The 141,077-nt window shown below is 49.3% G+C and overlaps 3 protein-coding genes across 4 annotated transcripts; 2 read left to right on the plus strand and 1 right to left on the minus strand.

The window, feature by feature from the left end:
- The first annotated feature begins 37,836 nt into the window (after positions 1-37,836).
- Positions 37,837-44,603, plus strand: LOC131590722 (hypoxanthine-guanine phosphoribosyltransferase-like). 2 transcript variants are annotated; one of them, XM_058860994.1, is made up of 9 exons: positions 37,837-37,854; positions 39,880-39,986; positions 40,426-40,606; positions 40,946-41,008; positions 41,550-41,567; positions 41,764-41,846; positions 42,837-42,883; positions 43,556-43,632; positions 44,556-44,603. In XM_058860994.1, exons 1-9 carry the CDS (start codon positions 37,837-37,839, stop codon positions 44,601-44,603), a joined length of 642 nt encoding a protein of 213 aa, XP_058716977.1. The 2 variants fall into 2 exon arrangements, with proteins under 2 accessions (XP_058716977.1, XP_058716976.1); XM_058860993.1 differs by lacking the exon at positions 37,837-37,854 and adding an exon at positions 39,475-39,501.
- Positions 44,604-44,962: 359 nt separating this feature from the next.
- LOC131590683 (hydrocephalus-inducing protein homolog) lies at positions 44,963-102,943 on the plus strand. The gene is made up of 57 exons (XM_058860946.1): positions 44,963-45,069; positions 47,586-47,685; positions 49,190-49,309; positions 51,082-51,216; positions 52,719-52,918; positions 53,977-54,101; positions 55,396-55,600; positions 57,240-57,432; positions 58,047-58,146; positions 59,412-59,530; positions 60,702-60,925; positions 62,832-62,899; positions 63,994-64,226; positions 65,036-65,145; positions 66,371-66,506; positions 66,957-67,121; positions 67,998-68,150; positions 69,983-70,221; positions 71,389-71,647; positions 72,273-72,416; positions 73,738-73,878; positions 74,357-74,673; positions 76,944-77,019; positions 77,721-77,930; positions 78,756-78,884; positions 79,633-79,810; positions 80,330-80,487; positions 81,217-81,338; positions 82,288-82,424; positions 83,058-83,179; positions 83,267-83,458; positions 83,853-84,005; positions 85,073-85,312; positions 85,980-86,123; positions 86,544-86,595; positions 86,902-87,115; positions 87,354-87,473; positions 88,686-88,845; positions 88,951-89,123; positions 89,279-89,477; positions 90,165-90,264; positions 90,793-90,886; positions 91,376-91,544; positions 91,836-92,074; positions 92,396-92,465; positions 93,074-93,302; positions 93,675-93,907; positions 94,972-95,120; positions 96,072-96,264; positions 96,808-96,916; positions 97,503-97,757; positions 98,103-98,245; positions 98,587-98,808; positions 99,962-100,122; positions 100,983-101,089; positions 101,665-102,112; positions 102,781-102,943. The coding sequence occupies exons 1-57, from the start codon at positions 44,963-44,965 to the stop codon at positions 102,941-102,943; spliced, it is 9,456 nt and encodes a 3,151-aa protein (XP_058716929.1).
- Positions 102,944-104,330: 1,387 nt separating this feature from the next.
- Positions 104,331-112,905, minus strand: LOC131590684 (olfactory receptor 14J1-like; the record flags this gene model as incomplete). Its single annotated transcript, XM_058860947.1, has 2 exons — positions 104,331-104,450; positions 112,390-112,905. Coding segments are annotated over 2 exons (636 nt in total), but the record flags the coding sequence as incomplete, so codon positions are not given.
- Between the last annotated feature and the right edge of the window lie 28,172 nt (positions 112,906-141,077).

Raw genomic sequence — 141,077 nt, forward strand, 5'->3', positions numbered from 1 at the left:
CTCTGCTACCTTTCACAGCCAGGAAACAAAGAGAGCAACAGAGATCTGATTGTACACTTTAAGGTGGGGTTCACAAGTTGATCTCACTTTTCAATGGCTAAAACTGCTGTCAATTCTCAGCAATGACCGATAATTGGTCATGAGAAAAGACTCCCGGCAGTCCCCAGCAACTTTAACTTTCTTAAAGGTAAAGTAACCCCATGACAGGAGATAAATACCTTGCCCCCCAAAAATAAGAGATGGATGGAGCCCACAGCAGCCCCCAAGTCAGAGGGGGAAGGGGAGACTGCCAGCCCCCCTAAAGATGAGGGGAATTGTGCCTGTGCCAGCCCCACAGATTGCAAGGCGACAGGGAACAGCCCAGGCCTGTCAAAGGGAAAGAGCGGCCGGGGGCTGCCAGGATGGTGACAACACTGGCACCCCCCAAATCAGAGAGGGACAAAGAGCCCACACAGGCTTCCCAGGAGAAGAAAGGGGGCAGCAAATATCCCCTGTCCTCCAAAGTCAGAGGGGCACAGAAACAACGCCCACCCCCCTATTGTGGAGGGGGACAGACACAAAAGACCCCATGAAAAGAGCATGGGGAACCAAGAGCACTGCCGGCCCCACAAAGGTAAGGAGGATGGAGAAACTCCCCACCTGTCTTTGTTTTGGAAGACAGGTTTCTGCTAGGGAGGGCAGGGGCCTCCTCTGGAATGAAAATGTAGACCCCCTCCCTCAGAATCATTATAATTTTGAACTCAAGGGGCTCTCAGACAGAGATCTGGGGATAGGAATAACAGTTCTTTACTAGTGTGTATAACGAGGCACACAAACAACAACAACTACAGCGTTAACAACAAAACAGAACCAGGGACCCTGTGACAGCCTTCTCGGCCAAGACGGGAAAGGATGGAGGATAGGCTTTGCTTCACAAACCCCCTCGGGTTGGCAGTCAGTGCCAGTGCTCCTGCAGGGCTCTGAGGAACACTCAGCTGGAACAGCAGGGATGAGCTGAGATCCCGGGCTGGTGGCTGAGGTAGATCAGTAGCTCCATGGCGGTGCCTGGCACTGCCACACGTCCCGGCAGGACAGGGTGTGTGAAGCCACCAAGGAAGAGGGAAGAAGGAGAAGGAGAAGCAGCAGCTCCGTCTGGGTGATGGCGAATTCCCTTCTCTCTGCAGCAACAGCTCGCAGCAAAGTGTCCTTCGCTGAAGCTGAAGAAGCCGCCAAACTCTGCCCACCATTCCCTTTTCCTGCCCCCTTCAGCCCTGGGCCCACCCGAACTGTTTGTGTTTCTCAAGTACCACCTGCAGTCAGGTTTTCCCCGCAACTAATGGGTAAAAATTCCACAGTTGAGCCAGAACTAAAAGAAGGAAACCTAACCCCCAACAGCTTCTCATCTCCATCTCTTTGCACTCCAAAAGCCAGGAGGGATCGATCTGTCACCTCGAAACCACTCAATCCCACTGAAAACAGCTCTATTTTACCCCACAAGGGCTCAATCCCAACTCAAAAGGGCTTGTTCCGCCTCAGAAAATCTCAATCCCACACCAAAATTACTCAGTTCCACTGCCGCCAGGTGAGATGGAGTGGGAAGGTGTTCTCGTTTAGGGCAATTTTGGAAGAAAACCTCTGAATGGGGTCCCTGTAAAAAGCAAATTAAAGTTGTCCCTTGAATATGAATAATATGAATAATATGAATAATATTAAAGAATAAATCCTCTGGCTGTTTGAAGAGATGGCAAAGCCAGAAAAGTCCTTTCCATGGGGTGTAGCTCAGCTCCCTCAGTCTCTTATCAGTTCCTCTGGTGCTGGAAAGGGCCCAGGCCCAGACCCCCATGGGCCACAGCCGTGAGCTCCCGGGGTTTGTCTGGGTTCTCAGACAAGAGCAGCTTTGAACAGATCCAAGGAAAAAGGCAAAAAACACTCTGGGGAACTCCTGTGCCTCAGCTAGCTAAAAACCAACTAAACTAAACTAAAAACTAACTAAAAAGGAAACTGAACTGAAGTGCTGAGAAGCAAAGGAGAGCTCTGTCCCACTGTCTGTCCCTGCTGCAGACAACAAAGGCCAGGGAAGCATGCGGGGCACTGAGTGCCATTTCTGCAAACAAACTGCAGCTTCTTCTCCCCCCCCTTGGCTCTCAGAGCCAGTCTTGAAGGTGCAGAACTTAATAGGCAGCAGAAACAGAACAGACGCCTGGGGATCCAAGGATCACAAAGTCAGCCCAGGCCAGAAGGAGGTTGGGAGAAGTGGGATCCACATTTGGAGCGGTGGGATGGGGATTGTGTGGGGCTGGCTGGCTGGGCTGTATTTGATAGGAAATCAAACTTTCAGAGTTCCTGATTTCTGTCCCATTCATTTTCAGTCAGGTGCAGCTCTGTTTGCAGAGGGTCGCTGTGGTGCTCGAGATGGAAACACGACGCAGCGAGGTTGGTACAGCAAGAGCAATCTTTATTGTTCAGAAGCTGCTTTTCCATGGTTGACTGCGGAGGCTGGGGAACTGCCTGATTCAGAGATCCTGGCACTCCCTTGGAGTCAAGATACATTTTTCTAAGAGTGAGTAAAGTATCAGTCCCAGCAATCTTTGAGTTAGTTATGTTAAACTGTTACACTCCATTGCTGTTCTCCCCTGCCATCCCACCCCAATACCTGTATCCCAGTTTCCCCCAGCCCCTCTCCTCCCCTATAAATACCCCAGTTTATCCCCTGTTCCAGAGAGCTGCTGTCACTGGCTCCCTTGGCCGAGGGCCCGGCTGTAATAAAGGCCAGTTCTCTGCGGAACGCCACACAGCGCTCTGCTCTCTCCCTCCGTGTCGCCTGCACGCTGCCGCTGAGCTGAGCTGAGCTGAAATCACTCGCCGGGCAGAGGACGTGTCTGTGCCCCGGGCAGCCCAACCGCGGACCGCTTTTCCGGGAGTCGCGGCACCCCTGCCACCTCCACCGCCACGGCAACCTATGAGAAAGCACAGCTGGGTTCTGCTCAGGGCATTTCAAACTACCTGGGGTGTTTGGGACTTGCCCTTGCAAAGGCAGCATCGCAGGAAAAGTCCAAGTTTCTCTTCATGGACTCCCAGGATGTGTTGGCTTGGAAGGGACCTTAAAGCTCCTCTTGTTCCAACTCTCAGCACACTCAGGACACCTTCCCCTAGACCAGCTTGCTCCAAGCCCCATCCAACCTGGCCTTGAACCCTTCCAAGGGTCAGACAATCACAGCTTCTCTGCAACCTGGTCTATTCCTCCCACATCTAAAATCATACCAAACTTAGCAGCCTCAGAGACAGATTTCTATTCAATAGCTACATTTATCTAGGAAAGAAATATGGCAAAACTTGTTTGCATCTGACTTTGTAAAATCAACACGAGCTCTTCAGAAAGGGCTGCCACCCACTTTTCTTATTTTTGCCCATTTGATGGAACATTTTTATTCTGTTATTGTTTGGAGAAGTATTTTAATGTATCTATTAATTATAGATATTAAATATAGATATTAAATATAGGTTGAGGCTGCTTAAAATAGTTCAGCGAGATACCAGGGTGTGAGGGGTGGAAAACTGGGCTCTTACACATCAAGTACTTCTGCTGTTGGAAGTCTTCAATCCCACCTCTCTGCTGGGATGAAATAGGTGCTACTCATCCAATTTCAAATGCATCATGCATCAAGCTGACACTATTTGAAGACTTCAAAATAAAAAAGCCAATTGAAACAAACCTCTGCTCCTTTCCATTTTCTCTGTTCCACAGTTTAGGACAGAAGACAGGAGAGAAAGATTGTTTTGGGAACAATGTTTTCAGGACTCTAATAAGAATATCAAAACCACTCTGCCACACTCTCAGCTGCTGCAGCCCCAAAAAGCACTGGCTGTCTTTGCTCACAGAGTCACAATTGTGCTGGGATTTCTACCACACCACAGGACAGCGATTTTTTTCTTTTTCTCCTGGAAATACCTACAGTACTTCTGGGTAGCAAGGCAAACGTGAGCCTCTTTCAGTGGCCCTTGAAATTGGACATGTGAAATGAGGTACACAAAGCCACAGGCCAGCTGAACCTGGCATCTCTGAATGGGTCTTCACATTCTTCCCAGGAAGATGAATGGCAATCACTATTTTGGCAGGGAAACTGCATCAGCTGGCAATTTGGTGTAGAAAATGTGCTTTCTGCTCCTCTCACAGCCAAAACTCCTACTCATTTCTTGGAAGTCCTTCTTAGATAAGGACCATGTTCAACTGAGTGACAGTGAAGCCAAATGGCAATCCAGGAATCAATTGTCCTGTACACAATCTCCTCCATCCACGTGGAAGGTTACTCACGGGCACACAGGAGTAAGGAAGAAACCCAAATGCATCATTGGACATAAAGTCAGACGTGTTGAGTGATGAAGAAATCTTGCAGAACTATGGAAACCTGCCCTGAAAACCCAGTTCAGGGAGAGCCTGAGCTGTTTTGTGCTTCTAGGCCTGAAGATGCTCAGGACCTTTCCCAGATGCTCAGCAGGCAGCAGGATTGTGCCTGAATCTGGCTCTGGAAATGCCAGTGCCTCAACTGAGAGCTGTGGCAATGATTTCCATTGCATGGAGAGGGGCCACAGTCCTGCAAGAGTCTTTCAGCAGAGCAAACAGCAGCCTGGAGGGTGGGCAATGCTGCATCTGTACCACTGCATGCTCATCCTTCACCGTAATGCAGAGCTGCCCCCAAAGCTGCCATGGATCACTTCTTAGATTTCTCCCGTTGGATATATTTGGGAGAAGTTGTTCTAGGTGGCTTTGGATGGTGATCCTGTAGGAAGCAGCCATTCGCCTGCTGTGATATCCTTACAACTAATCCTAACTTCTCATTCCCTTTTGTTTGATTTGGGGTTTTTTATCCATTTGTTTGATTGGTTTCTTTGGATTTGTTTGTTTGTGTTTTTGTCTGTTTTGGTCTGAGTTTTTTTCCTTTTTTATAAATGACTGGTGAAGTTGGCACAGCCAAACTCAAGAAAATTTAAACCAGGCTTGACTTTCCAGAAATGGCTTTTGGCTGGCTTTAGCTGCATTCCCCAGGATCAGGGTCACCAGTAGATATTTGCAGGTCTTGCTCTGCATCATCAGCTTGCCCAGACTTTGCTCAGTGTTTCACCAATGGAGAAGACAATGGATATTTTGCCAAACCTCCTTTCAAACAACAAAACTTGGGGCAGCACGACAGAAAAGAAGAAAAGAAAATATTCCTCAGTTAGAACAGAGCCAGAGTCCCATCATTTTCCCCTCCACTTTTATTGATTTTCTACATTTAGAGGCAAAGCTTCCATCTCCAAAAGCTTCCATCTCTCACTTCCTGATGCTCTTTCCTACCCTTTAGCCTTGACCCCCACGGATCTGAGTGCTGTCCATGTGGGGCTGGGGATGCTCAGCCTGGAAAGAGAAGGTGCTGGGGAGGCCTCCCTGCAGCTCTAGGAAAGATGGGCACAGAGAGGAGAAGGCTTTCAACTGCAGGAGTGAGATTGAAGTTGGATCTAATGAAGCTGCTCTTTTCCACTCAGGCTGCTGGGGCACTGGCCCAGGCTGTGCACAGAGCCTGGGGATGCTCCATCCTTGGCAACATCCAAGGCCAGCTGGGAGCAGGGCTCTGAGCAACCTGTTCTGGGGTAAGATTGCTCCGCTTGGAACAAGATGGTCTTTAGGGTCCCTTCCAAGCCCAGCCACCCAGGGATTCCATCATTCTAGGATCTCCCTTGTCCACTTCAGCCTGGGCCTGGACTCCTGGCAGTGATGTCACAGTGCACGCTCCAGCTAGAACTTCCAGCATCCAGCAACGGCCACAACACAACCCTTGGCTCCTTGTGTCAGCACGCTCTTCACCCTGCTCCAAGCCTACCCCTGTCACCTTGTTGTCACCTGCTCCCTCATACCCCCAGCAGTCCCTAAAGCTCCCCATTGTGTGCATTTTGCTCTCCATCCCTGCACGATGTCTGCATTTGCTCCAAAGAAGGTATGGTACTATTCCACGGAGGTGGACACCCCGCAGCTGCCTGGGTGGGCTGGAGCTGTGTGGGATAGTGTGGGAAAGGGACCTCACTTGGAGATTTTGCTGCCTCTGCAGGCTGTCACAGACACAGAGGAGGAGATGGAGGTGGATGTGAAAGAGATGGAGGAAGAGATGGAAGTGGATACAGAGATGCATACAGAAGAGGACATGGAAGTTGACGGAGAGGAGACCGGAGAGGAAGAGATGGACGTTGACATGGAAGATGATAATGAGGAGATGGATATTGATATGGAAGACGAGGAGGAGGACATGGTGTTGGGATGAAGACCGATGCCAGCAGCAGAACAGGCAGGTGCTCCCCACAGGCAGAGTGGGTCCCCTGCTGCCAGGCTGGGGCTGGGCTGGGCACTCCCTGCTCAGGGACACGCTAGCCCATGCACTGGATTCTGGTGGCCATCCCTGGCCTGGCCTGGCCTTGCTTTGGGCCACACAAGCCCTGTTCCAGTGCCTGGGCCACAGCCCCCAGCCCCAGCCAGGCTCACTTCTGGCAGCAGAGTCCCCCTGTGCCAGTGTCCCAGCCTGGCAGTACATGGAACACTCCTCCATGCCTGACTGCACTGACCGTGCTACTTGTTTTTCTTCCAGGACCGAGGCACATCCCGGACAGAGATGCCACCCTGCTGTATATACGTTTTACAGTTGTTGTGTTCAGAGAGATGTTTTAGAGTTTGCTTAAGTCTTCTGTAAATACGTTCCATGTAGTTTTGTTAGATATGTTCTTAGGTAAATAGGTTCTATAGTTTGTTGTTGTTGTTACCAATATTCTTACAATGTAAATATGTTGTGTAGTTCATTCTTGTTCCTTTTCTTCTCAAATAAACATTCTTTGTTTTTCACACCCCACTTCTCTTTGCATTTTCATTGGGCACATCTGCAAAGTTGTGGATTGTTTTGGGAACAATGTTTTCAGGACTCTAATAAGAATATCAAAACCGCTCTGCCACACCCTCAGCTGCTGCAGTCCCAAAAAGCACTGGCTGTCTTTGCTCACAGAGTCACAATTGTGCTGGGACTTCTACCACACCACACGACAGCGATTTTTTTTTTTTTTTCTCCTGGAAATACCTACAGCACTTCTGGGTAGCAAGGCAAACGTGAGCCTCTTTTAGTGGCCCTTGAAATTGGACATGTGAAATGAGGTACACAAAGCCAAAGGCCAGCTGAACCTGGCATCTCTGAATGGGTCTTCACATTCTTCCCAGGAAGATGAATCACTATTTTGGCAGGGAAACTGCATCAGCTGGCAATTTGGTGCAGAAAATGTGCTTTCTGCTCCTCTCACAGCCAAAACTCCTACCCATTTCTTGGAAGTCCTTCTTAGATAAGGACCATGTTCAACTGAGTGACAGTGAAGCCAAATGGCAATCCAGGAATCAATTGTCCTGTACACAATCTCCTCCATCCACGTGGAAGGTTTCTCAGGGGCACACAGGAGTGAGTGTAGTGGTTTAGATTTGCTAATTTCATTTTCCCGGGTGGCGCACCAAAGTTATGTCATGGTTTTAAAGCAGTAACTAAAAAATTACTCGAAAACTCACTTATTTCTTGCTGTGAGATATGGATTAGAGCAAGAGCAAAACAGGCTTAAAACTTAAAAGGAATAAAGAAAGTTTGTTAACAAAACTACAAGAATAAGAGCACCAGAATAAGCTTCCAGAACAACCCTTTTATCCCCCACTACCCACCATTCCCTTGTTCACATGACAACATAGAGACAAAAACTTTGGAACTTCCGTGTTTAAAACAGTCACAGTTCCTGCTAGAGTCTTTTCACCACCCTTTGTAGAGAAACAGAAGTCTTCTCCTGTTAATCTATGGAGTTTCTCACAAGAAAACTATTTCTGTTATAGTTTTCCATTTGTGTGATGCCAGCTGTCGGGAAATCTGTCATCAGTTCACTCCTCCCATTTCACATCACTCTGAGGTGTGTATGGGTCAATGAGTCTAGGGGTGTCATTTTTTAAGGATGAGTTATTCAAAGGCAAAAGTTCTCTTCTTCATCTGTCTCTGTGAGCTTCCCTGGAAAAACAGATTTCTCATTGCCCTCAAGGCCCCAAATCTTCACTTCACTCAGTTCCAGCACCTCACTGTATCACAATTACTTTCCCTTTTGCTCAAAATCCACACTTTGAACACTCCATTCTTCGCAATATACTTTGTCACGAATTAAAGGAGTTTTTTCAGAACACTATTGTCCATCTCCATAGCATTAACAGAAAAATATTTCAGCTTAATTAAAGCATCTCCTTTTTCTCTCTTTCCCATCTAAAACTTAACTCTTTTCTTCACTGTCTCTGATGGTTTTATGATGTCTTTTTCATGTTGATTGTCTCTCTCTCGGTCTCTCTGGGAAAAAGGAGTAATCTGTATGTTTTATCCAGGTAGTAAAAGAGTTAAAGTCTGGGAAAGCTGCAGATGTTCATGGTGTCAGGTTTCAGTCCAGCAGCAGAAACTGCAAACCAAGCCAGGCCGGCCGGCTCCGTTTCTCCCCCCCCGCCCTCTGCGGCCTTGTCCGGCCTGGAGGGGGGGAGGAGGCCGAGACAGAGCCTGTTACCTCGTCAGAAGCCAGAAACCAAAGAGAACAAGAGAGCCCTGGCTTTACATCTCAAGGTGGTGTTCAACCTTTTCAATGGTCAAAACTGCTGTCAATTCTTAGAAATGACCGATAATTGGTCGGGAGAAAAGACTCCCATCAGTCACCAGCAGCTTCAACTTCCTCCCAGCTCCCAAAGTTATCTTAAAGGTAAAGTCACCCCATGACACCGACAAAATCTCTAATTCCCACAAACTCTAAGAAAAATCCCACAAAATTCTCCAAGTGTCCTCTATATCCCACAAAATTCTAGAGAAATTCCACAAAATTTTAAAAAAATCCCAGAAAATTCCAGAAAAATCCCACAAAATTCCATAAATCTTCTCAAAACCCTACCAAATTCCAGAAACATCCCACAAAATGTTCAGAAATGTTCACAAAATTCCAGAAAAATCCCACAAACTTCCATAAATCTTCTCAATATCCCACAAAATTTTAGAACGATCTCACAAAATCTCCACATATTTTCACAAAATTCTAGAAAAATCCCACAAAACTCCCTAAATCTTCTCAAAACCCAACCAATTTCCTGCAACATCTCACAAAATCACCATCAATTTTTACAAAATTCAAGAAAAATCCCTCAAAATTTTTCAAGTCTTTTCCAAATTCCACAAAATCGCAGAAACATCCCACAAAAATCCCATAAAATCTCCTTTAAATCACACAAAATTTTAGAGAAATTCCACAAAATTCCAGAAAAATGCCACAAAATTCCCTAAATCTTCTCGAAACCCAACCAAATTCCTGCAACATCTCACAAAATCACGACGAATTTCCACGAAATCTAAGAAAAATTCCTCAAAATTATTCAAGTTTCCTCCAAATCCCACAAAATTCTAGAGAAATCCTCCAGGAAAATGCCACCAAATTCCCTAAATCCTTTCAAAACCCTAACAAAGTCTTGCAGCATCCACAAATGTCCACCAATTCCCACAAAAACTAAGAAAAATCCCTCAAAATTCTTCAAGTCTCCTCCCAATACCACAAAAATCCTAATAAATTCCAGAAACATCCCACAAAATCTAAGAAAAATCCCACAAAATTCTAGAGAAATTCCACAAAATACCAGGAAAATCTCACAAAATTCCAGTAGCATCCCACCAAATTCCTTAAATCTTCTCAAAACCCTACCAAATTCCAGAAACATCCCACAAAATCTCCACCAATATCCACAAAATTCCAGAAAAATGCCTCAAAATTCTCCAAGTCTCCTCGAAATCCCACAAAATCCCACAAACATCCCAAAAAATGGCAAAACCATGCCACAAAATCTCCTCAATATCCCACAAAATTCTAGAGAAATTCCTCAAATAACCCACAAATTTCCACAAGATCTCCTCAATGTCCTTCCAAATTCCAGAAACATATCAGAAAATCTCCACAAATTTCCACAAAATTCGAGAAACATCCCACAAAATTCTTGAAAAGCCCCACAAAATTCCAGAAAAATCCCACAAACTTCCCTAAATCTTCCCAAAATCGAAACATATTCCTGCAACATCTCACAAAATCTCCACCAATTTCCACAAAATCTAAGAAAAATACCACAAAATTTTTCAAGTCTCCTCCAAATCCCACAAAATTCTAGATAAATCCTCAAAATTCAAGAAAAATTTCATACAATTCCCTAAATCTTCTCAAAACCCAACCAATTTCCAGCAACATCCCACAAAATCTCCACAAACGTCCACAAAATTCAAAAAAAATCACACACAATTCCCTAAATTTTCTCAAACCCCAACCAAATTCCTGAAACCTCTGACAAAATCTCCACTTTTCACAAAATCTAAGAAAAATCATCCTCAAAATTCTTCAACTCTCCTCAAAATCTCACAAAATTCCAGTAAAATCTGATGAAATTGTTAGCGTTCAGGAACACACATCATCACAGAATGATTATATGAAGGTGCTTTATTGAAGAGCTCTGGGTGTCAGAGGTACACAGAACCAAATCTGATCCATCTTGCTTTTCAGCTGAACATGTTTTATACTCTATCATTATACAACTTACATATTAATTATTAAACTTACATTGTTCTATTGTATGCATTGTTTTTACCTAAACATGGATTTCTCGTGATTCCCCCCTCAACCCCCTAACATTGTTCCTCATGTTCTTTAAACAATAATTATATCTAATCACATCTAACAATTCTATCATTTCTCATATATTGATTACACAGGTGCAGTTTCACATGATCTTTAGCAAGCACAAGGCCTAACATTTCCCAGGGTCTACTTTTCCTGGGCTTTCCAAACCTAACTTTCTTTCTCAGTCCCCAAATTTTCTATGATTTTAAAACCTTTTACTATCATTTCCCCCTTTGAAAGCATTTTCACTTCACTATAAGTGCAAATGTTTTCACTTGATACAGTCCTTTGTTTCTGAGTTTACACTCGATGTTCTTCGAATCCTTGATTGATGTAAACGCTGTCCTGGATGCTGTCAGGAACTGGAGAACCAGAAGATGGTGGGGGTGGATCTCGTCTCAGTGCCTTTATTATTTTCTGGTTCCAGGACGTTTTCTTCTGTATTTCTCCCTTGAAGATGCTGTAAACTAACCAAATTGCTAAGAATATAATCAGTAAGATTATCACACTCTCAATGATAGATTTAATCCATGAACTCACATTCCACCCTAACCCTTTGAAGATTTTGCCAAACCAACTTGTAGTCAAATCCTTTTGCACTTTCTGTGCTTTGTGCTCTATTTGTTGCAACTGATTGATGTCATATTCTACATCTGCAGTCACATTTGGGATGTGAACACAGCAATGATCAATCCGTCCCTTTAAAAACCCACACACTCCATGCTCTTTCAGGAGTAGTAAATTGTAATTGTATGTTTAGTTCTTTAAATCTTACCCAGGTCACTCTTGCTAATTTATCTGCCTGACCTGTAAGTTTGTACAACATTTCTTTATTCTGATAGTTTGCTATAGGACCGAGCAAAGACTCCAGGGCCCACCCAAATTTCACTCTACTAGAGGGTTCTTGCCAAGTGTCATCTTGATTCTGTTCCTATCCTAATCTTCCCTAGCTATGCCTCTGTCTTGCCACTGAGTTGTTTTTAAGAAGATTTCACATTCTGACATTACTGATTTTGCCATTGTTAGCACCCATACCCAGGTTAATTTTTGTTTCATCCATTTTACCAATGCCTCTGCACCCTAATGGCATTTGTTGTGATTAATTTATAGAATTTCTCTCATTATCAAGGGGTTTAACACTATTTGTCTTTGTGCAGTTATGTACCACTCTTCTGAATTCTTTTGTGCATTTAGCAAATGGCCCAATTTCTCATCTCCTATTGAATATTTTGGTTTTGGAGGAAAATTAAATTGAGATACATTAACTTTTAAAGATATCAATGCCATTGTTCTTTGCACTTTTTGAGCAATCTGTCGAGCTGTCCAGTCTGCTTTTCAATTTTTTTTACAAATTTTGGAGTTTCCTGATTGGTGAGCTTTGCAGTGCATAATTGCTACTTGTTGAGGTTTTTGTCTTGCTTTTATCAATTGCAGGACTGCATCTTGATGTTTAATGGGCGTACCTTGAGAAGACAGTAGTCTTCTTTCTTTCCACAGTACTCTGTGGACATGCACTACTCCAAAGCACACTTTGAGCCAGTCCAGATGTTGACCCTTTTCCCTGTACTCAATTCTAGTGCTCTGCTTAAGGCAACCAGTTCTGCCCTCTGGGCAGATGGATTTGCTGATAATGCTTTTGCCTCCACCATTGTACTGACTGTTGTTACCGCATATCCAGCGTATCTGGTCCCGTTCTCCACCAAGCTGCTTCCATCTGTCAATAGCTCTCACTCTGCTTGCTCCAGTGGGATGTCTTTCAGGTCTTCTCTTGCCAAATAGGTGTCCTCTATTCCTTCTACACAGTCATGCTCTAATGGGCCTTCTTCAGTTGTGGTACCTAGGAACAAAGCTGGATTCAAGAGGTCAGTTGTCTTTAGTGTGACATCATCCTGCCCAGTCAGGATTACCTGGAATTTCATCATCCTGCTTGCAGATAGCCAATGGCCCCTCTTTTGTTCTAAAACAGTGCTCACCATGTGTGGCACATAGACATCTATGTGTCTCCCCATCGTGAGTTTCCTGGCTTCTTGTGTCAGCATCACGCTGGCTGCAACTGCCCGCAGGCATGAAGGCCATCCAGCACTCACCTTGTCAAGCTGTTTGGAAAAGCAGCCTACCGGCCTTTCCCAGCTTCCCAAACCTTGGGTCAGCACTCCCAGTGCTAGGTGGAGTCTTTCATGCACAAACAGCTGGAAATCTTTGGACAAATCTGGCAATCCTAACGCTGGAGCAGTTGTCAATGCCTCCTTCAGTTTGAGGAAGGCCTCCTTCTGTGCTCTGCCCCAGGTAAACGGCTGCGTCTTCTGGGCCTCATCCAGGGCTTTTGCAATTAGTCCATAGTCCATGATCCACAGGCAGCACCACCCTGTCATCCCAAGGAAGACTCGCAGCTCATGCAGGTTCTGGGGTTCTGCAATAGCACAAAGAGCTTGAATACAATTAGTACCCAGCTTACACTGCCCTTGTGAGATTTCACATCCCACGGAAATCACAGTCTGCCAGGCAATTTGTGCCTTTTCTTTAGACTCCTCATATCCTCCCATTCCCAGTTGATTTAAAATTTCAATTGTTACCTTTATGCAGGTTGTTTTCTCTTCTGTAGCTATCAGTATATCATCAACATACTGTAACAACAGGTATTGTTTTCTCAGTACTTTCCCATTCTCGGTTTAAATCTCCAGCTTTTACCCCAGCTGGCTTCCAAATAGGGTTGGACTGTTCTTGTATCCTTGTGGGAGTCGTGTTCAGGTGAGCTGAGTTTTCCTTCCATTTTCTGGATTTTTCCACTCAAAGGTAAACAGTTTCCTACTTTTTTTATCAAGGGGTATGCAGAAAAAGGCATCTTTTAAATTAGTTACAGTAAATCATTTCTGTTTCCCTTTTATAGATGCTAACAATACAGATGCTAACAAGGATTAGCTACCACTGGGTAAATATCTTCAGTTATTCCATTTATTACTCTCAAATCCTGCACTAGTCTTTATTGGTCAACACAGAAATTTGGGCTCCAGTGTTAACTACAAAAGTAAAAAGTGGATGTATAGGACCCACTATTATTGAGAAACCGCTCAGACTATTCAGCCTAATCTTCACAGAAGTATGGACAATGTCATTTATTTCTGTTTTTAGCACACTTTTATAGGGTTTTTCAGGGTCCCCGGGCTAAGCAAGTTACTCTTGGTTAATCCACACAGGTTTACATTTTTTTCTCTTATACACAAGGATATTGTTTTGCTTCATTCTCTCTGCTTCAGGAAAGTTTCAAGGACCTGAGCCTTTAATATCACGACTTATACCAAAGGCAGGTTTGTGCAGACAGGCCTTTACTAAACTATCATGCCCACCTTCTGTTCAAATATTCTCTACACACTATTGCTGTAATCAGTATGTCTCCAGTTTTGTTCTTTCTAGTGAGCATTTGAAATAAAAGCAACCTCTGCCTCTCTGCTCACCCATGAGAGGCAGAGTTCCCAGTTTCCCTGATTCTGAGGCTCTTTGGGCTCCACTCCCAGAAGCTGAGAAGGAGACGGCTTTGGCTCACAGCCCAGAGCCTGTGGAGCTGTGCTGGGTTATCCAATGGGGCATTCCATACAATGAACTTGGGACAGTGCCAATTAGAAACAACTTTACTCAACTTTGAAGTGAGAAGCCATCTATGACCTTTCTGGGGACCCCCTTCTTTATCTCTAGTGACCACCAATACTGGAAGTTAGAGATTTCTTTTCTCTTCTCTGGGTTTTCCTTAAGAGAACCAATGGATCTAACACCTTTGCTTTCTCTGATTTTTCTTCTGCCATTTTTACAGGTCCATCATTTCTACTGGAATGAATTATCTCTTTTGGAGGGTAAATTTGATTCAGGAGAGGGGTTTCCCCCTCTTCTGTTTCTTTTAGCGATTCAGCATTTTTGAATTTTCATCATGGAGGGCTGCTCGCAACAGATTGATCTTACTCTTTTCTTCATTGAATTGTTTTTGCAAAATTTCAACTAGGTTTTGGAGGGAGCCTATTCTAGTTCTTTCCTCACTTCTTTGCTTAAAGCCAGTTCCTAGAGCTGCTGTAAAACAAGCTCCCAAAACTGAGCAGAGTATAGTTTTATTTTTGCCCAGTTAAATTTTCTTTCATCTTGTAAAGATCATACTCTATCAATCACATTTTCCAAATTAAACCAGTAACTAAGGGCCCACTTTTCCCCTCTTGGAGAAGGTCTGGCATTGTGTTTTACTGACAGAGCATAAAATGTAGCTTTAACTTCTGCACTGCCCTTTTCAGTCATTTTTACAAAGGGAAAACCTCTACAGGGAAGTATAAACTTCAATTATACACACACACACACACACACACACATACACACACACACATACACTGCTTTTTGCTTCCCTGTATGGGTAAAAAGACCAAATCTGCTTGGGAGGCACTCTTTCAGTTTAAAATTCTGATTCTCTCTTCGCTACACCAAGCAGTCAAAATTCATACCCACAACAACAACAAAAACATTCCTGTCTGTTTGCACTAAGAGATCTTTTGTGAAATTCTGCAGACAGAGCCCTCAAGTGAGTGTGGGGTGCTTTTCACCTCGGCGTGTGCAGTTTGTGGGAAATTCGAGTCGCCCCCCTTGCTTTCTAGACACCGCTCACTCTTTTGGGAGTGTCGGGCTGGGTGCGGCTGGAGCAAAACGTCTTTCCCCTAATACAGACTGCACAACAAACCTGCAGCCCCTTCTGTCTGTCAGAAATCCTGTCCGTGACTCCAGTTTAAATGGCACATTTCGCTAACATGACTGGGAGTCACGAGAAGTTTGTTTGATCTCAGAGTGCAAAAAGGACACAAGGGATTTCAGTTTAAATCACAACAACAATAATGTACCTTTATTTTAGTGATAACAAGGGTTATATGATGGAGGAGAGGGAGAGAGAGAGAGAGAGAGATAAAGAAAACAAAATAAAGGAAGAGAGAAGTTTAGGTTATAGCAACCAACAGATGAGACGGGGTCGCTGGGGTCTTTTTCCATGGGGAGATATCGCCAAAATTATTTTAGCCTTATGTAATTCTTCCCCAAAGTGACCTTGTTTCCAATGTGCTAATAAGCACCCCAAAGGAGAAGTACCTGCTATGAGAGCATTGCTGCCCAAAACCCCTTTAAGCTTCTCCATGTCACAACTACAATACACCACAAATGCCGAACCTGCAGCGCTTTCGCAGTCGTCTGACGGACGGCGCCTAGGCAATACCAACAGGAATTCCTTTAGCCCAACCAAGCGCAGCTTTTGCTGCCTCTTATTGGCAGGCACCCAAACCAAAGTAAAAGCACCTTACCTCTTCTCCTGGGGACGCTGTGAGCAGCGCAGACGGTCGCGGCCGATGGGCTCCCCGAGAATCCCTCGGTGCCGGCTGGAGCAGGATCGGGTCGCGAGCTCGCTCAGCAGCACTCACAAGGTCCCATCTGGGTCACCAAAATGTCAGAGTTCAGGAACACACATCATCACAGAATGATTATATGAAGGTGCTTTATTGAAGAGCTCTGGGTGTCAGGGGTACACAGACCCAAATCTGACCCATCTTGGGTTTGAGCTGAACATGTTTTATACTCTATCATTATACAACTTACATATTAATTATTAAACTTACATTGTTCTATTGTATGCATTGTTTTTACCCAAGCATGAATTTCTCGTGTTCCCCCCTCAACCACCGTAACATTGTTGCTCATGTTCTTTAAACTGTAATTATATCTAATCACATCTAACAATTCTATCATTTATCATACATTGATTACACAGGTGAAGTTTGACCTGATCTTTAGCAAGCTCAAGGCCTAACATTTCCCACGGCCTACTCTTCCCGAGCTTGCCAAGCTGAAATTCTTCCGAGTTCCTGAATTTCCTAAGATTTAAAAACGTTTTACGATCACCTCCAGATAAAAGAGTCCTGCCTGAACAGTCACAGAGCTACATCTATTTTTAATTTTAACTTATTTTAAATTTTTCCAGAGACTGCTGGCTGTGTTCAAGGTTTTCTCCCTATTTTCTCCCTAGTGCACATTGTCCAGAAAAGGTGCTTTTACATCCTTTTGCTTTGATTAAAGTTACCTGCAATGACCAGTCAATCCAAACCCTGGGAAAACTTGAACTTCGGGCTGTACCCAGGCAAAATATTTATCTCCCACACCTGAAGCCATGAGCTGCCAAGTACTGTCCCCACTGTCATACCCCGTTCCCTGGAGGTCTGCTGATGCTATTTCAAAGGGGTTGCCAATGAAAACAAGTCTGAATATTTTTGTGGTTTCCACATTGGCATTAAAATCCTTCAATGGAAAAATCACAAGTCAAGATTTCCAGGGTTCTTCCATACCAAAGCTGTCATTCTCACCCTGGATTTTAGAGTGTCTGAACAGTCAGACAAGGTTTTAGTTTTAGACACTACAGACAAAGTCCCTGCTGTTTGACGATACCATTCCATCAGCATATAGTCCTGATGATTCCTTTAGGCAGGAGCAGCAAAGGCAAGAATGAGCCAAACAAGCTGTTCCTGTGTTCTCATGCCCTGCACAGCAGTAACTGGGAATTCAAGAATGGATTCAGGAGGCAATGGGTGCACAGGGAGCCACAAAGACTTTGGGATGCTGAAATGGACCAGCCTGGTGCCTGTGCCCGCGCTGCACCGCGCTGAGCTCCAACTGGACCATCTAACAATGGTTGAATGGACACACCATGGGCCACTGGAGACTCCTACTCCTAGTTCTGGGAGCTACACTATTCACCTGTCATTCACCAGATGATTTTTTCATCTTTGCTTGAAATTCAGGAGAGGAAAAGGTCAACATGGAAAAGTGTTCTCCCAATTCTAGTGACGGCTGTGCCTGCACACCACCTGTGCCCATGGCAGGGTGGTTGGAGACTGAATGATGTTGATGATACTTTGCAACACCAAGTGCTCAGGGATTCTGGGATTGCCCAAGTGAAGAGCAAAACTGATCCGTGTAAGTCCCTGCCTTTTTTCAGCACATGCTGCTTCTTCCTTTGTTCCAAGCAAGTCCAGGATTTTTTTTCATGTGTCTTTAAGGTTCCTGGACAGAAGAGAGGGAGGGCAGCTGCAGCACAGGGCTCCTGCCCCATCAGACTCTCTCTCTCTCTCTCTTTCTCTCACGATGGTGCCAATGCCGCTGCCTTGGGACCCCTGAGTGTGGAAGGCGAGCTCGCCCTCAAGCACGGCCATCCAAGTCAGTCACGGGCACAGGCTGCAGCTGAAGCTGGCAAGCGTTGCTGTGAGGCTGCAAGTGAAGAGAAAGCCATTGTGGCCAACTCTGCTGAAGCCTTTTGCCAAAGCAAAGGCAATTGTGCCCACAGCCTCCCCCTGTTTGGCACCCGGCTGCTGCGGACGCCTCACTGAGCAGGTGTCGACGTTGGGGCTGCTGCTGTTCCTGTGCACACTCTGCTGCTGTTTCTGTGGGCTCCAGAGCCGCTTGGGCAGCAGCCACTGGGCAGCCCTGCTGGAGGAGACATCGCCACCCTCCCCATGGTGGCAGCAGCTCTGTGGGCCCCGAGCTCTGTGTCAGGGGAGCCTCGGTCACAGCAGCGTGGCCTGGGCAGCCGCGAGGGCCCGGGCTGGCCGCCAGCCCTGCCTCTGCCCACTGCCCCTTCCTGAAGGCACCCAGTGGCCGTGGCCTGGCAGCACCCCCCTGTCCTCCATGTCCCCAGCCAGCCCAGCCTGGCCACCTCGGGCTGTCCCCACCCTCCCGCTGCGGTGGTGTCCAGCCTCCAGGCCTTCTGCTGCAGGCCTGGGGGACATTTTGGGGAAGCACCGGAGCAGCCGGGTGTCAGGAACCAGGCGGCTGCCCGGGGGCTGCTTATGGCCTCTGACACCCAATTCCTCAGGGCTTCCCACCAGCCCGGCTCCTCCAGGGCCTTCTGTCCCCTTGGAGCCTCCTGCCACCCACTCCCTCACACATCCCCCTCGTGCCTTCCCACTGCCTTGTCCCGTCTGGGCCTCCGCAGCCCCTCATCCCTTCACGGCCTCCCAGCACCCCGTGCCCTCAGGGGCTCCCCCAGCCTGGCCCGGCAGCAGCGCCGCAGCCCCACAGCAGCTCCAGCAGCTCCTCAGCCATCACGGCAGCAACACACGGGCAGCAGGACACACATGGCGCTTCCTGCCTGGCACAGGGCTTGTGGCTTCAGCACAGCCACCAAAGGCCAAGGGGCTCCTGCCCATTTCACCTGCACCACTGCACGCCCCGGCAGGTTGCTGAACACAAGCACCCTTGTCCCTCTCTTCCCCTATGTCCCGCACACCCTGGGCAGCAAAAGAAAGGCCTTGGGATTCTTGTGTATTACAACATATCCTATATTATTTACAGACTAAAAAGAAGAGAAAAAAGGAAAAGAACAATTCTTATATAACATAAAAATCCCATGTCGCCCAGGTAGCCCCGGTAGACAGAGCCTCTCAGGTCAGCTCTGACCACATCTCCAGCAGTGCAGCCAGCCCAGGCCCGACAGACGAGGCCGTGTCCTCCATGCCCTGAGGATTTGAGCTTGCATCCTCTGCAGGATGGAATATCGGGCACTCTGGATGGCCCGGAGAACATACAACGTTTCAAGTGCCAGGTCTGACACGGCACTACTTCTGTCCTCCGTCAGGTGTTCGAGGGCTGGAAGAGAGACGAACAGAGCCACGGTCAGACCCCAGAGCTGTGGGGGCCCAGTGAGAGCCCCCTGCCAGGGCCATGCCAGCCGGCTCTTGCCTTGGCCAGGAGGGAGCAGGGACCAAGGGGATCAGCCCGAAGCTGCTGGCCACAAATGCCCCACGTGGCCCTGAAACCTCGCTGTGCTCTGCCCACGCCGTCCCTCATCAGCACAGGGAGCAGAGCCCTCCACAGCCAGGCCAGGCCTTGCAGCTGCCCCCGACAGCCACCGCTGTCAGCCCGCTGCCCTGCCTCACCTCTGCACAAATCCTGGAGCTCTGCCTGCTGCCCCCTCAGCTGCTCCCCGGCCATCCCTGAGAACACAGAGCCTGTCAGGGTCCCAGCAGCACAGCTCCCTGCCAGCGGCACTGCCAGCCCTGTGGCCACACGGCCTCCTGCCCCGGCAGGGTTCAGCCCAGGCCCTTGCCGCATCCTGACTCAGCCCAAGGGCACGGCTGCCAGAGGCCGGCAGCAGCAGCCCCGAGGGCAGCCGGGGCTCCAGGGCGCCGAGCCCGAGTGCCGCTGCTGGGGCAGCAGCCGGGGCTGGGGCTGAGCTGCGGCGGGGCGGGGAGGGAGCCGGGGCTCGTGACTCACCGATGACCCTGATGGCCACCGCTCGCAGGGTCTCCTGTGGGTCCTGCAGGTACTGCAGGGCCCGGCGCAGGTGCTCGGCCAAGGGGATCCTGTTGTCTGCCAGCTGGAGAGAGCGGCAGGAGGGAAGGGTTGGCGCGGGCTCTGCCCCTCGGCCGGGCGCTGCTGCCTGCGGCCAGCCCCGGCCTCCCGTGCCCGGCCAGCCCTGAGGCCCGGCCAGCAGCCGCTCCAGGGCGCCGGGCTCTGGAGGGGGCAGAGGGCCGGCTGCTGCCCGGGGAGCCGCGGTGCCGGCCCGGCCCGCAGCCCCGCTGGGCCGGGGCTCCATCGGCACCCGGCTCGGGGCCACAGGGGGCTGGAGAAGAAGCCGTGCGGCCCCCGGGTGCAGCAGTGGGCAGGGGCACAGCTGCCAGCCCCACACACTGAGCACCGGGGCCAGGGGGCTTCTCTAGCCTGAGGCTGGCACTTCCAGGCCGTCCTTACCAGGAGCTTGGCAAACTTCCACAGTTTCTCCTTCCTCACAGCTTTTTCCAGGTCTGGCCTCTTCAGGAATTCAGCCGCGCAAAGGAGCGTTGTCCGAGAGGCCTGGGGAGCAGCAGAGAGCCGCAAATGGCCCCACAAGCCAGGGCACAGGAGTGTCCCAGTGCCAAGGCCTGGAGGAGGCTGCAGCCTGCAAGCCTGCGTCAGGGCAGGAGGCAGCTGAGCCCCCTGCCAAGGTGCAGCAGCAGCCCAGGAGTCCTCACCTCTGCCACATGCCGATTCTCATCTTGGCAGTGGAAAAAGAGTGGGAGCAGGCTCTGGTACACTTTTTTCTTCAGGGGCTTTCTTCCTTCTTCTTCTGCCAAAGACGTTATTCTTTGAAGGAGAGACATGGAGAGCAGCTGCACCTGGCTATCAGGCTGTATGAAAGAAAGGAAGGAAAAATGACCTCATCATTGGCTTCTTCTGGCCCACATTGGCACAGCCCTTCAAATGCAGAGGGCACAAAGTGCCCGGGCAGCGGCCAGCGGCCGTGGTTGGGGCACAGAGCCTTACATTGTCCAGGAGTTTCAGGAGCGGCTCAGCCAGCTGCAGGGCCCTGCGCCAGGATATTGGGGTGTCTATATCCAAGAAAATGTAGCCGAGGAGAACAATGCTCATCCTGACCACGTCATTATCAATGTCCCACAGGAGGTGCACTAGTCTTCCTGTCAGGCTCTGAATTCTTTCGGCCTGTGCAGAACACAAGGGTGTGAGAGCCCGGGCAGCTGGGGCAGGGCCCAGAGGCCAAAGGCCTGTCCCAAAGCACTCGGGCAGCTGAAGCAGGAGGCAGGAGAGCTGGGAGGAGCTGCCTCAGCGCCCAAGGCAAAGGCCAGCCAAGGCCAAGTGACAGCATTGCCCAGCCTCATGCTGCCCACACGGCTTCAGCTGCTGCCCCCTTCTCACCATGGAGGGATGGTCCCTTAGCAGGAGGAGAGCCCTGAGAACCTGGTGATGCATCTTCCTGCTATTGAACCACAGGTACTTGTACAAGATCTCCATTAGGCTGTCACCGCATTCACTCAAGTCCAGGCAATCTAGGAGCTGAAAGGCACAGGGCAGTGAGAGGGGAGCCGGCCGGCAGGAGCCTGGAAGTGCGCAGGGCTGGGCCCAGGCAGCAGCACAGGGCGCGGGTGCCGTGCCAGGCAGCTGTGGCTATGCAAGGGGACAGGGCTGGCAGGGAGCTGAGCGAGGTAGTGCTGGCCATCAAGCTCACCTCCACAAGGAATGCCATGGCAGGGACATCCCAGTGTGGCATCGGTTTGCTGAGCAGCTCAAGCAGGTAGCTTGAGATGCCTTTACACAAGTGGACAGCTGCACGGCGCATTTCCCTGGAAGGCAGAAAACGGCACAAAGAGCCTCAGCAAGGGTGCGAAAAACCTCTCCCAGGACTGACTGACACGGTTGTCATATTGCCCCAGCACCCTGTGAGGGGATGTGGGCCCTTGAGATGTGGCTGCTCTTGGACACCCTCCTCTCACAGCCTTTTCCAGTCTCCTTGCCCATCCCTCGGTGACGAGGCCCTCAGGCCCATGGCCACGGGGACTGTGGGGGGCATCCCGGGCCGGGGGCACAAATGTCAGAGGCAGTGGGGAGAAGGGGGGCTCACCTGGCCAGCAGACCCACGGCATAGCGGTGGGTGTCAGCACAGAGCAGCGTGTCCCAGCCACGCTTGCGTTCCATTGCCACCACCACATGCTCAAAGTGGAGACTGCAGAGCAGGGCCTTCAGGGTCCGCACTGCAAACCTGTGTGCACAGCAAAGCCCAGGTGACGCTGGGAGCACTGGCTCCGAGGCTGGAGAAGTGGCAGGGACAGGAGGACTGGCATGGAGCACCTGTTGGGGCTGGTGGAGAGGCCGTGTTGCTCCTGGCATTCCTTCCAGAAGGTCCGGACGTCCTCTGTCATATACAAAGTACTGAAGTGCATTTGGAAGAGCAAATGCACAAAGAGGCGGGGGAAATAGACTGTCAGGATCTGTGGACAACAGGGCCCCTGGAGGATCTTCCACATCACCAGAGTTGCCTGCAGAGGACAAAGCAGCCCGAGACAGCGCTCAGTGCTGGGGCGTCCGTGTGGCAGGGCCTGAGCATGGCAGGGAGAGGCCGGGGGAGACGCAGGGGGAGCAGCGGGCCTGGTGGCCCTGAAGCTGCCCCTAGGCCAGGTTTGTGCCCAGTGCCTGAAGCAGGGAGATGCAGTGGGGGAAGGAGGCAAGAGAGCTGCTGGAGAGGCGGCCGGCCTTGCGGTGAGCAAAGGCCAGCTCCAGAAACTCACAGCCAGGGAAAAGACAGCCGTCTTGTCCCCATCAGAGGTGCCCAGGTTTTTCTGCGGCCAGCTCCCCACCACATTGATGAGGAGCGGTGTCACTTCCTCAGAAATCCAGGGCGAGAGCAAGATGGTCGTCCACATGGCCATAGCAGCTCTGCGGGGTCAGACACAGCACCGTGGGCTGGGCAGCAGCGGGGAGCTGAGCTGGCCGCCAGCTCTGCCTGTGCCCACTGCCCCTCAGTGGCAGCAGCAGCCAGGCAGCCCAGCCCTGTGGGGACAGGCCCCTGAGGGGCAGGCTGGCAGCACGGCAGCAGGCTCGGGGGCCGACTTTGAAGCTGGGCTGACAAAGGGAGCAGCCAGAGGACCCTGGAACTCTGTGTTGCTCACAGCCCTGGGCCGGGCTGTCCAGGGTGATGGGCTGGGGAGCCCTGAGGCCTCGGGGCAGGTGGGCCCCATACCTGTCACACGTTGGGGCCACCCGCAGGAGAGTGATGGCCACATCATCGGGCTCTGCCTCGGCCACTTGCATCAGGGCCCAGTCCATCCTGTGCTCAGCAGACTCATTGGCCATGAGCCACTGGTGGATGTACCTCACCACGGCGGGCACCTGGAGAAGGCACAGGGAGCCTTGGAATGCTAGCAGAGGGAGTCAGCAATGTGCCCAGCTTCTTCCCCAGACAAGTGCTTCTCTTCCACCACGCTGCCATGGCCTCAAAATTGTCAAGTGAGCAGCAGGCGTGGCTTGGGAAAGCCAAGCAATTGCTGGAGGATCAAAGGCTGGCCACAGGCTGCTTACTTGCTCTGGACTGAAAAGAGCCGTCTCTACAAGCGAATCCAGCTGGGCAGCGCTGCTCTGTTCTTCCAGGACCTCTGAGGATGCTTTGACCTCAGTGTCCATGGGTCTGGGCTCTTCCTTGCCAATTCTCGTGACGAATTGGTAAAGAAGCTGTAGGAGAAGGGCAGGAAGGCAGGGAAGTTGCACGGAGTGCTCCAAGTGCGGTGCTGGGCTGAGCAGTGCCAGCAGGCCCAGCCCAGGTGGGGATGGCTGCAGGTACCTGCGCTGCTCTGCGGAAGCGGCCACGGGCGGTGTCCTGCTCTTGTGTCCCGTCCATGGCTGCATCTGGCAAAGAGCAGCCAGAGCTGAGGGGCTGCGGGAGAGGCCGGAGAACACAGCCCAGCCCTGCTTTCCCCAGGCAGGGACAGTCCCGGGATGCCCCAGGGGATGCAGCACGGTCACTGTGGGGAGAGGCAGCCCTGGCCTCTCTTCCATCCTTTCTGTGGCCTTTTCCAGGGGACGGGATGGGAGGGGTTGGGATGGGGCCAAGTCGGCCACACTCAGAACCCTGTTGGCCAGCTCTGCCACTCACCCTCCTCCAGTGGCTGGAACGGCTGCACCTCTTCAGTTTCCACTGCTGGGGCAGTTTGAGGGATTTCTTCCTCCTCCTCCTCTTCAACCCAGGCCAACTTGGGCACTCTCGGGGGTCGCCGCTCCATGGCAGTGCCTGGATTTCTGGCTACCTGCAGGAGAGATGCCTGGGAGAAGCTCCCAGCTGGGAGAAGCTGCAGTCGTGCCTGGAAGGCACCTGCAAGACTCAAGTCCTGCCAAGACTACAGGACAGCAAGTCCTGCACTCGGCTCTTGAGGGCTCCTACCACAAAGACAGGAGTCTCCTGGTTGTGGTCTGGCCTCAGGGGCAGTGACTGCAGGGATTGGAGATGCCTGGGACAAGCTCCAAGTCCCCAAGTGCTGCGGTGTGGTCCTGAGGTCAGCTGCAGGAATAAGCGCTCAGAAAGGCTCCGGGTCAGACACAAAGGAGTGCGCTGTGCGGGGGCTCCTCACAGCACCGCTCTGGCGCGTCCTGTCCCGTCGCGTGCACCGAGCACTGTGGCGTGGCCCTGTCACCGCCAGCTCCTATGTCAGCACGTGTCACAAAGGGCCCTTTGACATCTGCTCCCGTTGCCACCATCCCACGGTGACCGTGCTGCAGCGTGTCACAAAGGGCCCTTGCACACCCTGCCCTCCGCCCTGGGGCCGCCCCCATCCCCCCCCAAGTGGCCCAGCTTGGAAGGAATCCCTTGCCCAAAGTGTCTAAGACAGCCTGATGGGATCTTTAGGAACAGCTTGTTAGAAATGAAATGGAGCCAAATTTATCAATAAGAATTTAATTGGAAACTTTGTAAAATTTACTCATGGAAATGTCTCGGTGTTGAGAGACAGGTGTCTGCCAGGGAGGGCAGGAGCCTCCCTTGGAATGAAAAATGTAGACCCCTTCCCTCCGAATTATGATAATCCTGAAATCAAGGGGCTCTCAGGCAGAGATTTGGGATTAGGAATAACAGTTCTTTACTAATATTTATAACCAGGCAAACAAACAACAATAACTACAGCGTTAGCAAGGAAACAGAACCAGGGACCCCGTGACAGCTTTCTGGGCTGAGACGGGAAAGGATGGAGGAGAGGCTTTGTTTCACAAACCCCCTCGGGTTGGCAGTCAGTGCCAGTGCTCCTGCAGGGCTCTGAGGAACACTCAGCTGGAACAGCAGGGATGAGCTGAGAGCCCGGGCCAGTGGCTGAGGTGGATCAGCAGCTCCACGGTGGTGGCTGGCACTGCCACACGTCCCGGCAGGACAGGGGGTGCGAGGCCACCAATGAAGAGGGAAGGAGGAAAAGAAGCAGCAGCTCCATCTGGGTGATGGCGAAATTCCCTTCTCCTCACCACAACAGCTCTGCACCCAAAGTGTTCTTCTCCGAAGCTGAAGAAGCCACCAAACTGTCCCCATCCTCCCCTTTTCCTGCCCCCTTCCCCCCCTGGGCCCAGCCAAACTCTTTGTCTTTCCTCAAGCACCCACCAAGTACCCACAGTTAAGTTTTCCCTGCCAGTCATGAGTAAAAATTCCACAGGCAAGCCAGAACTAAATAAAAAATAAAGGACACCTAACCCCCAACACCTGTAAGTTGTATCTTGAGAGTCAGCCAGGATCTTTGTTTGCCAGAAACACCTCTGAAGTTTAATCAAGGCATTGGTCATCAAAATGATTTTGAAAATTTAAAGATCAAAGTAGCCAAAATACTCAATGTAACTAATTGCTGCATATGTTCTCAGCTCAGGTTGGGAGGAATGGGGTTCCCTCGGAGGGCTCACCCTGTGGGGTGGCCAGAACTCTGTCAATGGGCTCTGATTCATAACAAATCCAGTGCAGGGACACTCACAGAAAACTGTGCTGTGGAACACAGGAATGCAATTATCAGTTTTACAGGATTGACTGAGATTTCCCTTCAGGAGAAACCAAGCCCTGTTCTAGTTGGAGGCCACAATGTGAAAGGATTTCTGTGCTTTACCATCACAAGCTTACTCATTCTTTTTCCTCACCCTCATTCACGTTAGGAACAATAATTCTGTTGTCCATGGAGCTGGCACCTTTTGAATTCCAGAATAATGTCCCCAAGGTCCTTTGCTGTTGAGCTTTACCGCGCTGTCTGTGGCTAACAAGGCTTGCTGGGGTCCTTTCCCCTTCAGCTGGAGAGGTGCCGGGTCCCAGTCCCTGAGGGATAGCCAGGTGTCCTGGGTTGATTATGATGTTAAATTCTATCCCCATTCGTCCACCTTATCCAGACACAGGTTTTGTATTCCTGAAATTTCTTCTAAGAGTAAAAGTGAGTGGAAAAGAAGCACTGAGTCTGTTATCAGAGACTGTACTTGCTCCCCCCACATCGGGAGTTTTGACTACAGCACAGACAGACAACAAGACACAGATCGCCTTGGCTTTCCAACTAGCAGGAGCAGAGAGGTCTTCCTGGACAGTTTTCTTTCCCTTTCTCTGAAAGAAATCCAACCTGCTTTGGACTGGGGACTCAGGGGAGCACCGGGAGCTTGCATCCGTGGACTACCGGGAGCCCAGCCTGGGCAGCGGCATTTTCCAGCGCCAGAGGGACTGACAACAGAGAGAACACCCACAGGAAAGAGACTCTCTGAAGTTTGTCATCTCTTCTGAACGGCGAGAGGTTTTGTAATTTGATATCATTCATTTTTGTGCTGGGTAGTGCTGTGCCTGTGAAATAAACAGGTTTTTTCCACTTCTCTCAGAGAAATCTCTTCCCGAACCGGTTGGGGGGTGGAGGAAAAGAGCCACGTGGGTTTGCTTCCCGGGGAGGGGGGAAGCCCCACGGGAGGTTTTCTCCTAAATTTGCCCTAAACCAGGACACAAAGGTAGAAGTGATTGTGACAAATTATGGGTGCAGATCCAGCTGTAATTCAGATACCAATAAAAAAGACATTTTAGATTGGTATTTAATTCACAGCTCCACACTGCAAGAAGCATTGCTTGACAACAGCAGTGTGGTCAGTACTGAGGAAGTGCCTCGAATACCACTATGATGGATAGGCCAGCAGAATTGGACTGAGAAGCCCAAACGATCATTTGTGCCATTACCAGGGGCATCAACTGTGTTCACTGATGCTGGAAAGAAATCTCGTACAGCTGCTACATGGCAAGATTCAGAAAGACAATGGAATCATCACATTATTCCAGCTTAAAAGGAGGACACATTACAAACTCTGGAATTAGTCGCTGTTGTTTGGGTTTTGGTGAAGTTTAAGGGTCCTGTTAATGTGGTAACTGATTCTTTATATGTTGCAGGAGTAAGTGAACGTATTGAAAATGCAGACATTAAGGAAGTAAAAAATCCTCGTTTATATGAACTGTTTTTGCAGCTTCAAAGAAGCAGTAAAGTTGAGGACTGCTGCCTTTGCTATTATCCATATTTGTAGTCACAAATGGGATGTGGGTTTAAGAGAAAGAAATGCTAAGGCAAACTGATTGGTCTATAAGGATCCAAAAACAGGTCTGTGAGGAGGTCCTAGCAAGGTACTCTATTGGGGACGTGGTTATCTTTGTGTGTCTACCCCCACAGGGCCTGTCTGGGTGCCGAGCCGATGGACTAAACCTGCTGATCCCAGTGATTTACCTTCAGCTGATCCAGAAAATTCAGCAGATACTTCTCGCTCTCTACCATCAACATAGAGACGGGATCTGATGAACTCTCACATGCAAATCTTGTGTACAGTACCAAATTGTGAATGTTATCCTTTTGTATGTTACATTTGGAAAGTGTGTAAAGAAAAGTGGTGGACACATTCTAAGTGGGGTCGATCCCCAAGAGGGATTTGTACAGAGTGTTACAATTTTGAAAGAAATTTGACTGAGATTGCATGACAGGAAGGTGTGCAAACAGGACAATTTGAAAAAGGATCTGATAGATGGTGGGAGATTTTTGCTTTTGAAATAAATCCAGAAAACTATTGTTATCATCCTAATACCCCTTTGCCGTATATTATTAAAATAACCACAATACGCTGTCATAAGACACAGGTCAGGTGTGATATTCCAGGGGTAAAAAATAAAAATTGGGAGCAATTCTTAAAACGGCAGTCTCGAGAGAAAGGGCCCTTCCCTGAAAGTTATCCCTGCTGCCGAGAAGATGGAACACCCCGTGGTTCGAAGCAACTGAATCGACGGGCGAGGCAGAGGGGTAAAAGAAAAGGGAAGCAAGATCTCACGTGGGATCCAGCCAAGATGCTGGCTGAACTGCCACAATCCTTTTAAAGTCCTTAAAGGACTACCTCTGATCAGGTTGTTATGGTGGTTTACCATGATAAAGGGAAATGAAGGGTTTTTGATTGACATGGATGAGAGACAAAATATGTGGGTAATGTGGGCTAATCAAACTGGACAGGATAATTTTTGCCTTTCAATGGCCACCCCTTCAGATCCTTTTCGAACTTGTTTAGTGGGTGCACCTTTAGGCGATTCACTCAATGCCACAATGTTTAAAAAATGGACAAAGAATTGGAAAACACCCGAAGAAGCAAACAAAACATTATGTGAAATTCCATCAGGTAGATTCATGATCAATATCTGTTTGACATATGTTTAATCCCAGCAAATCCCATTGGTGCTCAAATTTGGTACATTGCTACAGGTTTAAATGTTACTGGGTCAGAACCACAAGAGTAAAGACTGTTAGGTTCAGCCCCTAGCAATTACTGTTTAAATTTTGTCAATTGGGCTAGGAACAATCATGCAAAAAGGTCTCATGGGCCAAATGGTACAAATATTTCTCCACGAAATTTGCTATATTTGCAAAATAATGATGCATACTGTGGCAATTGGTGTCACAAAGTAAATTCTAGCAGTTCACCTCTACAATTACCACCTGGTATTTTTCTAATTTGTGGAGATCGTGCATGGCAAGGACTGCCAGCAAACATTTATGGAGGGCCTTGCTATTTTGGGAAATTGACATTGTTTGCACCCACTATACAGCAACTATTAGGAGCCAATAGAACCAGGTTACGAACAAAGAGAAGTGTGTTCCAATTGGGGCCAGAATGCAAAGATCAGGTTGAACTTTGGGAACGTCCTACAGTGATTGTGTCATCTATTTTTACACCTGGAGTATCTAGTGCTCAAGCTTTAACACAGTTACAACTGTAGGAGTCTAGAAATGCAGGGACATTTCTCTGTCTATGTAATCCTTTAAAAAATATATCAATTATATATAATACTGATAAAAAGGCTTCCAAATATCCCTGAGTAAGCCAGAGTTTGTAAGAAATTAAATAGAAGGTAGAAAAATGTTTCTTTTGACACAGAGGTGAAAGTATAAGTTTTAAGAGGGTTCTACACGTGGAGTAAAGATGGAAGAAAAAGGGTGTAGTTTTTAATCCTTCTTCTTCCTTCTTCTCCATGCTTCTGCAGTTTATAAAAGCACAAAATATAATTGGTTTAAAGTTAGTTGCACTTTTAATTATGTGAGTAGATATAGAAAACTTATTTGTTGAGATATAATAACAGTATACGTGTCTGTAGCTAATAGGATAAAAGTTAGTATAAAGGTAAAAAGACCGCGTGGTTTGGGGCCATTTTGTATCATTAGAACAAGATGAGCCAGGCTGTGGTGATTTAAGCTTGTGCAGTTAGTCTGGATAGACCTGCCAAGTTTTGTAAGGATCCTTCAATAAACACGAGAAATCAGAGTCTAATGAGCCCAGGAGTTTTCTTCGAATAATAAGGACTGAGATAAGTAGAACTCCCCACGAGGGAGGATCCCAGAAAAATTCAGCCCAAAGAAGGAAGAGAGACTAGAGAAAAGTTGTATCCACAGAGAATTGAGCCCAAAGGAGGCAAAGGGAGAGAGGTAACAACAACGACTGGCGTCCTGGACAGGAAAACAGTTTAATATTACATCAAAGGTTTTGTCTGATTTGCTTTTGGATATGAACAGTGTTAGGCATGCTGTATTAAAGAATAGACCTGCTATTGATTTTTTGCTATTAGCACAGGGCCATGGCTGTGAAGACTTTGATGGAATGTGCTGCATGAATCTTTCTGACCATTCAGTGTCTATTCATGCTCATCTTCAACAACTACAGAAAAATATGAAAAAATTAACCATGGAAACAAATCCATTAGAGGAATGGTTTCAATCCCTAGGTCTCACAGGATGGTTAAAACATTTGGCACAGATAGCAATTGTTGTTATATTGATCATTGTGATTGTGTTACTGCTTATTCCTTGCATACTGCAATGCTTGCAAAACGTGGTAAAGAAGGCTACTTCTACAGTTTTGTTAGTACAAAAAGAACACAGGGGAATTATAGAGGAATGGCTAGCTAGCAAAGGTCATGTTCCCATGCAGCAGTTAGCTGGGAAAGAATTAGACAATGGAGTACAGTTGGTGTGAGATGTTGCAAAGTCAGGAAGACCTTAGTGATAACTGTTAACTGAGAACAGGACACTGTGATCAGAAGAATGTGAATTCAGCATAGATGAGTGATCACAGGAATGTGGAATTAGGTGGAGTTGACCTTAAATAAAAATATCTAATAATGAGCTTGCTTTTGCACGATGTATGAGCCTAATTATTGATGCTATATAAGTGGTTTTAGAGTTACCAATAAATGAGACTTGCTGATCATTCATATTGAGTGCTGCATTTCTCCCGCCAAACTCATCATTTAGGTCCAAGTTTCAAACTGCAAAATTTTTACACTCAAGACACGGTCATGAAGAACATGTATTTCAATTTCCTATTCCTTTAACTGCAGTGTAAAATATCTTAATATTGGAAAACATCCATAAAATCTCTAAAGGAAGGCAGCTAATGGATCCTTTTCACTAGCACGTGTACAAACTAAGGAACTAAAATCAAAGCTGAGTTCTCTTTTTCAAAAGATCAGTTACCTCTTTCTTACTCCAGTGTTATAGAAGATTTTTTGTCTGTTTATGGACTTTTTGATTTGGGTTCTTTTTCCCTTTGAACTGAAGATTGATGAGAGGGAGGCGATTTTTTCTCTCGTTCGGTCTCAGTTGTTTATTTTTTCTTATCAGCATTACAAGGTACAAGGAGCTATGTGCACTATGATAGAAAAGGGGTAAAATGGCTAACAAAGATCTTCCTCAAGGTCTTTTATACGTCCATTTACCCAATTAACAGATGCCAACTAAGCTATTTTTCTTAGTGACCCAATGACCCAACACCTGTGTGCTGCACTGTGACATTTTCTACCCAATCACCTACTACTACCCAAAAACCCCTAGGAGAAGAACATGAAGAAGGAAGAAGAAGGACAAGAGACAACACCCTAAATCCTCCATCTTGTCTCCTGTTCTCTAAACTACTTTTTCACCCAGTGATTTAAGAAACTTTCTAATCTACACATTTACACATTTCCTATCTAACTTTAACATTTGTTTTCATGTATCACCATGAAAACATGCACATTAATTTCATATTATATGAAATTCAGTGTTTCTTTGAATCTTGGAACTAAATATTAAAAGCAAGGGCACACAGTCTGTATCTCAGACTCCAACATCTGCCCCTCTCTTTTTAAAAAAAAAATATATTAAAAAAAATCAACCTAGATCTTTCTTTGGATTACTTTTCAAGAAGGGTTATTTTTCCTTCACTCCTGTTTTAACAAATGAGGCTTTACAATATTAATTTTCCCACTTTTTCACTTGAAACCCAAAGTCCATTGTTCTTGCATGTGGAATCCAAGCCGTTCAGCTGTCAACTGTGGTCTCGATACGGTTCACATCTGCGTGCTCGCTCTTCTGCTCTTTGGGCTGTTTGCTTGTCTCTGCAGCTGATGAGTTTTCATGTTCTTTGCTAGGAAGTTACTTTTGCTTTGAACCTGTGAATACACAAACATACACTTTCCTCCAAATTATTAATTGAAATGAATTTTTTAATCTTCTTGCTTCTAAACTTTTGACCAGAATCAAAGAATTCTCTCTCAAATTTGCTTGAGTACTGTTAGAACAATACCTGGTAATTGATGGAATTGGCTTTGTAAAAGACTTGTTTAAAAAGGACTGTTTAAGAATTATTTGCAATAGATATAAGATCTTTACGCTTTTTCCAAAAATTTAAGATATATAAGGTTTTTATACTTCCGAAGCATAGCCTTTGTCCCCCCTTTTTCTTTATATAATTAAGTAAGGTATTTGTTTTTTTGTTATGAAAATGAAAAACCATCAAAGTAAAACACTTGCACATGTATACACATAGGAAATAACGCTTTTACAGAAATCAAAACTTATTAAGAAGATGCATAATTAATATTATGCGATATTAAACTTATCTAAATAATCTATAGTATGAATTGCTGAATGTACTAAATATATACTCTCATCCCAGAGTCTGCCACAGCTGATAAATCAATGGAAGATTGGAAAATCATGTCCGGATAACAATTTTCCAAGCCCACTGTAAAATCCAACTGCTATATTAATTCACTAATTGCCAAGTTAAATTGACTTGAATATTGTTTTGATGCAGAAAACTTCTGGGTTTATTGGTAAATTCTCCATCCAGGTAAAGTCAAGGCTTGGCCAGAGCCTTAGACCTCATCTGGAAAGATGTCTCTTAAGTCATTTTCAAAGCAAGGGGTTTAAAAATAGCAACTATAAGATGCTTAAAACACAGCAAACCTTTAAAAAGCATTTGTATAAAACAATGATCAGATGTCCTAGGCAATCGACCAATCAAACCATTCAGTAGTCAATTCAATCTGAAGTTTCTTTCATAACCCTTGACTTTCAACCATGACACATCTTCTTAGAATTTTGGAAACTAAAATAATAAAGATACATTGGATTAGGCAAATGCAAATCTTTTTAAACAAGGAAAAGAGTAAAAACCAAGACAAAAAAAACTCTGTATAGAGCAGCTGCATAACTTATTTGCTAAGATGCATCTGTAGTTAGAAAGCAAAAAAATCTCAAATGACACGTGTCTAAAAGGTAATTACACAAAGATATATTAAAATATGTATAAAGCTGCCTGTAAATACAATGACACTTTATAGATAATGCTCATCATAGAAATCTATAAATTTACATTATAGAATGAATATGTCATCAGTGAGTGTCTGAGGAAATCAGGATAATAAATTGAAAATATTTGTAATTATCTTTATCTCTATAGGAAAATAACTATGCATTTTAAACAAATGTCTTCAATAAGACATGAAGCAATTTAAATTTAAACCTGTTAGAAATTAATTATGATAAAAGGAAGTAATAAAACTTAACATTAAAAAATACCAAAGTTATAACTTAAGTAAAAAACACTCAAACTTAAACATAGTGAAATTTAACTTTGATTAATTCTATTAGCACTTAATCTGTATCAGATGAAAATATAACTTAATCTTACTCTATTATTATAAAAAAAAGGCAACTAAAAGTTTGGTATACACTTCTTTGAACACAATATAACAGGAATATTGATTCACTATAGAGATTATAGGGATGCAACAAATTTATCACCATTCTATGCTATCTGGTTTTGAATCACCATTCTATGCTATCTGGTTTTGAGAATAATTCTAATAACTTTAGATGTTATTAAAAATACCATTCGTAACAAGAATTTGCTTGGTATATGCTTAAATTTGTTAGGATTTTTAGAATTCAGTTTTACTAGAGAAAAAATACAACACCACAGATTTGGTAATTTGCGATTCAGCTTTTGTAGTACTTTTCAGAAACATTAAGTTTAACTTTTTTAACTAAAATCTAAATTGGTATATATGCTGTTATACAGGTTTGGTTTTGGTTTTTTTTGTTTGTTTGTTTGTTTGTTTGTTTGTGGTTTTTTTTTTTTTTTTAACAAAAGGACTCACATTAAAATTTCTTTATTAAAATTGTAAAAAAAAATACCAAGCAAATGGGTAATATATGGTTAATATAACTTTGAGATTACTGAAAACTGTATTGAACTAAATCTACAATACACTTATTCAAATGAAAGGTTAAAAATGAAAGAAACCTGTCATTAAATCTTTTTTCTGTAGGATTAATCATATGATTTTTCAACTTAATTTTAAAGAAATGCATCTTGTAGAAACCGACTGTAACTACAGTAATAATACTTGATCACTCCATATCATACAATATTACATTATCAGTAGATATATAGAGAAGATAACATTTTCAAAACTTTCATGTATTGAGAATACTAAAACTGAAGAAAAATCTTTTAAATTTCTTGGGATGCATAAATATCATGTTTTTCTACGTTCTTCTGTAAAAACAAAATCAACAGATATCATTAGAAATACAACATCCATATGCATTCTATTATGCAACATTTTTAAACTTTTTGATCCATTTTTGAAGGCACTTTAATAAGGGCTTCTTTCTGAAGCTTAACCGACTGCTCTAATTTGCAGATCAGCCAGCAATGCATCTTACAATGCTTTTGATTTTTGCTTTTCGGCTATTTTTCTGAAACCATTCCAGAGATGCTGGACTTTGTACTGATATGTCCCGTAACCCTGTGTCCATGTCTGTGGGAGGATTTGTAGATTGAAAGAACTGTGCATTACCACGGCTATGCTCAAAAGACTCTTGGCTTTGTGTGGTGTCCAGTGAAACTATCTGCGGTGGTGAAGCTGTTGTTTTTTCCAGCTGTTGTTGCTCTGCTGCAGCTGTATTGCAAAGCGAATTCAATTTTAAAAGTGCCGCCGCAGCGCTCGGTGCACGCCGAGGCTCGGTTTCTCCACCCGCCTGTGCCCCGGCTCCGGGCTGGGCACGCAGGGACGGGACCACGCCTCCCTGTGACGTCACGGGCGCCCCGGATGACGGCTGGCCTGGGGGCGGTGCCGCAGGCGGGGTCTGGAGCTGCTGCTGTGGTTGCGTCACTGCTGACGTCACGTTGACTGACAGCTGTGGCTCCAAGCCCACCCCTGGCAGGCGGGGCGCAGGGGCCACCGTGCCCGTGGAGGTCCCGGACCGCTCTGGGTGGGGCCGAACCCCGCCGTACCCTCCCAGGGGGGACAGGGCTGGAAAGGGACTGGACTGGAGGGCTGGAGGGCTGTCCCCTCCACCCCCCTAGGGCCGGAAAGGGACTCGGCTGCCGGCACGCAGGCGGCCAAGGAAGTTTCCCCTCCCTCTTCTGCCGGCACCAGCATACCGGCTGCTGGAACAGCTTCAGGAGAACTGAGACACTCTTGCGAAAGCTCTAAGACCCCTTTTTGCAAATTCTGCCCGCATTTTTGAATCGCCTCCTCGTCTCTGTATAGTTGTTTCTCTGGGTTTTCGACAGGCTTAGACACTCCTGAGGTAGATTTCAGGAAGTCTAATACAGACTTTACAGCGTGCGGTAACAAGCATTCTGCATCTGGCTGAAACAAACCCTTCTGTTTTTCTGGACCCATAGTGTCCTTTGCCTGAGTTTCAGACTCCCATTTACAGGCGATGACTTCATAAGTCACTGCAGAAGCTGTTAGAAGTTCAGCTGCTACCTCGTCTCTAAGAGTGGTTCTTTCATATACTGTCACGTTTATCTTCTCCCACAGGCTTGGGGTAAAATATTCTCTGAATTCACATTAGGGAATTCTACTCGTACCCAGGATAGAAGGCTTTTAAACTCATCCGTGGATACAGAGAGCGGGTGCTCCTTTACCATAGCTTCCAAGGTAGCCAAAACCTCCCCCTCAGGTTTGGACATGTTTCCCATATTTTTGCTCCCTTTTGACGGCTTACCTGACCTCAGGGTCAGCTTTGTCTCAGCTCCTCTATCCGTGATCCGTTCCACAGCTCACAGACGTCTGGCTTGGCTTGTCCGCTCTCACCAGCACCGGGATTACTGAGATCTTCTTTTTCCCCTTTCCAGGGAGTTTTCCAGCTTTCCGCTGTCTTCTCTTTTTTTTTGTTTGTTTGTTTGTTTTTTTTTCTTTTTTTACTGGAGCCTTCAGTTCAAAGAGCCCCACGTTGGGCGCCATTTGTCTGTTTATGGACTTTTAGATTTGGGTTCTTTTTCCCTTTGAACTGAAGATTGATGAGAGGGAGGCGGTTTTTTCTCTCGTTCGGTCTCAGTTGTTTATTTTTTCTTATCAGCATTACAAGGTACAAGGAGCTATGTGCACTATGATAGAAAGGAGGTAAAATGGCTAACAAAGATCTTCTTCAAGGTCTTTTATACGTCCATTTACCCAATTAACAGATGCCAACTAAGCTATTTTTCTTAGTGACCCAATGACCCAACACCTGTGTGCTGCACTGTGACATTTTCTACCCAATCACCCACTACTACCCAAAAACCCCTAGGAGAAGAACATGAAGAAGGAAGAAGAAGGACAAGAGACAACACCCTAAATCCTCCATCTTGTCTCCTGTTCTCTAAACTACTTTTTCACCCAGTGATTTAAGAAACTTTCTAATCTACACATTTACACATTTCCTATCTAACTTTAACATTTGTTTTCATGTATCACCATGAAAACATGCACATTAATTTCATATTATATGAAATTCAGTGTTTCTTTGAATCCTGGAACTAAATATTAAAAGCAAGGGCACACAGTCTGTATCTCAGACTCCAACACTTTGTTTGCAAGGCCATGGTTTGAAACTTGTTTCCAGTTCAGTCTCTCTCAAGAACACCTTCTCTATTCCATGGCATAGCTCAGTCAGCAGACCTTATCTCTGAGTTTGCAAACAGATGTTTGAGACTATGTGAGCTTTCAGTCAGACTTTGAGAATCCTCTGTAATTCCATTTCTCACAGACAGGCCACTGGTTTCCTGGAGCCTCCCCAGTCCTGTGCTAACACTCCCTGTTTTCTACAGCCACAAGCAGATAGAAAGGTTTGTCTAAGGCAGGAAGGCTCAATGCCAGTGCACTGACTAATTTCTGTTTTAAATCTTCAAACTTCTGCTCATCTTTTCCCCTCCCAATCTCACCTTCTACTAGCTTTTCATACGAGAGCTTGAGGGCCTGAGTGTACCCTTTGACCCACAGCCTACAATATCCCAACAAGTCTAAAAGTCTGCTAATCTCTCTCTTGGTTTTCGCTTGCAGGAGTGAGACTATCCCCTTAATTCTTTCAGGATTCAGTCTCTGGTTCCCTTGAGAAATTATATGTCCTAAGTATTTTACCTCACATCCTACAAATTGAAGTTTCCCCTTTGATACCCTCAGTCCTTGGTTTCCCAGAAAATTTAATAATGCTATGGTGGATTCCTGAGCCTTCTTTTCATCTTCTCCTGAGAGAAGTAAATTATCCACATACTGGAGAAGTTTTATTTCAGGTGTGGTTGAGAAAAGTTGTAGTACTTCCCCTAGTGCTTGACCGAATAAATCTGGGGATTCAGAAAATCCTTGGGGCAGCCTTGTACACATACACCACTGATTCACCACCTGCTACAGCCTCTGTAGGTTTGATTGATCTGATGTGTGTTTGCAGTTAAAAACCCCACTATTCTGCCTAGTCCTTCCCTTTAATTTGACTCACAAGCTTCCCTTTTGCATCTCCCTCATTCCCCACATCTTTACTCTCATTGGTTACACCAGGGCTCCAACCCATTTTATTTCTAGTTAATCTGATTAGGTAAGAACCTGGGATTGTGATGTCATTGCATTAGCAGAAGGAAGTAATACTTCCTGCAGGAAAGATGACAATTTTTACCTTTGAGAAGCAAGTCATGATCTGACTGGAAGATTAAAACAGAGCAAGCCAAACTGTGGTAGTAACACCAACTCATTCTGCAGGAGCACAGCTCAAAGAGGGAATTATGGCTCATGGACTGCAGGTAAGAAAGCAAAATGTCCTTGTGTTTGGTTATTTGCCTGGAGGGGGCTTTGGCTGAAGGGGGGGAAAGGTCAGCTTTAGCAAAAATAGCAGAACATTAGAAATACTGACTGTGTTTCTTCTATTTACTTGGCAGAAAAGATGGCTTTCAGAGCAGAGGCATCTTGATAGACTCACTTTTCTACAAATGCATGACATTATTTGACTTTAACATAGCTATATTCATATTCTTTCATTCTGTGCTGATGAAACAATACTTATGAATTCCTCTACTGTACAAAATTGCTGTAGTTCATTTTGTTGTTTTTTCTGAAACTCAGAAATCGACATCAGTAATTGAACAACAGATGATACTGAAACTAAATGAAACAATTAATTCCTCAAGTTGTAAACTCATGAGTTAAAAATTTAATGATTTTGTATGATAGTTTAGTAGATTTCTTTAGTATTATGGGCTGTCACTGTAGTATTCAGCAATATGCCACAAAGCAAAGGCTTTAATGAGCCTGTAAGGGTGGTTGCTGTGGTGCTCAAACTGATGCAGTCCTTCAAGTTCTGGTTTTGAACCTTCCATTAGGCTTTAAGAAATGCTTCAGACAGAGGATATTGCAGCAGATATTGTTTGTACCCAAGATTCTCAGTGAGCAGAGTTGTTAAACCAAGTAACAGCTACAAAGCTGCACTGCTAGACTAGCTCTAAGCAGTAATGACTGTTTACATCTGTGTGCCTCAAGATTACCTTCATTCCACGGTTACATGCACACAGACAAAGCTTATCCCTCACCTGAGCTGAAGCAGTTGCAGTGTCACTCATCAAGTGCAGCAGGAAGCTCAGTTTTGGTAAGAAAGCTGACCTTCCCTTTGCTGTGCAGAAGAAATGCTGTGCATTTAGAAATGCAACAGCAGATTGTAAAGCTGAAGTCCATTAAATACCACAGTCAGGATCATGATTAGGCAAAAGAAGCTGCTCAAATTGCAGAGAGAATTATCACTGCATTTAAGCTGCAGTTAAGTAGAATGCAATAGACATGGGAATCTTGGAGACAAAACAAACCCAAACAGAACAACACAAACAGCACTTTTATACTGGTGTCAGTGACTATCCTTAAAGGTGCTTTTTTTTGATACTTCAAATGATACAGAGATGGTGTTTATGTGTTCCAGTAGTCTCAAATAATCATTGTCTTTGACCAATGCTTCTAATTCAGTCAGAATCTCATTCCCAGCATGAGCAGCCTCCCAGAGGCAGAAATGGGCCAGTTTTGAGCTGCCCAGCTGGGTTGACCAAACACCAAAGCATGAGCAGCTCTGCACTCACTGAAGCTGCTCTCAGTGCTGTGGCACAGCCCAAGGCACAGCCCATGCCAGTGTCACTGCCAGCGTCTCTCCACGATCAACGAGGCACGAACAAACCTGAGCTATGGGCACCCTCTGCAGCTTCCCCTCTTCTCACTGCCATCCCAAAGCTTCTCCTTTTGGGTGAGCCATCTCCCCTGTCCTCTGAGAGAGTTAATGGCTGGAATGTCAAAGGCTCAGCTGTGAAATCATGCTTGGCAGGCAAAGCTTTCTCTTTTACACAGTGGAGAACGATGGTCAAAGTAGAGCAGCACCCCAAAGTGACATGCTGACCTGGAATCCCAATCTCCTTGCCTTACATTTTAATTTCTGCTTGTCTACCACACGAGCAAGCTACTGAGCTCTGCAGAAGGGCAAATGGAACAAGAGGGAAGGTTGTTATTATTTTGGGTGGCTTTTTTAATGAGTTGATGATAGCCAAGAATTGATTTCATAAGGAGTGGGGCAAAGTACTTGTTATGCATTCACAACTCCATTCACAACTCAGCCACCAGCTCCAGTTATCAGATTGTGAATTGTTCTAGCAGAAAGATCAAAAACTCTCAGAAATATTTTTATTTTGACACATTATTGGAGGGGAGGAATTTTTTCCTCACACTGTCACAGACTGGAAGCTTTTTCTTGAATGACTTTGTTGCTAGTTTTAGATGTATTTCCCTTTTCCTTGCAGATAAGAGATGAGGAAAGTGGCTACAACAAAAATCTGTTTTGCATTCCTAAGCATTATGAAGAGGATTTAGAAAGAGTCTTCATTCCTCATGGACTCATCCTGGACAGGTATGAGGGTAAACAGAAAAGAATAGGGACAGTGATGCCAATTTTTGTCCCTCCAAATGAAAAAAGCCTGAGGTCCTGCCCTGTGCAGCCCATGAGAAACGGGGAAACCCTGCAGCCCAAACACTTCTGTCCTAAAGTCTGGTATAAGAGGGGGTTCATGGAGAGGATTCCTCTGCAAGCCCAGTCAAGCTTCCATGTTCCATCAACTATCTTCAAGCCCAGCTATCCTGCAATATTTGTGTTTATGGGTTAAATCTGCTTATGCTGTGCAAATACGTAATTTATTTTCCTACGACTTGCTGTGCTCACAATTTGCTAGTTATAAAAACCTAACAGCAAGATCAGAGTTTTTACTTGAACATTGCTTAATAGATGCACAAACACCTCTGATACACAGAACACTTTCCAGAATTGCCTTTTTTTTCCTTCTTTCTCCCAGGACAGAGCGTTTGGCTCGAGATATCATGCAAGACATGGGAAGTCATCCCATTGTTGCACTCTGTGTCCTTAAAGGCTATAAATTCTTTGCTGATTTGCTGGACCAGATAAAAGCACTGAATCAAAATGGTGATAAATCTGTGCCCGTTACCGTGGATTTTGTCAGAATAAAAAGCTACTGTGTGAGTAACTTTCTTTTCTTTGGAAAATTGACTCTCTCCATAGACTGGCATTCTAAATACTGATGGTTTGTGTGAGAACCCCACAAAAATTGAGTTTATGTGTACATTCTCTTCAAATTACATACTAAAAAGGAACTGATTTACTGGTCTGCCCCAAAGGGTGGATATTATATATTCACTGGAAGAAACATAGCAGAACACTCAACATGACAGAGCCAGGGGCAGATCTCAAACTCCTTCCTCTTGCAAGAAGCAAGAGCAGCTCACCTTTCAAACAAATACAGGACAACACTTTGGGGCATGCTTTATGTGACTTCCATCTCTTCTTTCTCCTTCTAGAATGAGTCACCTGCAGAAAAAATCAGTTTTATTGGAGAGGAGCTGTCTACACTAAGTGGGAAGGTATGAATTGGCATCTTCAGCTTTTAAAGGAAAACAACTGTTCCTGTGTATTTTCCAGGAAATCCATCTTTATTAAAGATTTTGATACTGCATACTTCCAGCCTCTTAACACTGATTTAAAATGCTGGGCTTTGAAACAGTGAATAATTCCCACTGATCTCAGTGGAAACTTGAAGTGATCAGCAATGAGTGCTCCCAAAGGTCCCATTCCCCATTTTATTCCAGAACCCCCAGAAATGAACCACACTCAACTGATTCATTCAGTGCCTCTAGAATACAGTGCTGTACACAGAGCAAGATATAGACCTGACACAGGTGCCTTTATCACCATATTTTAAGCTTTCATAAATACTTACAAAAAGACTCTTCAGTAAGCATCAAAGTCAGTCAGTAGTTCAAGTGACAATCTCCTTTGAAAATCAAGGCAATTTCCTTGTAACTGAGGGTTTTAGTGTGCTTTTCTTGGCTGTATGGTTTGCTGAAAATTGCCATTTAAGTATTTTTTTTTCTTTCCCTTCTTTCCCTATGTAATCTCTTCCAGAATGTGTTAGTAGTAGAGGTAAGTAATGACTGAAGGAGGGGTGGAATGACACAGATTCTTTTCTCCCTTCTTTTCAAATGAATACATATTACATATAAAATAATAATTAATGAAGTTACTGGGCTGCCAGGTTGGTATGCTCTAATTTAATCCACTGACAGTCTGATTTTCCTTTCAAACTTGAAGGATAATTTTTTTTTTTTATCACTTTCAGGACATTATTGAGACTGGTAGAACAATGAAAGCACTGCTTTCAAAAATAAAAGACAAGAAACCAAGGATGGTGAAAGTTGTAAGGTACAAGGATACAGCTGCTAACTAACACATTCAAATCATTTGGGTGAATAGTCATTGTATGCTGACAAGTGCTTGTTTGGCTTGAAGTTTGGGGGGAAGAAAGCAAATGCAGGAAGCAATCCTTACCCAGCTGCTGGAAAATTAAGTGTTTCTTGAACTGGGAAATTTACCTGTGCACTACCATCCTCACTGCTCAAATTAATAAAGAAAGGTTTTATGGCTCTTTCTGTGCAGTCCATGAAGTCTGATGGATTCCCTGTTTCTTACTTTATGTCTGAAGGAAATTGATGTCTTTCCATAAGTTTTCTAACGTTGCCTCAGTTGCCTCAATGCTGGAATGACAACACTCAGAATATCCCTTACTATCCTCAACTCTAGAAGTTTCCAGAATCTGAGAGTCTGTCAGCACTTGGAAGATGACTTCAAGCAGCATTCTAGATCTGCTTATAGTAGGTCTCTAAAATGAAATTTTGTGGACTATCCCTATGTCTGTCAAGTAATCACAATGCTTTATAAGAACAGTTGCTTTATGCACCAGTTATTCAGACAGGCCTTCTAGGGACTGTCCAGGAGGTTCTCAGTTTCTTCTGAAGTGCACAGGCAAACCAAGAATAGATAAGATTTTGCAGAAGAAATGTCCTTTTCTCCCTCCCTCCCCACTAAAATCATTCCCAGCCACTTGGACATGCTTCCCCCTCTGTGCTATTCCAGTGTCCTGAGGCATTGCTACGTGGAAGGGCAATGACCTGAGACACAGGATTGGAGGGAACTGAATACAAACCAGAGCCACTTGGACATAAAGAATGAACCTAGATCAGAGCCTTTGCTTCTCCCTCCACGACAAGGCTGAACACCACTTCTTTCTGTGAAATAATCTCACTGTCTTGATTTAATTGCATGATTTTAGAAGCTTATGGGGAGGTGTGGCAGAAGGGAAGTCTACAGCTTAGACATATTTTAAAAACCAATCTTCTCTGCTCTGCCTTACAGCCTGCTCGTCAAAAGGACATGTCAGAGTCCAGGTTACAGACCAGACTGTAAGTACCATGTTTTTCTAGTATTTTCCAAAACACAGTCTTACAATTTCCCTTCAGGCAGCACATCTGACAACTGCACAGAAGTTTCAAGAAGGCCAAGAGAAATGGGGAGAAACTACATAAAAACTTGTGAACTAATGTCCAGCTATGGCATCCTGAGGCCTCATGACCACCTTCTGTTTTTCCCCTGGCTGGCCTCAGTGCAGGTTTAGCTATTTGATATATAAATTTAACTATTTAGATAGCAGAAATGAACCAAACCTTAACTGTGTGTTGCTTTGCTTTGGCCCTGGAGGGCATTTGTTTTGACTCTGCATTATTAAACTTGCCTTGTTTCCAAACTGAAAAGTCCTACTGAATCACAGTTCATCTACTTTCACTCAAGTAAAATCTCATTCCTTGTCTCTTCTCCCAGGACTAACTCATAACCAGGTTTTAAACAATTATTTTGTTAATAAACATAACTCTCTTAACACCTTAATTATATTGCTGACTGATGGGAATGGTTTAGATTCTAACCTCTCTCATCAATTTATAGCTCAGATTCTTAAGGGAGCACCCTGAAAGAGATGATGCCTATTACCCTTAGCTCAAGTGTGTGTTGAATACAAGCTCTGCATTTAAAAGCTATTTCCACCACTGAAGTATAAAAAGAACTGTATTTTCTTACAGATAGAGGCTTTGAAATCCCAGATAAATCTGTGGTTGGATATGCTCTTGACTACAATGAATACTTCAGAGATCTAAATGTAAGTACATGCACATTCCTCCACTGCCAAGTATCAGGTACCCAGCAAGAAGATTTGCTTCTACTCAGAGCTTCTCAGCAATTAAAAAACCTTCAACTCCAGCTAGAAACTTCCAATAAAGGAGCAAAACCATTTTTAAGGTGCCAAGTTGGTAATGCAGTGTAGGTGCATGAGAAATGTTTGTGCTTCACCTTTTTATAATTCTACTCCACAAGTCTCATGGCTCAGCCGTGCTGCAGAACATTCTGAACCCCCAGGATGGTGAGCAGCACACAATCTGTGACCCCATCTGAAAATAACTTGTAATTTGACTTTAATTGGATATTTGTCTGACTTAGTTCAACCCTGTGTTGCTCTTCAGCCACCAGGTCTTTAAAGCAGCCCTGCAGGGACTCTGGGTGAAGGTTTTCCATACACTTAGGGATAACATGTCTTATATCTTACATGTCTGTAAGAAATCTTCCCTTATTCCATTACAGCTTCTTCAGGCTGCACAGAGTAGTAGCCATGGAAACATCATAAACTGATAGGGTTGATCATTTTTACCTCCTTTGTTTTCCAAAGTACTTCCTTTATTCTGTTTAACTCAGAAAGTTTTTTACTTCAAAGCCTTTTTCCTAAGACAAAGCAGTCCTGCTGAAGACACAAACAGTCTGTGCTACTGCTCAGCAGCATTGAGGAGCATGCAGTAATTTAATAAACCTAAGTTCTTTAGAATATATAAACCTATATATTACAAATAAACTTGCAAAGAATACTAAGAGCTGGAGTTTACTGCAAGTAGGAAACTTCCAACTATTACGGTTGTAGTGTGTTTTTAGTACAGTGCTGGGAATACAGCTGAAAATCAGTCTTACACTTCATTCCAAGATAGAGATTGATAAATATTGTACTTTTTATTTTTTCTTTTTTTTTTCTTTTAGCACATCTGTATTTTGAAAGAGAACGCCAAAGAGAAATACAGGATGTGATAATCTCAGTCTTCTGGAGCACTGATTTCTGGCTGCTGATTAGGGGATATAAAGCATCCCATCGGGAAATTCCTTTTGCTACTTGCGTGTCCCGGAGCAGCAGGAGAAGCTCCCCGTTAGTGGCAGGAGCTGCAGCTCGCTCATTGCCCGTGTGCTGCGCGCTGAACACGAGCTCTGGAGACGCTGGGATTTTTCCTGCTGGAAGCAGCAGCAGCAGCAGCAGCAGGAGCTGGGTGCGGGGCTGTGGCCATAGCGAGAAACGTGCCCGGCTCGTTCCGGGCCCCGCAGCGGATTCCTTCGGCTCCCGGCGGGGCCCGAGGGAGCTCGGAGGGCGGAACAGGCCCCGAGCGGAGGCCGAGATGGAAGCCAGGGGCACGGGCAGGGCTCGGGGTTACCTGGGAACCGCGGCCGCAGCGCCCGCGGCGCTGCTGTTCCAGCTTCAGTTGCGTGGAGACCGCGATCCTCGGTGGGTGTGCGCAGCCTGGCCACGGGCACACGGCTCCACTGGGCCATTCGCCAGGGGAATTGTTCACAGGGAATGGGGCTGTGCGGGGCAATTCCTGCTGCTTTGCTCTCACAGCGAGTCCCGAGTTCGCGGTGCTTTGCTTTCTGCCAGGGAGTCCCCAATTCGCGGTGCTTTGGTCTCACAGGGAGTCCCGAATTTTGTTTAAAATTTAAAAAAGTTAAAGATTGACTAAAGTTGTACTTTTGGGTTTTGTCACAGCTCTGCCATGAATTGGGTTGTGGGTTTTCAGATCCGTTGTGTTCCTTTGCATCCCCTGCACTCATCTGGTCCAAGGCCTCAGGCACGGCTCTGGGGGCTCGCTGCAGGTCTTGGCTGGGTTGTGACACCCCCTCAGCTGCTCCTCATGGCAATGTCCCCTGGATGTGGCCTTCTTGTGGGGGGAGGTTTTAGAGCTGAGCCAGTTTGTGGGAGGGAGGATGGGTGTCCACTGCCTCTTACATTGGGGATGTGGCACAGCCACAAAATTTCCTCCTTGCCCCTCTGTTGATGGGAGGTTTGTGCGCAAACCTGGCCTCAGCAGATGAGTCTGTGCCTGTGACTTCCCCACCCTGAAGCCAGACAGAGCTGATTCTCAGGACAGCTGCTGCCTTTGGCTTTGGTGTGGATGCATTTTTCTCCCTCAGTGTTGATTACTTCTGCCCAGACCTGAGATGATAGGACAATAGTGCCACCTTTATTTTCTCTCAAGTTCCCTTAGGTGGCTTAACTCACAGTCCAAAGTTCCAGTCAGCAGGCATTTTCAGGGAAGGGTGGGCTTTGGTGGGCACAGGGCAAAAAATCCTTTAGAACAAGATTTAAGCCATGAGCCATAACATTCCAGTCTCTCACACATCCTGTGAGGAGCAGCTGAGAGAGCAAGGGGTGTTTAGCCTAAAGAAAAAGAGGTCCATTCTAGCTATTTTTAAATAATATCAATATTTAAAATAATAATAATAATAGTAGTAGTAGTAATAATAGTATATTGAATCTAATAATATTAAAGCTACAGCTTTTACAGTCTGTTCTAACTATTATTAATGGTATTCAGTATTTTAGCTCCAGGTTTCAGTGTGATTCATTTTTGAATTGCACAACATAGCCATGTAGTTCAACTAGAGGCCTAACAATCCTGGCTACTCACACCAAACAAGCACTTGGCTACTTTTAAATACTATAAATTTTTTAGCACCAGTATATCTCTTGAGTCTGCTGTGAATTGGATTCTGGATTTTCAGAGTTCCATTCTTGCTCCTTGCAGTTTTCTTGAGGCATTGTTGATCTTCTGCGACTTCCTCCTTTCAAGATGCCTTCTGGATTTCCAGAAAAGACAACGACACCTCCTGAGCTTTTGCTCAGGGCAAGACTGAAGTCTTTCAGTGTAAGTAGCCTCTGGGGCTGTGTTAAGGCTGGAAATGGCCCTGGTGTCCCTCCTCTCCCTGCCCCTGCTGTTGTCCAGCAGCACTGTGAGGCTGCAGAGCCCTCCCCAGCTCTCTGTGCCGTGCTCCTGTTGCTGGGGGCTGTCCTGGTGCACTTGGGAACACCGTGTGTTGCTCCAGGGACACTCCAGTGTCTTCCCTGGCTGTGCCACCGGGGCCAGGTGAAACCAATGTCCAGCTGGAGCCCTGAGCAGGCGCTTCTCTCCCTGCCCTTTGTCACAGCAATTCCTTCTGTCAGGCTGGGCACTCCCCTGTGCTGCTCTCACAAACCTGCCCTTGAGCACCTGGGCAGCTCCAGCTCTGCCCAAAGCCTGGAGAGACAGGGCTGGTGCCAGCAGCAGAGGTTCCAGAGCAGCTGTTCTCTCTCATCTCCTGCGTGGGGCACAGATCCAGCCCTGCACACAGCACTGGAGTCAGGGCCACAAAGGTCCCTTGGCTGTCTGCAGCTCACTTGACTGAAGATGCCCTGCTGCTGAGGCTCTGTCAAGGAGATCCCTCTGTTTTCTTCTGTGGAGGGCTGTGGGAGCCCAGACAGGGGAAGCAAATGCTAATTAACAGAGAGAACTAAAACCTGGACACTTTCCTGTGCACCTCACTCTTGGTACCACTTTGCTTTCTTGCATCTCCTGGACTCACCCAGCAGCGCTGTCTCCTCGCTGTGAGCTTTGAGTGTTGTGCAGGGATGGAATTAGGAAGTTCTGACAGCTCCTCCCCACTCTCTGAAAAGATCACTGCCTCAATCCAGTGAAACTAAAGAGGAAACAAATGCCCAGAGAGCAGAAATCCCTAAACGTGTCCCATCAAATCATGGGGAAGCTGAGGGACACAGCCATGTGGTTGAAGTATGTGTATTCTGCTCTGTTATTAATTTATTGATGCTAAGTATTTCAACAAGTAACTTAGAGAGCTTCCAGGACTGTCCTAGATGATGTGATCACCAATTAGTCACCAGTGCCACTTGTTCAAGAAAAGCCTTTCTGAACAAGCACATCTCTGATGCTTTTGCTGGGTTTTTTTTGCCTTTCAGCTGCTTCCCTCTAGATTCCCGAGAGAGAAGCTCAACAGGAATGAGGCCAGTGCTGGGGAGAGTAGTCTGCCCAGAATTGGTCCATTTCTACCCACGAGTGAGACTGGTCAGAAGGTAGCCTTTTCCTGCTCTTTTCCTTTCTGTCTGATGCAAAGTTTGAAGAGGGTGTGTGCTTGTGACAGGCTCACCTCCAGCAAAATACCTCAGTGTCCAGGTGCTGTTGTCATTGCAAACTGCTGGTAGTGGTGGACTTGGAGTCCTGATCTGCACCAAGCCAACACAAATAACTTCTGCTGAAACTGCTGGGGTTTGCTGGAGTGGAGCTGCCATTGCTGAAACAATGGGGGGAAGGCTGGGGACACAAAGGCACAAATTTGCCATTTTCCATTTTCCTGCTGAAAGAGCCACCTCTTGCTTTGCTGTGGTCACCATCAAATGCTTGGGGTCATAGGATTCCCTCCACAGTGGCAGTGCTGGCCTTTGAAGGCCAAGGACCTGCAGGAATTACTGCAGATTTAACAAAAGTAATTGCATGAATGCTTTGGGTTGGAACCATGTGTTGGGAGCCTGAGAGATTCTGCAGGCTGCCAGGTGCACAGGGGACTCGCCCTGGTCAGGGGGGAATGGATGTGCTTTCTCTGGATCAGTGCCTACTTAGAGGTGTGTTTAAAGCTGCTTTTCCTGCAGGACTGGCTGGGTATATTGCACAATCCAGATGTGGTAGGTGGCCGAGGTGGGTTTTGAGCAGGAAATGGGCAGCAAGAGACAGTAACAAAGTGGTGAAGGATTGCCCTGGAGAGGGAGGTCAGGAACAGCTCAAAGAAGGGCACAACTAAGGGACAGTGAGCTGCAGCCACTCCCTTCAGCAGTGCAGTCCCACAGGAGAGCTGCTGGTGTGTCTGGAGTGACAGCAGTGTGGCTGGAGAAGGCAGACAACAGGGGAGAGTTTTCTCAAAGCAGTGTCTCTGCTCCAGAAGCATTTGCTGCTGTTGTGTCATTTCAGACATGCCTCTAGAATGGTATCAAATAAGATAGCAGTAATAGACTACAAGAAAGCACCCATTTAAAGCTCATGGAAAAAGGAGATACTAACTCTACTCTTACCCAAGTTACTGAGAAAAGAACTGACCCTTATCCTCATTCAGTATTCACCTCATTTGTCTTTTTCCTATTTTCTGTGTTATTTTATTTTTGCCTTTACCTCTGTTAGGAACACACTAACTTTTAAATACAATTAAAGGGGACAAAGTTGTTGAAGCAAAAGAAAACTGTTCATTAGTGACAATTCAGCTGAGCTGGGTATCTCCCTGCCTGAGAGCTGAGCACACACACACCCTCCACCAAAATGGCTTTTTTTATACCCTTTATGCCCTTTTATATGGCTTCTTTTATACCCTCTATATCCTTTTATATGGCTTCTTTTATACCCTGCTCTGTGTGGCCCAGCAGCTCTTGAGCAGCTCAGAGCAGAGGTGGCTGAGCTACTGTTTCCCCAGTGTGGCCTGGGCAGACGTGCTCACCCAGAGTCTGTACTTCACTGGGGATCAGAGTAAGAGTCTCCTTCATGAACATTCCTCCCAGCAGCTGAACCTCTCCCTGCTCTCTCTTGTCTCTCCAGTTGTTGCCAGTTCTCCCGAAACAGAGCTTGTTTCGTGTTTCCCCACCAGAGCTGGTGTTTCAGAACTTCGTGGCTCATGAAGTCTCTGAAATGGAACTGTCTCTCACAAATGAGAGCAAGGTAAGTGCTGGGGCCTGGAGCTTTAACGCCGTGCTGGAAGAGGGGAGTGGTGTAATTCCCATGGTGTACAGCAAAGCAAGTTACCTGCTGCAGCACATCCAGAAGAAAATGTCTCAGCACCTTTGTTCTGCAGGATGGTGGAAATCTTGCTGTGCTGGGAATTCTCCCCTGAGTTTGGCTATGCATTGATGGTATCTATCCCAAAGGATTTGCTTTCTCTTGAAAGCTCTGGATTGATAGGAATGTTGAGGGCTGTACAGTTCTAGCCTGCTTTCATGCTTTGCCTTGGGTCTATACCACATCCTGTGTCTCCTTGGTTAATCTTGGTTCCTGGTAGGAATTTCTGCCTCTCTCAGCCTGTTTGACTCCCTTTGTGCAGCTCACAGTCAAAGCTCATGGGCTGAGTCTTCTCCACTTTCTGCTGGAATCACTTATCACTAATGGCATTGGTACTGCAGGAAATGTGTTGTGAAACAGCCCTGGAGTCAGACTGATGCAGCAGAAGCAGTGGGAGGCCTTTAGGTGCCACTTCAGGCTCCTGCTAAGCTTCATCCAGCTCTGCTCACGTTTTCCAAAATCAACGTGGTGCTCTGCTTTCCCTTTGGAGAACCACAGCACATCCAAAGCCATGTGCTCCTGGAGGATTTCACCTTCACTTGAGGCAATTGTGATTATTTTGCAGTTTTCCAAGAGAGTTGAGAGGGGAAAAAGTTGAAAAATGTCAGCAGTTGTGTTCCACTATAAAGAGGAAAATTGAAACCATTTGAATTTCAGTCAGGGAAACATTTCCTCAAATGAGGCTTGTGCCAAGCGTGGACTGGTGGGAAGAGCCAGGAGGGTCAAAATCATCTGGTTTAGACTTTTTGAGAGCATTTTGGTGCTCGGGGGTTGATATCTATGTGCTAGAAAATGCATGTTTGCTGTGTCTGTGTATCCCAGAGGGCAGAACCTGTCCTGCTGGCTGAGGGCAGGAATGCCCAGCAGCCCAGCTCACCTGCACAGGCAGCAAGAGCCCCTGGGGAGCCAAGATTGCTTTAATGCTGGAATGTGAGTCAACACTGGTCATGTTTGTCCAGGCAGAAAATGCCTTTGCAGCCCACAGTCAATAGGCACAGCCTGTCTGTATTTCCATCACTTTTGGCAAAGCGATTGCTGTCATGGCTTTATGATTCTTCCTTGCTGCTTTAGTTGCTCATTTAAATGCTCTTTTGCCATCTCCATGTTTTAGGGATTGTCTTGCTGTGTTCCTTCTTTGCCTTTTCAGGTTTGCTTTTATTCCCAGTGAGGCCACAGTGTTTGGTCTCCTCTCTTGCTGGTCTGTTTGCCTGACTGTACCCCCAGACCTGCCCTAGCCAAACCTGATCTGCTAGAAGGGAATTTTTTCCTTCTCCCAGGATAATGTGCTGCTTTGCTTTCAGGTAGCACATCCCCTGTCTGGAACACCACTGCATGGCTGTGTGCAGGCAGAAGCCAGCAGGTTTTTTGGCCTTGTTGAATATGCAGATGACTTGGTGCAGGTGCTCTGTCTCCATCCTGCTGGTGCTGACCTGCTGGGCCCTTCCTTCCCACCGGGCACTGCCCTACTGCCCCTGGCCAAAATGAGCCAGACAGAAGGGATTCAAGTTCTCCCTTGTGAATGATGTGCCTGTACCTCCACAGCTGAAAGTGCTCTGGAAAAGGGATCAAGGAAGGATGTCACCAGGGCACGGACAGGTCTCCTCTCCACCTGTTTCCACAAGTGGCAAAATCATTGTTTCATGTCTTCCCTGCAGTGTGTTCAGCTGGTGCAGGTCTCCATGCAGAGCTCACCTTGTTTCAGGCTGGTGTGCCCCAACGAGGCGTACCGTGCTGTGCCGCGAGGTGCGACTGCCCGTGTGCGCATTCAATTCACCCCCAACGAGAGCAAGGTGAGACTGGAGGAGCCAAAACACACAATTATCTCCAAAGCCACTGTTTTCCCTGCACTCTGGGACAGCCCATTCCATGCTGTGAGCTTGGCTCCAGGCTGTGGGCAGGCAGCCTGCAGCCAGGCTCAGCTTGGCACGTGCTGCCAGGCGCTGCAGCCAGGCCTGACAGGCCCTGCTTCCCTCCCTGCACATTCCTGAGCATTCCCAAGGGAAGATGCACAGGGAACAGGATGAAAATGACAGAGGGCTGTTGAGAGATGTTTGGCCATCTCTAGGTACAATGGAAGGGTTTCATTATTATGGAAAACACTGGAGGAATGAAGAGCTCAGAGAGCTTTCCTCCTTCCTGACTGGCAACAGCTTCCCTGCCTCACCCTGGGCTGGAGCAAAGTGGTGATTTCTGCCCCCTCTGTTGTCCAGCCTTGCAGCTGGGCTGTCCCACAGCACAAGTGACCAAGGTACAGCTGCAAGGCCAGGGCAGAGGCTGTGCTGTGCCTGTGAGCCCAGCCTGGCACAGGCACACTGAGCTCTAGGTGCCCTTAGCAGGAGCTTGGTGAGCTGCAGGGGACTTGGACACCTGCTGAAAGAGCTGGTGTAGGGCAGGTACAACCTGCAGGCAGAGCTGTGAGCCCAGAGCCTGTGGCAGTGACACTGCTGTGGCTCTGTCTTCATGCCTGTCACTGTGGCTGCTCTGTCAACTGGCACCCGTTCCGTGCCAAACGTGCTTTGGTGGGGAGATTTGAGCAGCAGTGCTGAGGCCCTGGAGCTCTGATCTCAGTGCTGGGATCTGGAGGTTTGTTCATACAGAAGGGTTTAGCACATGGCATGGAAGGGAGGAAGGGAAACAAACAACATCCAACAGCATCCTGCTACCTCTTAACACTGTTCTTCTGACTTGCTTGGAGAGGCAAAGTTAGAGGGGAGTTGTGAGCCAACTGATGTTTCTACACTAGACCAGAGGTGCAGGATCTTTTTGGGTGCAGCTGTTTTCTCACCTTCCTTTCCTTTTGCTGCTTCGAGTCAGTTTAACACTTTGTCCTATTCTCAAACAGCAGGAATACAGGAACCTAAAGAGGAATGGCCTGTGTTGTTCCCTAGCTCCATGTTCCTTAGAAGGGACTTGGAAATTATTTAACATCATTAAAATTTAGAGTAAAAGTTGTGGCCTAGGGCAGTTCTCTGTATGACCCTAATGGCATGAGAGCTTAATGCCACTGAGATATGTTTTGCAAAGTGCACTGGTGCCTTTAATAATAATAATATTGGTAGAACTTAGTGTTCATTTAGGGGTAGAATAGAATAGAATAGAATAGAATAGAATAGAATAGAATAGAATAGAATAGAATAGAATAGAATAGAATAGAATAGAATAGAATAGAATAGAATAGAATAGAATAGAATAGAATAGAATAGATGCCCTTGAAGGGTTCTAGGGCATTGTTTTCTTCTGCCATGGGAATGGCACTAAATGCCCTATGCTGAGCTAGTTTCTTTTCCTGCAGGATTATTCCCATGAGCTTGTCTGCATCACCAAAACAGAAAGGATAGTTGTGCCAATCCGGGCCATTGCTGCCCGAGCTATCCTGAACATCCCAGACCAGCTGAACTTCTCGGAGTGTCCAGTCAAGAGCAGCACCAAGAGGACTCTGCTGCTTCGCAACACTGGCAGCCTGGAGGCTCATTACTACATCAGCACCCAGAGGTGAGGCAGCTCCCCTGTCCTTGTGCAAAACACCTTTGGGTGATAATAGGCTTGGGAAAGAGCAACAAAAGGAAGCTGAGCATCAGGGCTGCACTGCAGCTCTGGCTGGAAGTGAGCAGGATGGATGGCATCTGCTCTTGCTTTCAGTGCTCTTAGCAGGATGCAGCCTTTGAGCTTTCTCTGTGCCACATTTCCTGGAGGGTGCTGGAACATGTGAGGAGCTGGCTTGCACCCTCCTGAGCACAAGCAGCTTCTGAAATGGTTCCCACTGTCAGCCAAATAGCCCCATTCTCTGGGAGGCCACAGGCACGTGGCTGCCCAGTGCTCCTCTCATGAGATGCCCTGCTAATGGTGCTTCATTTAGCTGGGGTTGGATCCTTCAGATTGTAAATGGCATCCTCCCTTTGGGTCTTGTTTCCATGTCTCTGTATTGCTCTAATCTGCATTTACACTCTTGCAGAGTTTTGATTGCTGCTTTTCTTAGAGCAGCTTTCATTGAAATGCTGATAAAATGTGCCCTTTATAGGCTAAATCGGGATATTTTCAAGGAAAAATAAACCAAAGAGCCACGCTGCAAATTCAACAGTAATTATTTCTTGGTCTTCAAGGAAAAGTTCCTTCTCCCTGTCTGATTCCTAGGCTGTAATCTCACAGGACAGGTAGTGCCCTAACATTTGCATCTCTTGAGATGAGGTTGATAGGCAGCAGGACAAGAGAAATTGCTGAGGCAGTGTCAAGTTGTGCATGCAGACAGCTCTTAATCCTCTCAGTGGTTTCCCAAACCATTCTCTGATGGGATTGCTGGCAGTGGGATCCTTGGGTCTCATTGCAGAGAGCTGGATGCAGGGTTTGGGGGAGATGAGGTCATTTTATCCCACAGGATCTCCTGAGGTCTGTATTTCCTCAGAAGTGGGTCAGCAGCTGTTTCTGATCCTGTTTTGTCTCTTTTCTGTTGCCTGTGGTTTCTTTGCTCCCTGCTTGCCCAAGGGACCTGCACTGCAGAAGGAATATCATCCCCAGATGTCCCCTGAGTCCTGATCTCTCTCTTTGTGTTGCAGTCCTTTCTCCGTGGTTCCGGCCATGGGAACTCTGGGTGCTGGTGACAGCGTGCAGGTGACAGTGGGATTTCACCCACTGACCACTGGTGCCCATTTTGGGTCCATGGTAGTGTGCTACAACACAGGTGAGTGCTGGGCACTGCACGGGGCACAGGACACTTCTCCACCACCACTCCCTGTTGTCCCAGCCTCCTCAATTCCCTCTAGATGTGCCTCCCCTGTTCCAGCTTTACCCCAAGGAAAACTGAGAACCAGTTGGTGTTTAGGGGGCTGATAAAGTGGATCCCCTCTAACAGGACTAAGAGTTTTGCTGAGAGTTGCTGAGTGGAGGAAGGAGGAGCCCTGATTCTCCACTGCCTTGTGGCTATGCCTGGCTGAAGTTTTGTTTTATTCTGGCCAGTGCTGTGTGTGAGGTGTGAGGTCTCCATCAGACTCTCTCCAATGCAGTGTATTTCTTGCACACCTCTGTCCCATAGGCTGCTGCTCCACTGGCTTGTCACAGACCCTTTTACTGTGTTGCCCTCTACACATATATATAGTTTCTGTCTAATAACATTTTCAAATCCTCAAGTACTTTTTGGTGACAAATCAAGACAATTTTTTCCTTGTCCCCATTTCCCAGGCCATTCATGCTGTTGCAAACCTCTCACATCTATCTCCCATTTGATTTCTAGACTGAGGAATCCCATTCAATCTTCATGTAGAAGCTGCTCTGTACTTACTGATCTTTCCTTGGTCCCTTTTTTATTCAATTTGAAATGCTCCAGTTTGGTTTTTGAGATCAGAACAATATCAAATATTTCAAGACTGATGTGGCTGTGTGTTTGGACAGGGAGATGATGATGATGATGATGATTTTCATGGTGTTCATTTTGTAGTGGTTTGTCATATTGCAGAGCCAGGCTGGTTGTGTTTCCTCACCTGGGTCCCCTCCTGCTCTGGGCTTCACCTCACTTGTTCCTCTGGGCCTCCTTTTTCTGCTCACATGCCCCCAGGTGTATTTGCTTGTCAGCAACAAGGCATCCAAGGGATCAGGAGAGACAGGAATCTCATGGGATGCCCAGGGGAAACCCCAGACAAGCCAGGACTGAACAGGGCTCCTCAGCATCACCTGAAGGACTTGGATGCAGAAATCCTGGTGATCTGAGTGGGTCACCTGAGCACACCTGACAAACCTCACTGTACCTTGGGGCCCAATCTCCACAAACACACTCCAAAATCAGCTGTTTTAGGAGGTGCCCAGGACACCCTCACGCTGCACACACAGAGCTGTCAGGATGTTATAAATGTGCTGACCCATAGAACTGCAAATACAGCTAAAAGCTGTGACCCTTTCTTCTGTGACCTGTGGTTTGCTCTGTTCCTTGGGCTTTCATCAGCAACTGAGCTGAGCAAAGGCTCCCCTTTGCTTTGTTCCAGGTGAAGAAATGATCCACACAAACCTTCAGGGAGAAGCTGTAGATGTCAGCATCGGGTTGAGGACGTATTCCGTGGAGCTGAAGAAGACTTTCATCACCATGTCAAGCCACACAACCATGTTCATCGAGAACAGGAGTAACATCAGAGCCCAGTTCCAGTGGAAGACTTTTCCTAGTGAGGAAGATGAGAATGAAGAGAAGAGGAGGTTGGTTTGAAAGATGCATTTCAGTGAGATACATGGCCCAAGACTAAAACTAACGTAGGGCCTCAGGAGGATGTTGGTGCTTTTGAATGGCTCAGGCCAAGTAAACCATCCCTGGCATCAGGGTGTGTGTCCCTGGGCTTCAGGAGCTCAGCACTTGACATTCCAGTTCCATTTATACCCCAACCAGGGATGGCATTTTGGGAAGGAAAGGTTGATGGCAATGACTAGCTTTCCTCAACTTCTAATTGGGCCTTTGCTTCTCTAATCTTCTTCCTACATGACCTGGCAACATCCTTAAACATTTCCTGAGTTGCCAGCCCCTCTTTCCAAAGGTGATGCACCCTCTTTTTTCCCCTTAGTTTGTTCAAAAGCTCCTTTCCCATCCAGGCTGGCTGTCTTCCCTGCCAGCTCATCTTTCAGCACACAGAGACAGTCTGTTCCTGTGCCTTCAAGAATTCTTTCTTGCAATATGTCCATCCTTCCTGGACACGTTTGTTTTTAAGGGCTCTATCCCAAGGTACTCCCCATATCAGTCTCTTGAACAGGCCCAAGTCTGCCCTCCAGAAGTCCAGAGTGGAAGTTTTGTTGATGCCCCTCCTTGTTTCACTGAATATTGAGAACTCTGGTATTTCACAGTCACTGGACCCCAGACAGTGGTGGACAGATGAAGTTAATTCAGTTATTAAGGAATCTCCTGGTGATATCCTGGGCCCCAGGGAGGCAGCAGACTTCCCTGTGGAATGGATCCAGTCGATCTACAGGCCCTCAGTTCCCCTTAGAAGGGAGTTGCCCACTACCACTACTCTTCTTTTCTTCATCTGTCTGACAAAGTGCAACTGGGGAGACTCTCCAGACAGAATTTTTTCTTTAGTGTCATCTGCCTGACCCTCTGGATCCAGGGCCTCATAACTATTCTGTCAGGGCACCTGGGCAGGTGCTGGGGGTCAGGATGGATCCTACTACAGGATTCTACTACCATGCACTGGGATGGGACCTAAAAAGCTCTGGATCATGAAAAGGTCTCTCCAGGAGTTTACTGTCTCCCTCCTGCACAACAAAGTTCCTTCCCTTCTCAGGGCCTCTGTTTTCATGCATATAAAACCTTGAATACCACTGAAGGGATGCAGTGCCTGAATTCATCCATTTCCTTTGGAAGTGCTCTGGGATGCTCTTGAGGAGGGCAGAGCAGGGAACAGGGCAGGTCCCAAACAGAAGAAACAAAGAGTGATGCTGGTACCACAGAGCTGTGACCCAGCTTCATCTCCCCTTCCCAGGGAAGTCCTGCTCCATGATCTTTATCTGCCTCCCCTGAGCATCTCAGTGGTAGGAAAAGCCAGCTGAGGTGGCTGCTGGATTCTCCCTCAGTTTTGGCAGAGGCTTTGAGGCCGGAGGTTCTCTTAAGGGATGCTGGCTTTCTAAACCTCTCCTGTGTTTGCAAGTGTGCAGTAAAACTACCTGTTGTACCAGTGAACAAGTTATGCTCTGATCCACCTGGGACTCCATGGCTTGGGGTCAGCCCTTGCTGGGGAGCTGCTGCTGCTCCTCCCCAAGTGCTTTGCTCTCCTGCACTTCCACTTCTCTCTGCAAATATCGGGCTTATTGAGCCATCTGCTGGCTCTGTCTGTCCCTGTGGCTGCAGGCAGTGTTACCTGCTGCGATCACCGAGAGAGGCCTGCGTGGACAACACGACGGAAGAGAGAAGAAGAGCGAAGAAGAAGGGTTCCTGTGAAGATCGCCGCGCCATCCTGAAGAGCAGCGTCCGGGAGAAGATGATGAAGCTGAAAGAAGACCCCATGCTATTCTCCAGTGATGCTTTTTCCCTTGAGCCAATGGTAAGTGATAGCTGAGAGCCTCACTTTCTTCCTCTAACTAACACTCTAACACTCTAACACTCTAACTCTCGAACTCTTCCTTTTCCCCTTCCCCTTCCTCCTTCTCCTCTTCTGTTTATGCAAGCAAACCCCCACGTTCTCCCATCAACCAGAGCCCTGATTCTGAGGATTGGCATTGTGAGAGGTGATGAATGCCTGGTGTCTGCACAGTGCAAAATCCCTTCTCATCTTGGAGTAAACCCTAGAATAATCCCAACCCCTGCTTTCTTTCCAAACAGGTTAAACTAAGATTTTTATTTCCAAGGAAGGGGATCATGTTCTCTTCTTGTCAAGTGCACCAGTGCACAGAGGCAGTTACATTCTGCAGCTGACAGCAGCATGATGTGACCAACAGCTTGTGTCAGAGCAGTGGGAATGTTGTGGAGAGTGGGAGCTGATCAGCTGAACATGAAGAGCTTCCAGTGGTGTATTGAGCTGGGTTTGGAGCGTTTCCTTGGGCTCCTTGTGTTGTTCACTCATCATTGATGCTCTGAATAAAGGCTTACAGGACTGTGGTTGTAAAGGAGAAATGGGAAGTTTGAAGAGAAATGTTTTGCTGTCTCTTTCTGTTTCAGGAGGGAGAGATCGAGCCAAACAGTTCAGTCCAAATCAAGGTGACCTTTAAACCCCTAAAGGCCCGAGAGTATCGAAGTGTGGCCTACTGCAACATCTCAGGTACAGCTCCTTTCCCCTGCTTCTCTCACCCCCACTGAAGCCATGGTGCAAGCCTGAGCCCTCTGGGCTCCCCTGGAACTGCTGGGAAGAGTCCCTGGGCAGCAGGGCAGTGCTGGCACATCCCACTGCCCCTGCAGCTTCCAGGGAGTCTCCTGTGCAAGGCCAGGGTCAGAATCCTGGGTCTGGGTTACTGATCCCAGAACAACCCAGGCAGTGCAGGGAGAAGTTTTCATGGCATGGCTTTGCCAGCATTTCTTCAAAGGAAAATCAGAGTCAAAGAGCTGCAGAGCAGAACAGCTCTAGAGAACAAGCACCAAGCCCCGCTAGAGCACTGACCTCCAGGATGGGTCCATTTGGCATGGCTCCATCATCAGGCAGCAGGAGCTGAGTTAGAAATGTGCTCCCTGAGCCTGGATCACCTCCCACTGCCCACACACCACCAGACCAGAGGTGGCTGAGTCCCACTGAGCCCAGGGTCTTTGTAGAGGGACCACCCTTGGCCAGCACCTGCTTCTCTCCCTGTGTGGGAATTGGCACCTTGCAGCTCTCAGTCTGTGCAGATAGAACACAATGCTGAGTGTCAGAAGTTGAGGATTTTGGCAACAAAGTCTTGTGCTGCTGGGCCAGGTAGTTTGGCAATTGCTGCCCAGCAATTTGCCAGGTACAATTGCCAAACTCTTGATGAGCTTTGTGCCTTCACTGAATGGATTTCAAAGCTCCTCTAGGTGCATGGGAAGGAAACCATAGAATCATGGTATGTTAGGGATGGAATGGACCTTAAAGATCGTCCAGTCCCAAGACCCCTGCCCTGGGCAGGGACACCTCCCACTAGAGCAGGTAGCTCCAAGCCCCAAGCAGCCTGGCTTTGAACACTTTCAGGGCTGGAACCTCCACAACTCCCCTGGGGAGCCTGCTCCAGTGTCTCACCACCCTCACAGTAAAAAATTTCTTCCTAACAGCTCACCTAAATTTCCCTTCTTTCCATTGATACTCATTACTCCTTGGGCTGTCACTACAGGACACCAGAGATGTTTTAAACTTGGCAAACTGGTGGCTAAAATTGGAAACCAGCCCAAGGAATGGGTTAGAAATTGGAAGTCAGCCCCAAGGGATATCTCCTGAGTGAAGAGAAGGGTCCATATCTTCTCTTGCAGTATCAGGAGCTGGTTTTATCCAGCTCAGAGTCAGGGGCTATCATTCAGGCAGGCTGGAAAATAGAGTGTAACAGTGGGAATTATTGTACTGAAATGAGCATCTCTCTCCAGGCCGTGGGAGCAGGCTGCCCCTGCACCTCAGAGGGGAAGGCCAAGGACCCGTGGTTGAATTCAGCCGTCAAATGCTGAAACTTGGGAACATTTCTGTCAACACCTCCCACGTCTATGAGGTGAGCAGCAGGGGTTGGGATGGATCCTGATGGCTCCTGAGGCAGCAGCAAGCCTGGTGGATCTGTGGAATTCCTGACAACATGGGCAGTTGTGGGCAGGGAATACTGGACGTAGTGGTCAGATCTGGTGGGGTCAGAAAGGTGTGTCTGCTGTTCATGAAGCCCCAGTCCCTTGGCAATGCCAATTTTTGGCAGCTTTCCTTGGGGATCAGCTCAGAAGCTTCCTGAAAAACAACCCCTTGGCATATGAAACCCAGACTGGGTCAAAAAGCTGCACATTCAGAGGCTTTTGTGGCAGCACCAGACACAAAGGCACCTTTGCATTGGACTGTTCAGAAGCAGCTGGAACAAACTGGCTGTGTTGAGCTTCAGTACCTTGCAAACAATTCTCAGTTGAGTGTCTCCTGCTTATTCCTGGGAGTCACAGGAAAGCCATCCAGCCTCCTGGCTCACTGCTGGCCCTTGCAAAGGGCTTGGGATTCTTTCCTTTGCTGACCACTCCCTCACCACACTCCAGCTTTGGTGCATCTCTGACTCTAGAAAGACAAAAGTGTTCCTGGGAATAAAGCTAAGGATCTTTCTAGCTATTTGCCTCCCTCTCAAAATAGTGTCAAGTTTGCAAAAAAAAATAGAGAGCAACTGAAAGAGGGAGAAAATAAGGCACTGCATCATGCCAGACTCTTTCAAAAGCTTGCCTGTGGAAAGGAAAAACACATTGGGTTTTTTTACCAAAAGATGGTGCTGTCTCTATATTTGATGGTGATGCCTCGTTATCAATGTGTTGTTCTCATGATTTGGGAAAAGGTGAATGAGTAGATGGTCCTGTTGGAGCTGTGCTAAGTGGGGCAGTGGCAGCTCTCTGGTGATTGACTATGCAGCTGCCCCACATTGCTCTCAGGGCCAGCTCTGAATGAGCTTGGTGATGCTGGCCAGAGCTGGAGTGCTCTGTGTCCATGGGATAAGCCCAGGGTGACTCTGGTTATGTGCAGTTACTGCTGCTTTGCATGAAAACCCAAAGGCAGAACTTGTCCTGTTGTATTTTTTCACTTCTGCCTTTCAGCAGCACAAAGCATCTTCTGACTTTTCTGGCTGGGAATTGCATCATTAGAAAATAACTGACAAGAAGGGAAGATTCCACATGAATTTCCATTTCGCTTTCTTGCTGCTGCAGGTGAAACTGATGAACCGAGGAGCTATAGATGCTCCCTTCACCTATATCCCTTCAGCCACAAACGTGGGCTGCTGCTTCAAGTTTGCACCCGAGGAGGGCGTCATTGCAGCAGGTGGGATCCGGACGATTCACATCTCCTTCAATGCCACCGTACTGGGGAGCTTTGAGGAACAATTCCAGTTCCGTGTGGCTGCATCTCCTACGCCTGTGACCCTGACAGTCTGGTAAGGACTCTGGGAGCTTGCTGGGCACATCTGTAGCTGTCTCTGGCACATCCCCCACCTCCCTCATTTTGGGGTCGAGCAGAGGAAAGAGGAGTTTCCCGAGGTCTTAATCTCTGCTCTGATCCTGGCCCTGCCCCAGTGTAGGGTGCCCGGGGGCTGGAATGACTCCTCCCTGCAGGGATCTCCCTCTGCCTTGGGCCATGGCAGGCAGTGGGATGGAGCAGCTTTGGGCAGTAGCTGCTCTGGGCTGTCCCAGCTGAACACCCAGCAAAGCTCCCAGGGCTTTGGAGATGGGGCAGCCTGGGTGATTCTGCACCAGCAGCAGTGTTTTTAAAAACTTCTGCTCATAATCCATCCCAAATGGGCAACAGCAGCCTCACCTCACCTGTCATGGCCATGCTGTGGGGGACAAGCTGTGCTCCCAACTCCTGTGCAGAGAGTGCTCCAGTCCCTCCTTTCCACAGCCAGGAAAGGGCTGGGAGACAGGGAACTGTGCAGCAGGAATGTGCCAAGGACATGGGCATCATCCCATGGGCTGGTGCCATTGCAAGAGATAATCCTGGCCCAGCAAAGGGAGAAGGGGTGATAATGGGGGAGGCAGAGCTCAGTCCTCAGTTCCACAGCAGCATGAGGGCTTGTCCCTGCTAGCCTGAGCCATGTGCTGGTAGGATAATGTCGTGCAAGCAGGAAAGCTGATGCTGGCTGCTCTGGAGCTTTGGAGCTAGGCTGCTGCTGTTGGGAGGCACTGGATCAAGGCAGTAAAGAAATGAATGCAACCTACACTTGATTATACCAGTGAGATAAGGGAGATGGATAAAAAATGAATAAGAAAATTATGACTTAGCAAGAGGAAAGTGGTGAGTAGGTCTGCCCGTAGTGGAGAAACAATTATGCTGGCTTTGTTTTTGGAGGAAAAGTGCTGCTCTTTTATTTTGGAAATCAAGAGGGAACCTTTCACCATCAATTGATTCTCCTCTGTCTCCCCCCAAACTGGTCCTGGGATATTATTGCATAAGCAGCTTTCTCCTTGGGCAAGGGCAGGTGTCTCTTGTAGAGATGTGTAGAGCAGAGCCAGTGGCAGTCCTGGGAACACAAGAGAAGGCACAGTTCACTGGTCCTTGATTTTTAACCAAAAAGCAGAGTGGGCATTGATTGGTGTCAAGCACAAAATAAACTCGTGAGTGTTGTGCAGCTTCAAGTGCTGATTTCAGTGGATGTTGGTGACTTTTGGAGCCTGTCTGCTGGGTTCAAGGACAGGTGAGGTGGCGTGGTAGATTCAGGACACCCATGTTTGGTTGTTTAAGCCATTGCCCTTGGCTGTGCCGGCTGCTGCACTGGTGACAGGCTGGTCCTTTCCTCTAGGATTCATCTGTCCACTGTGCAGAACTGTTGCTGCTCTTTTCAGAGGATGCTTGGGGCTTCTCTGGCTTCATGTCTCTAAACTCTGTCTGTAATGATTGTGTGGGTCAAAATCTCCTGAGAAAGCTCCTCCATGGGAACACCAGTTGGAGCTAAGAAGCAGCAAAGCAGGGAGCCCGTGGCTGGAAAGGCTGGTTACAGAAGTTTGTGGGGACTTTTATGTCCATCACATTACAGATGGGGAAACTGAGGCAATGGAGCCATGTCTGGGTGTGTGTTCAGGGTCCTTCATGGCACCACCAGCACCTGGGGGCTTTTCCTGCCTGCCCTGTGCACAAATCCCCACCAGTGGCTGTTGGCTGATGGCCACTTGGCTTCAGCTGCCTCCTGCCCACACGGACACTGTGCTGAGCACGTGGTGCTGTGTTGATTGGAAACCCACGGTGCCCCTGGCACCAGGCTTTATGTCCCCGAGCCACGGCTGCCACAGGCTTTGTGAGTCCCTTTAACCGAGGCATTTCCTCCTGCTCTGTGCTCGTCATCGCAGGGGCTGTGTCACTGGACCTGCTTTACACTTCGACCTCCATGAGCTCCACTTCGGTGACATCTCCTTTGGTGAGTGTTCCCTGGGCTTGGGCACAGCGTGAGGGACCTGTGCATTCCAAAATGAACCACTTGAACATAAAAACATCCATCACTCGTGTTCTGCCACAGCAGCCTCTTCAGGCTGTGAACTCCAGGGCTGCTGGTGCCTCAGGTAGCATTTTGCCATTGTAAGATCAAACAGAACCAAGGAATAGAAGCTCTGGGCTGTGCCTAAAGTTGTTTTTTCCCCCCATCTGTGTTCAAATGACTCTTGGTGAGCAGGCCTGGGAGAAGTCTCCTCCCCACAGAGCTGGCCAGCCAAGCCAGATGTGCACTGCAGAGCAGTGGTGGCTGGTGTCCGGGCTCTGCAGGACATCCCCACCATGTGTGGCTGTATCTCTGCCTTTCCAGCATGGAAAGCAAATCTCAGAGCTAAAGTGGGGTAAACCCTTGCAGGCAGCAATCACAGTGAGCAGCATGGGTGTGATGGCCCCCTTTGTTAGGTGAGGTGGGACATGGTTCCTAATCACTGCTCTCGAAGCAAGGCTCAGGTTTGCCTCCAGCTGAATGTGCTCTGAGCTGTCACCTGCTCAGTCTGTTTGGGCCAAACCAAGAGATGCCTTAAGGATGCTGCAGAGAGAAACTGCATTAGGGTGCTTTGCATCACGTTCTAGCTCCTGATTCCATCCTCACTTTCTTTTGCTGTAGCTTCTTCTCAATGACAACTCACTGTTTATACACCTTGCAAACAGAGGGAGCGTTGGCAGACTTAACAGGGAATTTTACAGCTTGAATTTTCAGAGTAAATGCTCGGTCTGGGTGCACAGTCATCAGGGAGAAATAACTGGTGCTGGTTTGGGGCAGGTGAAGGAGCTCTTCTCCATCAGAAAGAGAGACACTACCAGTGCTCAGCAGGGCTAAGAGTGGGCATTTTCAAGTTTGAAGTTTGGAATCAGTGTCAGAGGGAACTGAGTGATGATTAATTCCTCATGTAGCTTCTCGGTGAGCTGTAGTTCAGATAATAAAGAGCTAAACTCCAATCACCCTTTCGTCCTACCAGGGTATTCACACCAGGAGTCATGACACAATTGGTGCCTAAATGGATATTTGTGTCCTTTTCCCAGGCTTTCCCCGCACCATGACCTGTCGCCTCACTAACACCTCCCCGGTGGCCGTGACATTCAAGCTCCGCATGTCGGACGATGGCACGCAGCCTGCTGTCAGTAGCTTGGATCAGATATGCAAGGACAGTGACCCATCCTGGAGAAAGGGAATTCATTTCTATGTGGAGCCAAGGGAGTTTACAATGAATCCCAGCCAAGGGACCATCCTCCCCCAGGGACACCAGGATATCGAGGTATGGGAAGAGTCCAGCCACACACGCTTCAGCACCAGGGCTAAAGCTTCACTGGAGTGTGGGAGGGCTTTAGCTCTGCTGCCAGCTTTGAGGATCATGTGAGTGAGAGATCTGCACTGGCCTGAGGCCTCTGTTAGCTGGGTTACTCAGGATGTTCCTGAAGCAGCACTGTTTTGTTCCCAAAATCATACGCTGAGATCACATACTATATGGTAAAGTACTGGAGCCATTCTTGTGTTTTTGAGAGCAGTTTCTTTGACTGCAAGTGGGCAGAGGAAGGATGAGGACAGAATAAGAGATGTCATTGTAGAAAGCAGTTTGCTTTTCTTCTTGGTCTCATGTCTCCTCTCCTGGGGAGCAGAATGATTTGTGTTCATTGCAGGGATCTCCAGTAGAGACAAAAAGCTCTGCAGCCATGAACTGCCCAGCACCTGCTGGGCCACATTTGCCCTCAGCTTCCTACTGTAAAGCTGAACTCATTCTGTCCAAGTCAGCAGATTTCATCTGCATTTGTGTCACTGTAGTCAGATGAAAAATTGGCCCCTTAATTTGAGTACAGTGGTGTGTAGAGCTTTAGCCTAATGTTTTCATTTAGCTGACCTATGCCCTAATAGCAAGGTGTGTTTAATAAATCTGGGATTGCCAGAAGGCTTTTGTTACTCTCAGAGACTGTGCTCTACACATGGATCAGCAGAATAATGAAATTAAAAAATCCTCCCTTTCCTTGCCATGAAACAAGAACTGGAGAATAGCACATGTGGGTAATGAGCTTTTATAAGGAAGAATTTAGTGCTCTTCTCTTCCACCAGGTGACCCTGTGCTCCAACACGGTGATGGAATACTACCGGAAAATGCTGGTGGACCTGGTGGGCCTGGAGGGTGTTGGCAAGGAAGTGGCATCACTGATCATCACAGCCAGGTACCTGCACTTCCCTGGCCTCTCCCAGCACACTGCCTTGCACAGGGTTTGCTGGCTGCAGCTCCCAAGGAGAAGTGTTGTTTCATGTTCTCATGTGGTGACCAGCTGGACATGAGAACAGCAGTGCTTGGAAAGCAGCCTGTGGTGAAAAGCAGCCCTGCTCACAGCCCAGCACAGTCCTGGGCCTTTTTCTAGAGGGACCAGGAATGATATCATTTATTGGCCTGGTTTTTGGTGCTTGAGCTGGAACACATTTCCCGAGGACCTGCTCTCCTTCTTCCTGCAAGAGATGGAGCTGTGCTGGGTTGAGACCCCCCTGCTTTGGTTTGGGACACACCAAGCAGCCTGCTGAGAGTCAGGGTCTGGTTCTGTTCATGAGGGCACGTGACAGTGGGGAAGTGGCTCACAGCCAGAGTGGTGAGGGCAAGATCTTACAAGGGGAAAAGAGCCCTTGATGTGGCAAGTCAGCTCTAGTTTTTCTCCTTTCCTCTGCTTCCCATTTTGAGCTTTAATGTTTTCAGACTTAAACCAAAAGTTGTTCTTGCTGCAGCAGAATTCCATCCTTCCAGTTTCATGACAAGAGGGATGCAGTTCCCTGGTGCTGCTCCCTCTCTCAGGCAGAGCCATGCAGTCAGTGCCTGGGCTGCAGTTTTGTCAAGCAAGTGCAAATGGGGACAGTCAGTGCATGGAGCTGTGGAGTGAAGGACCGAGGGAGCTGTAGGAACTGGGAGGGGGTGATCACCCACTCTGTAGGGCAGGTGGTGTCCCATGCCCTCCAAAGCTGGGGCAAACAGCTGAGTTTTCAGGCAGGGCAACAGCCCCGTGGGAGAGAAGGGAGTAATTTTCACTGAGACACTGGAGTCGTGTGTTCCTTGAGCCTTAGTGAGCACTGATCCTTGTTGGGAATGCTCCCCCAGAGCTCATGGATCACCGACACTGTTACAGGAGTCCTTGCAAGCCTTCTTGGGTAAAGGAGAGGCTGAGGCAGCTGTGGGACAAAGAAAGTGCTCTGCCTGGGGCACTTGGCAGCCTCTGGGTGCTGCCTCTCAGGGTTTGCCCCTCCTTGACAAGACATGTTTGAGTGGGAAGGCTTTGAAGGCAATTTATCACTGTAGGGCTGTTAAATGTCTGTTTGACAGTGACAAATGGGTTATCTATCTTTGGGGGTAAATGTTCTCTGTTCTCTCAGTATCTCTGATTCCCTTGGGGTCATCTCTTTGCCCAGATGTCTGGTTCCTGAGCTGCAAGTGTACCCCCAAATCATGCGCTGCAATCAGTGCCACCTGAAGGAGCCATACGAGAAGAAGTTCATCATCACCAATAAAACTGACCTTCCTGGCTGCTACGGGCTTATTCCCCAGGTTTGGCATTGCATCCACTTCCTCCTCTCAAATATTATTGAGGAGATTATTAGGGGAAAAAAGGGTTTGGATAAGACCTTGCTGGTTTCTATTCAGTCTTACTCAGATCTGCTGAGAACAGGATCCTACCTGAATGTAAACTTTAGGAGGCAGTTTAACCTCCTGAGGAAACAGTTTATGTTCTAGTCTTCAGGGTTTTTTCTGGTGGGAGATCTTAGAGGGTTGTGAAAAGCTGCTGCACCCCCAGACACCAACAGCTGTGCTGGCAGCCTCCTTGCAGGACCCCCTGAGAATGCTAAGCCTGCAATTCTTGTATCTTACTTGGGCCTTTTACCTTTGTCCTGGGGATTTTGAAAAATGTGTGTAAGTTGCTGTGGCAGTGGATGTTAAGGAGTTTAAAGTTGAATTTGGAGGTCCCTCTGAAGTTGCATTTGATTCTGTCCCTTCTAGAAACGCAAGGAGGACTCTCCTGTGTTGTACTCCAGCCCCAAACCCTGTGGCATTGTCCAGCCTCACAGCACTGCAGAGATTCCGGTTACAATCGAGGTCCAAACATTGGGCGATCATCGCACCAATGTTCTGATCGGCGTGTTTGGGGATGAAAGAAACCCACTGGTGAGTGCAAGGGGAGATGTGTGCCTTTGTACAACTCCTCCTGGCAGGGTGCAGAGTGTGCAGGGATTCTTCTGGGAAAAACAGGCACAGGCTGCTGTGGAGAAGGACAGAAGGGATTGGTGGCATAAAGTGCTTATGCCTTATAGGTGGTAATCTCAGTGTCCACACAGAATGTAGTTCCTAAGATGGAATTGAGGATAATTTTAGTTAATTAATCTTTAAAATGCTATTAACTTTGGAAATATCTGTTTTCAAATGTCATCTCTTTAAGCACAAAAGATGATGTCAGAAGACTTCTGGGAACATTGAGCTTTGTGTAAAAGAAAGGAAAGCTGGCATTTGAAGAGTAGTTGCAAGGATTTAAACTTATATTAAAACACATTGAAGTGATGATGGCAAATTCCCTGGATGGCACCAAGTATCTGACCCTGGTCCATTGTGACACTGCATGTAAATCAGTCAGCAGGAAGGACAGGCAGTGCAGGCTGTGCCAGGGAGCCTGAAGTTTGACACAACAGTTGCTTTCAACTATCAGGCTGCTTACCTTAAGCAGGAGGGTTTCTCCCTACCAGAATAAGCAATTGTTTAACTGTCAGCCTGGTCTTAACTAGACATTTCTTGCAAAGCTTTTACCTTGGGCCAATAATTTGTATTTTGAAAGTTTCTTTTACCTTAATCCTTTTTAATTTGGAGGTGAATATGTTATTTTCTTATTTTTTTTCCCCAAAAGCCCACCATTTCAGCTGGAGTGTGGTTAAATAATAAATAATAAATAACTTGAGTAGAGTTGAGCTGTTTAAGCTTTTTTAGGTTTCCCTGTTGTGGTTTGTTTTGGCTTTTTTAAAAATCTTTCTTTCCTGCTTCTTCCTGGAACAGAGAGCAGAATTCCTGAGCTCTGGAGAGCTGGCAGAAATCTATGGAACTCCAAAGAAGATAGACTTTGGCATGATCCCACCGCTACAGCCGAGCTCACAAACTCTTACCCTCTTCAACAAAGGTCTTGTCCCTGTAGACTTCAGGATAAAGATTGTAAGTACCTGTGGGGCTGTTTTCCAGGGAATTGACTGGTAAGTAGCAGCCATGACTTTTTATGACTGGTTTTTATATGCAAGATTTCCATCTGGCCCATGTGGTGTGAGAGGTGGCAGGATACTCCAATATTCCATCTGAGCGAGGCAAGAGGAACCTGGCTCTGGAGTGGTTTTAGCTGGGGCCCTCGGTGAAATCAGGTGCAGAGATGTTGGAGCAGAAACGAGTCTGGATTGTGTTGACAGGTCCTCCCTTAACTTTATGGAAGGTCTTTAGATGTGTGTGTCACATTTTTGGAGCTCTGAGATCAAGAGAAACCTGTGGTCCTTTGCTCCCCAGAGAGCCTGGATTTCCCTATGGTTTCCCTGTTCCAGCTCCATTTGCTTTGTGCCAAACTGCTGTTTGTAGTGGAGAGCAGGGTGTGAGCTCTGTCCTCAGGCTGCAATTGTCACACCTCCTGTGGCTCAAGCCAGTTGGGCTGTGCACACCAAGATGTGTGGGGGTTGTGCACCCCCCCAGCCTGGGATCTTTGTGCTGTTGAAGAGCATCTTTGGGGAGCAGCTGCAGAGAAAGGCTGTTTTAATATGTGGAGCTTGCACAGGGCAGAAGGAGCTGGGGCTGCTCCCCTGGCAGGGAGAGCAGGGCTGGCACAGCCGGGAAGGGCTTGTAGGCTGGGGCTGGGGCTGGCTGGGTTGTCTGCTGGAGGGGGAGATCTGGGAGGGGCTTGAGGTTGGTTTTTCTTCATGCTGGATGTGTTGAACTTGTGGAGCTGCTTCAAACCTGATACTATGGCCTTGTATTTCTTTGTGGATAAAGCATCAGGCCATGTGGGAGAGTCCAGCCACAGCCTCCTGGGCCAAGGAGGAGGGCTGTGAATTTGAACTTGCTGCTTTTCCAGCTGTCTGGGGGATAAATGCAACCTTCAAGTGAGGGGTTTTTCCAGGACAGCTTTCTCTAACTCCACAATGAAATTCTGCTTTCAGCCTTTGCAGGGAGCAGTGCACCTTGGCTGGGTGGGCCTGGCATGTAAATGATGGGTTTCACATGCTCGTAGCAGGGCTGGGCCTGCAGAGCTGTGTCTGTACAGCTGTGCTGGTGCAAGACCTTTCCTCCCTCCTCTGAGCAGCTTCCAGCTCTCTTGCCCAATCCATGCAGTCCATGAGAAAGCAGATGACAAGAGTTCTTGGGAAGAGTGGGCCATGTGCACAGAGCACACATCATCCAGTTTCCTTTCTGCTTCTTGCTTTTCTGCTCTGCTATAACCATTTCGAGGTGGCTTTTCCAAAGCAGAGGGCACTGGGGCACCTCTCTACAGCTGATGGTCAGTGGGAAGTGAGGGCTTCAGTCCTTCAGGGGATCTTGAGAAGCACTGATGGCCCCTTGGGCAAGAATAGTTTGGTGTTGGGGTTGCAACTGGTATTGCAGTGATGTTCTTCAGGATCTCAGCAGTGTCCTCCAGCTGTGTGGTTTCTGGAGTGGGATTTGAGCAGTCCTGGCTTCCTCTGGCCTTAAGCCTTTGTGAGAAGGCAGGAGAGTGAGAAAGCAGCTTTCCTTGGCACACACTCCAGAGCAAGAGTGGGGAAGGAACACTCTCCTGAGGATAAACATCCCTTGGGTTGGGCAGAACTGGGTTCATTAGGTGAGTCTGTTAAAGGAGAGGAAAATACAGGTTGGATGAGCTCTGCTGTTGCCTGAGACTGTAGCTCAAATTTAGGGAAATGAAGCCTTTATGATTTTTATCCTCCCCTCTTTAGTCTGTCCTTTTCTTATATCCCACAAGAGATGAAGGTGTATGGTTTCCATCCTAAATGCATCTTCTGCTTGTCTTACAGGCTGATAAACCCCAGTGCTTTGTTCTTGAAACGGAAGAAGGAGTGATCCCCGCTAGGGGTGAGGTTCCTGTGACTGTCACAGCCATCCTGGATGACACTGGGCATTTTGCTGACTCCATCCAGCTCTTCATCGGGAACAGCTTTTGCTTCAGCTTCTTACTGAGGGCTATGGGCACTGGCACCACAATTGTCACAGACAAACCACTGGCCCCAGAGCTCAACTTGGGATACCAATTCAGGTAGGAGATCTCCCCACTCCCACCTCTCCTCCTGTCTCAACAAGGAGCAGTTTTGCTGTAGTCCTTCAGGCAAAATCTTCTTCAGTGTTCCAATCCCTGAGTCCTTCCCTGAAGGCAGAGATTCCTTCAGAAACATGTGGTGGCCAGTTGAGAGTTGTTAGATACCCTCAAAAGCCACTGAAAGGGAAACCAGTTGCTAAATGGCCACTGAATTGTCTTTAGTTGTAATACATTTATGTCCTCACTTGATCAAGCAGTGGTGTCACAGCTGCCCCAGAACAAAAGGTTCCCAAAAGGGCGCCCGGGTGAGGCGGTCCCTCCATGGGGCTGAGGGACCAAGGGAAGATGGCCTCACACCCTTCCCTTCTGAAATGGCACTTCCCAGGCAAGCAGGGCCTGGGAACAGAGAGACAGGAGGGTACCAACCCCCCCAGGAAGGCAGGAGCCCACGGAGCAGTTCCAGGGCCAGATGGAAACTGCTGGTTTGTGTGGGGCCCGCACTGCCCCTGCCGCTTCCTCCTGCTGTTCCTGGGCCCTGCTGCTGCCCTGCTGTGCCCAGGGCCTCGATGGCTTTTTTGCTGCCAGCAGAGTTTCCAAAGTTCACTTCAAAACAGTTTCTAATTGTTCTACAAACGGTAGAACTTCTAAAAGTTCTACAAATGGCTATCAGTGCAAAACCAAAGCTGCTGCCAAGGAGAGAGGCCCTGCTGCCCTGGCTTCCTCTCCTGGAGCAGGCAGATGATTTTTACCAGCTTGCTGGGATCATCCAGAAGCTGCCTCTGAGCTGCCTTTTAGAAATGCCTGCAATCATACCCCACACACAAGGTCCTCAAGGGCAGCATCTCAAAGATTCACTGACAGTGTCAGGCATAGAAAAATGCAAAATACAGTAACAGGACGAATCAGCCCAGAACAAACATTTTGGAGGAAAACACCAGGTCCTGTTAGTCTCGCCTTGAAAATGCTCCATTAGCATTATAAGCAGATTTCTCTTTGCAATAATGACATCAGAAGGGCAGCTGATCAGACAGTTTCTGGTCCACATTAAGAGCTGGAAATGAAGACAGTCTCCAAGTTATTAACACCTCAGATTGCTCATTGGGAGCAATCTGATGACCAGGGAAACAGCTGCTCCCACACCATCTTCCATCCTGGCTTCTCTTCTAGCCACCTTCCCAGTACTCATCAGTTCCAAGTAACAAACAGGGGCCACCATTTCCATCGGCTCTTCTGGAGCGTGGAATGCTGGAGGCCACCCAAGAAGAAGGGCCAGAGCATCTCAGCCCTCAGCAGCCCCAAGGCCGAAGATGATTTGGAGCCCCCCGGTCGTACAAGCGCCGTGTTCGGGCTGGAGCCAGGCTCATGGGAGCTGCAGCCAGGCGAGTCTGTGGACATGGTGCTGCGAGGCTTCTCCCACACCCCACAGGTGAGGTCCCCACCAAGGGCTGAGCCTGGGGAGCCCTCAGATCCCCTCCCCTGGCCTTGTTCCACAGTGCCTTGACATTTGCCTGGGGAAATGAGCAAGGGCCTTCAAGAAACTGGTTTAAGACCGCACGTTTCTGTGGCAGCACCAGTTGCTTTCCTTGCTGGCCACCAGCAGACCAGCTAAGGCTCTATTGGGATTCCACAGCTACCAAAACCCAGTGCTGATCCCAAAGCAGGGCTGGAAGGAAATAATGCTCTTTTGGGGCAAACAGTGTTGCATGCTGAGTCAGCAAAGAAGGGCAGAGAAAGAAATTACACTTAGGCTAGGAGCACAAAAAGAAAGTGAATTAAACAAGTGCCAAGTGGTTTCTCTGGGGTAAGCACAGATAAAACAAAAGCCATGTGAAGGGAGGGAAGTTCTCACAAGTGCCTTTTGTGGGCATTGGGGTGCAGTGTTAGGGACAACTGAGTGCAGAATAAATCAGCTGCATCACGGCAAGAAAAGGAGGCAGTGCCCACTGTAACTCTGTGGCAGGAATAGGGCCTGTGGTGGGTGCTGAGCCAATGCAGGGCATTTGCTGGTGCCCTGCCACCATCCACTGCTGACAAGTGACTCTTGCATGCAGGAGGTGCGGGATTACATGAAGTGTGAAGCTCTCGTTGGCACAAGCGTGGTGACAAAGAAGATAATAGAAACAATCATTAGCTGCAAGTTCATAGATCCCTCTATAGAAGTATCAGCCAGAAAACTCTCTTTCCGGGTGGAGAAGGTAAGTCTCTGGATTGTATCCTGGCATTGAACAGCATGGCTGAGGGGGGTGTGTCCTTGTGTTAAAGCCCCTCTTGGCTCTTCCTGAGGCACTTGGTAAAGTGAGTGAAGATGCTTTTAGAGATGAGACTGGTATTTAACTCCCCCAAAGTAAAACTGCAGTTACAGCTGCACTGCAGTGGGGATCATGGCCACTTCCAGGGAAATGCCAGTTTCTCTGCTCACTGTAAAGGGAGGTTTCTAAGGATCCTCCAAGGCACAATGATGTCTGTACACTGATGCTATAGGGAAGCTGGGGGGAAGAATGGAAATATCTGTGAATTCCTCAGGCTAAAGAGGAAAAACCCATCATCTCCTGTGTCTCTTTGCCTTCTCTGCTGTTGGCATGGATGCTTTATGGTATAGCTATAAGGTATAGCTCTGTGCATTTCCCTAGGCCTCACCTGCTTCAAAAGACCCCCAGACATCCTGCAGTGATGATAACACTGAGGCAGAGCAGGTGCCCTTTAGTCTCTGGATCCCAGCTTCAGCATCATCTTTCCCTCTCCTGCAAGTTGTCTGAAACTGAGAAGATGTTTCATGATTTGGTTTCTGTAGTTTCAGGCCTCTCCTTTGGCTCCCAGGCTTCCACTGAAGTACAGAATCCCTGGGACAGGCAGTTCAGATGTAATTAGAAGCCTTTCAGCTCTCCCTGATTCTGCCTGGGTTCTGCTCGATGCCACACACACAAACTGATTCATTGCACACTATGGCACAGCACCTGTTTGATATCAGTACATCCAGAACCAGTTTCCCAAAGTCTCTGGTTTCTCTAAACCATGCAGGAAGCCCAGCACAATGCCCAGACAGGAAGGAAGAGCCTAGGCTGATCACAGCTTTGAGACCACACACACCTTGTCCCTGTAGCAGGGGCTGCAGGACACGTGTTGCAGACTGACTGCTTTTATGAGGCTGCTAGAGCCAATAAGGTTGTAAGAAATGACAGCATGTGAGTGAAGATCATCCAGTGCTGTTCTGCCCAAGAGAGAGACAAAACTGGAGACAAATGGCCTGGATTCACTTTCTGCTTTAGGTCTTGTTCAAGCAGCCACCTCCTCTCCTATTCCCTCATCTGTACATGGGAGTGGTGCCCTGTCCCCAGAGGATGCTGTGGTTTCTAAACATGACAAGCATCTGCTATAAAGAAACATCTCCTGGAAAAGTAGAAACAAATAGAAAGGATCAATAGAATGTATGCACTTGTAGGGCTGAAAGATGTGAGATGCAAGAGAAGCAGGAGGAGGTCTCTGGCTACTTGAGGCTGTTTTTCCTTGTTTCCATAGAAACCCAGTGATGTCCTAACTCTGCAGTACCAGCCTTTGGCTTTAAAAAACACCTGCTCCCTGCCGCTCCACCTCGTGCTGGACGTGGAGCAGCCGTTTCTGGTCTGTGATGAGGAGCAGCAGCCCCTCCCAGATGGCCAGGTGAGCAGCCCTGGACTCCTCCAGTGGGGTTGGAAGAGGAGGGATGTGCTGGTGCCTTTCTCTTGGGAGGCCCTTGAGTCAACAAGTTTATTGTGTAGTATCAGCAGTGGGCTGGCCTGGGCTGCATCAGCAGAGCTGCTGAAGGAATCAAAATATTACCTGAATTGAGAAGTTCCATCCTGGCTTTAAGGCACAAGGAGGAGGGAGCAGGCAATTTGGCCAGAGCAAGCCATGCAGTAAAGGTGTCTCCTGGAAAGCATCCCAGCTCTCCAGCAGCCATCCCCTTGTATTGCTGCTGAGCACAGAAACGTGAGCCTGAGGGAATCCTGGACTGGACTGTGGTGCCTGCAGTCAGACCCTTGCTATAAAGAAGTGAACAATGAACTGAGAAGCCCATGCTGGGGCCACACTTGGAGCATTCACTGTTTCATGCTGTCAGACCTTGGCATGTCATTAATTACTGTTCATCTCCTTGCAGCCTGTGACAGTGGGTGTAGAGGAGACCTGCCATGTCTACATCGCATTTGACCCAGCTTATAAACTGGAGCTTAATAGCTGGCAAGAAAAGAAGATTCTGAAGATAGACATGGTTAGGGACCATCCTAATGTGGAGCATATCGAGCTTTGGGGAGAAGTCCACTTCCCCAATCTCCAAATCCAGCCCAGCAGCCTGGAGTTTGGCTGCATCGTGGCTGGCACGGAAGCAGTGCGCTCTCTGAGGATGAGCAACTGCAGCCCCCTTCCTGTGGAGTACCACTGGTCATTCCAGGCAGACAGCCAGGTGCACAAGTTCAGGTATGTGCACCTTTGCCCTCTCCTCTTCTTCCTGGTGTCCTGTTTGTGCTTTGCAAAGAACAGAGCTGTTTGTCTAGGATCTGACAGACTGCTCTGACTTCTCCTTGTGCAAATAACACTGACCAGCTGTGGTCAGGCTGGATGCTCAGGGAATAGGTTTTCCACCAATTTGGTGCTGTGTACCCCCATAGTGGTTTCCCTTGGGATGGAGAGCTGGGGCCAAAGCTGCTTTCTCAGAGCTCTGTGGCCTGAGGCAATGTCCACCTGGATGAGGGGCTCCTAATCCCAGCTCCCACAGTGCTGCTGGAGGCCCTTTTGGGGGTGCCCTTTTGGCCCCTCTGCTTTGGGATGGGTCCTCTCTGCAGGAGCTGCTCTCTGCTCCTTGCCTTCCTCCCTTGCCTTGTGCTGGAGGATGCCCAGAAAGTCCCAACACCAGAGAAAGAGCTACTCAGCACCTGGGCTGATGCAGAACATCTCGTTACCTTTCCTTCTTTTCTGAGACAACTCCCTTAGTGCCAGGGTGATTTCTTTCCCAAGGGTCAACTCTTGGTGGACACCTTGGATTCTTCACTCCCTTTTTTTGTGACACTTGTTACTCATTTTGACTTTTCCCCACTGCAACATGTCCCTTATGGGTTATGTACTGCTGGACAGCAGGACTTGTTCATCACACCATCTCCTATCCCTGCCTCCCAGAGAGTTTCTATTTTAGAGTGAAAAATGTCATTGTCTGGGCACCATGGTCCTGGGAAGTTGCCTCAAACCAATGATTAAAACTAAAGACAGTGGAATAGATGATATGGGATCTCTTGGGGGTTATGATGAGAGATCCTCTCATCCAGAAATGAAACCCAGCCTTAGATAAGAAGTCACAAAGCTAAAGACAGTTATTCTTTGGGGAGCAGGTCATTATTGGCATTGAATGCCTGTCTGGGAATGGAGCATTCAGGTTGTGTTTGACTGTAGGGGAGCTCTTGCAGCTCAGCAGGGTGACAGGCAGGCACAGCCCAACTGTGTCCTCACATGGCATTAGAAACACAAGCAGAGTTACCCTGAGCACCTGCTTCAATCTAAAGTGGGGAATGTGACCTGAGCTACCTGGGAGTGTTGGAAAATGCCAACCACCCCCACCTGCACTGTCAGGGAAACATTCCTGATAAACAGCTGGTAGAGCTGCAGAGTTTCTGGCACTGGGCATTGGCAGGGCTGTGCAGGCTCATCACTGTCTGGGTCTGCCCTTGGTGCGTCAAATCTCACTTTTTGCTCTCCTCCTTCTCTGTCTTTTCCTCTCCCACTGTGCTTTTTGCATCCTCACAAGCTGTTAATCCCTGTCCTCTGTAGTTCCTCAATGCAAGCAGTTGCAGCTGCCTGCACCACTGCTACCTCAGTGTCATCCCTGGGCTGGTTTAGAACAGACCTGCTCCAGCCTGGATTGGGAAGGGCTGGATCAAACCATTCCTGAGTTCAACGCCCCAGCACCCAGCCAGGGGCTGCATCCTGACCAGGAGCTCCTCATGCAGGTGTCCCTCCCTCCCACTGCAGCTCCCTGCTCACAGTTATGTTATTTTCCAGGTATGAACTTTGCCCACCTCAATTCAGACCCCCACCACCAAAGCTGAAGAGTTCCTGTTTGAATTGCTCAGCATCTCAATGGAGCCACTGCAGTATTAAAAATGTGGAGGAGCCAGACACAGCCCTGAAAGAACCACAGGATCTTGGCCAATCTTCAAGAGCAGAGGTAGATTTTCTTGTACACCGAGTGCTGTGTTGTCTCCCCAGCTTGCCACCACCAAGTCATGCTCATGCTGACCTCCCTTTTTGCTGCCCTGCTGTTTTGTGCCTTGAGAGTGGGCTGGGCAGCGGGGCCTGTGGATGGACATGGGCTGTGTGGGAGGGAGGAGCAGGAGAGTTTTCCTTGGAGAAGCCTGCTCAGATCCTACAGATCTAAGCTCAGCACAGATCTGTGTTGAGTGTGGGATTGTTTTGCCTTGTTTTCTTCACAATGTAAGATGAGGCTTTCATCTGCATCATGATGATAAGACCTCCAGCTTCCTTCCCAGAGCAAGCTGTGATGAGTCCTGATCTCCATGTACCCTCTTCCCAACCCTGCCAGAGCACCTGTTTCCAGGTCTCTGCTTTCACCTGAGGGCTGGTATTGCAGAGGTGGGCCTGAAGCTGTCTTATAAAATGAGACTTTGCAAAGTGTCTCTCTCTTCCTCTCAGCATAGAAAATGGCTTGTTTTTCAGCTGCCAACATATATTCGTGGAAGGCATTACATCCCAGTGGGGCTGGCAGGATTCAGTCACTCCGTGGATGTACCATGGACTCCCCTCAAAGTGGAGAAGGTAAGAGGGAATCTGTCTCCCTTCCACATTTTCAGTGTGGCAAGCAGGGCTGTAGCTCCCAGCCCCACTGGTGGCCCTCAGCATTGCCCACGGAGGGGCCTGGCATCCCTCCAGACCCATCACAAAGTGCTGCTGAAGCAACTGGTTATTGGAGAGGCCGTGCAGGACATGTTGTAGGGAGGCCCAAGGACGCTGTGCAGCACCTGTGGAGGGCATTGCTCCCCCTGGACATCATCAGCTGGTCCGTAGGAAAGTTTTGCAGGAGCTTTTGCTGTAGCACCTTGAAAAAGCAGCATATAAATCAGAGAGAGAGAGGGGAAAAGCCTCAGGAGTCAGATGAGCTGGGCTGGGGTCCTTCCCTGAGCTCCAAGAGCTCTCACTCTGAGTGTCCCGCTTTTCTAAAAGCAGTCATAAATGCTTTTTAAAGGCAAGTTGTGCATCAGAGAGAATTTCTACTGCCAGGAGACATCCCAGTTCACTTTAATGTAGTGTATTAGTGCATTGATCCGTGAGTATGGGAGAAGATTTTCCTCATGGTCCCTCCACTGGTCAGTGGCATGGATACAGGATGAGATCAGGATGATTCTGGCTGTGTTGTTTGAGGAATAGATCCCTCTGGCTACAGCTGCACTTTGCTCCAAGGTGCTCTTCTGCATCCATTTCCATGCTCAGCACCTCAATCTCTGCTGTTCTCCGTGCAGGCTTTCAGTATCCTGCCGCTGTCGGGTGTGCTGCAGCCGGGAGAGAGACAGCAGGTCTCCTTCACCTTCACTGGCCACCTCAACACCATGGCCCATGTCACAGCGCTGTGCCACGTGGAGGGAGGCCCCACCTACGAGGTGAAGCTGAGCGGGGAGGCCTCACGTGTCAGCTACTCCCTGAGCGCCCGGGAGATCAACTGCGGCTCCCAGGTACCACACGGCTCCCCTGGCACAGCTCCTCGCCTTGCTGCCTTCCTGCCCCCCTCGCTCCAGGGCTCCCTTCCCAGCCCCTTTGTTGTCTCTGGGGCTTGGAAGTTCAACCTTTGAGGGACACATCTGGCATCCAAGCTTTCAAATGGCCGTCTCCAACCCTCTCCAAAATGCTGGGAATACCTCTTGTTCAGGGCACTTCACACTGCCTCCTGAGGCACCCCAGGGGGATGCTCTGGACGTCCCTCTGCTGATCCACTCCTAAAGCCTGACCTCCAAGGAGATGCTCTTGTCTAATGCTCTTCTTAATCCATGCAATAATCAAGGGAAGATCTTGGGCTTCCAGTCACTATAGTTGGAGAGACTGTCCCAGAATGATCCCCACTTCACTGTTTTTCAGCTGAAAGCCCACAGCTATTTCCAGCTGCTGGCCCTGTCTGTGTTGCTCTGTTGTGACTCCCTTGTTGCCTGTATGCTGCTTGCCAATACTTGCATGCAGGTGCCTTTTCTTTTGGAGTGCCTCAGTGCTGTCTCTGTTTCTCCTGGCTGTTGGTGACCCCTCAGAGGGCCTGTGTCCCCACAGTGAAATGTGTTCATTTATTACTGGCCCTCCCATGGTTGTTGCCACACCTCTGGGTGCTGCCAGAGCTCCCTGGTCCTGTGCAGGTGCCCTGTGCCTGGGGGTTCCCCGGGTTCCCAAGTGCCCCTATCTCCTGTCTGGTCCCTGCTCCCATCATGGGTCTGCTTTCAACCCCAGGAGAGAGGAAGGAGATTCCCAGCAGCAGGCCTGGGTCTGTAACTTCCCGCTCTCTGCCTTCTCTGCAGATGTTTAACGAAGTTCATCACAGCACGGTCATCCTGGCGAACACCAGCAAGATTAAATTCCACTGGGTGCTAGAACCCAGCACTGCAGACCAAGACCTGCCTGGTGTGTTTCTGGTCAAGCCCACCACTGTAAGTAGCACAAGTGACTGACCCCAGCCCTGTCAGGTGGCCCAGGAGAGTGTTAAAGGGGCAAAAGAGGGGGAGGGGGAAAAGGGAGAAAAATGTCCGAGGGCAAAACCCCAACCTCAGCCACGAGATAGAGAGGGCTGTAAGCAATTTCTTCTGGGGGCAGAGAAAGTCAAACAAGTGCTATTGAAAGTCAATAAAGCAAAAGGAACAGTGGTGGGTGCTTGGCTTGGGTGCTTAGCCACAGCCAGAGGCACACCAGTCAACACAACTACATCTATTATAGACCCTGGGTATTGCAACAGCCTAATACAAATTCACAAATGGTTACACATATTCAAATATTTTAATATAGTTCCTCCTCCATCCTGCCTTTTTGGAGCATGTACAGTTGCCCTAGTCCTGGTCATTTGGTACTTTTTGACAAATTCAACAGGTTTCCATTAACTTCATTGGTTAAATGTTAATATTACAGCAACTCTTCCCCAACACTGGTATCACCACAAAACATTTGCCTTAAAAAAATTCTAAACTTTAACAAAAATTCTTTGACAAAAGGCAGCATTATAAAACACACAGTATTTACTCTAACAATTGCAAAAGCCAACACTATAATGTATTTATCACAAAGGTGATGTGGTCTGATGGTTTCTTCTAGATAGAGAACTTGTCTTCTCAGCCTGTCTGTCCCCTGAGCCATCCCCCAGCAAACACTCTGATGTATTCCCTTCCTCCTCTCCCATTCCTGCAGGGCTCCATTGCATGTGGCAGGAAGCAAGTGCTGAGATTCTCTTACATGCCAGGAGTACCAGGAGCCTTTAGCAGGACATACCAGCTTAAAGTGGGTGACCTGGAGCCGGAAAAGATCTGCCTGAAAGGAGAAGCGTCCTTTCCTATGATCAGTGTGAACCTGCCCTGGAACATCAAAGGTGGGCACTGCCTGTGTGCCCCCAGGAAGGGCCCCTCTGGTTTTGTTCCCTACCAAATGCCCATAGGGCAGCTCATGCCCACCTGCACCAAGCCTGGAGGGCTGCAGGACTCCCAGAGCCACTCAAGCCATCTGACTGCTTTGTGAGTCTTGAGCAGAGGATCCTAAGTGGGCTTTGTCCCAGGAACCATCCTGCAGAGCTTGCCAGCACATCTGGCAGGGTCCTGAAGGATGATGGCTGGACTGAAAGGCTTGGGAAAGCTGTAAGAGAGGCTGGCAGGGCTTCTGGCAGGGTTGGACTTGCGTGACATTGCAGGGGATGAGACGTTCCTCTGTGGGGAGGAAGATGGGTGGGAGCAAACATGAGGATTCCGAGAGGAGCAGCAGCATCCACTTTCCATAGATGGCTTGAGGGATTTCTTTCTAGAAGAAAGCGGTGTTTGGGAGGTAGGGACTTCCCAATTTAAGTGGGATTGGCACTTGGCTCACACTTCTCTTGGTGGATGTTTTCTTCCTTCAGGAAATGAGAAATGTGGAAAGCCACTACGGCTTGCAGAACACACGCAGCAATACAGTGAGACCCTGAAAATTCAGATCCCAGCAGCTCAGCCCTTAAAAAGTCCAGATGTGAAGACTGGGAAGCTGAAGCCGTGCATGCTTGAAGGCTCTGACATTGTAGTAAGAACAGCTGCAGCCCCGTTTGGCACATGCCACTGTCTCCATGTCGCCTGAGCCCCTTGCAGCCCACAGCAGCTTCCTGGTGCCCTGATGGCACTTGGGACCTCCCTGCCCACTTAGAACCATGTGTCACCTCAGCATTGTCCCTAGGGCTGCCACTCTGGCCATGGTCTCTTCGGGGGTTGGCTTGCACCAGCTTCCTGGCTACCCCAGGGACAGATCCTGAAAGCCATGCTCAAGGGATGGCATTGATGGTGTTTTGAAGGAGATGCAGGTCATTGCTGGGGAGTTTGTTGGTCCCAACCCAAGGCCTGCCAGATTTACAGACCTGAACAGCAGTTGCCTGATTGTGCCCTGGAACTGTGCTGGCTGTGCTCATCTCCAAGAGCCACCAGCTTGGGCTCGGTTCCCTTTCAAACCAGCTTTTGTCCAAGCTGCCTTGGTCCTGGCTGGGCACAGGCAGGTGTCTGGAGCTCTGGAAGATTCCTGGCTTGTCCGTCTGCCTGGCCAGATCAGCTTTGCTAACAATAGCTGGGCAGGCAGAGATGCTGGAGTTACTTCCCTGGAGATGAGGTCCTGGCTAAGAGAGCAGGAGGTGTCAGACACCGAGCAGCCAGACAGGAGAACCCCACACCCCTCTCAACAAGAGCAGGGTGGGATCCTTTCTCAGATGCAAACCTTGGGAAAGACCTTTGCTAACCTGACACTGTCTGTCTTCTGTTTCCTCAGGCAAACACTCGGCTGCAGATAAAGATGATCGAGAAGGCTGCTCTGGAGCTGCAGAAAAAGCTCACATCCCATCCCCCAAAGACCGAGTTCCCTGACAAAAAGCTGTGCCAGAGCCTTGTCAAGTGAGTAGGGACTCCCATCCCCATCTCCAGGTGCCCCGTGGGGAACAGCCAGCAATGTCCCCTTCTCCTGAGAGCTCCTTGTTTCTGCAGAGCTGGGAATAGCCTGGACTTCAGAGAGGCTCTTGTCCCGGTGGCTGTGACACGCTGCGTGTGAGCAGCTGAGTGCCCTCCCTTCCCCAGCACCACGCTGAGCTTTGGACTCAGCTCCCCACAGCTGTGGGGTTCTGTCCCTAGAGCTGAGGGGACCCACTGCAGACCTCCAAGCCCTTCCAGACAGCATCAATTCTGTCCCTGCTGACTAGCTCTGAAAGAGACAATTCCCAGCTGATGTCTTGGTTCCAACTAACAGAGCACGCTAAACAAAAGGAGGAGGGAATTGCACATGTCAGCAAACCCTTGAAAGCCCAAAATCAGATGCCTTGAATCCTGGTGGGGTGGCAGGGCTTATCTGATGAACTTGGTCTGTCCCTTTGCACCATCATGATGCAGCACAAGCACGGGAGGCTTCAATTCAGGAAGATGCTCTGCAGAACAGATCAGGTGATCTGGCTGCAGAGCAGTGAAGATTTCCTGTGCAGGCAAATCTTATTCCTAGGCCCCAAAGCAATTTCAGGCTCAGGCTGTACACCAAGGCTAAGTAGTTTCATTTAGTCCAGTGGAGACCCAGTGGACTCACCTCTACTGGCTTTTCATGGCAGAGGAGCTGTGGACAGTTTCCATTTTAAACTAATTTTATTTCCAGGTACCATTAGTAGCTGATAAAAGCTAGGACCTGCACTCCTCCTGACTTCCCAAAGTCATTGCCAGCTGGTCAGGCCATGGGTTTCATGGGCTTGAGCTGAGTTTTTACAGCAGTGAATAAAGAAATAGCCACTTGATTTGTATCCTCCATCCACTTGGACATGTAGGCAGGCTGTGGTTTAAGGACTGCCCTTACTCCTCCTTGCAGAGTTGAGCTGCCAGAGTATGTCCTGGACATGGGCACTGTCCTGAAGGGTTTCACTGAGAGACGCACCCTGGAGATCACCAACCCTGGGCAGATCCCAGTGTCCTTCTGGGTCGATGCATCTGTCCTGCAGGACACAGGTAAGCAGTGCTGGAGACACTTCCTGGGGGCATGGAGGAGGTGTCTCACACAGATTAGCTGAAGCCACTGAACTTGGGGAGGTTTTTCAGTTGTTTCTTCTCACTGCCCCTGCTGGGAGCTTCAGAGGCAGAATTCTCCTGTCCAGCCATGCCCAGGGACCTGGCCTGCCTACAACTGCCCTGACACTCCAGTGTGGGGGGCAGATGGGCTCATCACCCTGGTCACCTCTCAGCATCTTCTGCCCTTGGCTCCCACGAGCATCAAGTTTCTTTGGGCACTCTTGTTTTGTGAACCAGTGAGGTCTGCTGTGTTTTGGAAGTGCTTTGTTTAGAGTTCACACTGTCATAGCACTTGTATTCAGCCTTTATTGAGGAAACAGCCTGTGAGATCCTCTGGTGGATCAAAAGAGGCTCCCAAAAGAGGCCTTGAGGCAAGGCTGCACTTCCATCACACAGTGGCTCGCTGTGTCGAGGCGTGTTCAGGTGCACTCTTAAGTTTTTGTCCTGGTCACAGCACAGCATGGGGTTTTTCCCAGACCTCTCAGCCAGGACAGCTGTAAGGCCTTAACGTGCTTATGACACATTGCTTGTGTTTCTTGTGTATCTCAGCTGCTTTGTTTTCATCTGTTCAAGGTTTCAGCGTGGACCTGGGCCAGATGAAGAGTCTGCCCCACATGCACACCCTGAGGTTTGATGTGAATTTTGAAAGTGCCCAGCAATCACAGGGTGATGTGGATGTGCTGCTGCCCATACAGGTACCACAGCTCTTGGGGCAGGCAGCAGGCTGGGCACAGCAGCAGATGTCACCTGCACCCTCTGCTGAATTCTCTGTCCTTCTACAGGTAACAAAAGGCCCCACGTCTCACATCCGCCTCCGTGCCACTGTCTTGGAACTGTCGCTCGACCTCTCCAAGAACACACTGCACTTCCCCAATGTCCTCGTTGGGCAGGGCCAGGTTGAGACAGTCCAGCTCTACAACGGGTTCCAAGTGCCCTGCAAATGGTTCATCACTGCCATCAAGCCTGTTATGAAGGTAAAGCACAGGCAGCACTGAACACGTCACTTCTCGGTTGGGTTTTCTTTGTGTCTCCTGCCCTTTCTGCTCCTGTGGCTGCCCAAGCACTTGGGTCTCTGGCGTGTTTGAAGAAGCTTCTGAGGGTCTAGATCAAGGCTGGTTTTCCCAGACCTGTTCCATTAGCTGCTGCTTTGCTTTGCTGCCATCTTCACCCATTCCTCCTCCTCTGAGGACAGTAGTTCCCTTTGCCTGCCCTGTCTACAGGTTTTCCCTCCAGCTCTAGGCTATGGGGCCACACTTGGTTTGGCTGTGGGTGCTCTCAGCACTGTATCAGTGTCTCAGAGCACTACAGGAGCTGAGGCTCTGTCCTCACAGACTGAGGAGACCTCACACCATTGGTTTCTGTGTCCAGAGCAATCAACTCAGATACCTGACACGAGCCCAAGGTCAGAAGCAGCAGGCGCTGGAGGAAGGGCGCTGTCCCTTTGAAGTGACGCCCTCCAAAGGAACCCTTGATGCAGGAGCGTGGCAGAACTTGCAAATCCAGTTTGCACCCAAGGAGGAGGTGAGATTGGCAGCTGTCAGCCCAGGAGGCCTGTCAGGGCTATCTGGAAATGAGGGCCTGCTGCAGAGAGTGTGGTATGAGCTCTGCCTTCACAGGGGGCTTTCTGCAAGCGCTGTGCTCAGCGTGGCTCAGTTCACCCCACAGAGCACTCCTGGGAGATGTGCTCTGAAATGCCCACAGGGAGCTTGCACAGAGAGCATAAGGGCTCTGTGGCTGCCTCTCGGCACAGGGGAGGGATGTGCCCAGCTCCCCTCAGCCTCCCCCTTGCCTGGCCGTGTTTGCAGCTGCGACACTCGGTGCAGAGCAGCTGCACACTCGCAGAGGATAATCCTGGAATGGCCGCTCTAGGCCCATCCTGCTGCAGAACTGACTGGCAAAACAGCCACCAGACACCTTCCTGAGCATGGCAGGACAGTCACCTGTAGTGGTGTGCTGCCAGCAGTCAGTCCCTGGGGCTCTGGCCTGCCTGCACATTCCCACCCAGCTGGGGATTCAACTTAAAAGGATGGAGCATTCCCAAAAGTAGTTTGCCTGAGGCTGCTGGGTCTTGGAAACTGACAGTGTCTACCAATATGGACACAAGTGCTTCTGTGCCCACAGACAGTCCCAGGGACCTTTTAATTGCTCAAGAGATGTAAACATCTTCTGTCTGGCTTTGATCAGAGCCAAATACTAAGCAGACAAGGTGACCCTTATTTCTGGCCAGCGAGAGCTCATTTGCCTCTCTCCTGGATCTGGCGTTTGCCTGATGCAGCAGTGCCAGGACTGGGTGTGGACACTGTAACCCCAGGGCCCTTCTCTTGAGCACTGCACTCCTGCATGACTGGGTGAAAACGCCTGGCACTCCATTGTCCATCCATCTGATACCCAATACCCAGTTACAGTGCACACCAGGACTCATCCCAGTTACTCACACCCAGACACAGGCACTGTAGTCCCTCGCATAAGTGAATATCTGGTTTCTGTTTACCTTGGAGGGACTGATAACACCCTGACCTTGGGGCAAGCGTTGGGGTCCTGTCACCTGGTGCTTCATGGACAAGTTTTCTGCACTTTTCTCTTTTCAGAGGTCTTACAAGTATGAGCTGAAGCTTAACATTCATGGGAGCAGCAATCACTTAAGGCTGCACCTCTTGGGGCAAGGTCTGGAGCCACGGCTGGAGTTCAGTCCCCCAGCACTAAAGATGGGATGGGTGCTGGTGGACAGCGATGGGGTGGAGGCCACAGTGGTGGTGAAGAACCCATGCGAATTCCCCATCGAGTTTTACTGCCTGGATTTGGATGAGCAGTACCTTGAGGAGGAGAAGGTGAGAAGGCAGGTCTGGTCCCCGTGTACATGCTGCCCAAGCTTCACAGCACTCCAATATTGCCAGGCTTGTGTCAGGGAGATGGAGGCAATGCCCAGGGCAAAGCCAGCTCTGCTGATGTGCTGTGGGAGGATTTAAAGAGTTTGTGTTGTTGGGAGGAAGGGAGGAGACAGCAAACCTGAGGTAAACATGATCTGCCCTGGTTGATGCCTGGGACCTTTGCATTGTCCTTGAGATGGGCAGGGGCTGCTTACAGTGGAGGCTCTGTCCCAGCCAGGGCCTGGTATGTGGGTCCATGGTGCCAAGCCCAGCTGGCAGGCTGGGCATGACTTGGGCTGGGAATGTGCTCTGGCAGAAAACTCCACTGGTTCTCAGGGCTTTGCTGGCAGAGTGCAGTCCTGGCTAGTGTGGCTAGTGTGGCTGCAGGCAGTGAGCAGCTCATGGTCATTGTTTGCTTCAGATGAGTCGCTTGGGAGGGGTTTCTCTCCCAGTCCTGCTTGTAGCTCTTGCCTCTGCTCTGGAGCCTGCTCACCCCACTGGGCATAACAAAATACTTGTACTTGATGGAAATCAAAAAGCCCATTGCCAAAAGCTCAGTGCCTTCAAAGAAGGAGTTGTGAGGATGAAGGTGACAGAAGTGTAAACAGGATTTTCTCTTCTCTTTCAGATGCTGAGGCATCTGGGACTGCATCCCCAAGGGCCTCCCCTTCCCCCTGCTGCTGTCCTCTCCAGAGCTGACTGCCCAGAGGAGCAGCTGGGCTCTGCAGAGCATGTGAAGCCCTTCACCATTGTTACACCTGAAGACAATCTGGTGGGTACTGCAGTGGTGCTGGCACTGAAGGTGCCAGGGCAGGGACCAGGCTAGATGGGGGCATGGGGGACAGGTTGGATGGAAAAGGATCATTGTGGAGAGGTAGTGAAGATGTGATGGGGCCCCACATCTGCAGGTCTCCTTTCTGTCAGGGATGGGGCAAAAGAGACAGCTTTGCTGGAGACAGAGCAGTTCTGTAAGAGGGGAAAAATCACTTAAAAACATCAATTTCCTTTGAGGAGAAGATCCTGAGTTAGAAGGGGTGTCCTAGACAAAACAAACACCAGTAAGGAAAACCAAGTTCCTGGGCAGGTGCACTGATTTATTCTCTCTTCCACTGGTTGATGAAGGCCCATTTTTCTTTCCAGGATGGGAATGTCTCAGGGCTCACCCCTCTCTCCCTTTTCTCTCTCCCTTTAGGCCAGGACCCCAGATGAGAAGGGCAGTTCTGCTGAGGGCCAGCCAAAGACAGGTAAAGCAGTGAGCAAAGACAAGTCTCCAAAGGGGAACCAAATATCTACAGAGAGAACAGAAAGTCCCTCTTTTTTCCCAGGAAAAATTTCCCCCTGGGAATCCTCCAGCACAAGATCCAAAAGTACACTGGAAAGTGCCTCCATCCCCACAGAATTCCTCAGGTGAGCTGCACGGGAGGAGGTGATGCCTCTGCTTCTTGGTCCTCTTGCCAAACAAGGTCCATCGTCCCCAGCTGCACACGGACCCTGTGCCAGTGCCTCCATGGGATGGCCAGTGCACCCTCCTTGTTTCATTTGCTCCTCAGCAATGTCTGAAGCCTCCTCTTTAATTGCCAGGCTGAAACGGTACCGGTGGATAGTGCCTGCCCTCGGTGAGGTGGAACTGAAGGTCCACTTCTCCACCAAAAAGCCAGGGAAGTTTGAGCAGACGCTGAGGTTTGAGCTGGTGGGGACAAAGCGGCAGTACGAGCTGCCCTGCAGTGGCACCGGCCTGTACCCCAGCATCAGCCAGAACCCACGGTAAGGCTGGCCCCTGGCAGCCTCCCACACTGCTGCCCCCGAGCTCACAGCCAGGGCTGCTCCTTGGGCATTCTGGCCTGGCCACATGGTGCTGCCTGACGTCACCCAGCATCTCTTTCTGTGCTGGGAGCTGGGAAGGCAGATGGTCCCTGAGCCACCAGGATGGGCTATGGCTTTCTGACTGCATTTCCTACCTGGAGCATCTCATAGCTCCTCCTTCCCTGCTTTCTCTGCCCAGGCTGGTGTTTCCACAGTGGAGGAAGACCATGAAGGAAGGTGAAATCATCTTCAAGGAATATGTTGAGAGCACCAAGCAATTCCACTTTGGACCGCTGCTGTGTGGGAAATCAAGAGAGTGGTATGTGCTCCCTGCTGGCTGTTGTACTTTTCTGGACACGCTTGGAGACGTGCTGTGCTGGTGGCACAATCCAGGGCAGTCCCTGGCAGAGTCCTGGCACACACCTGGGTTTGAAGGAGCACAGATGTGTGAACCTGAGCATACAAGAGGCAAATGAGCCTTGGGGGAGCCGCTCTGCCTGCCTGGTGGCTGCCTTGGCCAGAGCCCCAGGCTGCTGCCAGTCCAAAGGGCACTTGGGGCAACTTTTGTCTGCCTCCACATCTCAGCTTCACCCCTTAAGAAATGTATGGTGGTTTTTGAAGTGCTTTGAGCTCTGCAGTTAGCCTGATTGAGCAATTATTCTGTAGATGGTTTTGTAAACCTGTCATTGATCTGTAATTATTAATAAGATTTTATGGTTGACCTGCCAGTGGCTGTCAGGGGCTATGTACAGCAGGAACTACATTTGCCTGTAATGACATTGCATCATCACTGCTGGATAAAGTCTGCCTGAAAACGTTGTCATTGAAGCTATTGTGCATTTCTACTTTTACTGTCACTTTTTAAAAAACAGTATTTAACATTAAGTTCTTGTCTCCATGGGAGCTCTGGAGGGCTAAAGCTATTTTGACAACATAGTTTCAAAAAACAGACAATCTTTAGCCAGGTTTATGGGATGGTCTGGGATTTCTGTTTGCCTCTTTAACCCTTTCACTCCAAAGTCATTTCCACACCTGAGAGAAGGGTCATTTGTTATCTTTTTGCATTCCTCTTGGGAAATTATGCTTTATATGTCTTTCTTAGACTTTGAGCTAACCCATGAAATCCAAAGCAGTTTCATGACTTTTTGGAAAGAGATCAGCTAAACTCTTTTTCCAAAAGCCTTTCTTTACACCCTGCAGGGAAGGCACCCCAAGAAAGAAGGGGAAAGCACCCATGTGCCTGGTGTACTGTTATTTTTCTAAGCACCTTTGAATTTACATTGTATTAAAACCACTTGAAGTGGCCTGAGCATCACCAGGCTTCTGGGGTGGAGGCACCAAGTACAGGGGAAGGCATCAAAGTCAGGCAAGGATGAGCACACGCCCACGCCCCTGGCTGGGATCCACTTCCCTCACTTGTTTGTTAGAGCAGGCTCTTCCAGCACCGCTTCCTCGGCTGCACACGGTGCTTTCCTCGATGTGTGGCAAAGGCAACAGTCTCCTCTGCAGCCTCTTCCCCTTTTGTGGACAGGTACAAGGCCCAGAACTGTCCTGGCAACTCGGAGAATATAACCATCCTCAACAACTCCCCCATGGACGTAGAGGTCCAGTTCTCCTTTGAGGATGATGAGAAAGCAGAGACCTTCCTTCTGGACCCTCCCAGCATGACCCTGAAACCAAAGAAGAAGCAGGTAGGAGAAGGGCAGGTAGAGCAGGCACCGTAGAAGTGCCCAGGAGCTGCTGCTCCTGCTCACACACAGTGCTCTTTCTGTTTCTTTCCATGGGGCTGGGTCCAGGAGCTGACCATTTGGGCATACCCCACTTCCCCTGGCTTCCTGGAAGACAAACTCATCTGCTGCATTAACAAGAATCCAGAGCCAGTGGTCTTCAGCCTGTGCTGCCATGGGGTGCACATGAAGCTGGAGGTCAGCCCCCTGGAGCTGTCTTTTGGCAAGCTGCTTCTGCACAGGTCAGTCATCCCACACGCACTCCAAGACTTGTGACAAAGACAGAACGTTTGGCTCTGCTTTCCAGGGCTGGGATGGAGCTGCTCCAAGTTGCATTCAGTGGCGAGGCTGGTGTGACCAGCCAGCAGCTGATGCCAAGTGCCTCCTGTCTCTGCAGGACTGACAGCAGGACCTTGGTCCTGAAAAACAACACCCTACTGCCCATGGCCTGGCAGCTCAGTGGGCTGGATGACCTTGTTGAGGACTTCTCACTGTCACAAGATAACGGCACCATTGATCCCCGCTCAGAGATTGAAGTGACAGTGAATTTCAAGGCCCAGCAGATTGGCACCATTGAGAAGAGCCTTCGACTCGAGGTGAGAGGGACTGTGCCCTGCCTGGCACAGTGAGCAGCCACGTGCTCTTAGGGACAGAGTCAGGAAGAGCTGCTCCTGACAGACACAAGGGTGCTGTGACCCCAACTTCTGCCTCTACACAGCGTTTGCCAGAATGTGCAGTGCATCCACATCCCTCCAGATAACCAGACACTGCACCCTGAGCCTGTAGCACAACCACCTTGGCCCTGTGAATGGTTGAAGGTTGTTGTTTGGTTATACAGACTGCAGCGTGATCTCTACATTTCTCCTGGAGCTTGTCCAAACCTCTGGCATCGTGCAACAAACTCTGCCCCTGGCATTTTGTTCCCCATGGTTTAGGGGCTGCATTTCAGAGAGGGTGCTAGGTGATTGGAAAGGGTTGTCAATGCCACCTGCTCTGAGACACCTCACACTTCCTGTGGTTGTTCTTACATCCCTGTGCCTCTCAAGGATGCTTTAGCAGCAGCATTCCCTCCTGTAGGAATGCAGAGTTGGGCTGATGGGGTTTATACTGCAGCAGAATCCCACTGGGACAGCCCACGAGATGAACGGGTTAGGAAAGCTTGGGTATCCACCAACACTTGTGAAGCCAGGGAGGCCATAGGGGAAGCAGCCAGCAGAGACAAGGACTTAGAGGCTGTCTAGCAAAAGAATAATCTGAACAGTGTTTGTTTCTTGCTGCCTCAGGTTTCAGATACAGAAAACATCCTGGGGATTGTTCAGGTTGAAAACATCAAACTGTCTGCAGAGGTGTATGATGTTCTCCTGAGCATGGTCCTGCCTGAAGGTCAGTGGATGTCTCCCAAACAAAGCAGTCCAGGTGCACTGCCTTACCTTGGGTGCTGGGTGACCAAAGCACTTGGGATGGGATGGGATGCAAGGATGGCATGGATACATAAAGCACATACCCTGCAAGCTGCATGGAATAAAGCATTGTCAGGCCACTGGCAGCCTTAAGTCTCTCCCCTCTGAACTTTGAAGTGTGCAGCTTCACGTGCAGGTTGGATTTGGGGGCTTTGAAACAACAGTGACGTGAACAGGCAGTTGGCAATTCCCACAGGCTCAGCACAGCATGTAAAGTGATTGGATTTGTGCTTGGAAGTGAGGAAATGGAAGCCGAGCTCCTTAGCTACTGAGCCTGCAGATATCTTGAGTAAGAAGAGAAAGGGCAGACAAGTAGCTGGAAAACCCTTCCAAGAACAGCAACTTGCTGAAAAGGGTTTTGTGCTGGGACCTCCATGTAGCTTGGGACCTGGTGTATTCTGCAGCAGCTCACAAATACCACGTCTAATCTCGCTCTGCACATTGTCTGCAGATGGAACCTTGGATTTTGGAACCATCAATGTCCAGGATAATGTGAAGAACATCCTGACTCTAACAAACAAAGGGATGTACAACATCGAGTACAGGTGAGTCCAGCTGCCTGGTGGTGAGCATTTCCCTGGGTTCCCAGGCCTGCACTCTCCCTCTGTCAAAGGTTAGAACCTGTTTCCATGCAGGCTACCTCACGATAAACACAAAACCTGGGCTCTCTAATCTCAGCTATTTTACCAGAGAATCCAGCCACAAACCAGCAGTTCTCCCCAGTTCAGCAGGGAACCCAAAGGAGAGCCCCAAGAATTTCAGGCACTGAAATGCTGAGATTCATTGCCTTTCTTTGATGGTCACCTCCTTTCTCCTTCTGAGACTCTGTAAAAGAGTGAATGAAAAATTTCAGTGTCAAGGTTTCTTGCAATAACCTCGTGACCATCTGTGCTCACTGTCAGGATCCAGGATTCCCTGAGCAGAGCTGCACTCTCCCTTTTCTTCTTTTTCTGGTCCTATGCAAAGTCCTGGCTGTGCTGGCAGCACCTCTACTTGTAACTGCAGAGATCTCCATTCCTTCCCTTTCTGCACAGATTGATGCTGAAGGGTGCAGGTCCCAGGATGCGAGACTTGGCGTCCCACTTCACTGTCAAGCCTCAGTCGGGCAAGCTGATCGCCTCCCAGCCTGGTGTGAATATTGAGATATTCTTCCACCCCACAAGGGAAATCCTCCTCAAGAACAGCCCCATCCTGTACTGCCAGGTGAGCTGCCTGGGCCAGGCTGTGTTACCACACGGTGTTTTGGGAGCATAAACAGGAGAGGTGTCTAATGGAAGGAGGGCTTTAACTGGAGAATCCTCTCTCCTACGTACACAAACAAAATCTTCAAAACCATTTGGGAGGCTTCCTAAGGGAGCTGAGAATCTGACTCTGGAGGAGGTGCTTTAACAGGGATGGGTGAACTGATGGAGGCCTGGGGTGGAGGCTGGGGACTGGGGTAGAGGACTGGCTGGCCCTCTTTGCTTTGTTTACCACCCCTTCCTGTGGACACAGGTGATAGATGCCATCTCAGGGGAAGGAGGCCAGACTGTCGCCAGCATCCCAGTCAGGGTGTCAGCAAGAGCTGCCTACAGCAAGTTCAGTATTGAGCCTGCCTCACCCATCAATTTCGGTGCCATGATGAAGGGCAGCAAGAAGAGCCAGACTGTCGTGCTGGAGAACACAGGCATGATCAGCTTCAAATTCCGCATCCACCGAGCAACTGAGGATGAATCTCCTTTGGAAAGCAAAAGGTACAAGAAGCCCTGCACCACCCTTCCTGCCTGAGGAGGCACCACCCCACGGCTGGCATGTGGCAGGCAGCCAGGAGACCTGGGCTAGCGCCCATTTGCATCCCTGCCTTGGGGAGAGGGAGCAAAACACGCCTCAGTGTCCCCATGTGTAGTAGGAAGCTGGTGCTAGAGCTGCTCTGTCCAGCAATGGGTGCTGCAGGCTGCTCTCTGGGAACCATGTGGAGCAGGAAGGCTTTCCTCTGTGAGGAGGAAGGCCAGCTTTGGCCTCAGAGAAAGGCAGGGGAGCTCAGCATGACAGATACCTCTGCTTTCTCCTCTCAGTTCAAAGCAAGGGGAGTCTGTTCCATCAGCTAGAAAGCGCTCAGCGGGAAGGAAATCAAGCTTGACACAGGTGGGTGACTCCTGCTCCCCAACAATGCTGCTGCAGGGGATGTGAGAAGATGCTGCTGTGCCCAGGCTGGGGGCTCATCTCCACTGGGTGGGACGTGGTCTGCAGGATGGAGTCCAGGATCTGCTCAGTCCCACTGACAGTCCTGTACTCTGGCTCTGACCTGCAGTTGTGGGGTCAGCAGAGGGGAGCAGGTCCTGTGTGTGGCAGCTGCTGGCCAGCATAGGTCTGTGAACACCACAGAAGCAAAAACATCCCCCCCCCGAACTCCCAGTCCACAGAGCTCAGACAACTTTTTTTTTTCTTCTTTTTCTTCTTCCCAGTCCCCTACCTCTGTCCCATCATTTCTCACAGCTGTTTCTGCTCTCCTGTTACCTCTGGAGGCTGAGGATCACAGCTACCACCTTCATTCTTTACGCTCCATCTCCTTTCTCTCTGCCACTTGAGACAGGCTTGCAGCTCCTCTTGGCTTGTTGGGCTCAACCTGGAGCTGCCTTTGGGCCATGGAGTCATCCTTCCCTGCCCTGGGACTGGCTGCTTGGGCCCAGCTGGAGGCCAAGGCAGGACATCCTCTTTGCTGGGGTGCTCAAGGCACAGCTATTACCCTTCAGCCTCTCCTGGAACTTCTTCTGCAGGGTCAGCTCAATGTGGGCATGTTCACGGTGTCCCCGTGCTCCGGCTCCATCGCTCCGTGGGGCCAGCAGCAGATCACGGTGGAGTGCCTCGCAGGGCAGGAGGGGACTTGTGAGGAGCAGCTCTACATTGACATCGTGGGCAGAGACCCCAGGGACAATCCCCTCGGCATTCCCTTTACCCTGACTGCCGAGTCCTGCCTGCCAGGTACGTACTGTCCACAGGTTCCCCTGGTCAGACCTGCTGCTGATCAGCACCTAAACTTGCTGCTTGGATAGGGAGGCATGCTAGCCCTGGTGTCCCCCCTTGAAATCCTCAGAGTTTCCAGCCCTCTTAAGTCCACTGGTGGATTCATCCCTCCCGGGCTGAGAGGGATGCATGAAAGGATAGAGGGAAAGTAATGCTCTTTAAGACTGAGGTGGACTGAGCTCCATCTTCATAGCCAGCTCCCCCACCCAAAGCTGGGTTTAGCAGTTACCTGGGCAGAAAGAGCTTACCAAGCCTTCTCAGAGGCCAGCAAGGCCCAGATGAATTCATCAGGGAGGCTTCTGCATGCTCATCCCTCTGGTCTCTCCACAGCATTTGCTGAGGATGCCATGTTAATCTTCGACGAGTACCCGATCTGCAGCAGCACTGACCTCAGCCACAAGCTGCTCTCTGTGCACGGTGTGGGCCTGTTTGTGAGAGATGAGAACAAGTTCATCTTCAACAAGATTCTGGTTGGGCAAGAGGCTGAAGCCCATTTCAACATCTACAACACAACTGGTCTGCCGTGTGACGTGGTCCTCTCCATCAACCCCCTGCCTGGACAGGTAAGAACAGGAGGCCAAGGAGATGGTTGCCCTCTAAGGGCCGTGTGAAAGCTGTTTTGTTCTCCAGATGCATTGCTTCCTGTGGCCCACACTAGCTCAGTGTAGGTCAAACTTCAGGGCAGAGCAGCAGAGCCAGGGAACAGTTGTGTTCAATTCTCATGTCCTGGGCAAGCTTTTGGCTCACACCTCTGGGTCTTTGGTGGGAGAAGTGAATCCTTCTGAACCTCTCTTGGAAGCACACTCAGAGAGGGGCTGTTATGAACTGACATGCCAGGGCTCAAGGCAGAGCATTTCCTCAGGCTCCCTGGCTTTTCCTCTCTTTGAAGGCCAGTTCTAGGTTATTTGCAGGGTTTTCCATGCAGTGACCACCTCCCACATATGGCAGGGCAGCTGCCAGCACTCAGAACACACAATGCTTTAGCACAAGGTCAGCGTTCCCTGCTTGAACAACTCATCCTTAAAACAATACCCCCTGAGTTCACAGCCCATAAACACACCTCTAGGAGGGCTGTGAAAATGGGAAGAGCTGTCACAATGCAAGATTTTTGCCTGGCTGGCTGCTATTCATAGAAAAGAGAAGCCAGGAGAAAACTGCTTCTTGTAGAAAAGTCTCCATAGCATGACAAGAAAAAACTCTTCTCCTTACAAGAACTGATCAAAGACTATTGTATAGTTGATGCTGCTTTACCGTCCCAGGTTTTGTCTCCCAGTGGTCAGCTGGGAAAAGAAAAAGTTGGGTAGGGGGAGAAAAAGTGTTCTGGAGGTTTTATTTTGATGTTTCTTATTCCTGTAGTCCTGTTAGTAAAGTTTCTTTATTCCTTTTAAGTTTTAAACCTGTTTTACCCTTCTCCTTATCCGTATTTCACAACAAAAAATGAGTAAGTGCCCTGGTGATTTTAGCCAGTGCTAAACCCCACCACGTTATTTAGTGCATTGACTGAGAAACTCCAATTAGCAAATCTAAACCACTACAGACATGCTGTTTTCAGTAATGTATTTATGAATAAAACTGGGTCGTGTTGGAAGGTGTTTTCTCCTAACACTGCTCTCTGGCTTCCCCCAAGGAAAAAGGCCCTATCACCGTTTTCAAGTTGCATCCTGTCCAGATGTCCATTCCTGGCTCATCCCACGCTGTTGCTACAGTGACCTTCACCCCACCAGACGAGCAGAACTACGACTGCACTTTTAAGGCTTCCCTTGTCATCCCCAAATGGTAATTGACCCTGAGAAATATTGGGGGAGGCCTCACTGACAGCTGCCTCTCCACTGGGAAGGCACAGACCTCTTGTTAGCTCTAATGCTCTCAGGAGCCTTAGGCAGAGTACTCAGCATGAGATGATTTGGGAGGCAGTAACTGTTAGATAGAGCAGAAAAATGAGGCTGATTTGTCATACAGGTTTAGCCTGGATGAGGAAATAGGAAGACAGGGAAATATTCGGTAGCCAACTGGAAGTTACTGAGATGTGCTACAGCTGAGCTGGGCATTTCCAAGGACAGAAGCTTAGATGGATCAGTTTCTGTGGCAGCAAGTCAGCAGTCACAATTTCCTCTGTTTCTGTGAAATTAAGTGATCCTCTGTGATTCCCTGCATTCATGAAGCTATTTCATGTGAGTGATGGGAGCTGGTATGAAAGAGGAGCCCTGTTCCTCTGCACTGGGACCTGTGTACAGGGGCTTGGACCTGCCCTTCCTCAAGCCTTTAGTGGCTGAATTGGAGCAAGAGAAGTCTAATTGCTAATAAGCAATTGCTTTTATATTGTTCTTGGAAGTGATCTTGGTGGATAGTGACAATGATTTCTTTTTGCCTTCTTGCTTTTGTTCTGCTTTCATGCTGTGCTTTTTTTGCTTGTTGCCTATGTCTCATCTCACTGCAGCCAGGGGATTTGCCATATCTCATCTGGTGCCTCATTATGTATCTGCTGTACTGCATGATTCAATGAAGTGAAATTACTTTTAACTGTTACTGTGGAAGGCTCTGGCTCTTTGGAGCAGATTCCTCTTGTGAATGGCCCTGAGGGGACTGGGAAGAGGCTGGTGGGGGGCTGTGTTGTGGGGTACAGGAGCAGCAGGCAGGGAAAACAGTGTGGATTGCCCTTGCTGCTTGGCTTGCCCAGTGAGAAATGGGTTAGTGCCAGCTGGAATTGTTTCTGTGCCTCTCCTGCAGCTCTGTGAAAATCAAGCCCCAAACCCTGAGCTTCACCATCAGTGGGAGGGGGCACGAGCCGCAGGTGACAGTCGTGTGCCCAAGAGCTCGCAGCAAGAGAGGAAATGCCGTGCTGCGCTTCCAGAGGCTCCAGCTGGGGGATTTAGAGATGCTCCCCCTGGTCGTCCGTAACAACGGCATCGTACCTGTCAAGGTGAGCACCTGCTCAAGGAATGGTCTGGTTTGGGAATAAGTGCTTGTGGCACAGGGGAAGGGTCCCAAAAACCATGGCTGACCTGGCAAGAGGTGTCACAAATTCTTTTTAGCAAGGGACTGACATCTGTTCTCCAAGAAGGGAGTTCTTGAAAATTTTCCATCCAGTCTTTCTTCTTTAAGTTGAACACAAGAAAGGTGGTGGAGTATTTTCCCCATCTTTCAGGTTTGTTCTCATGGACATGTGTGATTTTCCAGTTCCATTAGGCTGTATTTTCCAGTTTATATTTTAAGCAAACTTAGTTGTGGTTTAATTATATTCTGCTTATTGCTTTCTGTCCTGTTTGGTTCAGTGTTGGTTCAATCCAAATGCCTCTAAACAGCCCTTTTTCCCAGCTGGTTTGACTTAACTTTTGTGCTCAGTGCTGTTTGCAGTGGGAGAGGTGCTGGGTTCCTATGCAGGACCAGCAGCACTGTGGTGTCAGTCCCTGTGCCATCCTGTACTCACACCAGTATCATTGTGCTCTGTGTTCCCTTTTCTCAGTTTATGTTACACCTGGAGGATGAGCATGGAGCATTCTTCTTGAAAGGCAGGCGCTCCACACTGGAGAGATTCCACACTGAAGATGTGGGAGAGGACTCTGTTGGAAATGGTAAATTTGTTAACCATGAAGTTAGATCGTGCCCAGAGGGAAAACGTGTGCCCTGCTCTTGGCTTCTCTGAGCTGCAGCCAGATGTTAGACACACTTTGTTTCCTTGGGCTCTCTGTCCCCCAAGCTTTTCATGGGGACTTTTTGCAGGGTTTCCTCCTAGCAAGTTGTAGGAAGTTCTTGTGTTCTTCTAGACGTGGTGGGCTGGGTTCTGGGGGACTGTCACTGCCTCAGGGGAGCCTCTGAGGTATTTGCAGCATGTGGCAAGGTCCCAGCCTGAACGGACACAGCCCTTGAGCACACAGGCAGCCAGCAGAAGCCAAAAGTGCTCTTTGGCTCAGCTTTCCATGTGGCTGGAGCTGGCTGGAAGCGATGGAATGAGGGCTGGGCATCAACCTGAGGTTAAGCTGCTGAAGTGGTGATGTGTCTGGAGATGGCAGCCTGGTGAACATAAGAAGAGGGTCTGGAACCACTGCGGGTAGAACCTGTGCTCAGAAGGCAGCTGGTTTCAACCTTCTGCTCCTCAGATATGGAAATATTTCCTCTGTACAACTGTATCACTTAATTCTGATTTCCATTGCTGTGCAGAGAGCAAGCCCCCAAAGAAGCCTCTCCTGCTTCTGCATCGTGGGCAATCGGCAGAGTTTGATGTCATTTTCAATCCCACCCTGGCTCGACGTGTGGAAGGGAAGATCCGTGTTTTAGTGGGGGACACCTACTCTGACAAGACCCTGATAGAGCTGGTGGGTGAAGGCCACAAGGATGAATTCACCCTCAACTGTCTAGAGGAAGACCCACAGTTGAGGAATGATAAGAGCAGCTGGAACAAAGACATCATTGATGGTAAGAGAGGAGAGGCTGCCAAGGGGGAACAAGGAAGAAGAAAATATCTGATCATGTGTGTCCTCTCTCTAGCCAGGCCTGGGCTGTCACCCCTGGACATGGAGGCCCGTGGGTGTGGCAGCCATGCATGCAGAGCAGTGTGTGCTGTGCTGCATGGCGCTGGCTCAGGGGTGTGCCAGGGTGTTTCCCTGACAGTGGTGGGATGGGGAACTGCCTGGGGAGCTCCCTGCCAGAGGGAGGAAGGCTTGGAGCAAGCAAGCATTGAACATACAGGAGTCTGTGCATGTGAGGGGGGCGGGGTGGAACTCCCTGCATGCTGAGATCCCTTGCTTTCCTCCTTAACAGCTGTCAGACTGAACCACATCCAGTTTGGGGACTGTCCTGTTGGGAAGCCCTGCCACAGGACCTTCACCATCACCAACCACACCGGCATGACGTTCATGCGCTTCGAGTGGGAGGCAGACGTCCCATTCCAGTTCTGCCCCAGGGTGAGTGGGGGCTGCTCTGCCTTTCCCCATTGCTCAAGCCCTGCCCTGGTGTTCCTGGGAGCTGGCAGGGAGACCTCCCATGCCAGTGCTAGCCCATTCCAGTGCCACATGGGAGATGCAGTCCCTGGCTTGGCTGGGCCAAGGCTGCCAGCCTTGCAGAAAAGGCTTCACGTTATGGGAGGTGGTACCTTCTCTTCATACTTTTGTCTGTCCAACTTCACATAAATCCACACTGAGGTGCAGGTTCCTGGCACAGCTGCTCACCACATCAGTCCCTTTTGCTATCAGTCCTGCCCTTGGCAGTGCTTCCAGTTTGGTCTTGACTCCCTGATTCTCCCTAGGTGGGACATCTCCACCCTGGCTGCACCAAGGCCATCACAGTGACCTTGAAATCAGATGTCCCAGCCACCTTCAGGAGGCACCTTGTGAAATGTAAGGTGACCAAGATCAAGTTTGAGCTGCCACCATGGAAAGTTCCAGACTGGGACGACGAAATGTGCATTGTCGTGTGGAAGGACATCACCGGGAAGGACCCAGCAGCCCAATGGCCTGAAAAAGAGAAGGTAAGAAGCAAAATGGCAAAAAAAGCCACCACAGCTTTTCCAAAAAGAACCACCATAACACCATCGCTGCTGGCTGAGCAGCTCCTGCTTCCTCTGGACATTGGACAGCCCTGAGGTTCACCAGCAGTGCATTCTAGGGGAGAGGTGGATGCACACGACCCTCACACAAGAGGAGAAGCCTTTAGACAAGAGACCATTAGCCACACACTATCAGTCTGTGCCACAAGCACAAGTGCTGCAGCCCACGTTGAATGGGAGACAGTGTTTTATGATTATCTCATTTTATGGTGTTTGAAATCTCTCCATATGATTTGGTGCCCTTTCACCAACAAGGAGTTAAGTCTGCTGCACTCTGTCTCTTCTTTTGAAGTGGAGACAAATACACTTCTGCTGCACCTGCTGGTGAACTCCAAGTTTTGTCTGCATGGATACCAGAGATTTTGGTTGTGGTCTCTGTATTGGGAGGGTTATCTCATCATGGAGTAGCCCAGGCACTGTATGACAGTATGGAGGAGTCTGGAGAAGGATCATGTGTGGAGACTCTTGCTTTTATTGTCATTATTGCCAAACACACTCAGCTTGGGTGAAGGTTCTTTCCAAGTTTCTGGACCATTTGAAGGCCTCTAAACCATCCTCTTTTCTATCAGAACATCTGCAGTTGGAGACTTTCCCAGTGAGATCTTTCATGTCCCAAAATGCCATCCCCAGCTGCCAGCAGTGTGGCTGTTGCTCCACAGGTGACATCTGGAGAGCACTTTCTCCTAAGACAAGAAGATGCTTCCTAGAAGTCTTCAGTCATGGGGTTCTCCACCCACAGAGCTCCAGCAGGGGAACTTAACCCTAATTTTGAGACCTGCTGGATTTCTAGGGGACCAGGGAAAAAGTCAGTCCCTCGCCAAGGTTGAAGTACAGGGATTGGAACGCCGCTGTAGTCTCCATGGATACATTAACAGCTGTGGTAGGACTGCTTTGATTAGTGGGCAGAAACAACTCCTGCAGCACAACAGTCCCAATTCTGTCATCTTTCCAGGGAACTAAAAGTGAATGGTCCTTTCTAGTCCCTCTATGAGGCTGATCTTGGAGGCCAAGAGATTCCCTTCTCAGCCTGACTTTCTGGGCTCTGCTCAGTGATTCTTTTCTCCTCTGTTTGCAGACAGTGGAGACAGTCCCGGAACCGGCTCACACTGTGCTGAAGAAGAGCGGCCAGGAGGCCGAGCTGTACCTCAGCGCCTTGGTTGCCTACGCCCAGTTCAAACTGGACACAGTCGTGGTTCAGCTCAAGGACACCTTGCCCTTCCAGACAAGGACAGCCACGTGAGTGCTGAGGCCAGGCAGGGCCCTGCCAGCGGGAGCTGCCTCTGTGTAACTTTGTGCTGGCCGTGGGTGGGGAGACAAAACTCAGGACTCCAGGTGCTCCAGGTGCTCAGGAGACAAAACAGCCTCGTTTATTATTCAGAGCTCACTGAAATACCCAGTGCAAATCTCCCGGGCTAGACAGCCATTGGCTGAGATCTCTCTCCCTGCCCAACTTCCTGGCCAGGGGTGTGCTCACTTCTCAGCTTGGATGGGGCTGGCCAAGGGTCCCCTGTAACTTATCTGGGAACACGTTCAGGCATGAGCTAGGCCAGCTGAATTGGATTTGTGTTATGGCCAGATTCACTGTGTCCAGTCCAGACCAGCTGTACTGTGACAATGCTGTGACACCTTTGCCCAGGGCTGACCCAGTGCCTGTTTCCCAGAACTCCACTCCAGCCAAAACCAGCACAGGCTTGTTCACATGCATGCCAAGCCAAGCAGGAGAGGCTGGTCAGGAGAGGCTCAATGCTGCCATTTTCTGCTGAGAACAGCCATGGGTTTGCTTTCGCTGCGTGTCACCTGTCCTCATCTGCTCAAGAATAAGTTTGCAGTCAAAGCAAGACCTAAAGAAAGTCCAAAGTAAGCCCCTTAGCTTCAATGTCCTGGGCACCATGTTGGCCCTTTCCCCTTAAACTTCCAGACTTTGAAATACTTTTCTGGGCCACCCAGGACAGCAGTCTGAGCATGGCAGGGTTGCCTGGGGAAGAAGATGCTCCTCAGCAGAAAGTGGTAGCAGGAGCCCCTCAGACAATGTTACTGTACTATTTGCTTTCTATTTATTGGACATTTTTTTTAAATTCCTCCTTCTTGCTTTTCAGTTTCAGGATGCACAACACAGGGAAGGTGGCCCTGGAATACTTCTGGGAGGAAGCTGCACCTGCAGATAGTGAAGCAGTGAGGATGCCATATTCAACCACTCTGATTAGTAAGGGCATTTCATTTGGTAGCTGAGGGCCTGGGGAAAAGACCCTGCCCCTTCACCCCAAGACTTGAATTGCTTTTTCCTTCTTGTCCACATGTCCACTTTCATCAGCATCTTCCCAGCTGCAGCTGGAGAGTTTTATCCTTTCCCCCTCTGCCTTTCCGCCCCTTTTGTTCTTGCTGTGCCACTTCTGCTCTGCAAAGGAGCTGAGCCAGGCTCTGGGGAGAGCCACGTGCTGGGTCAGGACTGGGAAAGGGGACATCAGGTCATTGCTTTGAGAAGTCTGAGACTGGGCAGAGCAATGGTGTAACGAGTGAGCTGCCCTGCAGCCACTGTCTGTGTGCAGTCCCCCACTCCAGGGCAGCTGCAAAGTCACTGTCTAAAACCAACTCCTGCTTTGGCACAGGAGTGTGTGCTGCAGGCAGAGACCCTGCTCCCAGAAGCTCTGTTCCCTGCTTGGAACTTGGCCAGAGATGCTCCGAGTGCATCCCAGCTCTCTTCCACCTATGTGCTGCAGGAGGCAGCGTTGCTGGGAACACAGATTTTGTCTTTGAATGGTGTCCTCTTCCTCTCTGCAGGTCGGCTCAGCTCTGCTCCTGTTGTAAGGCAGCGCAGAAAGCTGGTGCTTCGTTTCCGGAGGGAGCAGGACCATCCTTTTGAGACGCATCCTTCTGAGCTGCGGCGCCTACAGTGGCTTGCCAAGGAGCAGCAAGATTCCGAGCAGGAACAGCTGCAGGATTCCGAGCAGGAACAGCCAGATTCTGACCAGGAGCAGCTTTCTGAGGAAGAGCAGCTGGATGCCAAGCAGAAGCAGCGTTCCAAGAAGCGGTGCCGCTCCAAGGAACGGAGTCTCTCCCCGCAGCGTGCCACTTCCTCCCTGGAAGTCCTCCCAGATGTCACCCATGACCAGTCACTGTTCTCCATCAACCCCAACTTCGGCACCATCACTCCTGGCCAGAAGAAGACCTTTCATGTGCTGTTCTCCCCAAAGGATGTGGGGAACTTTGAGACCACCATGCTGTGCAGGTGGGAAACATTGACACACTTGCCAACTCACACTTCTGAGGGCTATCACTGAATCACAGGCTGGGACAGGGTGGAAGGGACCACAGGAGGTCATCTGGTCCCACTTCCCTACTCAAGCGGGGTCATCTCAGAGCACGTGGCACAGAGCTGTGTCCAGAGGGCTCTGCAATAATTCCAGTGAGGGACACTCCACACCCTCTCTGGGCAGCCTGTCACCCGCAAAGGGAAGAAGTTCTTCCTCAGGTTCAGGTGGAATTTCCTGTTCAGGTTCTGCCCGTTGCCTCTTGTGCTATTGCTGGGCATCACCAAGCACAGCCTGGTTCATCCCCTAACACCCTCCCTTCAGTCCCTCTGACTGGGATGGGGAGGTGGGCCTGGAGACAAGCAGCCCCAGAGAGGCAGCAGCTCCCACAGGAGCGCAGAAAGATCATCTGGCCTTGGGAGGGAGACACTGGCAAAAGACACTGCATGAAACATTAAGCTCCTGAAGGGTTGCAAGATGTAGAACGAGAGACCCAGGGACCAGCCAGTCCCCAGCTCTGCTTCTTGCACAGAGCTGCTCACTGCTTGCACAGAGGGAGGATGCAACGCTGGGTGCTCTGCAAGGAGACAGAAAAGCGTCTGGCTGGAAATGTTTGTCTGGCTAATACCAGTCCCTTTCTCCCCAGCATTCCTAACCTGGAGCAGACTCACAGGATGGTGCAGGTGGTTCTAAAAGGCAGAGCCCGGGAGTGGAAGCGTTTTGGAAAACCAAAATGCTCTGCCTTACAGCAGACAGATGAAGGCCAGAGACACAAGAAGCAGCTGCACTGGCAACCAACACCAGAGTGACAGCATCTGTGTCATCTGGAGCATCCAGCAGGAGCTGGCAACATCTTGTTTCCTACTGCTGATGGTCTCCCACCCTTTACGTGACACCTCTGCAGCTCCCCTTCCCAGCTCCAGTAAACATCATCTTTTAATTAACTTTGTTAATTAAATAGTTTGTTAATTTCTTAAATAACTTAAGTTTCAGTTAACTGTTAATAACCAGTTGCTAATAAAATGTTAACTGTTAGCCATGGTGCCAGAGAGCTTTCCTTAAACCCCACTACCCCAGTTCAAACCCCCAAGTTAGTACATTTTGAGGTTCCCCCCAGTTCTCCCCAGTCTCCAGTTACTCCGTTCACCCTCTCCTCCCTGGTGTACCCAAAATGGCTCCTGGAGAGCACAAGATGGTGGGGACCACATGGCCAGGCCCCTCCCTTGTACTTCTCCTCCCCAAAATCCTTTCCTTCTTCCTACCTCCAACCCCTTCTTCCCTGATGCTCCTCCCCCTGTTACCTCTCCTCCTCCAGTTGTCTCTCCCCTTCCTGTCCCCTCAGACCCCTCCTTCTCCACTTGGGCTCCTCCTCCTGAAAAGGTCCCCACCCCTTCCTTTCATAATATCCCCTCCTCTGACCCCTCCTCTCTCCCCTGCAGCACCACCAACCTTCTTCTGACTTGCAGTTCCCACGCCCCTCCTTCTGCTTCCCACACCCCGTGAGCCACAAGTGACGAGCCCAGGAACCAGAACCCAGAACTGGAGACCCTTCCTCTTGCCACTCCAGTTATGTTCAGTGGTTGTGGGAGTGCGCTTCCAGAATGGGAGCCATTCTCATTTCAAAACAAGAGAGAACTTTGCAAAGCCCAGAAAGAGTTTGGAAAGAGAAGCAAATATTTTAAGGGCCTTTTAAAGGCCACCCTCTCCTCCAATCTCTCGGTCCCGTATGACCTCCATGATTTATTTTCGTGCCTCCTTACCCCATCAGAATATCTTGTATGGGAGGGGGCATGGAAGAGGTCATTACAGGCCGTATGTTCTGAGCTATTGCAAAGTTCTGACAGCGCCCTTGATGCCACTGGGAATAAAATAACAACCGATCACTTGAGCGGCGATGCGGAATGGGCACAGGGGAAGGACCAGGCCCGGGTTTTGCCAAGGCCGGTCCTTGAAAAGATCAAAACAGCTGCAGAGAAAGCGTTCCTCACGTTACCATCCAGAGAACCCCAAGCTAGTTATACAATCATTCTGCAGCAACCTAATGAGGTTTTCCTAGATTTTATTGATAGGTGGTGGGTTCACATGGAGAAACAGGGGGAAGAGCCAGGGCTGCATTCTGCCTTGCTGTTGGAATTAGCAAAGGCAAATGCCAGTGATACATGCAAGTAAATCATTATGGGAATGCCCTTGGATCCTCTACCCACCCTCACCACCATCATCGAGGTGTGATCCAGAAGGCTGCCAGCTTAGGGGCTGACCATCATAGACAGCCAGGAAGGACGGTGGCTCCAGCAGCGGTGGCGGTCCCACCACCACCTGTAACACCATGGGAACCACGGTGCCATCGCTGTGGGCAGCGAGGGCACATCACCCATTTCTGTCCAGTGCCCAGCCCCTGCGGGCCAGGACAAAGGAACTGGAGGGGAGGGGAACTTACAAAAAAACCCAGAAGGGCAGCATGAACCTCCTCTGCGTGTGGATAGAAACAGAGCAGGCTTTGCAGGGGGAGGGCGGCTCAGATAAGCCATTTCTAACTGGACTGACTTTCACCAAAGGACAGATAATACCTTCAATAAAGTATGGCCGCCTCAATAGCCACTCCATTTAGCAGCAGCAGAAGACCATCTTTTTAGGTCCTGCCATTGGACTGTGATTGCCGTGGACCTACTGGGCAGAAGATTGACTTTCCCTGACCCAGGCTGTAAGTATTTTGTTACTGGGGACACCAAGCACACACCCACAGAGACTGAAGTCTCTCTGGTCACCCTCAGGGTGATCTGGATGGACCCATTCTCTTGGTGCGATGCATCCACCCACTGTTCTACTTGGCCAAGGGGCAGGTCATCACCCAGGCCATCCCTGTCGCCCTGAAAACTCAGCTTCTGAGCTTGCTAACATAGTTTTCTAAAGACTTTCCCAGGACAGTAACTGTAAACATAGATATGTGTACATTCTTTCTGTTACACGTCTTGTGATGGACATCTCTCATGGCCAGTGCAGTGAGAAAGTGTTATCCTGACCATCCAATCCCTGGCTGTGGTCAGGAGCCTATAAATCCTGGAGGGAAAAATAAACCTCACTCTTTCTTTCACCACACTTCGACCTGTGTCCGTGTGATCTATTCATCTTCAGCGGTGTCGTGGTTTTAAGCTAGTAACAAAAAACTACTTATTTCTTGCTAGAGATATGGATTAAAATAAGAGCAAAACAGGCTTAAAACTTAAAAGGAATAAAGACAGTTTATTAACAAACTACTAGAATAAGAATACCAAAATAAACTTTCAGAGAACCCTTTTACTTTTCACTACTTGATCATTTCTTTGTACACATAACAACATAGAGACAAAAAATTTAGAATCTTGGTGGTCAAAAACAGTCTCAATTTTAGAGTCTTTTCATCAGTCTCTGCAGAGAAACAGAAGTCTCTTTCTGCTAATCTATGGAGTTTTTAGAGTCTACTCCTCCCATTGTACACTCTTCCAAGGTGTGCAGGGGTCATTTTAAGTCCTGGGATGCTATTTTTAAGGATAAGTAATTCAAAGCTAGAAATTGTCTTCATTTCTCTCTGTGAGCCCTCCTGGAAAAACAGCCATCGCTTTGGCTCTTTTAAAGCTTCAAAATCTTCACTTCACTCCTAAGTTCCAGCAACTCACAGTTATCACAACCACTTTTCTCTAAAGTCCACACTTTGAATACTCTATTCCTCCCATACTCTAGTCATGAATTAAAGGAGTCTTTAAACTACTGTCCATCTCCATAGCTGTAACAGAAAGACTGTTCAGCAACAAGCATCTCCTTTTCTCTCTTTCTTATTTAAACTTAACTCTTTTCTTCACTGTTTTTGGTGGTTTTATGATGTCTTACATGTTAATTGTCTCTCTCTGTCTTTTCTAAGAAAAAGGAGTAATCTGTTTGTTTATTCAGGTAGTAAAAGAATTAAAAGTTTTAAGAAAGCTGCAAAAGTTCATAGTGTCAGGTTTCAGTCTAACAGCAGACCTTGAAAACTAAACAAAAGTGTTAAGCTCGGCTTTTCTCTCCTCCTCCCCCCCCATCCCTGCGGCCTTGTCCCGGGCCTGGGAAGGGGGGGGGGAAACCAACACAGAGCTTGTTACCTCTTAAACGCCGGAAACCAGAAAGAGAACGAGACAGCTCTGAGTGTACTTCTTAAGGGGGTGTTTACAAGTTGAATTCACTTTTAATGGTCAGATCTGCTGTCAATTCTTGAAAATGACTGATAATTGGTCAGGAAGAAAAACTCCCATCAGTCATCAGTAGCTTCAACTTCCTCTTTTTTTTACTCGGTCTTAAAGGTGAAGCTAACCCATGACACTGGTGAAGTTGGCACAGCCAAACTCCAGAAAATGTAAACCAGGCTTGACTTTCCAGAAATGACTTTTGGCTGGCTTTAGCTGCATTCCCCAGGATCAGAATCCCCAGGAGATATTTGCAGGTTTTGCTCTGCATCTTCAGCTTGCCCAGACATTGCTCAGTGTTTCACCAATGGAGAAGACAATGGATATTTTGCCAAACCTCCTTTCAAACAACAAAACTTGGGGCAGCACGACAGAAAAGAAGAAAAAGAAAATCTTCGCCAGTTAGAACAGAGCCAGAGTCCCACCATTTTCCCCTCCACTTTTCTTGATTTTCTACATTTAGAGGCAAAGCTTTGTTACCGCTGAAGATGAATAGATCACACGGACACAGGTCGAGGTGTGGTGAAAAGAAGAGCCGAGTTTATTTTCCCTCCCAGGATTTATAGGCTTTTGACCACGGCCAGGGATTGGATGGTCAGGATAACACTTTCTCACTGCACTGGCCATGAGAGATGCCCATCACAAGACGTGTAACAGAAAGAATGCACACATATCTATGTTTACAGTTACTGTCCTGGGAAAGTCTTTAGAAAACTATGTTAGCAAGCTCAGAGGCTGAGTTTTCAGAGAGACAAAGCTTCCATCTCTCCCTTCCTGATGCTCTTTGCTACCCTTTAGCCTTGACCCCCACGGATCTGAGTGCTGTCCATGTGGGGCTGGGGATGCTCAGCCTGGAAAGAGAAGGTGCTGGGGAGGCCTCCCTGCAGCTCTAGGAAAGATGGGCACCGAGAGGAGAAGGCTTTCAACTGCAGGAGTCAGATTGAAGTTGGATCTAATGAAGCTGCTCTTTTCCACTCAGGCTGCTGGGGCACTGGCCCAGGCTGTGCACAGAGGCTGGGGATGCTCCATCCTTGGCAACATCCAAGGCCAGCTGGGAGCAGGGCTCTGAGCAACCTGTTCTGGGGGAAGATTGCTCAGCTTGGAACAAGATGGTCTTTAGGGTCCCTTCCAAGCCCAAGCTGCCAGGGATTCCATCATTCTAGGATCTCCCTTGTCCACTTCAGCCTGGGCCTGGGCTCCTGGCAGTGATGTCACAGTGCACGCTCCAGCTAGAACTTCCAGCATCCAGCAACGGCCACAACACAACCCTTGGCTCCTTGTGTCAGCACGCTCTTCACCCTGCTCCAAGCCTACCCCTGTCACCTTGTTGTCACCTTCTCCCTGATACCCCCAGCAGTCCCTAAAGCTCCCCAGTGTGTGCATTTTGCTCTCCATCCCTGCACGATGTCTGCATTTGTTCCAAAGAAGGTATGGTACTATTCCACGGAGGTGGACACCCCGCAGCTGCCTGGGTGGGCTGGAGCTGTGTGGGACAGTGTGGGAAAGGGACCCCACTCGGAGATTTTGCTACCTCTGCAGGCTGTCACAGACACAGAGGAGGAGATGGAGGTGGATGTGAAAGAGATGGAGGAAGAGATGGAAGTGGATACAGAGATGGATACAGAAGAGGACATGGAAGTTGACGGAGAGGAGACCGGAGAGGAAGAGATGGACGTTGACATGGAAGATGATAATGAGGAGATGGATATTGATATGGAAGACGAGGAGGAGGACATGGTGTTGGGATGAAGACCGATGCCAGCAGCAGAACAGGCAGGTGCTCCCCACAGGCAGAGTGGGTCCCCTGCTGCCAGGCTGGGGCTGGGCTGGGCACTCCCTGCTCAGGGACACGCTAGCCCATGCACTGGATTCTGGTGGCCATCCCTGGCCTGGCCTGGCCTTGCTTTGGGCCACACAAGCCCTGTTCCAGTGCCTGGGCCACAGCCCCCAGCCCCAGCCAGGCTCACTTCTGGCAGCAGAGTCCCCCTGTGCCAGTGTCCCAGCCTGGCAGCACATGGAACACCCCTCCATGCCTGACTGCACTGACCGTGCTGCTTGTTTTTCTTCCAGGACTGAGGCACATCCCGGACAGAGATGCCACCCTGCTGTATATACGTTTTACAGTTGTTGTGTTCAGATTCACGTTTTAGAGTTTGCTTAAGTCTTCTGTAAATACGTTTCATGTAGTTTTGTTAGATATGTTCTTAGGTAAATAGGTTCTATAGTTTGTTGTTGTTGTTACCAGTATTCTTACAATGTAAATATGTTGTGTAGTTCATTCTTGTTCCTTTTCTTCTACAAATAAACATTCTTTGTTTTTCACACCCCAGTTCTCTTTGCATTTTCTTCAGGCACATTTGCAAGGTTGTGGATTGTTTTGGGAACAATATTTTCAGGACTCTAAAAAGAATATCAAAACTGCTCTGCCACACTCTCAGCTGCTGCAGCCCCAAAAAGCACTGGCTGTCTTTGCTCACAGAGTCACAATTGTGCTGGGATTTCTACCACACCACAGGACAGCGATTTTTTCCTTTTTCTCCTGGAAATACCGACAGCACTTCTGGGTAGCAAGGCAAACATGAGCCTCTTTTAGTGGCCCTTGAAATTGGACATGTGAAATGAGGTACACAAAGCCAAAGGCCAGCTGAACCTGGCATCTCTGAATGGGTCTTCACATTCTTCCCAGGAAGATGAATGGCAATCACTATTTTGGCAGGGAAACTGCATCAGCTGGCAATTTGGTGTAGAAAATGTGCTTTCTGCTCCTCTCACAGCCAAAACTCCTACCCATTTCTTGGAAGTCCTTCTTAGATAAGGACCATGTTCAGCTGAGTGACAGTGAAGCCAAATGGCAATCCAGGAATCAATTGTCCTGTACACAATCTCCTCCATCCAAATGGAAGGTTACTCACGGGCACACAGGAGTAAGTGTAGTGGTTTAGATTTGCTAATTTCATTTTCCCGGGCGGCGCACCAAAGTTATGTCGTGGTTTTAAAGCAGTAACTAAAAAATTACTAGAAAACTCACTTATTTCTTGCTGTGAGACATGGATTAGAGCAAGAGCAAAACAGGCTTAAAACTTAAAAGGAATACAGAAAGTTTGTTAACAAAACTACGAGAATAAGGACACCAGAATAAACTTCCAGAAAAACCCTTTTATCCTTCACTACCCACCATTCTCTTGTTCACATGACAACATAGAGACAAAAACTTTGGAACTTTGGTGTTTAAAACAGTCCTAATTCTTGCTAGAGTCTTTTCATCACCCTTTGTAGAGAAACAGAAGTCTTCTTCTGTTAATCTATGGAGTTTTTCACAAGAAAACTATTTCTGTTATAGTTTTCTATTTCTCTGATGCCAGCTGTCCGGAAATCTGTCATCAGTTCACTCCTCCCATTTCACATCACTCTGAGGTGTGTATGGGTCAATGAGTCTAGGGATGTCATTTTTTAAGGATGAGTTATTCAGAGGCAAAAGTTCTCTTCATCTGTCTCTGTGAGCTTCCCTGGCAACAGAAGTTTTCTCTTTGCCTCTACAACGGCTCCAAATCTTCAACTATTACTTCTCCCCTCTATTCCAGCACCTCACTGTATCACAATTACTCCACTGTTTTCTCAAAATCCACACTTTGAACACTCCATTCCTCCCAATATACTCTGTCATGAATTAAAGGAGTTTTTTCAGAACACTATTGTCCATCTCCATAGCTTTAACAGAAAAATATTTCAGCTTATAAAGCATCTCCTTATTCTCTCTTCCCCATCTAAAACTTAACTCTTTTCTTCACTGTCTTTGATGGTTTTATGATGTCTTCTTCATGTTGATTGTCTCTCTCTCTCTGTCTCTCTGGGAAAAAGGAGTAATCTGTATGTTTTATCCAGGTAGTAAAAGAGTTAAAGTCTGGGAAAGCTGCAGATGTTCATGGTGTCAGGTTTCAGTCCAGCAGCAGAAACTGCAAACCAAGCCAGGCCGGCCGGCTCCGTTTCTCCCCCCCCGCCCTCTGCGGCCTTGTCCGGCCTGGAGGGGGGGAGGAGGCCGAGACAGAGCCTGTTACCTCGTCAGAAGCCAGAAACCAAAGAGAACAAGAGAGCCCTGGCTTTACATCTCAAGGTGGTGTTCACAAGTTGATCTCACTTTTCAATGGTCAAAACTGCTGTCAATTCTTAGAAATGACCGAGAATTGGTCAGGAGAAAAGACTCCCATCAGTCACCAGCAGCTTCAATTTCCTCCCAGCTCCCAACGCTATCTTAAAAGTAAAGTCACCCCATGACACCAAAGAAGGCCAACAAGGCTGATGAGGGATCTGGAGCACAAATCCTGTGAGGAGTGGCTGAGGGAGCTGGGGTTGTTTATCCTGGAGAAGAGGAGGCTCAGGGAAGATAAGGCGGTGTCAGGGTAGAAGTTGGACTTGATGATGCCCAAGGTCTTTTCCAACCTTGCTGATTTCATGATTACCTGAAACCACCCTTGGAGCAGGTGCAGGATGAGCCCTGGGCATCCTTTTCAGAAGGTGCAGCAGCCGAGGTCCCTCAGCTTCTCCACACAGGCCCCAAAGCCCATCCTGTCAGTCCTGCAGAGCCTCTGCAGCTCCTCCTCATTGCCCAGAACAGGGAGCCCCACAGCCAGACACAGCAGCCCAGATGTGCCCCCCTGGCCTGTGCTGCCTCTGGCAAGGGAGCAGCACAAGGCACTGCAGGACCCTGCAGACAATTCCTGAAGCACTTGTAGGATGATCCTGCTCCCCAGGGGACATTCCCATGGTGCCAACTGGGGAACTGAAATGGGGAGTGGGGTCAGAGAGGAAAGGGCAAACAGGGATGGGCTGTTTGCAGGGGAGGGAACAGGGGTGGGCAATAGGAAGAAATCTGTATCAGGAAGAGTAAAGAAAGCAAAGGTGAAGCAAAGGAAATGCTCAGGGCAGTTTGGGAGTGGCTGCCAGGCAGCCCTGGCTCTGAGCAACAACATCTGCAGTGGCACAGGAAACTCACAGCTCATGGGAACAAACTTTCTGTGTGACTTCAGAGGCCACAACAGCCCTGAGTGGTTTCCCTCCTGTCCCCCAGCCCTTCCTGGCCCCAGGGGCTGATGGCATTTGTGCTCCCTCAGGTTCATCTCCCCACAGCAGCACCATGGGGGTGCTGACGCCTGCTCTGGGCAGTGCAAACAGGGGCTCCTGAGCCAGTGCTGCCGTGGCTGTGCCTGCAAGGATGCGGCACCTCTGTGAGCTGGGGGAGAGGCCAGGGCTGCACAGGGGGGATGTTGTTGGCAGCTCCATGAGGACGCTCTGGGACGCTGCCCTGGGGTGTCCAGCGCAGTGGGGATGGATCAGCCCCTGCTCTGCTGCTCCTTCCCGTCTCCCCCAGGGACCTTGCAGAGCCCCAGCCATGCTGTTTGCCCCCAGCCTGCCCACGGCCACCCTGGGGCTGCTCACGGGGGTTTTCTGTGCTGAGCTTTGGCCTGGCCGTGTTCTTGAGAGAGCCTGGACAAGGAGCCTGGAGCCCCCAGGCCCTGCCCTGAGGCGTCAGCGCTGCCCCAGCAGTGCCCATGGCCTGTCCCTGCTGCAGCCCCGGCACTGCCACCCCCAGGGCTGTGCCCGGCCCCGAGAGCACTCAGACCCTGCAGCAACACCAGGGGCAGGAGGGCAGCGGGGCAGAGACACGGGAGCAGCACTGGCAACACCAAGTGCTGCTGCTCCTGGGCACAGCTGCTGTGCCAGCACTGATCTGCCCCCAGCTCTGCACACAGACACTGCTGCTGCAGCTCCAGAGAAGAGAACAAAAGGGAGATCTCTGGAGAAAACTTTGCTGGGAGACCCTTTAATTCCTTTAAAGCCACCAAGACTGCAGCCCCTCATTGACACAGTGTGTGGGCACAGGGAAAGTGGTGAGAAACAAAATGAGAAATGACACAAACAATAATATTTTATTATGGGAAAGATTAAAAAAGTAAAACAAAGTAGAAGAACCTTCAAAATGAAATGAACAAGAAGTATCAAAGATGACTTTTATTACAAGAGATTTGCAGAAATTGGCCAGTTCTTTAATGTTTTTTAAACCATACAGTCATCAGTGTCCACACTGCAGCCTTGAGCTCCTGGTTCCTCAGGCTGTAGATGAGGGGGTTCAGGGCTGGAGCCACCACTGAGTACAGAACTGACACTGACAGATCCAAGGATGGGGAGGAGATGGAGGGAGGCTTCAGGTTGGCAAATGAGGCAGTGCTGAGGAAGAGGGAGACCATGGCCAGGTGAGGGAGGCAGGTGGAAAAGGCTTTGTGCCGTCCCTGCTCAGAGGGGATCCTCAGCACGGCCCTGAAGATCTGCACATAGGAGAAAACAATGAACACAAAACAGCCAAGTGCTAAACAGACACTAACAGCAAGAAGCCAAACTTCCCTGAGGTTTGAGTGTGAACAGGAGAGCTTGAGGATGTGTGGGATTTCACAGAAGAACTGGTCCAGGGCATTGCCCTGGCACAGGGGCAGGGAAAATGTATTGGCTGTGTGCAGCAGTGAATAGAGAAAGCCACTGGTCCAGGCAGGTGCTGCCATGTGGGCACAAGCTCTGCTGCCCAGGAGGGTTTCGTAGTGCAGGGGTTTGCAGATGGACACGTAGCGGTCGTAGCACATGATGGTCAGGAGGGAAAACCCTGTTGTAGTGAAGAGAACATAAAAGAATACTTGTGCAGCACAACCTGTGTAGGAGATGTCTCTGGTGTCCCAGAGGGAATTGTGCATGGCTTTGGGCACAGTGGTGCAGATGGAGCCCAGGTCACTGAGGGCCAGGTTGAGCAGGAAGAAGAACATGGGGCTGTGCAGGTGGTGGCTGCAGGCTATGGCGCTGATGATGAGGATGTTGCCCAGGAGGGCAGCCAGGGAGATGCCCAGGAAGAGGCAGAAGTGCAGGAGCTGCAGCTGCCGCGTGTTTGCCAATGCCAGCAGCAGGAAGTGGCTGATGGAGCTGCTGTTGGACATTTGCTGTGGCTGCACATGGGGACCTGTTCATGAAGAAAAAGAACAGTGACAAGTCAGGAGAGGCTGGGACTCACCTTTGTTCCTGCTCTGGGAAAACCTTCACCCAGGTCCCTGCCTGAGCTCCAGCTGTGCTGGGTGTGCCAGGAGCAGCCAGGCCTGTGCCTGGGGGCTCTCCAGGAGCCATCCCTGCCCTGCTGCCCTGGGTTTGTGGCCATGTGGCAGAGGGACAAGGCTGGAAATTCAGGATATGTCAGGGGAATCACTCCTAATGCAGAAGAGCTTGGTAGCATCTGCACACACAATTATAAAAAAGGCAGGAGTTGGTTTTAGGAATTGTTCTCCTGCCCACACATCATTTCTGGTTCTCTGAGGTCAGAAATCCCCAGCTTTTCTTCTGCACTCAGAGTTTGCCATTGAGAGATGTGAGAGGCAAAGGATTCCCTGTGGCTTAGGGAAGGTGAGGGGCTGGATGGGCTTGTTCCCAACTGCCCTGGGTTTGCACCTTTGCCTGGAATCAGAGCACAATCACACTCCCGTGTCACCCTGGTATAAACGAGACCCTACCCAGAGCAGAGGGATCCCTGAATGTCTCACCCTCTCTAAAGGTCTCTGGGCAAGGTCTCAGCACCCTCCTCTGCCAAGGACACTCACGGCTCCCTTGGCAAAGCCAACAGCATTTCCTCAGCTGTGACATCTCTGCCCTTCCCTGTGGGACATTCAGGGAACTCCAAGAGGCTCTGGCACAGATTTGCAGCCAGGAGGGCAGCTCAGAGCTTGGAAGGACACAGCAAGGAGATCCCCAGGTGTGCCCATGATGGGATCTCAGGGAGGGGGCTCAGCTCATTCCCCTTTCCCATGGACTGCTTTGCCCACAGCCCCACAGGTCACAGGGAAGCTGGGACACCCCATTCCCATGGACACACCTGCCTGGCAGCAATCCCAAGGGCAGGGCCTGACTCAGCTGCTGCAGATGCCAGAGGCTCCCTGAGAGCCCCAGGTAACAATGACAATAGCAGAGCAGTGCATTCAGGCCATTTAGGAGGCTCCCAGCAGAGAGACTGAGCACCCAAAGTTACAATTCTGGCATCTCTGTAAATGTTCCAACATTACTTTGATAATCCTGGTGTGTCCCTTTCAACTCAGAATGTTCTGTGATTCTGGGATTACAATTCCTCTTCTGCTTCTCTCATCACCCTGTTGTCTATAATCAAAAGAGAAAAAAAAAACAACCAAAAACCTTTTGCAACAGTGATAGAACAGTAAAGTAAAGTAAAAACCAGCTTTATTGGAAGCTTCCAGGTGTCCCAGTGGGGATGTGGCACACCCGGCCCCTTATTTCAACAATTTATGAGGGTTGATTAATTAGGATATTTAACAGAAACATTCAATAGGAGATTCATTGCCCCAGTTACACACCCCTGAGTCAACCCACTGGAGTAGGTCCAAGGGTTTCTTTGCCCCACTTTTTGTTATGACCGCTCACATTCTGGTTAAAAACCAAAATGTTCTTCTTGTAGCTCCTCTTTCTGATGATAAGACTATACAGTATTTCAGAAATCTATTTAGAAAGTCAGTTTATTGTTCTAAAATCTAAGAGAAAGGTTAGGAAATGTACTAGAGCTAAATCAGGATAATAGTTATAGAAGTATATAATAGTAGTTTAATAGAGTTACTTAAGGATTATGATTTTATAACTATACAATAATAGTTGACAGATCTAAAAATGTATTAAAAATATATAAAAAGTAAAAATCCTTTTGTCATCATTGCAACTTTCCCACCCTGCTTAAAGAAAGAAATTGAAAACAGTCTCAGGAAATCTCCTGATCTTTACAGCAATCCCAGTCTCACCTTCCTTTGGGAAGTGTCCTCCGGAGCTGTGTCCAGGCAGGTGTGGAGCTGGGAGCAGCCCTGCCCCACACAGCCCCTCTCAGCAGCAGCCCCTGCCCTGCTCAGGGTGGCTCCTTCCCCCCACAGCTTCTCCCCAGCGCTGGGAGCAGCTCCCCGGGCCGGCTGAGAGCTGTCCCTGGCAGGCAGCAGAGTCCCTGCCCCAGCACAGCGCCCTGGGCTGCAGGACCCTGCTCTGCAGGACAGCCCTGGGCACCCCTGGCTGCTCTACACAAGGGACAGGCAGAGAATGTACTCACAGAGTCTGGAGGCACTGGCATGTTCCAGCTTTAGGAGATGCCTGCAGGAGCTGCAGCTGCATTGTCCTGCAGCCAGAGGCTTCCTGTGTCAAGGGCTGGCAGTGATTCTGCCCCAGGCACTTCTCAGCACCTTCCCAGCCCTGACTGATTGAAGCTCTCTGTGCCTCTGGGCTGTGCCCGGGGTGGCTGCAGGCAGTGCCCCAGCCCTGCTGGGCTGGCAGAAGAGCTGCTCAGCAAGAGAAATGTGCTTTTGAAGCTCTTCTTGGTTTCCAGGATTGCCCTCTGTGCCAGGAGCCTGGCCCAGCTCAGCAGCACAGACACAGCAGCAGGACTTTAATGAGCCTCGTGGGGCTTTGTGCTGAGGCCCTGAACATCAGTCCCTGAGAGGGAGGGGAAGAAACCTCTCAAGAACTCCAAGTCAGAATGGAAATCCAAAGTTTCTTTTACTTTTAATGGGTCCCACTGAGGGACATGACTGAGAAAGTGTCCCCAGGCCCCAGGCAGAGCAGAGAACTGCAGGCACTGATAACAGATGGGGACAAAGAGAAGCCAAGTCTTGGTGCCCTGGGCCACAGCAGCCTCTGTGCCACCAAGGGCTGTGAGGAGACACCTTGTCCTGAGGCCCTGGGACCTCCTGGCACAGCCCCAGCAAGGCTGGCCACTGTCACCCCCTTGGCCTGCCCTCAGCATCCCCCCTAGCCCACATGCCAGTGGCCTCAGGGATCTGCTGGAAGGAGTCCCTGGGGAGCCTTGCTCAGGAATGGCCCTGGGGGGCTCCTTCATGCTCCCAGCAACTGCAGCTTTTTCAAAGGACTTTGGCTTTTGTCTTGGAGTCTTTGAGAGTTTGTGCAATCCTGGCCTCCAATGATCTGCTGTAATTAGTCCCTTGAGAGGCTTTGTCAGTAACAACACTCAGTGGGGCTCATTAATGCTTCAAGGTACTTCAGGTTCTTAAGGTACTTTCCTTTTTCCTTCCCACATTGAGTCTCTGAGAAGTTTGTGCCATCATGGCCCCAATTATCTGCTTTAATGAGTCCCTGGGGAGCTTTGCATTGACACTCAGTGGGGCTCATCAATACTTTGAGATACTCAGGGCTTTTTCAGCTACTTTGGATTTTCCTTGCCACACTGAATCTCTGAGATGTTTCTGTGCAATCCTGGCCTCCAGTTCTCTCCTCCAAGGAGTCCATGAGGAGCCTGTGTTGGGGATGGACCTCAGTGGGACCCATTAATGCTTTGAAAAACTTTGGGTGTCTTCCTCTGACTTTGGCTCCTGGAAAGGTTTGTGCAATAATCTCCTCTCAGGCCCTGAGGTTCCAGAGCTCATCTCCAAATGCACCACGGGGCTCATTAGGATCAAGCAAGTCCCAACAAACCATGGCTGTGCCTTGATTTCCCTCTGGTCTGGGGCAGTTCATTAGGAAAGTTTCCTACAATAGTTATGGAGAAATAGTTCAAAGAACTTCTAAGAAACATGTATTCCTATTTTAAAGGGTGTCTTTTATTCCTGTTCTCTTTAGAGCAGAGGTGATTGCAGCATTCAGTGATGGATATTGATCCAGGGTCTCTCCTAAGGAGGTCTGGCCAGGTCAGAGAAGCTGTGCCTTGAGGTCTGACCCAGTGTGGACAACCTTGCTCCACCTTCCCCAGCCCCATCCTGTCTCTCCTCACTCCCCTGGGACCTGCTTTGCTCAGAGAACTGGCTGCACTCAGGCAAAGAGAGGTTTTCCTTCTTTTATTTTAGCAATCTGAAACTGCTGAGTTTCCCCATGGCAAACAGACACCCTCCTCAGGTGTGTGCCAGCCCAAGGTGCCACCAAGGAGGTTCCCCTTCCCCAAGGCAGAACCAGGCAAGGAATGTTTCAGACACACAGGAAGTTCTGCAATAAACACAAACCCAGAGTTGGCTGAAGGCAGAATTAGAGCAGCTGCTGAAGGACAGACAAGCTTTGAACTCCTTGCAGCTGAAAGCACCAAGTGGGTGGTTGGGAGGTGTGTGAGTGAGCCAAGAGTGAGGGAAGGGAAATGCAGAGAGCCCTGGAAGTGCTTCTGTGCAGCCAGGCTGTGGGGAAGGGCACTGCAGAGCTGCCCTGGGCCAGCTGTGAGGGTGGATTATCATCCCAACCTGCACTGGGCCATTGCAAGGGGCTGTTGCCATGGATACTGCACTGACCCCACTGTGCCAGCCCTTTGCTCAGGGCTGCTGTCACTGCCCAGAGCCAGAGGGGATCCCTTGCTGGGGGCTTGTGCCACGGCCACCTGCCCTGTGCCGCGCTGGCTGCTCAGGCGTCGTGGAACCAGCAGCAAACGCCACTGCCAGGGCCAAAGGTCAGCTCAGCCAGACAGAAAGGGTCAGTGCTGCCACCTGTTTCCATGGCAACCCTCCCTGGGACACCACACCTGGGTCACCTGTCCTGGCAATTGCCATGGAAACCCGGCTCATTGGAAATGCAACGGTGGACAAAGGTTTTAGTGGGGCCTGCCACAACAGGACAAAGGGTGGTTGTTGCAGTGTGTTTCTTGTTCATGGTCTGTTCTGTTATTGCCCAAGTTGAAGGTTTGGTCCAAATGAGACCCTCCCACAGCACATTGTCAATCTACCCTGAGTCACCTGTAAATTCTACCTTAGACCCACCGCATGCTTGGAATTCCACTTCAGAAACCCCCTAAACTTCGATGTTTGATTAATCCATGTGACCCAATTTCCCCCCTACCTCCCTCATTGGATGATGATTTTGTGAACCCTGCCTTTTACCCTCCCCAGGATATCTCTGATTAGCTGATGCTTTGTACCCTCCCTTTGAACTACCTCCCTATTTTAGCATTTTCTGTCTTTTGTCCCCAAGATTCCCCAGAGCAATAAATCCTCTGTTATCCCATGCAAAAGACCTCCCTCTCGTCCTTGTCTCCTCAGAGCACAGACTGACAGCCAAAAGCCACAGAGCGAGTGCTCCAGTCACACCTGGGGTCATCCTGCTCCTGGGCTGTGACCCACTCCTGGTGCGGCCCAGAGTGACAGAGCCAGATCAGCTCCAGCCCAATGTGTCACAGAGTGACTCTTGCCAAGGAACTTTGTGCTGCTGTCACTTCATATTAAATCTGGTTTTTGCTGCTCCCTTGCCGGGGATTTTTCAAGCGCTCTCAAGCCCTCGTTGGTGACAGGGTGAAGGAGCCCTGGCCCAGGCTCTGGCCCTGGGGGACACAGGGATGCTGCCGGGGGGTCCCTGTCCCCCTGTCCCACCCCCACGGCCCCAGCCCTGTCCCTGTGTCAGGCTCTGGGGTGGATCTGATGGAACATCCTCTGGGGGAGGCTGCGGCACCAGGGGTGGGGGAACCCGGGGGGACAGGGGACCCCGCTGTGCAGGAGCAGCGTTGGACTTCTCTGGGGGGAACTGTGAGGGGGGCTGGGGTGGAGTGACCTCCCCAGTGACCTCACATTGTCCCCTGGGATGTCACACAGACACCTGGGATGTCACACAGCCACCTGTGATGTCACACAGACACCTGGGATGTCACACAGACACCTCGGATGTCACACTGTTCCTGTGATGTCACACAGACACCTGTGATGTCACACAGCAACCTGTGATGTCACACAGACACCTGTGATGTCACACAGCAACCTGTGATGTCACACTGCCCCCTGTGATGTCACAGCCCACTCTGGGCAGCCCTTGTGATGTCACAGAGCCAACTCTGGTATGTCATCCTGTGATGTCATACAGCTGTGCTGTGATGTCACAGAAGACTGTGATGTCACAAAGACAGCAGATATTGTCACAGTCTACTGTGATGTCACAGCCTGCTCTATGATGTTACACAGCCACATTCTGATGTCACAAACCACTCTCTGATGTCACAGAGCCACCCTCTATGATGGCAGAGTGTGCTCTATGGCCTCACACCCTCCTCTGAGATGTCACAGCCAGCCCTGTGATGTCACAAACCCATCAGTGATGTCACTCAGCCCTCTTTGTGATGTCATACAGACACCCTGTGATGTCACAGAACACACTTTGATCTCACAGCCAGGTCTGTGATGTCATACAGCCATGCCATGATGTCACAGCCTGCTCTGTGATGTCATATATCTAATGTCTAATGTCACAGTCCTCTCTGTGATGTCACAGCCTGCTCTGTGATGTCACAGAATCCCCTCTATGATGCTGTAGCTGCTCAGTGACCTCACACAACAAACTCTGTGATGTCCCAGCCCCATCTGTGACCTCACACAACCCACTCGGAGCTGTCACACAGCCCCTTTCTGACATCCCAGCTGCTCTGGGGCTCCAGGACACAGCCCCAGAGGTGCCACTGTGACACAGCCCCCTCTGGGACATCGCACAGCCCCTGCCAGTGCTGAGCCCCTGGGAGCTCTGTCTGGGCCTGCTCGTGTCCCTGAGCTGCCCTGGCAGGGCCCCAGCCCTACTGGGCTGTGCTCAGGAGCTGCTCCTGGCCAGAGCTGTCTCTCTGCAGCGCTGCCCTTGCCAGGAGCTGCCTCTGGGCCAGGAGCCTGGCCCAGCTCAGCAGCACAGACACAGCATCAGCACTTTCATCACCCTCTCGGGCCTTTGGGGCTCTTTGCATCACACTCAGTCCCTCAGAGTGTGCTCCAGAAACTTCTCAAGAGCTCCAAGTCAGATGGAAACACTGAAGTTTCTTGTAGTTGAAATGAGAGACACGAGTGAGAAAGCGTCCCCAGGTTGCAGGCAGAGCAGAACACTGGAGGCCCTGATGGCAGCTGGGGACAAGCAAGGGAAAGGTGTCTGTGGTGCTGAGCAAAGCTGGATGTGTTTCAGGAATGCCAAGGGCCAAGGGCTGAGCCCCAGCCCCTGGCAAGGCAGATGCTGTCCCTCCCTCATTGCTCAGGGCTCTTCCCGGGCCACTGGCATGTGGGGATGTGCAATGCCAAGGGCAGCACCATGGGGCGGCCCCTGCCAGGCTGCTGAGCAGGGACAAGGAGGCAATGAGGCCCCAGGGCTGCCAGGGTCACTTGTCCCCTGCTGGCCTCAGGCCCAGGGCCAGCAGCCATGGCCAAAGGGCTGCACAAGTTGTCTCTGGCAGGGCCTTGCAGCTGCTGCCCATCCCTGTGCCCTCTCCAGCCCAGGCTGTCCTACGGTGTCCATGCCCTGTGCCTCTGTCCCTGCAGGCTGTCGTCATCCCCTGCCTGCTCCACCTCGCTGGGGCCTTCCTTTGCTGACATCCCACATCCCACAAAAATATCCACAAATGTCCACAAAATTAAAGAAAAACCCCACAAAATTCCCTACATCTCCTCAATATCCCACAAAATACCAGAACCATCTCACAAAATGTTCACCAATTTCCACAAAATCTAAGAAAAATCCATCAAAATTCTTCAAGTCTCCTCCAAATGTTACAAAATTCTGGAAAAGCACCACAAAATTCCGGAAAAACCCCACAAAATTCTCTAAATCTTCTCAAAACTCGACCAAATTTCTGCAACATCTCACAAAATCTACACAAATGTCCACAAAATTCAAGAAAATCCCCTCAAAATTCATGAAAAGCCCCACAAAGTTCCAGAAAAATCCCTCACAATTCTTCAAGTCTCCTCCAAATCCCACAAAAATCCTGAAAATCCCCACAAAAATCCAGAAAAATCTCACAAAATTCCCTAAATCCTCTCAAAACCAGACCTAATTCCTGAAACATCCGACAAAATCTCCAATTCCTACAAAATCCACGAAAAATTCCTCAAAATTCTTCAAATCTCCTCAAAATGCCACAAAATCCCACAAAAATCCACCAAAATTCCAGAAATATTCCACAAAATCTCCTCAATATCCCATAAAATTTTAGAGAATTGCCACAAAATTCCAGAAAAATCGCAAAAAAAGTAATTCTTGAAAAGCCCTAGAGAATTCCAGAAAAATCCCACAAAATTCAAGAAAAATCTTCTCAAAACCCAACCAAATTCCTGCAACATCTCACAAAATCTCCACAAATGTCCACAAAATTCAAGAAAAATCTCACAAAGTTATTGAAAGCCTCACAAAATTCCAGAAAAATATCACAAAATTCCCAAAATCTCCTCAATATCCCACAAAATACCAGAACCATCCCACAAAATCTCCTCCAATTTCCGCAAAATCTAAAAAAAAGTCCTCAAAATTCTTCAAGTCTCCTCCAAATCCCACAAACTTCTGGAAAATCCCACAAAATTCCCTAAATCTTCTCAAAACACAACCTAATTCCTGCATCATCTCACAAAATGTTCACCATTTCACACAAAATCTAAGAAAAATCCCTCAAAACTCTATAAGTCTCCTCTGAATCCCACAAAATCCCACAAAAATCCCACAAAATTCAAGAAAAATCCCACCAAATTTCCTCAATATCCCACAAAATTCAAGAGAAGCCCCACAAAATTCCAGAAAAATTCCACAAAATTCCCTAAATGTTCTCAAACTCTACCAAATTCCAGAAACATCCACAAAATGTCCACCAATGTCCACAAAATTTCACAAAAATCCCACAAAATTCCAGTAAAATCTGATGAAATTGTTAGCGTTCAGGAACACACATCATCACAGAATGATTATATGAAGGTGCTTTATTGAAGAGCTCTGGGTGTCAGGGGTACACAGACCCAAATCTGACCCATCTTGCTTTTGAGCTGAACATGATTTATACTCTATCAATATGCAACTTACATATTAATTATTAAACTTACATTGTTCTATTGTATGCATTGTTTTTACCCAAGCATGGATTTCTCGTGATCCCCCCTCAACCCCCTAACATTGTTCCTCATGTTCTTTAAACAATAATTATATCTAATCACATCTAACAATTCTATCATTTCTCATATATTGATTACACAGGTGCAGTTTCACATGATCTTTAGCAAGCTCAAGGCCTAACATTTCCCAGGGCCTACTTTTCCCAGGGCTTGCCAAACCCAACTTTCTTTCTAAGTCCCCAAATTTTCTATGATTTTAAAACCTTTTACTATCATTCCCCCTTTTGAAAGCATTTTCACTTCACTATAATTTCAAATGTTTTCACTTGATACAGTCCTTTGTTTCTGAGTTTACACTCGATGTTCTTCGAATTCTTGATTGATGTAAGCGCTGTCCTGGATGCTGTCAGGAACTGGAGAAACAGAAGATGGTGGGGGTGGATCCCGTCTCAGTGCCTTTATTATTTTCTGGTTCCAGGACATTTTCTTCTGTATTTCTCCTTTTAAGATGCTGTAAACTAACCAAATTGCTAAGAATATAATCAGTAAGATTATCACACTGTCAATGATAGATTTAATCCATGAACTCACATTCCACCCTAACCCTTTGAAGATTTTGCCTAACCAATTTATAGTCAAATCCTTTTGCTCTTTTGTACTCTATGCTCTATTTGTTGCAACTGATTGATGTCATATTCTATATCTGCAATCACATTTGAGATGTGGACACAGCAATGATCAATCCATCCCTTTAAAAATTCACACACTCCATGCTCTTTCAGGAGTAGTAAATTGTAATTGTATGTTTAGTTCTTTAAATCTTTCCTGGGTCACTCTTGCTAATTTATCTGCCTGACCTGTAGGTTTGTACATTTCTTTATTCTGATAGTTTGCTATAGGACCGAGCAAAGACTCCAGGGCCCACCCAAATTTCACATCACTAGAGGGTTCTTGCCAAGTGTCATCTTGATTCTGTTCCTATCCTAATCTTCCCTAGCTATGCCTGTGTCTAGCTACTGAGTTGTTTTTAAGCAGATTTCACATTCTGACATTACTGATTTTGCCATTGTTAGCATCCGTACCAAGATAAATTTTTGTTTCCTCCATTTTACCAATGCCTCTGCACCCCAATGACATTTGTTATGTTTAATTTATAGAATTTCTGTCATTATCAAAGGGGTTAACATTATTTGTCTTTGTGCAGTTATATACGATTCTTCTGAATTCTTTTGTTCATTTAGCAAATGTCCCAATTTCTCATCTTCTATGGAATATTTTGGTTTTGGAGGCAAATTAAATTGAGATACATTAACTTTTAAAGATATCAATGCCATTGTTCTTTGCACTTTTCGAGCAATCTGTCGTGCTGTCCAGTCTGCTTCTCGATTTTCTTCACAAATTTTGGAGTTTCCTGATTGGTGTCCTTTGCAGTGCATAATTGCTACTTGTTCAGGTTTTTGTATTGCTTTTATCAATTGCAGGACTGCATCTTGATGTTTAATGTGTGTACCTTGGGAAGACAGTAGTCTTCTTTCTTTCCACAGTACTCTGTGGACATGCACTACTCCAAAGCATACTTTGAGCCAGTCCAGATGTTTACCCTTTTCCCTTTACTCAATTCTAGTGCTCTGCTTAAGGCAACCAGTTCTGGCCTCTGGGCAGATGGATTTGCTGATAATGCTTTTGCCTCCACCATTGTACTGACTGTTGTTACCGCATATCCAGCGTATCTGGTCCCGTTCTCCACCAAGCTGCTTCCATCTGTCAATAGCTCTCACTCTGCTTGCTCCAGTGGGATGTCTTTCAGGTCTTCTCTTGCCAAATAGGTGTCCTCTATTCCTTCTACACAGTCATGCTCTAATGGGCCTTCTTCAGTTTTGGCACCTAGGAACAAAGCTGGATTCAAGAGGTCAGTTGTCTTTAGTGTGACATCATCCTGCCCAGTCAGGATTACCTGGAATTTCATCATCATATTTGCAGATAGCCAATGGCCCCTCTTTTGTTCTAAAACAGTGCTCACCATGTGTGGCACATAGACATCTATGTGTCTCCCCATCGTGAGTTTCCTGGCTTCTTGTGTCAGCATCACGCTGGCTGCAACTGCCCGCAGGCATGAAGGCCATCCAGCACTCACCTTGTCAAGCTGTTTGGAAAAGCAGCCTACCGGCCTTTCCCAGCTTCCCAAACCTTGGGTCAGCACTCCCAGTGCTAGGTGGAGTCTTTCATGCACAAACAGCTGGAAATCTTTGGACAAATCTGGCAATCCTAACGCCGGAGCAGTTGTCAATGCCTCCTTCAGTTTGAGGAAGGCCTCCTTCTGTGCTCTGCCCCAGGTAAACGGCTGCGTCTTCTGGGCCTCATCCAGGGCTTTTGCAATTAGTCCATAGTCCATGATCCACAGGCAGCACCACCCTGTCATCCCAAGGAAGACTCGCAGCTCATGCAGGTTCTGGGGTTCTGCAATAGCACAAAGAGCTTGAATACAATTAGTACCCAGCTTACACTGCCCTTGTGAGATTTCACATCCCAGGCAAATCACAGTCTGCCAGGCAATTTGTGCCTTTTCTTTAGACTCCTCATATCCTCCCATTCCCAGCTGATTTAAAATTTCAATTGTTACCTTTATGCAGGTTGTTTTCTCTTCTGTAGCTATCAGTACATCATCAACATACTGTAACAGCAGGTATTGTTTTCTCAGTACTTTCCCATTCTCGGTCCAAATCTCCAGCTCCTTCCCCAGCTGGCTTCCAAATAGGGTTGGACTGTTCTTGTATCCTTGTGGGAGTCGTGTCCAGGTGAGCTGAGTTTTCCTTCCATTTCTGGATATTCCCATTCAAAGGCAAACAGTTTCCTACTGTCATGAGGTTAGTTTACCTTTAAGAATTTAAAGTTGCTGGGGGCTCTTGGGAGTCTTTTCTCTTGACCAATTATCGGTCATTGCTGAGAATTGACAGCAGTTTTAGCCATTGAAAAGTAGAATCAACTTGTGAACCCCACCTTAAAGTGTACACTCAGAAGTCTGTGGTGGGTCTTTTGTTTCTTGACTGTGAAAGGTGGCGGAGCTCCGGCTGGCTTCTGGTTCTCTGCCCAAGCCATGCGGCCGGGCAGGGGCCGGGCCGGGCCCGCCGCGTCTCTCGTCTCCCGGCCAGGAGATGGGGCTTGCCCCGGGCCAGGTCGGGCTGGGCCGGGCCCGGCCCAGTCTCTGGCTCGGCTGGAAGTTTTGCTGTAACTACATTCACTAGAAAACTGCCGAGTGAAGAAGGAGAGGAGCTCTGAGCTTGCTGCAAGCAGAGACAGAGACCACGCTCTTCAAAAGCAGCTATGAGGAACTTTTCATCGTAAACGGCTCCAGCTCCTGTTCAGCAGAGATCACCGAACCATTTACAAAAGCTTAGGCAAGATTTTAACTTTTTCTTATCCAGATGAGACTTGCGGATTAATCTTTTCATCCAGAAAGAGAAAAGGAGAGTGATCAACATGAAAAGAGACTTCATAAACTACTAGTGGCAAGAAAGAAAAGAAACTTCAAGAAAAGTAGAGAATTAAGAAGACGCTTTAATTAAGCTGAAATATCTTTCTGTTAAAACTATGGGGATGGACAATAAAGTCCTGAAAAGAACTCCTTTAATTCATGATAAAGTATGGGGAAGAATAGAGTGTTCAAAGTGTAAATTTGAGAAAAAGTAGAGTAATTATAGTATAGTGAAGTGCTGAGAGATTTGAAGCCTTGAGAGGCAATGAAAAAACTGTTTTCTAGTGAAGCTCACAAAAACAGATAAAGAATACCTTTTGCCTTTAAATAACTTATCCTTAAAATGCTATCCCCAAACTAATGACCTATAACATTTCAGAGTGATGTGGAATAGGAGGGGTGGGCTCTGATAATAACAGCTCTGAACAGCTGATATCAGAGGAACGAGAAACTATAACAAAATAGTTTTCTTGTGAAAAACTCCATAAATTAACAGAAAGAAACTTCTGTTTCTCTACAGAAACTGAGAAAAAGACTATAGAAAAAATTAGAACTGTTTAAACCATCAAGATTATAAAGTTTTTGTCTCTGTTGTCATGTGAACAAAAGAATAGTAAGCAGTAAAAAATGAAAAAGTTTTTCTAAAAGTTTATTCTGGTGTTCTTGTTCTTGTAGTTTGTCAATAAACTTCTCTTTATTCCTTTTAAGTTTTATGCCTAGTTTGCTCTTGTTTTAATCCATATCTCACAGCAAGAAATAAATAATTCTTTTTTCCCCCTTGTTTGTTAATTACTGGTTCAAAACCACGACACCTACTTTTTTTGTCAAAGGGGTATGCCGAGAAATGCGTCTTTTAAACCAAGTACAGTAAACCATTTCTATTTCTCTTTTATAGATGTTATCAATGTGCAAGGATTAGCTACCACTGGGTAAATATCTTTAGTTATTCCATTTATCGCTCTCAAAGTACTAGTCTGTACTCACCATTTGTTTTCTTCACTGGATATATTGGTGCATTAAATTCTGATTCACATTCTTCTAAAATTTGGTGCTTCAAAAACTTTTAAATAATCTTTACTATTCCTTGCCATGCTTCTGCCTTTATAGGATACTGTTTAACCTGTACAGCTTTTGCTCCTTCTTTTAATTCTACATGTACTGGTTGTGCCAATTTAGATTTTCCTGGTATGTCTCTTTCCCATACTGAGGGAATCACTGCGTCCTCTACTTCCCGAGGGATAGCAGGGACTGGTTTTTCTTTTCTCATTAAAATTTGTCCTGTCTTTGATTTGGGTATTTTCATTAAAAGTTTTTCATTCTCAAAAGTTATCACTGCATCAAGTTTTGCTAATAAATCTCATCCTAAAAGTGGAATTGGACACTCAGGCATATATCAAAATTCATGTGTCAAAACTTTGTTTCCAAAACATTAATCCAGGGATTGCAGGAATGGCCGATTCTCTTCCTTCCCTGTGGCCCCAACTATTCTTGTTGTTTTGTCCCCAGTTTGCTGTTTCAGGTAATTTAATACAGAATATTTTAGCTCCTATATCCACCAGGAATTTTACTTCTTTATCTCCCAATTGTAGAGTTACTAAAGGTTCCTGTACTGACTTTTGTTCCAGATTCTAGTCAGCTGCTGTACTCTCCCAGTACCAGAGCCTTGGCAACATCTTCCTGCTGGAACTGATTGCCCTGGTTAAACCGGTTCTTCGGGTTGTTTGGCCATTCTTTTTTCCAATGCCCCTCCTGCTTGCAATATGCACATTGGTTTAACCCTGATCTTGGCAAAACCGATCCCCCTCGTCCTCTGCCGAGTCCGCCCCTCCCCAATCCACGACCACCCCTGCTGCGTCCTGGATTCTCTCTTCCTTGTATCACTGCCAAGAGATTTTGCTGCTGCTTCTTACTAGCTTCCCTTTCCCTGCTATTGTATACCTTCCAGGCCACTTCAAGTAATTTATCCAAATTCCTTAATTCCTCTCCTTCTAACTTCTGTCATTTTCTCCTGATATCATCTTGCCACTGCCCAAGGAAAAGAAGAGCAAGCTGAACTTTTGCTGGTTCTGTTTCTATTTGCAGATCTGTATATTTTCTCGCTGATTCTTTGAGCCTTTCCAAAAGCGCAGTGGGGGATTCTTTCTTTTCCTGCCTTATCTCACACAATTTACACCAATTCATAGTCTTAGGCACAGCATTCTGAACCCCTATCAGAACCCATTCTTGATATCTCTTCAGCCTCCGCATATCCCTAAATACATTAGGGTCCCACCCTGGATCCTCGGTCGGAAAGTTCTCATCTAAAGTCCCCGTCACCACCCCAGTTCTGAGATCTTCTCTCGCTCTCTCCTTGGCTGCTCTAAGCACCATCTCTTTTTCAGTAGAATCCATTAAAGTATCTAATATTACTTGTATATCATCCCAACCAGATTCTGAGTTTTCATAACCATTTTTACCACCCTTGCCACGTGGTCAGGATTCTCTCTATAAGTTCCAGCTGATTGTTTCCAAATTACCAAATCCGCAGGAGATAAAGGTACCTTTACAAACACCGGCCCCTCTACTCCTACTCCTTGTCTCAAGGGGGCAATCACAGTCTGCTTTTGTCTGTCCAAGTCCTTTTCCGTTTTATACAGGACCGAGGCAAGCTTGGACCGTGTCCGGTGAGATACCGCTGTTACTATATAATAATGATTTATTATCATTCCACCCACTACTGCTATTTTCCCCCGCAGCATTTTTCACATTTCCTTGTATTACGGTTAAATTTTGATCATCTCCTGGGGAAGAAGGATCTGGTGTAGGCGGGAGAGGAGGGTAAAGAGGGAAGGGTGAGGTAGGGTTAAGTGGGCTAGAATAAGGTTATAGATTAGGTAACAGGGTTAGGTGGAATAAGATTGGGTGAAGTGGGGGCAGACAAAACAGAGTCAGGTTCTTTTGGTTCTGTTAAAGCCACCTGTAAATCAACATCCATATCGTTCCCCCGACACAAACTTCCTTTTAGTGCCAGGTGTTTTAAACGTTTCCCTTTTACACAAACCTCACACTTATCATTCGCAAATGCTTTAACCACCATCATTAATCCACACTCAGCCTGCCATTCTGGCTTATCGGGCAGATAGAAAAACAAGTCAACATACAGAACTTTCATCCCATTTTCCCTCTCACCGACACAACTACATCAACTATAAAATAGTATTATATTGCAAAGATCCATTCTTTGGCCACTTTTCTCCACTATCCAGGACATATCCTGGCCACCATGTATTACAATAATCAATCAACTTAGCCTTATGTAATTCTTTCCCAAAATTACCTTGTTTCCAATGTGCTAATAAGCACCCCAAAGGAGAAGTACCTGCTATGAGAGCATTGCTGCCCAAAACCCCTTTAAGCTTCTCCATGTCACAACTACAATACAGCACAAATGCCGAACCTGCAACGCTTTCGCAGTCGTCTGACGGACGGCGCCTGGGCAATACCAACAGGAATTCCTTTAGCCCAACCAAGCGCAGCTTTTGCTGCCTCTTATTGGCAGGCACCCAAACCAAAGTAAAAGCACCTTACCTCTTCTCCTGGGGACGCTGTGAGCAGCGCAGACGGTCGCGGCCGATGGGCTCCCCGAGAATCCCTCGGTGCCGGCTGGAGCAGGATCGGGTCGCGAGCTCGCTCAGCAGCACTCACAAGGTCCCATCTGGGTCACCAAAATGTCAGAGTTCAGGAACACACATCATCACAGAATGATTATATGAAGGTGCTTTATTGAAGAGCTCTGGGTGTCAGGGGTACACAGACCCAAATCTGACCCATCTTGGGTTTGAGCTGAACATGTTTTATACTCTATCATTATACAACTTACATATTAATTATTAAACTTACATTATTCTATTGTATGCATTGTTTTTACCCAAGCATGAATTTCTCGTGATCCCCCCTCAAACCCCCTAACATTTTTCCTCATGTTCTTTAAACAATAATTACATCTAATCACATCTAACAATTCTATCATTTATCATATATTGATTACACAGGTGCAGTTTCACATGATCTTTAGCAAGCACAAGGCCTAACATTTCCAGGACCAACTTTTCCCAGGCTTGCCAAGCCTTTCTTTCAGAGTTCCCGAATTTTTTAAGATTTAAAAATGTTTTACAATCACCTCCAGATAAAAGAGTCCTGCCTGAACAGTCACAGAGCTACATCTATTTCTAATTTTAACTTTTATAATTTTTTCAGACCCTGCTGGCTGTGTTCAAGGTTTTCTCCCTATTTCCTCCCTAGTGCACATTCTCCAGAAATTGTGCTTATACATCCTTCTGCACTGATTAAAGTTACCTGCAATGACCAGTCAATCCAAAGCCTGGGAAAACTTGAACTTCAGGCTGTACCCAGGAAAAATATTTATCTCCCACACCTGAAGTCATGAGCTGCCAAGTACTGTCCCCACTGTCATACCCTGTCCCCTGGAGGTGTGCTGATGCCATTTCAAAGGGGTTGCCAGTAAAAACAAGTTTGAATATTTTTGTAGATTCCACATTGACGTTAAATCACAAGTCAAGTTTCTAAGATTCTTCCATACTGTCGTTCTCACCCTAAATTTTAGAGTGTCTGAACAGTCAGACAAGGTTTTAGTTTTAGACACTACAGACCAAGTCCCTGCTGTTTGACAATACCATTCCATCAGCATATAGTCCTGATGATTCCTTTAGGCAGGAGCAGCAAAGGCAAGAATGAGCCAAACAAGCTGTTCCTGTGTTCTCATGCCCTGCACAGCAGTAACTGGGAATTCAAGAATGGATTCAGGAGGCAATGGGTGCACAGGGAGCCACAAAGACTTTGGGATGCTGAAATGGACCAGCCTGGTGCCTGTGCCCGGGCTGCACCCGGCTGAGCTCCAACTGGACCTTCTAACAATGGTTGAATGGACACACCATGGGCCACTGGAGACTCCTACTCCTAGTTCTGGGAGCTACACTATTCACCTGTCATTCACCAGATGATTTTTTCATCTTTGCTTGAAATCCAGGAGAGGAAAAGGTCAACATGGAAAAGTGTTCTCCCAATTCTAGTGACGGCTGTGCCTGCACACCACCTGTGCCCATGGCAGGGTGGTTGGAGACTGGATGATGTTGATGATACTTTGCAACACCAAGTGCTCAGGGATTCTGGGATTGCCCAAGTGAAGAGCAAAACTGATCCATGTAAGTCCCTGCTTTTTTTCAGCGCATGCTGCTTCTTCCTTTGTTCCAAGCAAGTCCAGGATTTTGTTTCATGTGTCTTTAAGGTGCCTGGAAAGAAGAGAGGGAGGGCAGCTGCAGCACAGGGCTCGTGCTCCATAAGATTCTCTCTCTCTCTCTCTCTCTTTCACAATGGTGCCAATGCTGCTGCCTTGGGACACCTGAGTGTGGAAGGCGAGCTCGCCCTCAAGCACGGCCATCCAAGTCAGTCACGGGCACAGGCTGCAGCTGAAGCTGGCAAGCGTTGCTGTGAGGCTGCAAGTGAAGAGAAAGCCATTGTGGCCAACTCTACTGAAGCCTTTTGCCAAAGCAAAGGCAATTGTGCCCACAGCCTCCCCCTGTTTGGCACCCGGCTGCTGCGGACGCCTCAGTGCGCAGGTGCCGACGTTGGGGCTGCTGCTGTTCCTGTGCACACTCTGCTGCTGTTTCTGTGGGCTCCAGAGCCGCTTGGGCAGCAGCGACTGGGCAGCCCTGCTGGAGGAGACATCGCCACCCTCCCCATGGTGGCAGCAGCTCTGTGGGCCCCGAGCTCTGTGTCAGGGGGGCCTCGGTCACAGCAGCGTGGCCTGGGCAGCCGCGAGGGCCCGGGCTGGCCGCCAGCCCTGCCTCTGCCCACTGCCCCTTCCTGGAGGCACCCAGTGGCCGTGGCCTGGCAGCACCCCCGTGCCCTCCATGTCCCCAGCCAGCCCAGCCTGGCCACCTCGGGCTGTCCCCACCCTCCTGCTGGGGTGCTGTCCAGCCTCCAGGCCTTCTGCTGCAGGCCTGGGGGACATTTTGGGGAAGCACCGGAGCAGCTGGCTATGAAGAACCAGGCGGCTGCCCGGGGGCTGCTTATGGCCTCTGACACCCAATTCCTCAGGGCTTCCCACCAGCCCGGCTCCTCCAGGGCCTTCTGTCCCTTTGGAGCCTCCTGCCACCCACTCCCTCACACATCCCCCTCGTGCCTTCCCACTGCCTTGTCCCGTCTGGGCCTCCGCAGCCCCTCATCCCTTCACGGCCTCCCAGCACCCCGTGCCCTCAGGGGCTCCCCCAGCCTGGCCCGGCAGCAGCGCCGCAGCCCCACAGCAGCTCCAGCAGCTCCTCAGCCATCACGGCAGCAACACACGGGCAGCAGGACACACATGGTGCTTCCTGCCTGGCACAGGGTTTGTGGCTTCAGCACAGCCACCAAAGGCCAAGGGGCTTCTGGCCATTTCACCTGCACCACTGCACGCCCCGGCAGGTTGCTGAACACAAGCACCCTTTTCCCTCTCTTCCCCTATGTCCCACACACCCTGGGCAGCAAAAGAAAGGCCTTGAGATTCTTGAGTATTATTACATATCCTATATTATTACAGACTAAAAAGAAGAGAAAAAAGGAAAAGAACAATTCTTATATAACAAAAAAATCCCAGGTCACCCAGGTAGCCCCAGTAGACAGAGCCTCTCAGGTCAGCTCTGACCACAGCCCCAGCAGCGCAGCCAGCCCAGGCCCGAGAGACGAGGTTGTGTCCTCCATGCCCTGAGGATTTGATCTTGCATCCTCTGCAGGATGGAATATCGGGCACTCTGGATGGCCCGGAGGACATACAACGTTTCAAGTGCCAGGTCTGACACGGCACAGCTTCTGTCCTCCGTCAGGTGTTCGAGGGCTGGAAGAGAGACGAACAGAGCCACGGTCAGACCCCAGAGCTGTGGGGGCCCAGCGAGAGCCCCCTGCCAGGGCCATGCCAGCCGGCTCTTGCCTTGGCCAGGAGGGAGCAGGGACCAAGGGGGTCAGCCCGAAGCTGCTGGCCACAAATACTCCACATGGCCCTGAAACCTCGCTGTGCTCTGTCCACGCCGTCCCTCATCGGCACAGGGAGCAGAGCCCTCCACAGCCAGGCCAGGCCTTGCAGCTGCCCCCAACAGCCACCGCTGTCAGCCCGCTGCCCTGCCTCACCTCTGCACAAATCCTGGAGCTCTGCCTGCTGCCCCCTCAGCTGCTCCCCGGCCATCCCTGAGAACACAGAGCCTGTCAGGGTCCCAGCAGCACAGCTCCCTGCCAGCGGCACTGCCAGCCCTGTGGCCACATGGCCTCCTGCCCCGGCAGGGCTCAGCCCAGGCCCTTGCCACATCCTGACTCAGCCCAAGGGCACGGCTGCCAGAGGCCGGCAGCAGCAGCCCCGAGGGCAGCTGGGGCTCCAGGGCGCCGGGCCCGGGTGCCGCTGCCGGGGCAGCAGCCGGGGCTGGGGCCGAGCTGCGGCGGGGTGGGGAAGGAGCCGGGGCTCGTGACTCACCGATGACCCTGATGGCCACCGCTCGCAGGGTCTCCTGTGGGTCCTGCAGGTACTGCAGGGCCCGGCGCAGGTGCTCGGCCAAGGGGATCCTGTTGTCTGCCAGCTGGAGAGAGCGGCAGGAGGGAAGGGTTGGCACGAGCTCTGCCCCTCGGCCGGGCGCTGCTGCCTGCGGCCAGCCCCGGCCTCCCGTGCCCGGCCAGCCCTGAGGCCCGGCCAGCAGCCGCTCCAGGGCGCCGGGCTCTGGAGGGGGCAGAGGGCCGGCTGCTGCCCGGGGAGCCGCGGTGCCGGCCCGGCCCGCAGCCCCGCTGGGCCGGGGCTCCATCGGCACCCGGCTCGGGGCCACAGGGGGCTGGAGAAGAAGCCGTGCGGCCCCCGGGTGGAGCAGTGGGCAGGGGCACAGCTGCCAGCCCCACACACTGAGCACCGGGGCCAGGGGGCTTCTCTAGCCTGAGGCTGGCACTTCCAGGCCGTCCTTACCAGGAGCTTGGCAAACTTCCACAGTTTCTCCTTCCTCACAGCTTTTTCCAGGTCTGGCCTCTTCAGGAATTCAGCCGCGCAAAGGAGCGTTGTCCGAGAGGCCTGGGGAGCAGCAGAGAGCCGCAAATGGCCCCACAAGCCAGGGCACAGGAGTGTCCCAGTGCCAAGGCCTGGAGGAGGCTGCAGCCTGCAAGCCTGCGTCAGGGCAGGAGGCAGCTGAGCCCCCTGCCAAGGTGCAGCAGCAGCCCAGGAGTCCTCACCTCTGCCACATGCCGATTCTCATCTTGGCAGTGGAAAAAGAGTGGGAGCAGGCTCTGGTACACTTTTTTCTTCAGGGGCTTTCTTCCTTCTTCTTCTGCCAAAGACGTTATTCTTTGAAGGAGAGACATGGAGAGCAGCTGCACCTGGCTATCAGGCTGTATGAAAGAAAGGAAGGAAAAATGACCTCATCATTGGCTTCTTCTGGCCCACATTGGCACAGCCCTTCAAATGCAGAGGGCACAAAGTGTCCGGGCAGTGGCCAGTGGCCGTGGCTGGGGCACAGAGCCTTACATTGTCCAGGAGTTTCAGGAGTGGCTCAGCCAGCTGCAGGGCCCTGAGCCAGGATATTGGGGTGTCTATATCCAAGAAAATGTAGCCGAGGAGAACAATGCTCATCCTGACCACGTCATTATCAATGTCCCACAGGAGGTGCACTAGTCTTCCTGTCAGGCTCTGAATTCTTTCGGCCTGTGCAGAACACAAGGGTGTGAGAGCCCGGGCAGCTGGGGCAGGGCCCAGAGGCCAAAGGCCTGTCCCAAAGCACTCGGGCAGCTGAAGCAGGAGGCAGGAGAGCTGGGAGGAGCTGCCTCAGCGCCCAAGGCAAAGGCCAGCCAAGGCCAAGTGACAGCATTGCCCAGCCTCATGCTGCCCACACGGCTTCAGCTGCTGCCCCCTTCTCACCATGGAGGGATGGTCCCTTAGCAGGAGGAGAGCCCTGAGAACCTGGTGATGCATCTTCCTGCTATTGAACCACAGGTACTTGTACAAGATCTCCATTAGGCTGTCACCGCATTCACTCAAGTCCAGGCAATCTAGGAGCTGAAAGGCACAGGGCAGTGAGAGGGGAGCCGGCCGGCAGGAGCCTGGAAGTGCGCAGGGCTGGGCCCAGGCAGCAGCACAGGGCGCGGGTGCCGTGCCAGGCAGCTGTGGCTATGCAAGGGGACAGGGCTGGCAGGGAGCTGAGCGAGGTAGTGCTGGCCATCAAGCTCACCTCCACAAGGAATGCCATGGCAGGGACATCCCAGTGTGGCATCGGTTTGCTGAGCAGCTCAAGCAGGTAGCTTGAGATGCCTTTACACAAGTGGACAGCTGCACGGCGCATTTCCCTGGAAGGCAGAAAACGGCACAAAGAGGCTCAGCTAGGGGGAGAAAAACCTCTCCCAGGACTGACTGACACAGTTGTCATATTGCCCCAGCACCCTGCGAGGGGATGTGGGCCCTTGAGATGTGGCTGCTCTTGGACACCCTCCTCTCACAGCCTTTTCCAGTCTCCTTGCCCATCCCTCGGTGACGAGGCCCTCAGGCCCATGGCCACGGGGACTGTGGGGGGCATCCCGGGCCGGGGGCACAAATGTCAGAGGCAGTGGGGAGAAGGGGGGCTCACCTGGCCAGCAGACCCACGGCATAGCGGTGGGTGTCAGCACAGAGCAGCGTGTCCCAGCCACGCTTGCGTTCCATTGCCACCACCACATGCTCAAAGTGGAGACTGCAGAGCAGGGCCTTCAGGGTCCGCACTGCAAACCTGTGTGCACAGCAAAGCCCAGGTGACGCTGGGAGCACTGGCTCTGAGGCTGGGGAAGTGGCAGGGACAGGAGGGCTGGCATGGAGCACCTGTTGGGGCTGGTGGAGAGGCCGTGTTGCTCCTGGCATTCCTTCCAGAAGGTCCGGACGTCCTCTGTCATATACAAAGTACTGAAGTGCATTTGGAAGAGGAGATGCACAAAGAGGCCGGGGAAATAGACTGTCAGGATCTGTGGGCAACAGGGCCCCTGGAGGATCTTCCACATCACCAGAGTTGCCTGCAGAGGACAAAGCAGCCCGAGACAGCGCTCAGTGCTGGGGCGTCCGTGTGGCAGGGCCTGAGCGGGGCAGGGAGAGGCCAGGGGGGACCCAGGGGGAGCAGCGGGCCTGGTGGCCCTGAAGCTGCCCCTAGGCCAGGTTTGTGCCCAGTGCCTGAAGCAGGGAGATGCAGTGGGGGAAGGAGGCAAGAGAGCTGCTGGAGAGGCGGCCGGCCTTGCGGTGAGCAAAGGCCAGCTGCAGAAACTCACAGCCAGGGAAAAGACAGCCGTCTTGTCCCCATCAGAGGTGCCCAGGTTTTTCTGCGGCCAGCTCCCCACCACATTGATGAGGAGCGGTGTCACTTCCTCAGAAATCCAGGGCGAGAGCAAGATGGTCGTCCACATGGCCATAGCAGCTCTGCGGGGTCAGACACAGCACCGTGGGCTGGGCAGCAGCGGGGAGCTGAGCTGGCCGCCAGCTCTGCCTGTGCCCACTGCCCCTCAGCGGCAGCAGCAGCCAGGCAGCCCAGCCCTGTGGGGACAGGCCCCTGAGGGGCAGGCTGGCAGCACGGCAGCAGGCTCGGGGGCCGACTTTGTAGCAGGGCTGGCAAAGGGAGCAGCCAGAGGGCCCTGGAACTCTGTGTTGCTCACAGCCCTGGGCCGGGCTGTCCAGGGTGATGGGCTGGGGAGCCCTGAGGCCTCGGGGCAGGTGGGCCCCATACCTGTCACACGTTGGGGCCACCCGCAGGAGAGTGATGGCCACATCATCGGGCTCTGCCTAGGCCACTTGCATCAGGGCCCAGTCCATCCTGTGCTCAGCAGGCTCATTGGCCATGAGCCACTGGTGGATGTACCTCACCACGGCGGGCACCTGGAGAAGGCACAGGGAGCCTTGGAATGCTAGCAGAGGGAGTCAGCAATGTGCCCAGCTTCTTCCCCAGACAAGTGCTTCTCTTCCACCACGCTGCCATGGCCTCAAAAGCTTCAAGTGAGCAGCAGGCGTGGCTTGGGAAAGCCAAGCAATTGCTGGAGGATCAAAGGCTGGCCACAGGCTGCTTACTTGCTCTGGACTGGAAAGAGCCTTCTCTACAAGCGAATCCAGCTGGGCAGCGCTGCTCTGTTCTTCCAAGACCTCTGAGGATGCTTTGACCTCAGTGTCCATGGGTCTGGGCTCTTCCTTGCCAATTCTCATGACGAATTGGTAAAGAAGCTGTAGGAGAAGGGCAGGAAGGCAGGGAAGTTGCACGGAGTGCTCCAAGTGCGGTGCTGGGCTGAGCAGTGCCAGCAGGCCCAGCCCAGGTGGGGATGGCTGCAGGTACCTGCGCTGCTCTGCGGAAGCGGCCACGGGCGGTGTCCTGCTCTTGTGTCCCGTCCATGGCTGCATCTGGCAAAGAGCAGCCAGAGCTGAGGGGCTGCGGGAGAGGCCGGAGAACACAGCCCAGCCCTGCTTTCCCCAGGCAGGGACAGTCCCGGGATGCCCCAGGGGATGCAGCACGGTCACTGCGGGGAGAGGCAGCCCTGGCCTCTCTTCCATCCTTTCTGTGGCCTTTTTCAGGGGAAGGGACGGGACAGGACAGGATGGGATGGGGCCAAGCCGGCCACACTCAGAACCCTGTTGGCCAGCTCTGCCACTCACCCTCCTCCAGTGGCTGGAACGGCTGCACCTCTTCAGTCTCCACAGCTGGGGCACTTTGAGGGTTTTCTTCTTCTTCTTCCTCCTCTTCAACCCAGGCCAACTTGGGCACTCTCGGGGGTCGCCGCTCCATGGCAGTGCCTGGATTTCTGGCTACCTGCAGGAGAGATGCCTGGGAGAAGCTCCGAGCTGGGAGAAGCTGCAGTCGTGCCTGGAAGGCACCTGCAAGACTCAAGTGTGTCCTGCCAAGACTACAGGACAGCAAGTCCTGCCCTAGGCTCTTGAGGGCTCCTACCACAAGGAGAGGATTCTCCTGGTTGTGGTGTGGCCTCAGGGGCAGTGACTGCAGGGATTGGAGATGCCTGGGACAAGCTCCAAGTCCCCAAGTGCTGTGGTGTGGTCCTGAGGTCAGCTGCAGGAATAAGCGCTCAGAAAGGCTCCGGGTCAGACTGATTGTGGTCTGGCCTCAGGGGGAGTTACTGCACGGATTTTAGATGCCTCGGACAGGAACCTCCGTGTCCGAATGAAATGCCGCAGGTCCTGACACCGCTCCGAGCGCTCCAGCACCATCACGATGGCGTTGGGGAGCTCAAACCACTCCAGCAGCTGCACCACACCGGGAAAGCCTGTGGACACCTTGTCCAGCAGCACGATCTCCAGAGGTGCGCTGGTGCCGTCGGGCTGCGGGAGGAGCACAGTGCCGTCAGTTGGGCTGAGGCTGTGCCAGGGCTCAGGAAGCCGTCAGCCAGCCCGGGATGCTCTGTGCTCTCCGCTGGCCCCATGCCCGCTCTCCCTCCAGGTGTCCTGGCGGCTCCCACCCTTCCAGGCTCCGGCTCATCCCCGCCTGGCACTCCCCGGCTTCTGCCGCTGGCCCCGCTCACTCACCAGCTCGCCCCAGTGCTGGACGCGGTTCTGTGGCACCTTGTTGATGGCCACCTGCAAGCCAAAGGGAACAGCGGATTCAGCTCGCCGCCCACCACATCCAGCCCCATCCTACTCCTCTGCTCCCTCCTCCTCTTCTGCCCCCTCCTCCTCCTCGGCCCGCCACCAGCCCCACCACTCACCGGGAGTCCGTCCGAGAGCCTTGTGGCCGCGAAAACTCTGCCGAAGCCACCGCGCCCCAGCAGCGAGCCAATCCTGTAGCGCTGCTGCAGGGCCTGCTGCACCTTCCCTGTGGAAGAGACGCAGTCGTCAGCGCTCGGTCCGGGGCCAGGAATGGCCCCCAAGCGCTCCCCGACCTCCCCGGGCCGGGCATCCGCAGGTGTTCCCTCATTGGAACGCGACAGCGGCGGCTCGGGACTGGTGACTGCTCCGCTGAGCGGCGGAGCTCGGGCCGGGGAAGCCGCAGCGGAGGCGGCGGCAGCGGCCGCGCCGCCTGTGTCCTCCGCGGGCCCTGGGAGGAGCCGGGGTCGGGGCCCGAACCAGAACCGGAACCGGAGCCTGCATCGGGGCTGGGGCCGAGGGTGGGGCAGGCGGAGCCAAAGGGTGGCAATGCTGCCCCAGCCCCAGGCACTGATGCCCGCCCAGCAGAGCCAGAGCCAGGCAAAGAGGAGACCTCCGCAGGACGGGCAGGGGTGGGGACGGGGACGGGGACGGGGACGGGGACGGGGACGGGGCAGCACCTCAAGGGGCCGGGGGCGGGCCGGGGGCATGGCCCAGCTGGGCACCGGGAAAGGGAGACCGGGAGAGGATGCGGGACCGTGGGAGAGGGAGAGGCGAGACAGAAAATTGCTAAATTCTCTTCTTGCTGCTGCTGCCACTGCTGCCGCTGCTGCCACTGCTGCCGCTGCAACTGAAGCACCGGGGCTGTTTGTCCCCATGTCCGTTTGTCCGTTGCCCACTTGGTCCCTCGCCGAGCCCCGCGCTCCCCGGGCAGCCCCTGAGCCTGGCCAAACACGGGAACTTTGCCCTGGTGAGCCAAGAGCCAGAGTCTGGACTCCTGCCCAGGGACACAGCAACGCCCTTGGCTGCTGCTGTGCCTTGTCCCTGCTGAGGGTCAGACACTGTCTGAGCACATTCCCTGAATGCAGAATTTGTACCTGAGCCAAGCACTGCACTTGTATCTCCAGCATTGCTTTCCAAGTAAAATAGGGGAAGGCAAACTGGGTACAGCTCATGGTATTTTACAGTGTCTAAAACTTGCCAAGTCTCAGATCTTAGAGGTGAGATCCATTTGGAATGAATGGGATAGAGAAAGTGCAAGATGGAAAAGGGGAACATAAAAATAAATAGAGAAAAATAGAGAAAAACATATTGCTTGTTTCTTTTGATTTTATTTTCATTTCTTTAAAAAGCTGTTTCAATTTTCTCAGAATTTTCTCCACAGTCCTTTCTGTTCTTTCCAAAAACCTGTCCTGGAGAACAAGGCGCAGCTCCTGTCACAAGATGTGCCCCCAGCTGTAGCTTCTCTTGGCTTCCCACACTGTGAGTGCAGCACAACTCTTGCAGCAAAGCAGGACAAATGTTTGAAGAACTTGACAACTTGTTCTTTCTTTTCCCTGTGCACAGGGGAGTTGTGCCATTTGTGAGGTTTTCATTGTTACTCTTTGTCCTGGTTTAGGGCAAATTTGGGAGTAAATCTCCAGTGGGGCTCCCCCCAGGGAGCAAACCCACGTGGCCTTTTTCTCTCACCCCCCAACCGGTTCGGGAAGAGATTTCTCTGAGAGAAGTGGAATAAACCTGTTTATTTCACAGGTACAGCACTACCCAGCACAAAAATGAATGATATCAAATTACAAAACCTCTCGCCGTTCAGAAGAGATGACAAACTTCAGAGAGTCTCTTTCCTGTGGGTGTTCTCTCTGTTGTCAGTCCCTCTGGCGCTGGAAAATGCCGCTGCCCAGGCTGGGCTCCCGGTAGTCCACGGATGCAAGCTCCCGGTGCTCCCCTGAGTCCCCAGTCCAAAGCAGGTTCGATTTCTTTCAGAGAAAGGGAAAGAAAACAGTCCAGGAAGACCTCTCTGCTCCTGCTAGTTGGAAAGCCAAGGTGATCTGTGTCTTGTTGTCTGTCTGTGCTGTAGTCAAAACTCCCGATGCGGGGGGAGCAAGTACAGTCTCTGATAACAGACTCGGTGCTTCTTTTCCACTCACTTTTACTCTTAGAAGAAATTTTAGGAATACAAAACCTGTGTCTGGGTTAGGTGGACGAATGGGGATAGAATTGAACATCATAATCAACCCAGGACACCTGGCTATCCCTCAGGGACTGGGACCCGGCACCTCTCCAGCTGAAGGGGAAAGGACCCCAGCAAGCCTTGTTAGCCACAGACAGCGCGGTAAAGCTGAACAGCAAAGGACTTTGGGGACATTATTCTGGAATTCAAAAGGTGCCAGCTCCATGGACAACAGAATTATTGTTCCTAACGTGAATGAGGGTGAGGAAAAAGAATGAGTAAGCTTGTGATGGTAAAGCACAGAAATCCTTTCACATTGTGGCCTCCAACTAGAACAGGGCTTGGTTTCTCCTGAAGGGAAATCTCAGTCAATCCTGTAAAACTGATAATTGCATTCCTGTGTTCCACAGCACAGTTTTCTGTGAGTGTCCCTGCACTGGATTTGTTACGATCAGAGCCCATTGACAGAGTTCTGGCCACCCCACAGGGTGAGCCCTCCGAGGGAACCCCATTCCTCCCAACCTGAGCTGAGAACATACCCAGCAATTAGTTACATTGAGTATTTTGGCTACTTTGATCTTTAAATTTACAAAATAATTTTGATGACTAATGCCTTGATTAAACTTCAGAGGTGTTTCTGGCAAACAAAGATCCTGGCTGACTCTCAAGATACAACTTACAGGTGTTGGGGGTTA

This window comes from Poecile atricapillus, chromosome 34, assembly GCF_030490865.1.
Source record: "Poecile atricapillus isolate bPoeAtr1 chromosome 34, bPoeAtr1.hap1, whole genome shotgun sequence".
In the NCBI taxonomy this organism is placed as follows: Eukaryota; Metazoa; Chordata; class Aves; order Passeriformes; family Paridae; genus Poecile; species Poecile atricapillus.

Excerpts from the sequence above, each read along its gene's own strand:
- LOC131590683 (XM_058860946.1), top strand. The coding sequence starts at position 44,963 with ATGGAAGCCAGGGGCACGGGCAGGGCTCGGGGTTACCTGGGAACCGCG. Across the intron at positions 47,686-49,189 it reads CGAGTGAGACTGGTCAGAAG|TTGTTGCCAGTTCTCCCGAA; the intron begins GTAGCCTTTTCC and ends TTGTCTCTCCAG. Across the intron at positions 89,124-89,278 it reads GGCAAGCTGCTTCTGCACAG|GACTGACAGCAGGACCTTGG; the intron begins GTCAGTCATCCC and ends CTGTCTCTGCAG.
- LOC131590722 (XM_058860993.1), top strand. The coding sequence starts at position 39,475 with ATGCTGACCTGGAATCCCAATCTCCTT. Across the intron at positions 39,987-40,425 it reads CATGGACTCATCCTGGACAG|GACAGAGCGTTTGGCTCGAG; the intron begins GTATGAGGGTAA and ends TCTTTCTCCCAG. Across the intron at positions 43,633-44,555 it reads AATACTTCAGAGATCTAAAT|CACATCTGTATTTTGAAAGA; the intron begins GTAAGTACATGC and ends TTTTTCTTTTAG.